This window comes from Magallana gigas, chromosome 3 (assembly GCF_963853765.1).
Source record: "Magallana gigas chromosome 3, xbMagGiga1.1, whole genome shotgun sequence".
NCBI lineage: Eukaryota > Metazoa > Mollusca > Bivalvia > Ostreida > Ostreidae > Magallana > Magallana gigas.
In genome coordinates this window covers 28403835-28539681 of record NC_088855.1, presented here as the reverse complement: position 1 = coordinate 28539681, position 135847 = coordinate 28403835, and the positions used below count along the sequence as shown (strand labels likewise).

At 32.9% G+C, this 135847-nt stretch overlaps 11 protein-coding genes and 3 non-coding genes across 18 annotated transcripts; 5 read left to right on the top strand and 9 right to left on the bottom strand.

The window, feature by feature from the left end:
* Nucleotides 1-14679: 14679 nt before the first annotated feature.
* Nucleotides 14680-21428, top strand: LOC117681510 (uncharacterized). Its single transcript, XM_066079139.1, has one exon. The coding sequence runs from the start codon at nt 15968-15970 to the stop codon at nt 20762-20764; it is 4797 nt and encodes a 1598-aa protein (XP_065935211.1). The 5' UTR covers nt 14680-15967; the 3' UTR covers nt 20765-21428.
* A 6279-nt stretch (nt 21429-27707) lies between these two features.
* Nucleotides 27708-46065, top strand: LOC105343475 (calsyntenin-1). Its single transcript, XM_011450870.4, has 17 exons — nt 27708-27890; nt 31243-31392; nt 32994-33186; nt 36246-36454; nt 36920-37066; nt 37615-37806; nt 39113-39379; nt 39607-39791; nt 40221-40350; nt 40508-40662; nt 40841-40992; nt 41107-41408; nt 41563-41739; nt 41859-42004; nt 42142-42265; nt 43486-43673; nt 43990-46065. The coding sequence occupies exons 1-17, from the start codon at nt 27824-27826 to the stop codon at nt 44140-44142; spliced, it is 2937 nt and encodes a 978-aa protein (XP_011449172.3). The 5' UTR covers nt 27708-27823; the 3' UTR covers nt 44143-46065.
* Nucleotides 46066-46892: 827 nt separating this feature from the next.
* On the bottom strand, nt 46893-58219 carry LOC105343476 (mitofusin-2). 2 transcript variants are annotated; one of them, XM_011450872.4, is made up of 18 exons: nt 58079-58219; nt 57246-57470; nt 55751-55868; nt 55228-55390; nt 54572-54693; nt 54335-54443; nt 53806-53919; nt 53550-53703; nt 53362-53429; nt 53043-53164; nt 52417-52543; nt 52191-52295; nt 51862-51964; nt 49576-49796; nt 49278-49394; nt 48929-49125; nt 48367-48501; nt 46893-48204 (listed from the first exon to the last, which is right to left on the bottom strand). In XM_011450872.4, the coding sequence occupies exons 2-18, from the start codon at nt 57451-57453 to the stop codon at nt 48132-48134; spliced, it is 2256 nt and encodes a 751-aa protein (XP_011449174.3). In that variant the 5' UTR covers nt 57454-57470; nt 58079-58219; the 3' UTR covers nt 46893-48131. The 2 variants fall into 2 exon arrangements, with proteins under 2 accessions (XP_011449174.3, XP_011449173.3); XM_011450871.4 differs by lacking the exon at nt 51862-51964 and adding an exon at nt 50793-50895.
* Nucleotides 58220-58459: 240 nt separating this feature from the next.
* Nucleotides 58460-67749, top strand: LOC105343477 (tuftelin-interacting protein 11). The gene is made up of 16 exons (XM_066079138.1): nt 58460-58609; nt 59631-59744; nt 60115-60266; nt 60801-60919; nt 61146-61203; nt 61459-61671; nt 62066-62210; nt 62778-62940; nt 63758-63880; nt 64274-64421; nt 64898-65082; nt 65305-65720; nt 66069-66275; nt 66607-66782; nt 67238-67303; nt 67482-67749. Exons 2-16 carry the CDS (start codon nt 59639-59641, stop codon nt 67656-67658), a joined length of 2454 nt encoding a protein of 817 aa, XP_065935210.1. The 5' UTR covers nt 58460-58609; nt 59631-59638; the 3' UTR covers nt 67659-67749.
* A 513-nt stretch (nt 67750-68262) lies between these two features.
* On the bottom strand, nt 68263-74464 carry LOC105343490 (2-(3-amino-3-carboxypropyl)histidine synthase subunit 1). Its single transcript, XM_066079137.1, has 12 exons — nt 74309-74464; nt 74073-74146; nt 73546-73615; nt 73311-73374; nt 72952-73073; nt 70383-70537; nt 69814-69935; nt 69530-69598; nt 69150-69306; nt 68943-69043; nt 68682-68760; nt 68263-68526 (listed from the first exon to the last, which is right to left on the bottom strand). Exons 1-12 carry the CDS (start codon nt 74424-74426, stop codon nt 68278-68280), a joined length of 1380 nt encoding a protein of 459 aa, XP_065935209.1. The 5' UTR covers nt 74427-74464; the 3' UTR covers nt 68263-68277.
* A 2-nt stretch (nt 74465-74466) lies between these two features.
* On the top strand, nt 74467-83785 carry LOC105343479 (eukaryotic translation initiation factor 3 subunit C). 3 transcript variants are annotated; one of them, XM_066079136.1, is made up of 23 exons: nt 74467-74576; nt 75075-75189; nt 75305-75370; nt 75555-75631; nt 76088-76203; nt 76434-76559; nt 76683-76716; nt 76864-76952; nt 77118-77251; nt 77618-77738; nt 77840-78102; nt 78315-78411; nt 78509-78621; nt 78987-79110; nt 79296-79325; nt 79492-79692; nt 80077-80202; nt 80411-80564; nt 80702-80895; nt 81297-81500; nt 81771-81939; nt 82487-82516; nt 83502-83785. In XM_066079136.1, the coding sequence occupies exons 2-22, from the start codon at nt 75089-75091 to the stop codon at nt 82495-82497; spliced, it is 2550 nt and encodes an 849-aa protein (XP_065935208.1). In that variant the 5' UTR covers nt 74467-74576; nt 75075-75088; the 3' UTR covers nt 82498-82516; nt 83502-83785. The 3 variants fall into 3 exon arrangements, with proteins under 3 accessions (XP_065935208.1, XP_065935207.1, XP_065935206.1); XM_066079135.1 differs by having other exon boundaries at nt 82463-82516; XM_066079134.1 differs by lacking the exon at nt 82487-82516.
* Nucleotides 83786-84629: 844 nt separating this feature from the next.
* LOC105343480 (corrinoid adenosyltransferase MMAB) lies at nt 84630-87317 on the bottom strand. The gene is made up of 9 exons (XM_011450876.4): nt 87217-87317; nt 86548-86591; nt 86175-86268; nt 85940-85991; nt 85752-85824; nt 85512-85609; nt 85350-85414; nt 84969-85028; nt 84630-84862 (listed from the first exon to the last, which is right to left on the bottom strand). The coding sequence occupies exons 1-9, from the start codon at nt 87273-87275 to the stop codon at nt 84751-84753; spliced, it is 657 nt and encodes a 218-aa protein (XP_011449178.3). The 5' UTR covers nt 87276-87317; the 3' UTR covers nt 84630-84750.
* Nucleotides 86943-91143, top strand: LOC105343481 (mevalonate kinase). Of its 2 annotated transcripts, none has more exons than XM_066079132.1 (9): nt 86943-87039; nt 87641-87788; nt 88730-88880; nt 88965-89230; nt 89439-89484; nt 89619-89709; nt 89911-90039; nt 90320-90473; nt 90944-91143. In XM_066079132.1, the coding sequence occupies exons 1-9, from the start codon at nt 86989-86991 to the stop codon at nt 91051-91053; spliced, it is 1146 nt and encodes a 381-aa protein (XP_065935204.1). In that variant the 5' UTR covers nt 86943-86988; the 3' UTR covers nt 91054-91143. The 2 variants fall into 2 exon arrangements, with proteins under 2 accessions (XP_065935204.1, XP_011449180.3); XM_011450878.4 differs by lacking the exon at nt 86943-87039 and adding an exon at nt 87275-87430.
* An 11084-nt stretch (nt 91144-102227) lies between these two features.
* Trnak-cuu (transfer RNA lysine (anticodon CUU)) lies at nt 102228-102300 on the bottom strand. Its single transcript has one exon. It is a non-coding gene; the product is annotated as a tRNA-Lys (tRNA).
* A 6408-nt stretch (nt 102301-108708) lies between these two features.
* On the bottom strand, nt 108709-108782 carry Trnat-agu (transfer RNA threonine (anticodon AGU)). The gene has a single exon. It is a non-coding gene; the product is annotated as a tRNA-Thr (tRNA).
* Nucleotides 108783-110703: 1921 nt separating this feature from the next.
* On the bottom strand, nt 110704-110777 carry Trnat-agu (transfer RNA threonine (anticodon AGU)). The gene has a single exon. It is a non-coding gene; the product is annotated as a tRNA-Thr (tRNA).
* Nucleotides 110778-115027: 4250 nt separating this feature from the next.
* On the bottom strand, nt 115028-120471 carry LOC105343482 (uncharacterized). The gene is made up of 5 exons (XM_011450879.4): nt 120267-120471; nt 117451-117640; nt 116630-116772; nt 116179-116332; nt 115028-116023 (listed from the first exon to the last, which is right to left on the bottom strand). The coding sequence occupies exons 1-5, from the start codon at nt 120271-120273 to the stop codon at nt 115147-115149; spliced, it is 1371 nt and encodes a 456-aa protein (XP_011449181.3). The 5' UTR covers nt 120274-120471; the 3' UTR covers nt 115028-115146.
* A 5966-nt stretch (nt 120472-126437) lies between these two features.
* LOC105343483 (serine protease inhibitor dipetalogastin) lies at nt 126438-128644 on the bottom strand. The gene is made up of 7 exons (XM_011450880.4): nt 128517-128644; nt 128060-128208; nt 127678-127791; nt 127264-127383; nt 127002-127121; nt 126772-126885; nt 126438-126562 (listed from the first exon to the last, which is right to left on the bottom strand). The coding sequence occupies exons 2-7, from the start codon at nt 128197-128199 to the stop codon at nt 126529-126531; spliced, it is 642 nt and encodes a 213-aa protein (XP_011449182.3). The 5' UTR covers nt 128200-128208; nt 128517-128644; the 3' UTR covers nt 126438-126528.
* Nucleotides 128645-130144: 1500 nt separating this feature from the next.
* Nucleotides 130145-132297, bottom strand: LOC105343484 (serine protease inhibitor dipetalogastin). The gene is made up of 6 exons (XM_066077779.1): nt 132222-132297; nt 131575-131724; nt 131364-131477; nt 131084-131212; nt 130819-130941; nt 130145-130415 (listed from the first exon to the last, which is right to left on the bottom strand). Exons 2-6 carry the CDS (start codon nt 131721-131723, stop codon nt 130289-130291), a joined length of 642 nt encoding a protein of 213 aa, XP_065933851.1. The 5' UTR covers nt 131724; nt 132222-132297; the 3' UTR covers nt 130145-130288.
* Nucleotides 132298-135847: the final 3550 nt, after the last annotated feature.

Genomic DNA, 135847 nt, shown 5'->3' with positions numbered 1-135847 from the left:
CGTAAACTGGGATTAATTCGCTTGCGTGGGCTAACATCTTACATGCAATGTTTACAATTTAAAAAACTTTTATTTTACTTCGGATTGGTTCGGATAACTTCGTTCTAAAAGCATGTCGAAGCTACCTTTTTAGTAGTCTCGTTCAACCAGACGCTCGGCTGTCTCCGTAAATCTCCGGAGATTAACGGAGACAGCCAAGCGTCTGGTTGAACGAGACTACCTATTTAGTATTACATTTAAACTGAAAGTACATTTGTGAGTCACATTGAGACGACATGGAAAATTATACCAAGAAAGAACAAAACTTTCATATATTTATTCAAGCACTTAAACATTCTACTGTTGGACTAAAGACCTACATAGATCAGTGTATGGGAGACTTGTATGGCCGTTCAAAACGAAAGGTTGGTGCAAACGGAGCGTGTACTCAATGCTGTAGTAAACAGTTGAACGTCACACAATGGTGCAACACTTGTGCTGCATGGAAACAAGAGGTAGAGAACTTAATGCGGAGCAACAAACACAAGAACAGAGTAAACTGGAGGGATATCGAATTATGGAAGTTGTCGGGGACAGATTATGAAGCAGCAAAAGTTGAACTTTGCCGTCTATTTGTTCGTGATGCTAGGCAGTTTACGTTTGATATATGTAACATGCTGTCATTATTGCAGAATTGTCGATATTTTAATATTGGCAATGACAAAAAACGTGTAGAAGAATTTAGAAATGTGAGGAATAATTATTACGGGCATACAGTCGTATATGAATTGTCTAGAAAGCAACTTGAAAATGCAATATCAAGCATTCAACGTTTTTTTCAACACATCTCCTTGAAAGGATTTAACTGCATTTCGACAACTTTGATCGATATTCAAGGTCTGCTAACAATAAACAAAAACAGTCTTGCAAAACTTGAAGTATACAGTGCTTTTAAAAACCTACAACAGATAAGTGAAGCGGATATAAATGAGTTTTTATTGATTAATGAAGATAAACACGGACCAGGCAGGGAGCATAAATTTGTCAAAGTCTTAGCATTGTTTGTCGCTATTTTTTCCGTAATACTAGTATTAGGAATGGTCAGTACTCAATGGAAATACATTAGGAATGGTAAGGAAAACTAAATTTATTCAACTACAGCGTCCTGATTTCTTAAGTCAAATATTTCACATGAATACGTAATTATGCATGTTCAACTTTTTTTGATTTGGTTCCGATAATTTTGTGATGTCAATTGAATTTCTGAAAATGAAAGTGAGTTCAATATAAGGTGAAGTTAAAACTTTTGTGATATGTGTTCATAACCTTGATTTATTTGATAATCTTGTGAAATACATTCGACAATGTTATGATGTTTAATACTAGTTAAATAATATTCTATGTATGACCACTATCTTGCACTGTTTATCCAATAATATTTTGATTATCACAATATTAAAGAATAAACATCACAAGATTTAGAACAAACAACACAAAGTTATGCAGAAAAAGGGTTTTGAATGTTCATTTCATTCTTTACAAACTAATGAATTTTTATTTAATACAATACCTTCTAGACTATTAATAACTTTTAAGCTCATCCGAACCGAAGTGAGCTTTCCTGATCGCCTGTTATCTGTCGTCCGTCTGTCCGCCTGTAAACTTTTCACATTTTTTACCTCTTCTCTAAAACTACTAGCCCAAATTTAACCAAACTTAGTACAAAGCATCCTTATGGAAAGGGAATTTTAAATTGTTAAAATAAAGGGTTAAACCCTTTTTAGAAGGGGTATAATTGCGAAACGGTGAGTATAGGGTGTGTGTCTTTAAAAATCTTCTTCTCAAGAACCACTGCACCAGAAATGCCAATATTTATACTAAAGCTTGAATTTATAGTGAACATTTTAAATTGTAAAAATTGTAACCTCCTGAGTAAAACTGGGGCCCCAGGCGGGGTTCAAATTTTAACATAGAAAGACATAGGGAAAATGTTTAAAAATCTTCTCAAGAACCACTGCACCAGAAATGCCAATATTTATACAAAAGCTTGTATATATAGTGAAGATTCTAAATTGTAAAAATCGTTGCTTTCGGACCAAAACTGGCCTCCAGGAGGGGTTCAAAGTTTAACGTAGAAATACATTGTTTAAAAATCTTTTTCTCAGAAACACTGCACCAGAAATGTTAATATTCACAGAAAAACTTTTATTTTAGTACTTGTGCTTGGTTATGTATTTATTTATTTTTAGATATGCGCATAGTTTTAATATTCGAAAGAAGTATTACTTTCAGGTAAACGCTTATAATACAAATTAAGGAAGAACGAAGAAGTTTTGTTAAAATAATTTTTGTGTGTGGATTTATCAACATTTAATAAAATAAATCAATTCAAAATAAACAGTAAAGTCATCAAAATATTTCAATACAAACATTCTGTCATATTTCAGTCACTGATCTATGTCAAGTAAATGTCAAGGCCAAAAGTAATGCCACATTCTGTTCTTTAAGCCCCCAAGAAAATTTAAAAGAGGCGCAAAGTTAAGTGGTACATTAAAATCAAAATAGAAATAGTCTTATCAAATCAAATCGGACGGCTTTTGTAATGGGTTACTTGCTGTCTTTCTCGAACAAATACTCTGTTACTCGCATGAATTTTCTTACAGTTTTCATATCTGTTATTTATCCCATCTCCTTACTTATCAGTAGAAATCAAACATTATTAATGTTCAGTTCATGAACTAAATATTTACAATTACAAACTCAAACACATACAAAATCTACAAAGAATTTTTATTTCAGTAATGACTTGAAACAGACAGTTTGTTATAATACATAATTTAATCGACGCAAGAAGATTTCGCAGCTTGGTGATGATATTTCCTGCAGTCTGCCATGGAAAAAATGTGTTATGATGGCATTGAACTAGCTGCAATGGCTAAAAATCGTCGAGCGATAATGGGAAAACGGGAAAACATTGTTTCTAAATTTTAAATAGGTTTCAATTTTCGATGGTTTAAAACTATTTGTAGTTACACTCGTAGAAGAACCCGCTGTTTAAAATATTTCCACGCTTTTGACGTGTCTGCGTTGGCATCTTGCTTAATAAGGTTCCTCTCGCTAGCAAATGTCTTAATGAGGTGATTATAACTCAGGTCTTGGCAATCAAAGCTAACATTTAATTTAAAAAAAAAAACCCAGATTGATCCTATATGTGAACCATGTGATCAAATCTAACGGTAATGAAGAAAAAGAAAAAATGTGTGATTTTGATGTCATTTAAAAATATTTTCTATAAAGGGTCTATTGAAATAACAAAAGAATTGACCTATAGGGCTGGTATTGGTTTCTGTTCTTACAAAAAGCATATCGATTTCCGTTTCACTTCTTGATTTTAGGCCATACACAGTAAACTCTTAGGTTCTAGTTCTTATAATGTATAGTGATTGAAAAAAAGTTTCTTAGTCGTTGTACAGGAAATGAATTATCGACGCATTTTTCCTTCATTATCTTTAAATGTTATTTTCAGTCTACTTTCTATTATGTATTATAGCGCGAGAATTAACACTATACGCATAAAAATGATACCAACCCTAATATTTAGACTCATATTTTTTTAATTTTTTTTGGTATACTATACTGTGTTCAAGGTTTTTTTTCTTAATTGCTTTTAACATATTCTTTAAAATTGAAATTAAAAACCAGATGAATGGATGGACATTTAGAAGAGCGGACAGGGATAAAAACTCTTATTTGAAATGGATGATATATGTACATGTACGTGGCCAATTTTTTTTTTGGTTGCAGCTGTCAGGAAAGAATGGCAAACTTTCTTTTATTTCACACAAGTGAGTGGGTATTTAGTGCGTAATATTTTGTTCTTTAAGTCAAATTTCACTATAATTGTTATTACTGTTCCAAATAAGATTTCAGATAAAAAAAAAACCCACCTAATTGGCCCGTTCATGAATACATATCATAAAGACGTAGAACACTATCAGTACATTTTTTTACAATTCAATATACTATCATATAATCATTAAAATCGCATCAAAGGTATCTGCCTGCGATGCATGTCAAACTTATCCTGTCAACCATCCTTCTTGGTTACCCCGTTCGGGAAAGTTCTATCCCATTTTCTCACCAGAGGTCGTGCTTCGCAAGCGCCTATTCATTACAACCAAATTTCGCATTCAAGAAACGAAATGACCCATTTTATTTATTCAACGTTTGTTAAGTTATATTTTCTATGTATATTATTAATAAGTTTCCAGGTAGATCATTCACTCTTTATGTACTCATTCAATATTATTCATTTTGATGCCAACTCCCACTGACTTGGATCCGCCAAAGCATGTCCACCACCTTGGTCCCATTTTTGCTATTTCGGGCTGGTTTATGGAAATATGAAAGTAGGTTTCTAATTTATTTCCAATAATTATTTATCAGGTAAAATTCGATTATAGCTTACGGACACGCGTGTTGAAATACCAAACGTGTAAGCAAGCACTATGGTGCAGGTGTAATAAAGAATAATGAATCCCGTAGAATAATGACCGGGGGTCATTTTTCGACGTAGAATAATGCCTTCCCTCCTTCCTGAAGAATAATTGGATTTTTCTGAAGAAAAATGACCCCAGTAGAAAAATGACCCCCGATGTAAACAAGAATAAAAATTGGTTATCTCGTATCCAAGTTACGACTTTGAAATTACATGAATTTTCACTCTGTTCAACTGATTTTGAAGTTATAAAGACCGAATTTGTAAATAACCCCAAAAAGACCCAGGGGTTATTTTTCTTCATGTTAAACATGAAGAAAAATGACCCCAGTAGAAAAAGGACCCCCGATGTAAACAAGAATAGAAATTTGTTATCTCGTATCCAAGATGCGACTTTAAAATTACCTGAATTTTCACTATGTTCAACTGATTTTGAAGTTATAAAGACCGAACTTGTAAATAAATCGCTGTATATAGTTTTTCATATCCGTAACAAACACACACAAAACACTCTTACATTGCCACAGATTGATTGTTAACAGTTACGTCACTTCTCTCGTCGATATATGGCGGGTACTGATGCAAATAAAGAAAAACAAATTCCTACACAATGAGGATATATGACAACAATAATCATGAAAGAATAATTGTTGTAATAATATTCATTGGTGAATGAATTGAAAATCGAAGAATGATACATGTATCATGTATATATTTTTATGGAAAAAGACTAAGGAGGCAGGTTACTTAGGAATATGAATATTTTTATTTACATTTCTAGGGGAAAGTGATTTTTAAAAAAATCATTTTACGTTAGTTTTGTTTTCTTCTACGTTAAACATGAACATCGATATTCTAAACATTTGTTGTAATGTTGTATTTGTGATCATGAATAGACTTATAACATATATTAGGCATAAGATAACAAAATAGACATATTACTATACTTGAATTCTGATATACAACAAGGGAGATAACTTTACAATACATGAACATATATCTTATATACAAATATAAGCCTCCCAATATAAGACAAGTACATAAAATATATTGATCATACCATTCTGTGGGAAAGGGTCTTTATCAAAAATCTGATTATTGCCATGATGTAATGTCATGTGAATCTGTAAATTTAGATATGATAAATACCTTGTTTTTGTAATAAAACAATATTTACATATAAAACATCATAGTGAGACAAGGTATTGTTTGCTAATTACATGTAACTTTATCTTAAATGTTTCACTCTCACTTTACATTTATTCAGGAGAAATATGTGATAAGGAAATTATCTATTGCAGAATTACTGGATAAACATTTTAATAACTGAATTAGATATATTGTTAGTATTAATAATAAACATATTAACTTACCAATACAAAAGAAATGTCAGTCTTTTATCAGTAAGACCAAAATCTAAGAACTCTTGGAGGGAAAAACCTTGCTAACCAATCCAAACACAGAATAGAAACTAAAACACCGATAGGATTAAAAGACATATCTAATATTTGGCCAATATTTAATTAAATACCTCAGGCCGTTTCACTGACCAGCCAAACAGTATGCTTGACTGCATACTAATTGCTTAAGTAATATCAAAGACTACCTGATGTAAGTAAAATCTATTTAAATTATAACCTTGACTATGCAATATATAATACACAGCATAATTATATTACTAGAATACATTATAATAACAATACATTTATCATATATATATTATATATAATGATTCTGCCACACTCATACAAACTATTGATGCATTAATCATCTTGATATTAATTAAAGTATGCCGACGATAAAGTCAAATAAATTTTCTGTTCTAGTACTCTCAGTACTTTGACGATTTTCCGTATTGGCTTTTAATTTCTACTAACGTAATGCACAGGAGTCGGCAATCTTAACAATACATAATTCCTAGAGTCAAAGAAAGTAAAAAACCAGCCATGAGCTTCGCTCACGAAGTGAGCGAAGCGAACAGGAATGCAACGATTTTTCACAAATCTGCTGTCGCGCCGATATTTGCTTTGACCTTGCGATTAAATCAATAACAATCAAGAAAACTAGCGTCAAACAACTTAACTCTGTACTAAACTTCGGATATTCAACCCCTAAAGCTCTACATCGGCGAATTTTTCAGATTTCTGTCAACATTGTATCTACTGAGAAGCCATGTAGTGACGTAACATTCACCCCGAGACTGCGCGCATTATAAACATTAGAAGTACGGTAATTACCCCCCCCCCCTTTAATTTTAAATCATAAGAAATAAAAAAAAAAAACAAAGCCAACATTGTTGTCTTTGATTTTATTATGTTAAATCATCTTCTGATTTTTAAGGACGTTTTTAATGCTTCAATAATTTTTAAAACCTGACAAATTTAATAATATTTATTTACAATCCGCGCAGTCTCGGGGTGAATCAATCAATTTTGCAATCAAAAACGGCGAAGGCAAAAGTGCGAAGTTGCGAAAGCGAGAGTGCAAAGTTGCGAAGGCGAAGGAGCGATAGTAGATAGTAAGAGTATCGCTCCTTCACCTTCGCACTTTCGCCGTCGCATCTTCGCCGTCGCATCTTCACACTTTTGCTCCCTCGCCGTCGAAGTGGCCCTATCGGAACACTTTAGATACATGTAAATGTAATTGTTAAGATGACAATCATACCCTGATGCAATACGTCAGTAACTTGTTATAACGGAAGGATTTTTTATTTTTTACGATATACCCCTTCTTTCACTTTAAGTTTTTTTGAATATGAATTATAATTTCTGTTACTTTCTGTAAACTGCAGTAAAAATTACATTATTGTAAAGATTATAATTTCACAAATGATAAAAAAATATACTGAAAAACTTTTACCTTTAAGGGAGTCATTATTCTACAGGGGTCACTTTTCCACATGTAGAGTGTGCTCATTTTTATGAAAATGACACTTATACTTCAGGCAAAAGGGTAATTTTTTTACATAGAATACTGACCCTTTTCGGACTTTATGTTGGTAATTTCAAAGAGAAAGAGTCTTGTGTCTTACTGCTTTTATCCCTTTAAACAACATTTTGTATTTATCAGTTTTCATGTCCAGGACATCAACTCATTAAGTTTATTTAATTATTTTATACCTGTGAAACTTTCACTCAGTTTAATTGATGTCATCACCTGTAAATTTTCACTTATTGTTTAGATTCTTATATTCTTATATAAAGCCATGTACAATTGTCAATCTTTAGTCTGGAATATGGCGGCCACCCTCGGTCAGTCATCCAAATTACTCAGAGTTCGGAGGACTTATTTTCCTTTATTCAGCATTGTCGACGATTCAAGTTTTAAGTAATAGTCATCAGACATTGAGTGGTCCAACCTTCTCCCCGAAGATCATGATTTAAAGAAACCTGATTCCAAACTACCTAAGGATGCTTCCTCACAAGTTACAGCTTTTCTTGCTTATTGGATTTGAGAAGATTTTTCTCTATATATTGAATATTCCGATGTAAAAATTTGACCCCCCCCCCCCAAAAAAAACCAAAAAACATTTGGCCCCAACCCTACTCCTGGCAATCATGATTTGAACAGAGATAAATTTACCCTTGCTGATGAATGCTTCCGCACAAGTTACAGATTTATGGACCATTCGGTTTTTGAGAAGATTTTAAAAAGATTTTTCTCTGTACATTCCTATGTAAAAATTCAACCTAAAATTGTGACCCAACCCTGTGACCTAACCCACACCCTCCTCACCCTCACAATTATCATTTGAACGAACTTCAATCTATCCTACCCAAGGTTCGTTCCACACAAGTAACAAATTTACTGGCGTATTAATTTTTGAAAAAAAGATTTTTAAAAAGACTTTTCTCTATATTTTTCTCTGTAAGAATTCTATCCCCATCCCACTATGGCCCAACCCTACTACGGGGATCACGATTTAAGTAACTTAAATCTACACTACCAAAGGGTGTTTCCACACAAGTTACAGCTTTTCTGGCCATTAGTTTTTTTTAGAAGATTTTTTAAAAGATTTTTTTCTACAATTACCTATGTAAAAATTCGACCAAAAATTGTAGCCCAATCCTACCCCAACTATCACAATTTGAATCAAAGTACTGAGAGTACTGAAAGACGGGGTCTTGAAAGTTTGAATTTGTAATTGTCCTGGATTTCCTCGAATAAGCTTCCAAAATTTATGAGTTTGAATCATTTGTTACAATCTATGTTAATTCGGCTTTTTTGCAATTGTCTGATACTTTGTCTAAATTTTACAATATCCCGACTTTCATAATTGTAGAAAATTGACACAACGGTATATTATGTAAAATAAGACCCCAAGGAAAATTTTTAAAAATTACTACTAACCGGGAAAATCAAACAAAAAATTTGTATACCGATAACAAACACAGGCACCTGACGTTAGAAATATTTTTTTTACAATAAGATTCCAAGAACTTTGACAATAAAAAGATTTGTCACGGCCGCCATTTTGATTTTTAAGACCGACTTATCTGACACGATTTTCTTCATTTGCGATTCATGCAAAATTAATAGGTAAAAATAAATCCGTTCGCCACTTACTACTTTTTTGTGTAAACTCGTGCATTACCTACACGAATTACGATTTCATTAAAAAATCATACTCCGAAAATCAGAGACATAAATAACAGATATTGTCAACTCCGCCATTAGCGTGTAAATGTTACGGGACCAACCTTACTTTGAGAACTACAAGTGCAACAGCAATCTTGTATAAGTCATTAAATTTGAACCTGATAGTAAACATGAACATGAACCTGTAAATATTTTAAGCATGTTTTATTTATGAAATATTTACAAAAACTCTTTATTTAATTTTTAAATTACTTTTTTAAAACTTATTGACTTTTCACAAAGTAATGGTAATGCATTACTTTACTCATGTAATGGTAATGTAATGCATTACTTCAAGAAAATTAAGTAATGGTAATGGTAATTTATTGTCCTAATTCATGAAGTAATGGTAATGTAATGCATTATTTTACAATGTAATTCACCCCAAGCCTGATTCCAACTAAGCCGGAAAACATGAACATTAACATTTAACTTGGTTCTTCAATCGATAAGATTGTATATATTATATGATGTATAAGTCTTCCAAAATGTATAATCTATTATAGATTTTGCTTACAATGCATTGTTTAAAATTTACATTCAGTTTAATCAACTAAAGAGCCAACGAACGAGAAGGCAAATTCAGACTTGTTTTTATTTTCTTTGTACAAAATTTCTTTAGAGACGAACAGCAGTCATACCGCAAGTAGACTGGAAGCCAATGAAACACCTATTTAATTTGTAAAACATCTGTGTATAACCCGTCCCGATTTTAACTTCGGCTTGCGCATGAAGTTTGGTAGTATTAAGGTGAAAGATTGTCAAAATAAAATTCACAACTTTTCAAAAATGGCACATAGCGTTTGGGAACTTTAATTTCGATTCCACCATCAACCTCTTCTATTGATTAATGAGCTCGTACACCAACTGAATCGTTAACGACGCTGTGCATTCAGTTACGTAACTCATTCCACATTTGAACCTGAGCAAGAATATTTTGATCAATAAAACTATTTGTTTATTTTCTAAATAGAATATTGTTTATACAAAGAGGACTTAAAAAGATTTAATGCGTGTTTTTATAATACATATTTACTGAAATGCATGAAAACTTTCTGCACTATTTTCTTACGCGTAGACTCAATTCATGCGTTCTACGCGTGCCTTCCGGTTTGAGACTTCGGCTGACAGTAAACCAATAGACGGGGTCACGTGACCCCCGTCTAAAAGTAAAACAAACTTGAATCTACATTGCCTAAAGCTGCTTCCACACAATTTACTGCTTTTTAACATATTGGTTTATTTTGAGATGAAGATTTTTTATAGATTTTTCTCTGTACATTCCTATGTAAAAATTCGACTTATAATTGCGACCTAACCCTACCACCCCCCCCCCCCCCCCCCTCACAATCATGGTTTGAACAATCTATCCTTCCTAAGGTTTGTTCCACACAAGTACATGTAACAAATTTTCTGGCTTATTATGTTTTGAAAAGAAGATTTTTAAATAGATTTTTCTTTATATTTTTCAATGTAAAAATTGGACCCCCACACCATTGTGGCCCAACCCCTACTCCAGAGATCACGATTTGAATAACTTAAATCTACCCTACCTAAGTATGTTTCCCCATTAGTTACAGCTTTTCTGCCTATCGTTTTTTTAGAAGACGGTTTTTAAAAAAGATTTTTTCTACATTTACCTATGTAAAAATTCGACTAAAACTTGTAGCCCAATCCTTCCCCAACTATCACGATTTGAAAAAAAACCCTGAATCTTCACTACCTAAAGCTGCTTCTACACAATTTACAGCTTTTTGAACCTAATATGTTTTCGAGATGAAGATTTTTAAAGATATTTCTCTATACATTTCTACGTAAAAATTTGCTCCCCCCCCCACATTGTGGATCAACCCTACCTTCGGGGATCATGATTTGAACAACTTGAATTTACCCTACCTGAGGGTGCTTCCACACAAGTTACAGCTTTTCAGGCCAATTGATTTTTGAAAAGTATATAAATACCAACAAATTTTCATAAATTCTTAATCATCTCCCCTTAATAATAAATTTGAATCCCATTCACCCAATTATTCTTTGTGCCAAGTTTGGTTGAAATTAGCCCAGTGGTTCTGGAGAAAAAGACAAAAATGTCAAAAGTTTACAGACAGACGGACAGACAGACAGAACGACAGACGCCGGTGTAACGTAGAATAATGACCCCCGTAAAATGATGACCGGGGGCCTAAAGAATAAGTGTCATTTTCATAAAAATGAGCACATTCTACATGAAGAAAAGTGATCCCTGAAGAATAATGACCCTCTTATAGATTAAAGTTTTTCAGTATATATTTTTTTATTATTTGTGAAATAGTCTTTACAATACTGTAATTTTTACTGCAGTTAACAGAAAGTAACAGAAATCATAATTCATATTCAAATAAACTTAAAGTGAAAGAAGTGGTATATCTTAGAAAATAAAAGTCCTTCCGTTATAACAAGATACTGACGTATTGCATCAGGGTATGGTTGTTATCTTAACGACTACATTTACATGTATCTAAGGTGTTCCGATAGGGCCACTTCGACCTTCGCCTTTTGGGCGAAGATGCGAGGTTGCGAAGGCAAATGTGCAAAGGTGCGACGGCGAAGCGCGAAGATGCGATGGCAAAAGTGCAAAGGTGCGACTGAAGATGCGAAAGCGAGAGTGCGAAGTTGCGAAGGCGAAGTTTCGCCTTCGCAACTTCGCACTCTCGCTTTCGCATCTTCAGACTTTCGCCTTCGCCTTTTTTATTACATTCAGCAAGTCTCGGTCGATTACATAGCATTTGATGCAAGCAGCATACTCGCAAAGGTTTTCCGATTAATCTATGCTATTATTGGTACGCATGCGCTAGGCCATCGTGCCTACTATGAATGTTTAAAAATATTTTAATGTGTAGATGTGACATTTATGTTTACCATCGCTGTTTATGCCCAATCATTATATACTCCACATAAAATGTAAAGTCCGCCATGATGAGTTCATATGCACTTCCAGACTCCTGTCACTTACCAGCCGTCTGTTAACCGTGTATCAAACAAAGTAGTATTCTAATTTCATGATGCGACACTACTTGGTCATGCATGGATCTGGAGGGGGAGAGGGGATCCGCCCCCGGAAAATTCAATATTAATAATTTCACCCAGTAAAAGGGGAGAGGGGGTCCGGACCCCATCCCCTCTGGATAATTTAATTTTATTAATTTTATAAAATATAAAATTTCCAAACTATGCCTCGGAACCCTTTTAACGATAGAGAGCTCCGAAATTATAAAAAGGCGAAGGCGAAAGCGCGAAGATGCAAAGGCGAGAGTGCGATGTTGCGAAGGCGAAGGAGCGATAGTAATATCGCTTCTTCGCCTTCGCAACTTCCCACTTTCGCCTTCGTTTCTTCGCACTTCGCCGTCGCATATTTGCACTTTCGCTCCTTCGCCGTCGCACTTTCGCCATCGCAATTTTGCACTCTCGCATCTTCGCCCTGTAGGCGAAAGTGCGAAGGTCGAAGTGGCCCCATCGGACACCGTATGTATCTCATTATTACGAGTGACAACACATTAAGATTATTTCGGGATACAAGACACTATAAAACAAAATTCTGTTTATTGGCGATGAAAGAGTAGACTCGATATTTGTTCATGAATTATACTTTCATTGACAATTTTCCCCTACTACAAACTGCTGGGTATGCAAGTGCATGCATCACCTAGAATTAATGATGAAACCAGAATTATAAAAAGTTAACTAGAAGTTAACGGCCAATAAGGAAAATCGACATGTATATGATGCATGTATCATTCTTCATTATTCTACGGGGATCATTGTTCTTTATTATCCCGGACAAAAAACGATCAGAAAAACTTGAGATTCAATCTAAAGCAAAACAAGCCAGTATAAACATAGAATATGTAATACAAATATAGCCAATATTATACGGGGTAATTTTTCTACGACCCACACGGAGAAAAGGGACCCAAAGGCTATAAGTTTACGATGTAATCCAAGTATTCTACAACCGAGTAGGTCATTTTTCTACCTAGAAAAATGACCCCGGTCAATATTCTACGGGTGTCACTTTTCGGGAGTCAAGTTAAGTCGTACCCAAACCCACTCGTATCCAAACAGACTAATAATTCATCGGTCCGGTGGTAAACAATGATACTTGGATTGTAAACATAAAAGATAATCTGTAAAGGTTAGGTTTTGATATATTTACAATAATTAAGAAATTATGAGATAAATGAATTTAGATTTTTGATAATATAATGTCATCTCCAAAAAGTTTGCCAAAGATCGAGGTTTATATCAACATTTGATAGACAATTTCTGTTTATAAGCAAACTTTCTTTAAAAAATCGAATGAAAACTTTATAAATTATTTGATGACAGGCATAATTTTATAACAGAAGTCATTTTTACTTGGACAATTTGATTACTGTTTGGGTACGATTCAGTTTGGTTACGAATTGACTGTAATTCACTATTCGTCGTTACACCGGGATGGCAAGGGGACGGAAAACCCTAACTAACCCATTCCAATTTTTTCTATTCTATAAACATCTCTCCAGCATTTTTGACATATAATGTTGAAAATGCACACGTTCTTTCCGAAGAATGTAGTACATTTACATTGCAATATTTCTCCAGTATAAGGGTATGTAGTCCCTATTGGAAAGTAGTACTTTGATCTCATGTCTCCATGGAAAGTGTTAACTGTCAACCGTCGACCTATCCCCAGGTCGACAGTAGATTCTGTTACGAAAAGCGTCTTCTGTCGACTGCGAAACAGGTTGACGGCTGACAGATGACTTTTTCCATCGAAAGTTGCCAACCGTGTCAACTGTCAACCGTCAACCTGTCCCTTTGACGACAATAGATTCTGTAATGCCAAGTGTCAACCGTCGACCTGTCCCTTGGTCGACAGTAGAGTATATTATATGGAAAGTGTCAACTGTTAACCGTCGACCTGCCCTTGGTCGACAGAAGATTGTGTAATGGAATTGTCATTAGTCAACCTGTCCCCCGAAAGTGTCAACTGTCAACCGTCGACTTGTCCCTTGGTCGACAGTAGAATATATTATGAAAAATGTCAACTGTCAACCGTCGACCTGTCCCTTGGTCGACTTTAGAACATAAATGTGGAAACATCATCAATTATTAATCATATTTCTGTATGTGATGTATGCATACCTCAATACAATATTTATAAAAGAACTACTTGATGACGCCTTAAACAAACGGTATGGTAAATGTCTTATTTTTTATCTTAAAATAATAATTATATCAGTAGAAATTCATGTAAAAAATTTCATTCAAAAATCTAGGGCAGAACAAATTAGACCTGGCCTCGTTAAACAAACGGTGTGGTAAATGATTATATCAGTGGAAATTCATGTAAAAAATGTCATTCAAAAATCTAGGGCAGAACAAATTAGACCCGGTCTCGTTAAATTTGCTGTTTATTTTGTCCTCAACAATGTTTTAAATATTAAGCAATCCAAATGAAACGTTATTTTGATATAATTTTTGTCTTTCATAAATGTAACGTAATTTCTGTCGGCAAGTTTAAAAAGTTGAAAAGCTCTGAGCAAAACTTAACCAAACAGGAAGTGTTTGAATTTATATTTTCCCTGGGCTTTTTTTATGTATAAAACCATGAGCATACACCAACACGGAAATCGATTTAACTAGAAAGCGCATTGCATAAATTGTTCCGGTTCATAACACATGGCTTGGGTAAATTACCAGTGGATATAATTTCTATTTTCTATTTCATAGCAACATATAAAGTTTTAGTGAGAAAATGAACAACCCCACCCTGAAATAACTTCAGAAAATTTTGGAAAAGCGGGATTATATAGGAAGTTGCCACCTGTATACCTTTTTTGGGGTAAATTTGCTGTGTTGGCATCTCGTTTTCGGTCAAAATGGAGACTTGTACACAGAAGGTGAAACATTTTCAGACCTTAATTCACGCACTTAGGATCTCAACTGAGGGTCTCAAGACTTTTGTGGATCAGTCTTTTGAGGACTTGTGCGGCCGTTTAAAGAGAAAGGTTGGTTTAAACGGAGCGTGTACTCAGAATTGTAGCAAACAATGCCAACCAAAGAAATGGTGCACCACTTGCACTGAATGGAAACGAGAGACAGAGAAACTAATGCGGTATAACTCTCACAAGAATAAGGTGCAATGGCAGCATATCGAAGTATCAACATTGTCTGGGAAAGACTGTGAAAAGGCAACATTAGAACTTTGTCGAATATATGTTTGCGATGCGAAAATATTTACCTATGACATTCACAATTTGGTGTCCATATTGCATAATTGTCGATATTTTGTAATCGGCATGGACTTGAAACTTTTAAATGCAGTTCGTAAAGTGCGAAATGTCGATTTTGCTCATACAGAAAAATTCCAAATGTCCAAAAAAGAATTAAGAAATGCAGTATCAATTCTTCTGAAATTTTTTCAACATTCCTCGTTGAATGGGTTTGAATGTATTTTGAAAACCGTTACTAATTTAAAGGAACTTAAATTAAATGGAGATCATGTTTATAAAGACATTGAAGTACGCAATGTCTTTAAAAACACCAGACAGTTAACTATAATGGGTTTAAATGATTATTTGACTGTAAAGACAGAAAATAAGCGGATAAATGAACAAAAAGGATACAGTTTTATTAAACCAGCACTCTTAATTTTCTTAATATTTGTAATTTCCTTTGTTCACTTTGGAATTTTTAAAATCAAGGATATAATGAATGGTAAGGCATAAGTTTGAAGTTTATTTGATTTTGTTAAATACATCATGTAACGTTATTCAACAAAGATTACCTAAAGTCTAATGTGCGGTGCATTTTATTTTAGAGGGCAGGATGTTTACTTGTAAAGATGCAACCTATGAACATCCTTTTACCATGGATATTGACTTGGACTTCTACCGATCTCAGCATGACAAACTTGTAGGTCGGAATTGGCTTTTGAACGAACTAGACGAAAAGATGTTCTTCTCAAAGCGTGGTGTGCTATTATTAGCAGAAATGGGGTATGGAAAGTCAGCCATTGTAGCTCATTTAATTTGTCAGAATGATAAACGTTTCCCTGGAAATTGGATCTATCAACATATCGTTGTATATCATCTTTGTAATTTTTATTCGCAAAAGACCCTTTCCCCTGGTAATTTTGTAAAGAATTTAGCTGGAGGCTTTTCAAAACGAATACCGGGTTTTCTTAATGTTTTGCAACAGAATTTAAAATTCAAAACATATTTTGAGAAAAATGGTTGTGTGGAAGATCCAGAGAGCTGTCTTGATGTTTTAGTTCTAAAGACACTCAATGATTTAGACATGGGTAACACAATTTATATTGTAGTTATAGATGCTTTAGATGAATGTATTGAGCATGGTAATCGAAATATTTTTAATTTACTCTGGAAACGTTTGCGTAATTTCCCGAAAAACATTAAATTTTTTATCACATCTAGAAATACGTCTGATTTTACAATTGTCCGAACCCAACTAGTAGTTATTGAAAAAAATCCATCAGATCCTAACAATTTAAAGGATGCACAGAAAATTATACATAGCAAGGTTAAGGTATTGTCTCTTAATCAGCAGAGCCAAATTGCACAGTTGTTTAAAACTAATGATACAGGAACAGCTTTATCAAGAGCCGTGAAATACACAAAGGGGAATATATTACTTTTGAGAACTGCTTTAACGGGATGGTTAGGACAAGATGCCCCCATTTTAAGCAGTTATACAACATTTGAAGGTTTATTTGATGACCAGCTAAAAAGAATATTTTACGATCAACACATTTTCAAAACAGTTAGAAGGATATTTCAAGTGTTATGCACAGCAATGGAACCATTATATGTCGAAGAGCTTTTAGAGATTGCGGATCTTAAAGACGAAGAAATAGCTGACGTTTTGTCAATTATAGGCAGGGAACTAAGTCATTTTGTTCGCCAAGCTAATGGTAAAATATCACTTGTTCACAAAACTTTGGCTGCGTATTTAACAGACGATAGTAGAAAGACTGACCGATTCTATGTATCCAAAAAAGATGGGTGTTTTTTGTTTGCTAGATACTTCCTTAATTCTTTAAATGTGTATAAACCATTTACCAACATAAGCTTGGTTGACGTAGCAGCTTACGTAGCATGTTCTATGGACAAGAAACTTAAAAGAAAATTCTTACAATACGGTAAAAAGCTTACCAACGAATTTTCTGGTGCATACTTAATTCATAAAGCAGCAGCTAAATTAAATTCATATGATGCCATGTCACTTCTCTTGGACTTGCTTCCATTTCGACCAATAGATGAAACAGACCAAGGAAATATAACAGCGTCCTACGTTGCCGCTGCCTTTGGAAATCATAACACTCTTAAGGTTCTTCTGGACCGAAAAGCAAATGTTAATTTTACTCGATTAGGTCCAAGGTTTATCAATGAAACTGTTAATATGTTAGAATTTTGCAAAACATTTGCATTCTGGGATTATAGTTTATTGAATATTGCCGCTCAGAATGGTCACATGAAAACCGTATTGACTCTTCTATCACACGATGTTAACATATTCCACCAAACGTCATTCGGTTCAAATTCATTCCTTCTGGCCGTTGAAAATGGTCATACACGTTTAGTACGGGAGTTCCTCATCCGATTTAGATCAAGTTTTCTCTCCAGCTTAAATCAGGCACTTTATCTATCTGCCAAAAATGGATACTTGGATATCGTGGATCTACTTCTGCATTACGGCGCGGAAGATTTATGTCTTTCCTGCAATTCTTCACAATATTGGACATCTTTATATCAAACTCGACTTCAAGCTATCGATTCAAGTAAGAACTTCCAAATGTTTGACTTTGTATTTTTGGACGATCGACGCTATGTAAGATGTGAAACACCTTTGGAAACTGCAATACAAAATGGCCACACGGAAGTTGTTCAACGACTGTTAAAAAGTACCAATAAAACGTTACGTTGTCGAGAGTCTGGTGGTAGAACGCCTGCATTTACGGCGCTTAAGTTCAAAAGATCAGAAATTTTCGATCTTTTAATGCAACAAGGTATCAATAAATTAGATAGATGTTTATACCGAAAAAGAAGGATAGAATCAATCGATTTAAGTGAAAGTGAAAGAAATGAATACATACAAAATCAGTGTCTTTATAACACAACGTTATCTCATTATTTAGCGTATAACTGGGAGAGGAAGATGTATGATTTGGGTCAAAGTAACAATATGTGGAATTGGACTACAAAGGACAGTGATGGAGCTACCCCCATACATTATGCTTGTTGTGCTGGAAATAGCGATATGATAGATATATTGGTGAGAGATGGGGCTAGGTTTGATGTAAAATCTTTAAACGGATCCACCCCTGTACACTCAGCAGCCATTTGTCGTCAAAACGAAGCTCTTTCATATCTGCTCTATCGATATCCAACATCTGTATTTGACAACCAGAATAGGTCTATAAGTCATTACGTGGCTATGAGCGCAAAGTTTTCTGATGTAACAACAGAAGAAATAATGAACACTGATAAATACTCTGTTATCTATCTTGAAAACAAATTACATGAAGAGGTTTCATTTAAAGATAAACATAATAAATCACCTTTGCATTATGCTTGCGAAAACGGAAATGTAAATTTATTTATTTATTTTCAAAAATCGGCAAATTTTATAGGTTTGGACATGGGTGAAAAGACTTTTTTGGATTCTTCACTAGAGAATGCACCAATTCTTTCCCAAAATATTGTGAAAGTTGTTAAACAGTGTAACATTTACCTTTTCTCCACAGATGTAAGTTGTTATGCTGATAGAATAAAGACGTTTATTCCACATGAATACCTAATTTATTTGATATTAAAAAGTTCAGAAAAAACTAGAGATATTGTTCTGCAAAACATTGAAAGATATGTAAATATAAGTCTACAAAAAAATAGTGCTCATCTGTTAGGTATACTTTTGTATAATTTTCCTCGAGAGTACAGTCAATATATGTTTAGATATGGGATTGCATCTTTACAAAACCTATTAATTCATCCTGAAATTAACCCATTGTTATTCAATTTTCTCCCGGACATGAGTTATGATTGCTCAAAAATCGCAGTAGAAGCAACATTACATGATATCGTTCAAGACGAAAGAAGAACGTTTTGGAAGTCACGATTTTTTGATTTCAGGAAATTCAAGATATCTTCTAGATCATTAAATGAATGTTTAGATCGTTTTGGGTACAACTTTCTCCATAGATCTGTAATGGGAGGCAATCATAAGGCGTTTTTTATTTTACGTGAACTAGGCATGTCCCTTTCCATTAAAACCAGGGATGGCAGAAATCTTATTCAACTTTTAGTTGATAATGCACCATGTTTTGAAGAAAGAGACAAAATCAGAAAATTAGTTTTAAATTTGACTCTCTCAAATAAGGGTTTAGTTATTCAGGAAACTTGGAATGAGAACAATTTTGCCTCGGTTGGTTACAGTATAATATCATTTTTCCTGACAACTGAAACTCGCATGCTTCAGCAGATGAATTTGCACGAAATTTGTGATCATTCCTCTAAATCCATAAGTTTTACACACAAAGTTGCCGCAAAAGGATTATTAGGGTTGTTGATGGAAATAAAAAAACGATTTGGCTTGCATGCCTTTAATTGTGTTAATAAGAATGGGATGTCAATTGATATTTTACTCCGGTCTTTTAACCATTACAAGAAATTTGCTTTTTTCTGGATTTTAGATGCAGGTTCGGTAGAATTGGATATCATTTCATCACTTATGTTAAAAATTATACTGGACTTTAAGCCCTTTGTGTTATCTAAAAACCCCGTAGAAAAGAAGTGTAACTATAGAATGAAGAACTTTAGACACATTCAGGGAATGAACAGATGTCTTTTGGATATCGAAAAAGATTTCCTCAGTATACAACTGCAGTATTTGAAACTTTCAGGAATCAAATCTCAGGCAGATTTTGACGCAATTATGGAAGAATCATTTATCCATGGAGATAAAAATGTTACAAACTTTTATTCAGAAAATTTTGCCGATGGGCTAGCTTCAATTAAAAACATGTTTGGAAATCAAAAAGACTCTAGCTGTGGAAATAGTTTGTCATATGATAAATTATTTAGAATTATAAAAGATAGTAATTGCTTAAATACAACACAATCTTTTGAAAAAATTAACAGCACACATTGCTTAGAAATGATATCTGCCTTATCGCAGTTGAAAATAAAATATCAATATTATTACAACAAAATGAAATATGGAAAAGTTTTTTTTTATTTATTTCTTTACCAACACAAATTAAACATACCATTTGAAAATGACCCATTATATCCTTTGAACGGTACTATGGTTGGATATGTTGACTTGTATTTAAATTCAGTTATGCTGATGTCTCTTCAAAACCATGAATTTCATATGCTTAAAAAATATGAATTTTTAAATTGGTTTAAGTCATGTAAAAATTGTTTAGCAAAGGAAATGATAAAACGAATAAGTTCATCAACAATATGGGAAATAAGAAAATGGAAAGGTACTGATGAAAACATTTTTCTGTCATTTGACCACAAATGGTCACATATACCAAACGACGCCGATACACCTCTAAAGAAATATCATTCATATTTTATGGACGACGGGGAAACTTGAACCCCCCCCCCCCCACACACACACACAAAAAAAAAGGAGAGTAGATTTATGCCCTTTTATTTGATTTTATACTAACACATGTATATTTTCAATCATATCTTTGTTAACCGCTTGATGCTGTTTTTTCTTTTATTTTTTCGTGTATAATGTGTTCAAAGTGGCATACAGGCCTGACGGGCCGGGTGTTAAATCTATGCTGACTGTTCTTAATATTACACTTGGAAATGTAAACACAAGTCATGTCACTATAAATAAATTACTTACTTATACGAAATGGGTCTTTGAATGTAACGCATGTAGTATAGGACAGATCTATAATTTGTTTACTAATAATATTTCTATACCTAGAAATTATATAAACGCTGGTGCTTCTATGAATAATATTACTACATTACTTAGATTTAGAACAAGCAATCATAAACTGCCAATTGAGACAAGGCAGATAGAACAATAAACCTAGAAATCAACGATTTTGTAATTTATTTAAAAATAACAATGGCGATGAATATCACCACATTATGAATTGTCCAGATTTGAAAGAATATAGAAAAAGCTTTTGAATTATAATTTTTAATTTTTTACATGTAAAAAAAAATTACTTTTATTAATAACTTATGTAAATTTATCAATATTATGAATAAGAGAGTCAACTCTCCAGGTTGATGTGTACAGTATACACTCTTGCTTTTTGTATACTATAATCTGTATTGTATATTTTCCCTTATGTTGTTTTATACAGTATGAGAATAAATAAATGAATGAATACATTTTTTCAGTGTCTTTGCCTATGATAATACTACGTATCTATTTTGTACTATTCAGTCAAATAAATTAAAATGACCTATAATTGGGGCGCAAGTGGGGCTTGCTATAATCACCTCATAATACTCAAAGAATGATCCCTTATTTTCTAAATATGTTCATATCTCGATGCAGGTACCCTGTATTTATGACAAAGCAGCTGTTACAGACACCATAATGTATTTGGTGTATCTATTTTTAGTAACGGGTACTTTCCGTTCAAAGACTGGTGTCGAATGGGAAGAGGCGCTGGTAATGCAAAATTGCCACTAGAAAAAGATAAATGGCATGATACAGGCTGTGTAAACTGTAAACCCTTAAGTGACTGTAATGAGATAGGAGACGAATTTCATTATTTATTTCATTGTAGTGGTTTAAACAATAAAATGCTTTCTTTGGTGATTCATTCGGGATATGAAGGTAGCGACATTGCAGAAAAAATACATAACCCGCGTTAGCGGAAAAATTACATAACCCGCGTTAGCGGGTTATGTTATTTTTTTCTGCAATGATCGCTACCTTCATATTCCGAATGAATCACCAAAGAAAGCATTTTATTGTTTATATTAACATCTATCTTTTACCTTATTGATAAATTGATTATGAAAAGTAAGTAAACTTCACTAAATTACTGTTAATGTACGTAAGTACGTTAGCTAAAAGAAACAGCCAAATCGTCTCCTGTGAGACTGATTCTGACATCGTCATGATTATTTCGTGCAGTCCGTGATTTTTCCTAGGTCGTTGTAGGTTTGGACCAATCGATAAACAGGGCGTGTCGATTTCAGACCTGTCAATTTCTTCTCAAGTTTCAGCCGCTGTAGATTTTGACCAATCGATAAACGGGGCGTGAAGAGTTCAGTCTGGCTGTTTCTATAAAGCTATGAATTAACTATAAGTTTTAGTAAGAAATAGAGAAAAATAATACTTGGTGGATGTAAATATATATTAATTAAAGATAAGATAGTTTTATAATTATACCGTATATAACTACAAAAAAAATCAAACATTAATTAGTTTCAACAACTTTTTTATTTTTATAACAAAAGAAGTTATGGCTGATCTTTGTTTGATTTTAAATTATATCAAAACAGAGAGAGATGATTCTCAGCTCCTTTTTTTACCCTTCAACAATACTTAGTAAATGCAGTTGCGAAAATAAAGAAGTTTTCGTTGTCATTGATGTAAATGAATTGTACGTTTCAACCAAATACAGATAGAACTGTTTATAAATACATGTAGGTTTGTTCAATAATTTTACCATTTCAGTTAATTATGCATTTCTATGTACTTTCATTACACATGCAGACAGCTGTAAATTGTTATACATGCATATGGTAAGAATCTCATAAGTTGTAAGAACTTGTGTTCGAACCGTTCGTATATTTTTATGCAATAAAATATGTTCAAATCACATTTCAACAAATATTCTATGATTTATTTGAACTCTGCTGATCCCAGTTGTAAAGCACATTTTATGAGCGCTTTAAGGCAGTTATTGTGTATCGTATATTAATGTTTTTTTAACAATATATTAGTTTTCTTGATTAAATAGGGTTACTCTCTATGAATAGAATGATGTACAATATAGTTGTTAACATCACACCATTTTAAATTTTAAGGAATTCGTGTTCATTTAAAAAGTAAACGGTTATATTTAGTAAAGTATGAATTTTGTTAAAAGGAAAACAAACAAGAAACAAAACAAACGAACAAAACAAAACAAACTTTCTAATTCAAAAATAACATTACTATTTTAATGGTTGTATCAGTAAACATTGCATATAAATTCATGCAGGGTGATTTTACAATTAAAATAACAAAACAAAATAATTAAACCCCCCCCCCCCAAAAAAAAAATGGAAACAGGGAATGTAAGGAAATAATTTTTCTTGGAAACTGCATTACACATGCGCAAAAACTATTTTAACTGACTTCAAACATTTATAAGCCTTTGAAAAATAAACCAATTTGAGAAAGGAAGGAAAGGAATATTCCGATATTCTGATATATTAAACACGGCAAAAGAAAAAAGTACATGTAACATTAAGAGTATGATGATTTTCATTGATGAAATGATTTTTTTTATAATAATTTGTTCACGGGCTGAAACAGACAGAGAAGCAATTGAAGCTGGAGTTAATATGGTGGATGCATTGTACGGAAGATTGGTAATGACGTCGCAAACCGCAATCCGGAGTTATTGAAGGAGTCTTCTCGTTATCAAACATACTTTTTATTAAAAGAAATTCATGAAATTTTGACATAGTCAAACGGATCATATTACCAAATGATTCTATCTGTTTAATCAAATTTGACCTTTATATTCATACTAAAATTGATATTGCTTAGCCCGCATTTCCTCTAATTTTCTTAAATTTTGAAGAAATTTTGATTATTTTTATATGCTTCCAATAATAAAATATTTCTGATTTTTATGTATAATGAAGACTTGATATAAAGATAATGTGTTTTACGGTGCTATCGTTCTGGCGAGCGCAGCAAGATTTACACACACCTTGCATCATTGTCAACCTAGTGTTATCAACGAACGTCAAAGAATTTTAGAGAGAGTATTGCTCTACAATAAGTATGCCAAAGGTACTAATTTTAATGGTTATGATACACACGTGCAACCCCTACCCCTCTTCAGAGAGAGAGAGAGAGAGAGAGAGAGAGAGGGGAGGGGAGAGAGAGCGGTCCCTGTTTTTAGGTGTGTAATTTCCCACCTTTAAATTTAATGGTTTGACTATATGCAATATCTACATAAATTTTTTAACAGTTTATTTTTTCTCTTTATTCCTTTTTATTCATACTCTGTCCCGAGTTTTTGCTTCCACCACTTTTTGCTTGATCTTTCGATAATCATAAATAACTTCGTGCTCAAACTACGTTCATCCACTAATATGAAAAATGCCCAGATTATCTGTTTTGAAACGCCCCCTCTACCGCTTCAGGTTTCAATACACATTCCAAAATTGAAAGTCTACGGAGATTTTGCATTGCATCAGCCATTAATAAGCCCGGATGATAACGATAAAAAATTGCGCGATGTATTCCGAATGGAGAAAAGATGTAAATATTTCCCATTATAAATCTCAGTAAGAAAATTGTTTTCGTTCCTGTGAAATTTTATGAGTGAAAATGGATAACTGTTCAATGAAGATATCTTGGATTTATTTATATAATCTCTATATTAAAAATTACGATTCAAAAGTAGGCCATTTTTGGCATAGCACCACGGGTGAAAACATTAGAGAGCATTATGGGACATAGACAAAAAAATTTGTTTGATGAGAGAAAAACTGATTTTAGTGATTTTTTTCCCCACAAAAATCAGTGTATAGAATGGGCGCTTTAAAAAGCTTATAGAAATGTAATTTGATAGGCAAATCATATTTTAAAAACATATTCTGAAACCCTAGTATCATATCATTAGTTCACATTAGTAAACAAAAATCCAACATTAAAGTTATTGTTTTTAAAATGCTAAAACAGACTCATTATTAATCTGCAGCAATTCTGAATTGTGAAACATGGGATATTTTCCTACGCCAATAATATGTAAACGGTGTGACCGTTGGACCGAGCGCAGATTTAACACAGTGCAGTTTGATTTTTGTAGAATAAAATTTATTTGAAACGCACACAGTAGGATCCGCCTGGTTGCGCACTCAAATCATTAGCCAAAGTTTAACTAAACGTCGCGTGCTCAGTCTACATTGTGACGTCATATTTCATACGTAAAACGTTCAAGTTTTGTCTTCGGAAACAGCCGAAGAGAGTAACGTTATTCCGAACTATTTTTTATTTCTTCTTTTATTGTTTATCAAATTAATTCATATGAATGCCGCTGAAATAAAATTAAATACTTTATTCGGTATCTAAAAGATCAGTTCCTTGACCTTAATGTTTTTATTTTCCATCTGATAATTTGATAAGACATACATAGAACATGTCGTGTTTCTTGATTGATGCACTATTGAAAATTATCTGGTTTCCATTTTAATTTCTTTTAATTCGAATTACCTTCTATTGAAACACTGGAACTTATTAAATCGAGTTTAGGGGCAACAAACATCGATAAGTACTGATCAATCAATGATCGAGCTAACTTTTTAAAAACAAAATGGCTGCCAAGATGGCGGCGCCCAGGGCTGGAAGAAATTTTTTTTGGCCTTAGTACCCCTGATTCAACTTTCATTTTTCACTGATTTTCTTATATATACGTGTTACCATTAATCCTCGCTTCGCGAGGCGGGCTTCGCCCGCCTCTCGCTGCGCTCGGTATTACGCCAAAAGTAATTGTTAGATTCTAAACATTGATTACTTTCTAGATATATTTTATTTGTCAAAAATGGACAAAACTCCGAAATCTGTTCCTAATTTCCTACATAATTCTTTGAAAATAACAGTTTAAAACATTTTTTAACATTGTGTTTACCAAAACTTTTAGCCCCGGTACACCTTATAAAACAAAGCTATTGTTATGAAGCATCATTGAAAGAATTTATATCTTAAATCGGTTTGCGACGATGATTGAAGATGCGACTTAGTAGAAGACGTCATTTTACTGATCCTGTAGGTATATATTCTTATTTCACAGGCTGAATAAGATGTTTCTGAAGGAATATGAGCAAACTTTTCAAAAAATTGTTTCTCATTTTTAATTCATATTAACATGATCTCCATCGGATTATGTATTTTTTTCACTTGTATTTAATAAAAGCAAAACAATGGTCAGGCACAATTCATTTTTCAATAATACATGTACTGCCTTTTTTAAAAAAGTAATGGAAAATACTGCCTTTTAAAAAAAAGTAATGAAAAACAAAAATTATAGTCATGCAGAATTATGTCAGGGTTATAGGACATTACCCATCTCTCTCTCTCTCTCTCTCTCTCTCTCTCTCTCTCTCTCTCTCTCTCTCTGTGATTTTTTTCTCTTGATGATTATAGTCATTTTTAGACTATTTTGATCTTCTTTTAAAGAAGAAGAGCTCTGTATAGAAAAGTTGCCTTTTAAAGGTAATATATCTGGGTTTTCCTTCATGCGCGGATCCAGAAAATTTTCTGGGGGGGGGGAGTGTGGGTGGGTGGGTCCGACGGTTATTTGAGTTTGCCGGGGAGTCGGGGGGGGGGGGGTTCCGAGGCATATTTGTGGAATTCTATAATGTATAAATTTAATGAAAATTTGAATGTTTAAGGGGGGGGTGTCCGGACCCCCTACCCCCCTCTAGATCCGCGCATGTTCTTTACTAGTAAATAATACTGTTCATTGCATTATGAATTAAAATTCAAAATTGAAGGTAGATCTGACGGTTAATTTGTTGACCATCTAGCCTCCTTAAATATAACTTAATGTTTTTTTTCGTCCTTTTTAATGTGTTTTTTTTTCTTCACGATCAGAACACATGTTACGTATTAAACCGGCGTAAGTCCTCTCTTATTCAAACATTAATCTTATATTTAAAAATATGTCGTTTTAAAAGTATACGGCAATACAATATTATATAGTTATCATTATTTCAATTTACATGTGTAGCATACGAGTTTAAGTTGCAGATGATTACAAGACATTTGAATTAAACAGTTAAAGCCATTATGTTAATGCTGAAAACTTACGAACGTAACGCTTACAAACGCTAGTTTAAAAGTTGAATTCCTTTATATAAGTTTAGCTACAAGTGTCTAAAGAATCAGAGGAGGTTACCTCTCTTTGTTTGAATACTTGATTTTGTCGAAGACATTTAATTGTAATAAAAACTAACCTCTCAATAACATCGACAAAAAAACATAATTTAAATAACAGATTGCAATTTACATACAATTTACATATATCTGAGTGGGGGTGAACTTCAACTCAGAAACAAGTGTCTGGATAGAATATAATCGCCAAAATACAATTTTTTGAACCTATAACGTTATAGGCCCTAAATTCAGCTTTCAGTTTAAATTTTAATGCAATTATATGCACTATATAGTTATTTTCATCGCACGAAATTATTGTATTTTTGCAAGAAAATAGCCTAATTTTTGTTTTGATTCTTATTGGCGAAAACTTTCTGGATTTGGATTTTCCCGGGTATCTATATGACGTTATTTTTAGAATTAGGCCTAAAACCGGAAATACTCTTCACCCTGACGTCACCATTAGCATAATGGAATCAATCGTCAGCCATTTTACTTAGAAAGCCACAACAAAAAGTCTACTGAAGACAACAACAAGAGTGTTTCTCGTTTTTACGAGAATATAAAATGATGAAGACACTATGGGTTATAGGGGCAACCCTTATTCTTATGGATTTTATATCTGGAATGTCAGGTGAGTAAATATGTGGCCGAAAACACAGGTGCGCTTAGCTTAATGAAGTGCAGTGTGTGTTGTCAATTTCAGGGCATGTAATGCTCATCATTTTGTGCCTCATGCGTTGTATATAAGACCTACATCGTACGATTGGGAACGGGTTGTAGATATAAGATGGTGTGTATACTTATTTTTTAATTAAAATCTAAAATACTAGCTTAACCTGAGTATTTCAGTATTGGGTAATTTTAGTTCCCAGCAATCTTTCATTGTTTTTTTATTTACATTATCTAGTTGAATTAACCGGTCTTTTAACCATGATTTGAAGATAGTATAACAAGGTGTTGTCACAAAAAGATTAACTTTTTCGCAAAAATTGGTATTTTATTAACATATTAATTATTAGAGTAAAAGGAATACTTTACAATAAATAAGTAAATTGTTTTTCCGAAAATTTCTCAGATATACTGAATATAATTTTGTTGTGAAAATGTGAACTTGTGCAAAACATTACCAAAAAGAAATATTGACATCTATATTCTGATTTACTGTGTAATGAATATACAAATTGTAGGTTGTTTTATGAACATCATTAATATTGATACTTGACAGTTTGCATTCCAAGAAGCAGAAAAAAAATCAATAACATTAATCAATAAAATATGTAGTAAAATATTAAACAATATATCTTACTGCAACAAGTGAAACTATTTTATTCCTATGAAATGTATAAATCATTTCGAGTTTAAAATAACGAATTTTTACAGCACAGCTGGCAAATATTTACTGAAAATTACCATAGTATGTTTGATTTGATTTATTTTTTTAAACAGAAAGTTTAGTGTATTGTCCGCTTCATGTATGGATGTACATGTAGTAGCAAGAAGTATCTTTTTGGTGGTAATTTTTTTTTTTTTTTTGGGGGGGGGGGGGGGGAGGGGGGGTAACCAAAAGTCATAGTATTTGTATGTACCACTCAATCATGTGTAAATCATTAACCTTTCTGTGTTCTGTAAACCTCTGATCAGGGTCTGGTAAGTGTTTAGGGAAATGATAGCTGACAGGAGATAGGAGATATGATACAGACATCCAATTGCATCTATGTCAGACATCAAAGAGAAAGGGGCAACCTTGTTAACAACACCACTAATATCTTTTGGAAATACATGTAGATGTACAGGTTTTTTTTTCTTGTGTGCTGTATACTGATTGGTTCATTAACCAGGGAAATTATTTTGTCAGTGGTCATACATTTGTGATCTTTTTATGTAATTGGTTAGTATTATAATGATTTACTGATGTATTATATGTCTGGAATACATCTTACTGGTAGATCTTCTATTATTCAGAATTCTTCTTTTCCTTTATTTCTTTATGTTTTGAGACAATATAAAACTCATGGCACGCAAGAAGGAAATCAATATTTTCTTGATAATTATTTTGACTTTGTCTGCTATTAAATAACATGTCCCCATTGATTTAATTGTGTATGTCACAAAAGAATCTAAGACAAGAATATCTCTTGATTTATAGTTCATAAGGATGAATTAATGAACCTTAATTTATTTTTTTTGGTCATGAGAGCTGCATAGAATAGAAACCTTACGATATGCTTTGGTATATAACATTGTATGTTGGTAGCTTGTCATTTTAAAGATTTTTATTATCAGTTACCATCAGAGAGAAGAAAAAAAGCCTACCTGCCTTTGAATATTTAGGAAGATTATCAATGATTACACATAGAACTCAAAATTAATTTAAAAGGACATTTTTTGTTCACTAAAGTTGCACCAAGAAATGCCCAAATAGATTTAATAATTCTGAGTAAAAGAATATTCCTGGTGGTACTTGCTAACCCTGAGTCATACTTATATAGGTGATTCTAGGTAGGTTCGCATAATGTATGTAGGTGGATGGTCCTATCTATCAAAGGCCTTTGTGTATCTGACTACAATAGTCCCCCAGGGAAGGGAATACACACAAATTTCATGAATGAAGTCAGCCCATGCAGTCACTCTGTGTCTGACAATTCTTGTCTTGAGGGGGTTGATTGTCCTAGCTAGCTAGCTACTCGAGAAACTTGAGTTTTGATAAATTCATAAGATCAAGAAACATAAATTAGCACCTGCATGTGGCATTTGTTCATTTTCAGGAGTGTCTTAATATGCATGTCTTTGTTTTTTCCATTTGTTGTTAATTGAAGGTTTTATCCCAAAGACAGGTGTTAGATAAATAAATTGGAATGAACATCACTGTAAAGTAGAACTAAATGTGTGCTTTATACATGTATGTACAATATAGTTAATATGCCCCTCGACAAATTGAGAAAATAAATGTTGAATTAAAACTGAAATGCTAATTAACAATCATTTTTTCCAAGATGAATATGACTTGCTAGGTATTAAAGAATGATGCTGGCATTACTGTTTTTTTATTGTTGTTTTTTTTTTGAAGCGGTAGAGATGTTTGATCAAATCTAATATTTTTTAAAACCTTGCAATTTAAAAAAAGATGCTCTCTCAGATTATCATAATCTTTTTTAACGTTTTCAAGAAATCATTGAATTTTTTTAAAGCATTATGTTAACTAAATAAACCTCCCTGTTTTTATAGGGCTACATTTTAAGTCTAGTTTCATAAAAATCTTTTGAATTGCATACTTTTCTCATGCTGCAAATGTAGAATGCCATAGGTGCACATGCATACCAATTAGCCTTGTGATGAATGTGATGCAATCCATTCAAAATGCTGTTTTCAAAATTCTTTTGCCCCAGTTTTTATTCTTAAAGTTGAGACACATAAATTATATTTCTTTAAAATGATTGCATGAGTCATCTGGGTATTGAAAGGATTAAATTCAGCTGCATATGCTAATTCTTCTGTAAAATCCACCATCATTGAATGTCTTTATCATTATCCAATGTCCAAACCAACAAAACCTGTAAAAAAACCTTAAGATATCAATATCTCATTCTGGATGGACTGATATTAATTTTTGATTTTCAACTGAATTTTCATTATTTTGGCATGTATTAAATCAGATTTTTTATCTGGTTATAAGAGAGGGTTATTTTGAATACCCGGTAACACTGTGGGGAGTTTAATGAAGATCTGTTGAATTTTAACAAACTGTAATCATTTCTGAGTCTTTTTGTCCCAATTAAGTTCATATTCTGAATCCTTATTTTCTGTGATAAAAGTGACTTAGTGTTTAAGAAAGAGGAAGTAGACTTATTTTGAGAAGAATTAATACTATTTTATTTTTAAAATCCTTTATGTTGGGTAAAACCTGCATCAATGCAGTATAATTATTAATAGGTAGCTACATTATACAAGTTTTCCAAAATAGCAGTTTTTATTTCCTTCTTCAGAGCCTAATTCACATGATCCAGTGATAAACTCAAAGTTAAAGAATGGCAGGGGACTTCCAGTCTTTCATGGAAACGTCACAGAAGGAAGTCGGGTAGTCCAACTCGACCAGCCACTGAAAGCTACAGACCAGGATGTACAGGGAGGGGCAAGTAAGTGATTGACAGCTCATCTTGAGCCCATGCTATCTGCAAATATTAAAATCTGTTGGAGTTTTTTTTTTTCCTTCACACTTTAAATTCTTATTGATATCATATCAGGTATTACTAAGGTATTGATTTTGTTGCTCAGTGGCATTTCAGTTTTGTAACTTGTTTTTAAAAAAAACACTATTAAAGCTATATAAAAAAAAATTGTTCCCCACACCAGTGTTAGATTTCAGTCAAGACCATAATAATATGTGAGCAATGATTTGATTACAAGTTAACACAAAGTTCAGGCCATTTTGCCTGCTTTCAGTAAATGTCATTTAGGCTTTTAAAGTTTTGTGAGCTAATGACCTGTTGAAGCCAAATTTGCTCCGCTCTGTAAATGTCTAGAGAATAGGCAACACTGGGGCTGTATTGATTTTTGATGTTTTTTACATTTTCCCCTTCCCAAACCAAATATGCACTTAGATAATGCAGTAACTTGTTGGTACATTGCAGTTTTTGGAATCTATGGTTAAATGTTTTGCTTTAACCCCTCTAGAATCGTGTTCAGAATTGATTTGATATAAGTATTGGTAAAAATTTTTGTAAAGCTAGAAGTGTGTTGTTGTACTTAATTGACTTCGCAATATTTCACTTAGGAAAGAGACTTGATTAAAGCTCAAAATTTTTAAAAAATTTTATTTTATTTCTCCTTGTTAAATCTCTAGAATGATAAATGTGGTTGTCTTGAATGCTTGACCAAAGTTTAAACATCAGAAGTCAAGTTACAAGCGAGATACAGAGCTTGTTTTTTTTGTTGTTTATATGTAAACATTAAATATACAGAATACTAAAATGAGAGAACTGAATGATATATAAGTAACACCAGTATTCTCCTATTTTTATCACAAAGAATTTTATTTTATTGTTCTCTGAAATTGTTTACCAGTTATCATATTAAAAGTTGCCTTTGCCCATTTAAAAGCTTTTTCTGTAAATATAAAGTTTTTATAAAGGTTATATTGTAAAAATCTCAACTTTAATTTGGCCAATTATTCATATTTGCCCCTTAAGGATATATACTAGTAATGCATGGCTTTTTAAATTAAGATCATACCAGAAACAGATATTTAGTCATATTTTGAATAAATGTCTTTGAAGTGGGCCAGAAGTAATTTCATGCATAATGACTTCTGGACAGTTGATGAGGCTTTAAATAATGTTCTTGGCTTCATAATTTGTAAGTTTACAAAGTCGCAATGATAACCTGGAGCCATGCATTGCAGATCTAGTTGAACGAATTTTTGAGAAGTTTAATGAGTTTATTGCAATCATGATGTGCATTCCATTAGTTTTGTTCAGGCAGAATTCTTAAAATTTTTCGAATCATATCTGTGCCAATGTATTTATGTAAATTAGTGCAAGTGATTTATGTTCGCCTGCTGTCATGGCGCCTGTATAGTTTCTTCATAGGAAAAAATAAGAAAAATTTAAAAAAAACTCTTAATTTTTATGTGCATGCATGAAATGCAAAACACCCAAATGGAATTTCAGTTATTCATGTAATAGAAGATGTCATGATTTTATTTGTTTTTGAAAAAAAAAATTTTTTTTAATTGTAGGATTTATATGTGGATACAGAGTTATTTCCCCTCGCAAAAACATTCCATTTACAGTGGAACTGCTAGACAGAACCACTGGGGAGGCACAGGTGAAAGTGGCTGAAGGTCGAAAGGTCTCATTCGAAAAGCGGAAACGCTACAAGTTCTCCGTAATTGCATACGATTGTGGACAACCTGCCCGCGAATCAAACAGGTAATTCAAGTTGGTCTTCACAGTCCATTAGCCAGGTGTATGAAGAACAAACAAAAACTTTTTGACAACTGAAATTTTCCATTTTTGGAGAAGATGATACCTCATGGTACATGTACCTTGACTATTTGATAAAAATGTTCACAATAGCCAAGATTTTAAAAGCTAAATAATGAATCATACCCCTGAAAATGCATTAGACTGATAAACCCTGATGGAATTTTATGCAGAAGATATTATGTGATTATTGCAGTTAGAAAAAAAACCCAAATTATATTTGTTAGTGCCCCCCATTGGTTGACCTTTAAAATGTTTTTATCATAGACTTGAAAACGATCTGAAATATTTCCTGAGTTGGGGGTATATCAATATTTGAAGAGTGTCAGGTTTTATTTTTCTCCTGTATGCGTGCATGGACACAAGGACTGACCATTGGCTTGGCTGTTGTGTTGTATTGATTCAGCCTTCTGGAGTCCTTCTATGTAATCAAATGAACAATTGTCAATTTCCAGGCAATAAAACGACAGATTTCCCGTCATTGATCAAATTAACTGGGAAACTCAAATCTTTTTGCACTGTCAAATGTCGGAGAGACTGACACAATGGAATGTTTTTACTGTTAAATAGAGTCATCTACCGGTATCGTACATTGACCGATAAAGGTTTAAAGTACGGCGGTGTAAATTATAGTAATTTATGTAAGTTATTAGAAAAAATTGTTCCAAATGACATTTTGAATGACGAAAATTACAGATATTTCACACATACATTGTAGAATACCTTTTATTACATTTCTTTAGTAAAAGTTAAATTTAAAGAAAAAAATTAGTTCAAGCTTAAAATGAATTATGCAGGATGTCTGCCATAGATGTAGTATTTTTGTGCATGCAAATACATACATGTACATTAACCCCCCATGAAAAAATATGCCTATTTTTCACTTGTTTGTTTTCCATTGATTTCCAGTAAAATAGTAAGCTAGCAACAGATTGATTTCTCACTGGGGAACTAGCTGCTCTGTTTAATAAGGCCCATTTAATACAAGCTGACTTGGGAAACTACATAAAAACTGAAAAAAGAAAGGCAGGTTTTTTTCACAAGAAATTAGAAGGATGGTCATTTAGAGTGAAAAAGAATTCAGTTCTACAGAAAGCTGCTATTGATTTTTGATGGCAGATAGGAAAGTTGATCAAGTCCGGTGTTCATCAGAGGTTTCCTTTCCCCACTGGTAGAGAATCAATTTGGATGTCAAGTTTCATGAAACTTAATGCAGCTCTATAGGTCTTCCAAATCGTGATCATGATGAATATATCATATTTACGCTGTCTATATCCTTGCATGCTGGTAAAGTTTCCGCAGAAAGAGTTATTAGGAGGGCATATCTATCACTATTTAGGAACACAAGTACATGTACATGTATTGTATGCAGCAAACACATGTATTTTAATGTAGGGCTTTCCCTTCCCTTACTTATAGACTAAGATTATAGCTGTGAATAACTTTTTAGTTAGGAAGCATAAATGAGTTTAATACATTTTTTTTTAAAAATTGAAATCAGTCCCCCATCTGCTAGAACAATCCATTCGATCTCTTTGTTCATTCAAAAGCTTCTTTTGATACAGTGCATATAGTACAGGTACATATACATGTAGTATTATACCATGTTAGAGATATGGTACTTTTATAGTAATATTTTTATTAATGAGCTTCACTTTAAAAATTTTTGTCATTTTAAGTGTGCGTTTTGCTTGGGGAAAAACTATTACCCGTTATCGCTAAAAAAAAAAAATTTTCATTAAAACTTGGATACATGTAAAAGTACCAAGCAGTCAATGTGGTCTTTTGTAATTTAGTTACAAATTTGGTATAACCAATGCATGACATTGATCTTCTAACCTCTATACTGATGCGTAGTAAATTATTGAATTTGAGAGAAGAGGAGAAAAGAATTGTGTTTATAAGTAGACAACTGAATTAATCAGACAGAATTGAGACTTATAAGCATGTGGGCTCGTAAACATCTGACAAGAAGGCTGCCTAAGTAGTTCCTAATCGGAAGCAGGGACGGCGTATGGCTGGAATAGCCCAGACACTTTCCTCACCAATTATAATTATTTTTGTGTATTTATGGTGTGAAGTGAATACTTTACTACATTGTATTGGTTTGGTATCGATTCTATGGCCAGAAGATAGAAAGGCAATAAAATTTGTCTGAGCAGAGGATACACAGCTGATAGAGGGGTCAATAACGCAGTCAATAGCGAGAAAATGAAAAACGAGGGTTTTAGGCAGCCAATATCAGAACATGACTCGGGAGTGGGGGGGGGGGGGGGTGGTCAATTTGGTGAAAATGGAGCTACTGCATCATGTTCCTTGTCAGCAGATAGAGTGAATGGAATGGCTGGAATCTTTTTGATGATATTGGGTTAAGGGGGAGGGAAATAATACCAAGGGAAAAATTCTACCCATTATAAAACATGTGGAAATTGATTTGCGATATAGGGACTGATTGGTGATAAGGGTAAAACATGGAATTTCTTGCTCAAATCAGAGTTTTACAGGATATGAACCTTCACAGGACAAAAATACTGTTGAAAATTCAGGAACAATGCATTTGATGTAATAATATGGATATGTGATACAATAACATTTTTATCTATATTATAAAATAGCTAATGTAACAAATAATATCATTTATCTTACGACATAATGCAAATCTTTTTGATGATATATTTATGTAAAATATAGCAAAAATAAGAAAATTATATCACGTTATATGACATGATGCAAATCTTTTTGGTGCCAGACTTATTAGAGACAGTATATTTATTACAAAGTATCATGTTCAGTAGAATAGTATCCATAGTAACAGATATTGAAATGTGAATTTAAGGTTTAATATCTTATCTATTTTGTAGAAAACAGTTTTACCTACCGTGTATTCTTTAGATGAACTTTGCATTAAACATTGAATTTATCTTAAATCTTTGGAGGAAAACCCCCCAACCTTTGGTGTTCATTATTGCTGATCAGATTTCTTGACTTCTTCCATTTTTTTCCAGAGCTATAATTTTCATCCACATTGAAGATGTTGACCGCTTCGCGCCAACTTTCGATAAGCCTGACTATGAGGTGGATATGGAGGAGGATAGATTGTATGACCCCTTGATGACCTTGCACGCCCACGACAAAGACAGGTCAAAGCAGTTCAAGGAAATTTGTGACTACGAAATAAAGAATCCATATGTGCCATTTACCATTGATAAAAATGGTGGGTTTGTTTTGTATAGAATACCATGGTACATGTATATCTGCCATGTCACAACGTTGAATTAAAAATTCAATCTCCTCAGAATCTTAAAAATTAATGTTACAGTAAAGGCTTGCATGGCTTAATCATTTGATTGTGAGGCAAAATGAATATTTCTGATGTGTTAATGGGTATGAATTTTAGTAGAATTAAAAACTAAATGTCACCATGTGTGTTTGGAAAGGACATTTTAATTATTACATGTAAAACTGCCGTTCAATAATATTTTCAAATGAAAATATATTGACTAAGTGGAGATCCTGAGCTATTTTTTTTACTGTATATGTAACTTCACATTAACATCAAAAACAGTTTGAAATGCCATGTGGAATGAAAATTTAAATATTAATGCCAACATCATAGACAGTGTGAAATAAAGTATGAAATACCAAATGCAACTTTGAAATTTTTTTTTGTTGATTCTAGGAAACATTAGAAACACACAGAAAGTCTATTACAAGGACAGACACAATTTTATTTTGAAAATCATCGCCCAGGACTGTGGAGGCAAACCATCCAAGGCAGTATTTGTCAACATCTTGGTCAAAGAGAAATGCAGGCCACAGTGGACAAGTAAGGGGAAAAAACAAGACAGATAATACAGCTGTATAGGAAGCAGTTTTTATAGATTGAAAACTTTAACCCTGTTGAGCTTGTACCTAGACCAGATTAGGATTAGGCCCACTGCTGTTTAATATGTAATGATTATACAAGCGAGACTACTGAAGATAAAGTTGATAAGTATGACCTGTAGAGTAACAAAAGAGGATCAAGATTAAATTAAAATCCTAGGGAGAGGATTATTTAGAATCAAAGTAATCTTGTGTTCCAAAAGGAAATGAATGTCATAAATGAAAAAAAAATGAGATAAAAATGAGATTTTTAGTAGTAGAATTTTGTTTAAAACTTTGTTTAAACGGATTATAGGAAAGGGGAAGGGGGGGGGGGGGGGGGGTGGCAGTATTTAGAAAAGAGCTGAAAGTAATGAAAATTTGAAATTAATTAGATGTTAACCTAAGTATTTATCAGTACCTTCTTTTTTTCTCTCTTGATCATTTTACCACAACACTAATTTTCCCCATTGACTTAAAAGTATCCTCTCTGTTTAATTGTCTTGCTAGATTTCCCAGAACAAATACAGTATCTGGCCAACAGTGGTAAACAGAAGGTGGCCTCCGGGGCCAGCCTCCAGTGGTGTGACCACACCTGTGTCCCTGACCAGGTGACCCTCCAAATGCAACTGGCCACCAAACACATCGGCAAAGGCTGTGATAGGGATACCTACTCCATTACCTCACAGAGGAAACTGTGTGGTAAGCTTCTTGTATAATATTTAATACAATGTACTTTTTTTTTGCAACAACTGACTCTAAATCTTAAATACCTGTATTTAACCAATTTTCTTTAAACATTTTTTTTATTTTTTTTTAAAGTCATTGCAAAAAAAATTGAATAATTTTTTATGTCTATAGCACATTCAAAAATTCTTATTAATGAATGCTCTCCATTGACAAAAAATTTAATAGTTTTATATGTCTATAGCACATTCAAAAATTCTTATTAATGAATGCTCTCAATGACTTGTATATTGTCCTTGGCAGATAATTCACACCAGGTTTTCACCTTTTTACCTTGTTTATACTTTATATTGTTTTCTTCAACTGCATATTTTTCTCAAATAGCACTAATTAATTTTCAAATCTACAAGATCATAGACGCCCAGTGAAATATGAGATTCTTAATACATTGTCAACACCATCAAAGCCAAGTCTACAACAAAAGCTGATTTAAACAAGATTATATATTAGCAATCCAATCATTATTTTTCTTTTACGTACCATTCCAATGATGATTGATTTTACTATATGTCATATTTACCCAGGGATAACATTTAGTAATATGTGTTTGATGTGGCACCCTCTCAGGTGCAGAATTTTTCTGCTTATTAATAAATAATTTTTGATATCATATTTACATGTCAATAAATTGATAGCAGTATGGCAAGTCTATCCCATGGGGATACTCTTGATAGGTAATGGAAATTTTTACGCAGTAAATATGAATCTGTGTTTATTAAGAATATTTCTGTATCATCAATATTTCAGAGGTATCTCAGAATTTTAATCTTTTTATTATAAAGATTATGTAAACAAGTTTTTTTTTTTTTTTGTTTTTTTCCGTGTACTGGATTGGGATGGAAATTGGATATCTCAGAATATAGAATTTCATTTTGCATGAAAAAAGATTACCAGTTACTTATTCTGGCATCTGTGAAATTTTGCAATCCTCTAGGTTTTAATGGAAACATAAAAAAAAAAAATCTTTGTTACATTACAGCACGATTTAACAAAGTGATATTTTTTGAACACCAAAGAACTGGCAATTTTGATTCCTAATAACTATTATTTGTTATATCCGAATAGATTATAAAAGAATTCTAGAATAAAAAAAAAATTAATAATGAAACTGACTTTGCTGTAAGCATGAATTTATTAACTTGGGTTTGCTATAACAATGTTATTATTCTGTACAATTATTATGTGAGATTGATTTTTTTTTTACAGGTAACCAATTTCAACTGTATTAATAGTGCAGTTTAATTTTGTTTTATTTTGTCAGGTGCCAATGACCGTAGTGTGGACCTCCTTCCCTCCCCCAGTCTCACCACTTCCTGGACCCAGTACCTACCCACCGACGACGGCAAGGAGAGTGACCAGGTGTTCTACTTTGACGGCGAGAGCAACGCTGTGGAGGTCCCAGAAAACCGCTTCAACCACACGCTGCGCAAACACTTCACCATTATGACCTGGATGAAGCACGAGCACGCAGAGCTGAAGGACAAGAAGTATCGCAAGGAGCACATCCTGTGCATGTCTGATGGGGAGAGTAAGTATCGACATAATTCAAGGCTCTTGTCTGGAAAATCAGGCTTGAACAAGTGTTATATTTGTTGATGTTTTGTAAAAAGATCTTTTCAGTTTACAAGCTAAGATTGAAAAGTTTTATTGATAGATATTTATTATTTTCAAGTTCAGATAGATTTGATTATGAAGGAAAGTCACAGATGTGATTTAAAAAAAAAATTGATTTTTTTTTCGGTGTGCTTAATACAGACATGAACCGTCATCATTATTCCCTGTTCGTACACGGAGATAAACTGGTTCTCCTGCTGCGTAGGGAGGCAGAGGACGCCTCGGATATGGAGGTCTTCAAGCCGGCGGAATGGAGATGGAAAATCCCGGAAATCAATCAGAGAGATGAGTGGCATCATTATGCCATCAGCATGAATTTCCCACACGTTAGTGTCATTACAGGTCTTACACTTCCTCTACAGACGATAATTGCTCTATCAGTTTCTCATCATATTCTGAAGACTTAAGATAATTCTTGTCATCAATTCATGAAAATTACCATGGCTCTATTTTAATTTTTTTTTTTTTGCTGTCCTTGAAAATAATACATTTACATTGAACCAGTTGTAAAATCTTGAAACACTAAAGAGATGAACAAATATGACTGGGTATAGTTACTTTTAATGGCTCAGTTTGTTTCTTTGGAATGGTAGTAAACTGTCTGATGAGTACCTGTCAGAGAACAATTCTCCTAATTAGTTTTTAAGTTCATTCTTTAGAATTGGATGTTACAAGAGTACAAGTTTTATACAAGATATAATAGTATATGTATAAACTTGAAGTTTCAGCATTTCATCCTTGTCTGTGTGTTGTAGGTCCAGCTTTACGTGGATGGTAACATGGTTATTCCGGACGATGACAACTCAGAGGTTGTTGATGACTGGCCTCTCCACAAGACCAACAAAGTTCAGGACACCAAACTTATAGTTGGAGCATGCTGGGAAGGTGTGTACTCAACATCACATCGCTCATTATTGAATTAGTACATTTATCCCCTTGATTGGACCTGGACAACTAATTTCATCCAGGATTAAGATATAGAAATAAACACTTCAATTTTATTTTTCATCTGTATTAATGAAAAACATTTTTTTTTAATCAGGTGGTCATCATAAATTCAACCACTATTTCCGTGGTTACCTGGCTGGTCTGTCCGTCTTGAAGGGCAAGACGGAGAGTGAAAGAGTGATCAGGTGTCTGAACAACTGCCAGGAAAACTTGGACTTCAGTGCTCTCAGTGCCATGCACAGTGGAACAGTAAGTTGTTCTCTCTGACTGTCATGTCTAATTTATAAATACTTTTAGTGTGATGCAGAATTTTCTTATCTGCTTTATTGATATTTGTTAATTGAATATGTTTAATTGAATATTAGACCAAAAATTGTAGGAGTACATTACGTAGTTATGCTAATGTTTGAATTGTTTTTCCTTTCAGACTGTAAGCTTCAATAGAGAAATGACAGACTTCAGAATTCAGAGTAAAAATGCATCTGAAGTACAGGCTTTATTGAGGGAAGTACACTACATCAACAGCAGGAAATTCCCCACCCCTGGCCGAAGAAATCTCACAGTGACAACTGCAATTCAGTAAGTCTATCATATTTTTTTAACATCTTCATGAAACATAATACTGCATAAACTTATTCTCTTGTACTGGTCGTCTTATTGTGTTGAACTTTCATCCGTAATTGTCAATTTCAGTTGTGGATCGACCGAGATATTCCTCCCAGTGGTTCAAAGCTATATCCTGGTCAGGCCAGCAGCTGAGCCCTCCATCACCATCCGGGGTAGATCCACCCTCAGTAGCACCGTTGACAAGCTGAAGGCTGGGGTACCCATTTTCGAGGACATCAATATTTCTGTAGATTTCGCTGTTGAGAACACAGAGGGCAAGGTGAACCATATTCTTGGAAAGGACGAGATTCAAGGAGATGGTGACCATAACATTGAGCTCGGCAAGGAAGAAAAACTGCAGTTGAAGTTGGAAAAGAAGAAGGCAAAACGTGAGGACTCTATTAAAAACAGATTTTTTTTCTTGCACTTTTCAAACATAAATTCCAGTAAAATTTTGATAATATGGAATGATATGATTTTCAGTTTTCTCAGTTCTTTTATTTTTGCTCTAATGTTTATTAAAATTTTTTATTCCTGTTGTAGAGGACACTACAAGCAAGGTATCTGATGCCCAGTTTATTCTCCTGGACTCGTGCACAGTGAAAGCAGAGCCTACCCTGGACCTGCTGCATGAGAGGCTGGAACTGCCCACCATGATCATGAACGAGTTCAACATGAAGATCGAGGGCACTCAGACCAGGGAAGGACTGGTGATCTCGAGTGAGTGTAGTTTTCAAGACCGAGTTAAAAAAAAATTAATTAATTACCAGTAAATCTATGTAAATTTCTTTGTTTTGAATGGATGTAGATTACCTTGTAAACACAATCACACCTTTCAGATGCTGATAACATTGAGAACTACATTTTGGTGCTGAGGGGAATACGCTATGTCCATGAGAAGGATACAGCCTTCAGGGACCGCAGCTTCCATCTGTCTTGCTCTTCGCAAAATGGTCGTTTCAGCAGCAATGTTATGGATGTCAAGGTATGTAAACATACATTTACAACTTCTTTCACTGATGACAAAATCATCTTTTGAGCGAGAGGTAGAAAAATTAATGCAATAATTACCAGTATGTATCTTTTATGATAATTACTATATAAACTTTGATATTGATGCAGATCATGAAGAGCCATGAGGAGAACAATGTGGTGCTTCCCATGAGAGCTCAGCAAGCTGTTCAGCACATCCAACTTCCCTCCGTGAGTGGTACCAGCAACATGGCTATTGGATCAGCTTCTCCCAGTAAGTAACACAGTACAGCCAATGTGGGCACTGTCGAGAAGAAACCCTCTTTGGTTTCATAATTACATGTAGAGGCTTTCTCGAATAACCTCCATACAAAGAATGAATCTCTGTCAAGAATTAAAATCTTTGCATATTTATACCCCCCGCAAACGAAGTTTGGGGGGGTATATAGGAATCACCTTGTCCGTCTGTCCGTCTGTCCATCCGTCTGTCCGTCTGTCTGTGCAATCGTGTCCGGTCCATATCTTTCTTATAGAGAAACATTGGAAGTTCTTACTTCACACAAAGATTGCTTATGACCTAAGGATGTGTCATGACCTTGACCCAATGTCATTTGGGCAAGGTCAAGGTCACTGGCAGAAAAAATACAAAATCCGTGTCCGGTCCATATCTTTCTTATGGAGAAACATTGGAAGTTCTTACTTCACACAAAGATTGCTTATGACCTAAGGGTGTGTCATGACCTTGATCCAAGGTCATTTGGGCAAGGTCAAGGTCACTGGCTGAAAAAATACAAAATACGTGTTCGGTCCATATCTTTCTTATGGAGAATTATTGGAAGTTCTTACTTCACACGGATTGCTTATGACCTAAAGGTGTGTCATGACCTTGACCCAAGGTCATTTGGGCAAGGTCAAGGTCACTGGCAGAAAAAGTGCAAAATTTGTGTCCGGTCCATATCTTTCTAATGGAGAAACATTGCCAGTCCTTTATCCACACAAAGATTGCTTATGACCTAAGGTTGTGCCATGACTTTTATCCAAGGTCATTTGGGCAAGGTCAAGGTCGTTAGGAAAAATAGTGCAAAATTCGTGTCCGGTCATTATCTTTCTTATGGAGAAGCATTGAATGTTCTAACTTCACACAAATATTGCTTAGGACCAAAAGGTGTGTCCTGACCTTGACCCAAGGTCAAGGTCACTGGCAGAAAAAGTGCAAAATTTGTGTCCGGTCATTATTTTTCTTATGGAGAAGCATTGAATGTTCTTACTTCACACAAATATTGCTTATGACCAATAGTTTAAAAAAAAAATAGAGCAGTTGTTATTTATAGAAAATGGACGGTGAAATAGATTCATCCAATATTTTCTATAATTAGAAAAATACACGCATTATGATTTTTATCTTAGCGGGGGGTATCAATTGTGAGCTTGCTCACAGTACCTCCAGTTAAATATGGCTTAATGTTTGACAAATTTTTCCTCTTGTGTATACAGATGTAGGTATGATAGCCATCATTGTTGTGTGTGTTGGTTTCCTTCTGTTCATGATAATCCTTGGGGTTATCAGGATCCGCGCTGCCCACAGACGGACACAGGTGGTGCAGGTGGAGCCAGAGATGGAGTGGGACAACGATATGAACATCACCGTCAATCCCATGGAACAGGAGACCCAACCCCTTCATGTGAGTATTATCCATGTCAAATTCTACATCTTATGGATACTTGACTACGTACATTGTATATCCCTGATTTTCAGACTTCTAGATCTGGAATAAATTCTGTAAATTCCCTGGCAGTAATAAAATGCGAAAATAGATGTGTATATACAGTGTAGTTTCTTGGGATTTTTTATGTCGCGTTGTATTTAATAAATCTCTGATGTTGGCATGGAATATGCCTTTGTATTAATTCACATATTTAAGCTTCAAAAGAAACAAAATTTAGCTACAGTACTGTGTATTTTTTTGTTTAAGTTTGTCAATTTCCTTGTGTTTTCAGGTTTTCGATTATGATGATGGTGTCGGCAAATCCATGCGAGATGACAGTGACTCAGAAGATGACTGTAGCAGCTATCACGATGATGAAGACGATGAATCTTCGGATGAAGAGACGGTGCCCAAAAAAGAATTGGAGTGGGACAATTCAATCTAAGGAGCTACAAAAAAATCAAACATTATCATTGAACGAACTTGGTATTTTTGGGTTTTTTCTTTTCGTAACTGAACTTAAATGAATCCCACCGAGTTAAAACATTTTGTTGCAATGTTTAGAGAGAAGAAAAGAAATGTTTTATTAGTGGCATTTTCGAATTTTATGGAGTCATATTTTTTCTTTAATTGTATTTAAATTTGATTATAATCACATCATTCACAGTAGAAATTACCAATAATATGGTAAAAAAATATTCTCATGTTTTTTTTTCTAAATTGTTGACTGGAGCTGTTGTTAAGATTTTTGCTGGTACCTAAGAAAAAAAAAATCATATCAATTACATCCCCGTTGGTAGGGTTTAGTTGCTATGGTGAAGTTTTGATGCTTTAATGTCTAGGCTCTCTTTATGTCATTTTACGTGTTGTGTTTTACTCTGTATGGTGCTGTTATTTAACATAAGGAGTACTTTTTCCCCTCACAGACTTTTTCTTTTACGCAGGTGAAGTATAAAGGAATGTACTGTTTTGGCATACACTTTGATTTTTTTTTCTTTTTAAGATTTTATCAGTTGTAATCATAGGATCTTTTACTCATTTATTTTTTTACTCTTTTTCTCCCCACACTTTTTATCCTTTTTTTTTTTTTTTTTTTGATTCAAGAGTTGTGAATTTGTGTATATAGAATTTATAATAAAAATGTATATATATCATTAAAGAACTGGATGTGAATAATTTTTTGAATCCTTAAAACAAAGAATATATCATATTTTCTTATTTTGAGTTTAACTTTAAAGAATCACTTTTTACAACATTCCATTTTATTTATAGGTCAGTAATTGATAGTTTATACACCTTTCATATTTATTTTAACTTACTAAGTACATGTACATTAACTTTAGGAATTTTACACAGCAGGGCTACCCTGTAGGTTATGTAACAATATGTGTTGTGACTAATAATGTTTGTAAACAAAAAAAAAATTGTCTTTTCCATGCATAGCAAAGCAATCTCAACAAAGTATTTTCTATACATTGTATAACATATTTTCCTTGTATCATTAGAAATTGATTCCCTGAAAACAGTTGTAAACAATGATTCTGAGTTTGTTTATACATGTAGTTTTCAGTCATCATGGCTAAATTTTTGTCAGAAAGAAAAAATTATTTCTCTTTTTTTAATGCAGAGTATATGCCATGAATTCTTTTTTTACTACCTGTTGAAAAACATTATTAAATTAAAAGATATGGAAATTATTCTCTTTACCTCACTGGACATGCATGTAAGTAGATGAACTGACAGCAGTTAGAAGATACATAAATATTGGGAGAGTTTTTTGGTTGTTGAAGCTGGGTTTCAAGAGGATCTTGTCCATTCCATTAAAGAAAGTTTTGATTGATTTTTTTTTCCTTCGATCTTCTCATTCCATATTGACATTCATTCAGTTAGTCTTATGTTAGCAAGATCAATGTATATAAAAAAGCATGACAAAGTTTCTTCATTCCATATAAGACCCAATGCATGTATAAATATTTTTGATTTCTATGTGTATAGCTTGGTTGAAAGTAAATTAGGGGGAAAAAAAATAATTTCTTTTGCATAATAATTCAAGTTTTGCAATTTTGGATGAACCGATACATCATAAAGTGTAATGGGCATTTTTAGTTTCATATTAATCCGGCATTATTGTTGCTTATTTTCATATCTTTGTAAATTAGGCTTTTATGTTGCATATAACTTGTAACTTTTGAAATATTGGGATTTTTTTAAACATCACATTTTGTAATTGGCTGTTTGAACAATTTTGAATCAGAATTGACACAAACTTAAGTTATGTACACAGTGAAAACATTTGTTACTTTGGCGATATGGTGAAAAAGGCATGTAGTGTGTATCATTTTTATAAATAAAAACAGGCTATCATTTACATGTTTGTCTGATTTATTCATCAACAGTTTACATGGCTGACATCTGTAGTCAGTATTAAGGTGGCTCGATCGATCACTACACCTTGAAATAGTGTCTCAAGTCAGCAGAAAATTACTTTATTAGAATAAAAAGCATGATCCTTATGAAGTAATTACAAGTCCAAAAGGGGAAAAATATGCAATGTGCAATGAAAATAAGGTGTATGATTTTCAAAAATTTAATTCAGTAGATATGAACAAAAGCCTCGGGCAGATTATTTACGGCAGGTGTTTTACAAAGTTCAAGCTTTAAGATACTTGCTTTGTCAACATTGTTCTGGCTATTAAGTTAGTGTAAATTAGATTCTGAAATGTTGAACTGGTGAGTCGGACCTTCAATTGTAAATTGTTGTTCTCCATTGTACCAATGAGCGCAGTTTCTGCGATACATGTATATTTAAATGAATAATTCCTAGATTTTAGAGTTACTGAACTACCGTTAGAAATTCTTTTCAAAGAATTTGACAAGAAGACTTTATCCAGGTTGAAGGGTTTGCCTGCATGTCCGCTTTTTTTTTTTACAATGTATAAAAGAACAGCTGCATACATGTGGCAAACATTGAAAAATTTGGAAATATTAGGATGGTACACATAGCAATTGGGCTTAACTGCCTTTAAAGTCTTAAAACTTTGCTATGTTTCAAAAAGCCATACAACTCTATATGCAATAAGGGAAGAATCAAAGATTATAATTTTAATTATCAAAAAATCTAAGAAAGGAAGAATCCAGACTGTTGATAAAAGAAATACTTTTAGAAAGAAGAAAAATTCTCTTAATTTTCATTTATTTCTGAAAAATCCAGACGATTAAATTCCAGAGTAATGAAATTGAATACAGCTGCATATACAGAATGGAAAAATGATCACAAAACATCGGAAAGCACAGTTTTCAAGCATTGCCAGAAAGCACAAACGACCATTATAAAATTATTATTAATGAATGAACTGATTCTAGTGATAAACATTGATTAACAATTTGCACAGTTACATGTTATACAGCAACTATGAAAAGATTACATGCATATTATGCAACACTACAATACACTGTCACAAAGTTTTATATGCAAATCTGCATTACATGCATACCATAAATTGAATACATGCAAGATTTAAGCAACCATGATTGTACATGTGTGTACCATATACAATAGACTGAAGACAACTGTACATGTGTGTAAGTTATTCAGAAACCGACCTTTAATTCCATTTCGTTGAAAATTAATAAACAGGTCCATGGGTATAACTTGTTAAATTGTAACAAGTTCATGTCAAGCTTGTACCAGTAGTCTTAATTTATTGATGACTTACATTTAATTAATGCAGATCAATAAATATTCTTCATCATCCTGACAAAAAGTATTTATTTAAAACAGCTGTTAGATTTAAACAGCTACATTGTAAATGTACATGTACATACAGATCAATACAATTTGTTATTGCCAATTGAAGACTTTTTAATCAAAGAAAGACAACAGAAGAAAAAATAAATTAAAAAAAAGGTGTCATGATTTATAATCAAGTTATAAATACGGTATCAGTTTAATTCTTTCAACAGATTTTCATATACATGTATAACACTGCTCAGTACATGTATTACAACTTGTTAAATATAGAATATTAGGATGATATTCACGAAAGGCTCAAATCTAAAAAAAATTACAAAAATGAATTATTAAACTTACATTGCAATAACAAAACTATATCAAAAATGTCATAAATAAAATATGAGCACTCAAGCACAAAACAAAATATAATTGATTTTTCATTAAGAGCATTTTCATTGTAACGCAGTCTCTAAAATTTAATTCCTTATTTCTCATTAACAAATTCAAATCATAACAAATCAAGTACATATCACAGGAAAAAAAATTCATCTATAATGGTATTTTCTTGTGGTTTGTGTAGAACAAAGTGTACTGTTAAATTTCACTGATGGCATTTCAGCAGATTTGTCCTAAGTACTGGTATATAATTATTTTCAAAATTCCTTTTCATGCATCTTCATCACTGTTTGTTCTCTTCCACTCTATGAATCTTTTGGACCCAAAAATTTCTTAATAAAGCCATCTAAGGTTTTGTCCAGGAAATCAGCTTTGTTCCTGTATAATACAAACATACAAGTTGAATTGAATTTACAGGTAACAATTTTATATTTAATTTATTCAACATATGGAATGATAAATTGACTGAAAAACTTCATCAATGCTTGAAGCCAATCAAAGCTAAAGTTAACTCATCAATATTAAATGTTTCTTCCTTACCGTAGTGTCTTTCCTTTGGAGCTGATATCTTGCAGGCGAGAAATTTCATTGTCCAGGCTTCTGATTTCATCCTCTAGTCCCTGTTTGGATATGTCCACTTGGTTACACAGTCGAGCAAATGTGCCGCTCAGTTCCCTGCAACAGATGTGGATTGTTTTTTAGACACAATTGTGAGGAAAGCAGTCTTTCTGGTATATACTGTTCATGTACACATGTCTATAGTACTGTATTTTAATACACTAGTATGTGCAACAGTTTGGAATTTCGATTTTTACCAGTACAGGATAAAAATTTATTTTATTAATAATTTTATGATGTAACATTGTGTTTACCTACATGTATCTTGCACACAATTTAATTTTAACCCCATCTTATATTTCTTGGTTGACAATGAGAGTAAATGGGTTAAAAAAAAAACAACAAAAACTTCCTTTCATGCAGTATTAAGATGGTTCATTTAAAATGATGAATTTTAACAAAGAAACATAAGAGAATTTTCTTAATGCAAACAGAGCAGAGCAACAAGAGCATTAAACATTGGTCTTTTTTCACAGTTTCTTACTGTTGTACTTGGTGGCTACAGTTGGCACTGGTCAGATCCACAATCAGCTTGAGCTTGCTGGCCACGTAGTCCACGTACTGCCTCTTGAACGACCTCTCCTTGGCCTTGTTTGTCCACGTCATTCTCTCGTACAGGTACATGAGTCCGTAGAGGGCTCCCACGACAGCAATGATCCGCCAGCCCGTCACCTTGGCAACCTGTGATGGGAGAGCCATGAAGTCATGAATCAGTTAGGAAATTCAATTGCAAATAAAAAAGGTTTTAGCAATTCTGCTATGTGTCTGAACACAAATACTCCTTTTAAGAGCCCACCTAAGAAGAAGAAGTAGAAGAAGAAGAAATTGCTCACCATTCCGCCGATGATAACAGCTCCCATGGTTGTCCTGGAGGACACAGAAGCGAACGTGGTAATCACACCGACCAGGATCTGATTGTCCTGTGACTGGCCGAGTATAGGGCGGGGAATCTGTAAAAAGGATGGCCATGATTTAGAGTAAAATAAGACAAATTCTCTCATATCAGTTCTATAACTTTCATTGAATTTTTTTTTTTTTTGGTTAGACACATCCGATTTAAGGAACTCAATACTAAAAATTTTTTTTCAAACTAGAAAATAACATGACAACAAACACTTTACAGAAACTTACTGTATTTCCCTTGCCAGTGAGGACGGTCTTCACACCTTTGCGACCAAGAAATCTTTCCATCAGGGCAGTTATACCAAACGAAAATCGAAACTGTATATCCTCCTGGAAATCGGCACAGAGGTTTCTACAGTCCAGTCGATACGCAATCTCAAACTGGTTCTTAGGCAAGACGCTGTCCAAGTGTTGTTTTGTCTCATCGGGTAGGAGGGCAGAAAGACGGTCTGATTGAGACACAGAGAAATTATGGTTAAAAAATAAGACATTGCATGTAGCATAATTAAATCCGATACCATGTTCCGTCCAATATTTAAAGAGAAAGTTTTCAATTATTGAAACTTTTGTCTGATATAATTCTTAAAAGCATACAAAAATTGAAATTTAAGAGGCACATTAAAAGCATTCAAGCCTAGAAAATCTTTGAAGAACAACAATAAAAGCAACTTGAAATTTTAAAAAACTAATTGTTCAAGCCTATTTTGACCAAGTTTTTACTTTGCCTGACCATGATAATAAAACTACTCATAACTTTATTAGTAGTTATGAAGAGTATGATACACTATAGTTCTAGGTCAGAAATTTGTATAAAGAGTTTAGTACATTTTGTATACACTAATGTATATCACCGGTAATATTCATTATGGATTTTACTTGATTATACAGTAAAACTCATTTAGTACGAACACATTTATAGCGAATTCTCGGATATAGCAATGTTTTTCTTTAGTCCCCGGTAAAATTCTTAACAAATCTTTGCAAAAATATATGGTTATAATGAATTCAAATATAACCAAATTACAGATAAAGCGAACTGATTTTGAGTCTCCTAGAGTTGAATAATAATGAAATTTAACAACTTATTACAAATTTCTTGACAGTTTAAAAAAGTTTGCACTACCATTTAACAAAATAGTTTGAATGAATATATTTTCATATAATTTTTTCAATTCACAATCTGATTTTTTAAATGTATCGATGTAATGTATTTTTATTTTAAGCCTCAATTAAAATTTATAGTCGGGTGAAAGAAAACATGTTTATACTGATATATATGTAAAACTTCTTCCATGAAAATTCTCTGCTATTGTTTCCCATTATTTAATCATCTTTCTATTCTTAAAATGTAAGTGTTTCCTTGAATTCTATCAACTTCTGTAAAAATTTTACATGACATGACTTATTAATTTGACATTACTTGGACGGACAATTAATTGCGTTACCTGCCATCTGCCGTTGTGTTTTCTCTACTGTAGATTGCATCTCATACGAGCATCGACTCTGTAAATTTTTACCTATCGTATCCTCTACAAAGGCATGTAACTCCTACCAAGGGGAGATAATGAGCAAAATGAGCAGGAAATCACAAATTCAGAAAGAAAAAAATTAAACTAAACCAAATAACCTAAATCAAAGCTAAAAAAAAAGATCAAATCTTTTAGAAAATAGCATGAATCCTTCACAATTAAAGATGTTAAATTCCTTATGCATTCAATTAAGAAGCTTTAGTGATTACATTTCAAAATATCTAAGAGTAAGGCCTAAGCACATCAATTTGCATTTGTATTTGTTTGTATTATTAATTAAGTTTTACATTATACCATAAAAACAAAATGTGAACATTTTCATCTTATTATAATTTACGTATATGTTGTAATTATATAGAGTTTCGGGAAAGATTCATACCATAATATGGGGAAATAAGATGAGGCAGAGAATAAAAGGTGAATAAATGCACTTTTAAAAGTTTCATTAAAAAGTATTTGTTATCACTCCAGAGAAAAGCTGGTTTTAAAGATGAAAGAACAGAGCAAGATCTGTGAAATTTGCTTCCGAATTATTCTGTGCCCCTGACATTCCAAACGGTGATATAAATCAAGGTTAACATACAGTAACGTTATGCAACCAATGAAGAAACCAAAGGTAGTAATACAGCACATGCTAGCTCTGCAGATTTGGCAAGAATACAGGGATCTGATGATTCGTTTGGCAGAGAACATTGCTCCTTTTTTGTAAAATTGTATCATTTAATAATAAAGGTATATTTGGAACATTTCTGCTAATTGTTTTGTTAAAATATTCAAATACAAATGTACCAATAGTAAATGTTCTTAGTGTATTCATTTTGTACCTTTAAACTATAGGTTTTTAAGAAAAATACTCCTGGTATTTGACATTTTAAAAAGTCTACATATAAATACATGTACAATTAAAGTAAAATACACACACATAAAAAAACCTCAGATCCCACCACTCTTGTACAAAACTGCAGTCACCGTTGACAACCCTTACCACGCATGTGCATTTGTACAGTTTGCACCGCCCTGACAAGTTGTGCAGTGCACCTCCCTGTCAGGTTTATCTTCATGCCCTCCTCCACATGGGCATGGAGTTCCTTAGCAACAAGTAAACAATGGAATTCAGATTGTTATCTTGTTTATCCCACATGTATATGTACTCAAATTGCTACTGTACATGTCCAAAGTAAAAATGTTACACACATTTTCACTCTTTATCACACACCTTATCAAACTTGTCCATTTTTATTTGATTCAATATAATAATCAATTTAAACATCAATAAAATGCTAATTATAAGTTCTAAAGTAAATTTTTTCTTACCTTTTTATACACCCTTAACACCATCTCATCAGGGTGAAACGGGCGATCGAAATCTTCCACTAAAACAGCTAGACGATTAATCTCCATATTCATTGCATAAGAAACCTGCAGATTAAATAGAGTTTTTTATTACATGACATTAAACAGAATATCAACGTTCAAGTTAACGCACACCATCTATAGAAAGAAACAAAATTAAATGCATATACAATTGTAACTTCCTAACCTTTCTCTCAACCTCTTCCACCATTGCTTTGATTTTGTCCTTCATTTCTGTAGTTAGTACAAGAGTTTGCTTCTCCAGAAAATCCAGTTCACTTTCTTTCTCAGATTTCACTTCTTGTAATTTATCTCTTGATAATGGAAATAGTTGTAACACCAATAAAACACCAGTATCTTTATATGTACATGTTTTATATGTATTCTAAATGCAGATGCATAAGTATCTGCATGAATCACATGATTTTTAAAAGAACATTTCAAAGAAAATTGCATAAAATTAAAAATCTTTTAGTTGCAGTGGACGAAGAATAATTTGATGAAAAGAAACAAAATGGAAAAAAAACCTCATTTATCAGTAAAAAAACGTTTAAACCAAATTTTCTAGAATATAGGATATATAAGGCACAGGCTAAAACATTTCTTAAGGGGATGTCAAAACATACATGTATTTGTGTAAGATTACTCTTTACAGGAATCTTAATAATAGAAAATGATAGACTGAACAACTGCAGCTCTTTATAACTTACTGATGAAGATTTTCTTATTCATTTACATATTTATCACCTGTTGAAATGACAAAAAGAATTGAGGTCGTGGAATGTTTGTACTAGTACACAGAAAATCTTTTACCCTTGTTGCTGGCTCTTTTTATGCGTTTCATCCATTACACTTCTCAGACTAGATGTTATATTTCGACCTCTCTGGGAATGCTGCTCAAATTTGGTTCTAACAGCTGATTTAGATATACAGACCTGTTGAAATATAGCATGAACAATATGTACCATATACGGTTAATCAATTCCTAAATGAGAATAGGTTTAAGCAACATTCATCGTAAGTAAACTGATTCATTTTAAAGTCTAAATGAGATTAGGTTTTTACAATGTACACTGTTAGTCGACTGATACAAACATGAACACACATTGTACAAAGCAAAATTAAATCCTACCTCAAATGCTTGTTCAAAATTTGCAAAAGCAAATGCTCTTTCTTGGTAATTTCTTTGAAGGGATCCATCTGAAAAGCAAACAAATAAACTGAAAATGAAAACCGACATTTCTCATGCACGTTTGTCAATAAGGAAAATATCACTGCTTATTCCAGAATATTTTTAGTTCAGTTGATAGTGAAACTTACGAGGAGTTGGTGTCTTGTTGTCTTCATGCAGGCGTGAAATCAATGTTTCTTTTGCAGAGACAAAAAAGATTCGGTTCTTGGCCTCTTGTCTGTCAACCACCTTCAGCTGATCAGCCAAGAATTCTACATTTCTTTGATAATGTTGTTCTTTGACCTTAAAAATTAAAAGAAAATATACATAACAATATTTACAAACAACAGGTACATATATATTTTTGAAATTGTAAGCAAAATGATACATTTAAGGGGTTTGTACCTGTTCCACCTCCTCGGGATCATCTTCTCCGACGGAGATGTCCCATCTGTTTTGCAGGATGAAGATGTTGGGTTTGGACAACCGTGAACTCACTTTGTGAAAGAAGTTCTTCTCCTAAATTGGAAAAACGAAAGCCATGGACAAGTCAGTCTGATTACTATTTCAAAACAGTATGGAATAGATGGGGCTGTGGACAATTGATATAAAAGTGAAATACATGTAATGCATGTCTAAACAATCCAGCATTTGAAAAGAATTTCAATCTTTGTTCTTCAATTCTCAAATCATTTCTATATAAGGTCAAGAAAACAAATTAATGTTTAGTTTTTCATGCACTGCAATGCTGTAGTCAGCACTGAAAAGCGGAATAACTCAATTTGTCATTCTGTTCTGCAAATCTTGCAATAAAAACAAAATACCAGCCTGCCTCTTTGTACAAGCATTTTGAATTTTTTGGGAATGCGAAGGTAAAAATTCATTAATTTTTTGGCCAAATTAGTGCTTAAATTGAATACAAAAGTCAACCTACTGTCTGCATAAGGGTGGACTCTGCATTAGCCACCAACACAAACACATCAGCATCCAAGCAATGTTTATCAATCCAGTCGTCTAAATCTGGAGTTACATCAATCCCAGGACTGCCAATAAAAATTCAAAGCATCATAAATTTTATATTAAAATTCTTAAGTTTTATTCAATGGTTTTTTTTTCCTGGTTGGCTTTTCAAATATGTGCATGTATTGATATACATGTAAATGCTACTTACCTGTCTAAAAAGACCACGTCCTCTCTTAGAAATTTACATTTCTGTTTGGGCCACAATATTCTGATCAGAGAATTCTCCTTTAGTTTTACTTTGCTTAGAGCTGATGCTAACTGCTTGATATCCTGCAATAAACCAAAATAAAAAATTAACATATATTACCAGTTAGAATAAACTTAACGGTATACATTAAAAAAAATCTTTAGGAGTTGAAAAGTTACTTCATTATCTGACCTTTTATTTTTGCTCTTTATTAAAACAGAAAATCTTTAAAGCATTCATAAACATTTCTGTAATATTCAGTTGAACTTCGTTATTTTGGGCATCAGTATCTGAAATTCTATGCATACACTGTAGTGTGTTTGAATTCCATTTCACTGTTTCCTTTGATGTTTTTACTCTCATTATCTCAAATCCTTGGATCAAAGTATTTGTTCAGAAAATTGAGGTTTTACTTTACTCATGTATTTACATACAGTAAATGCTCTTCTGTTGATCTGAGCTTTAAAATGTTTTTCAAAAAATAGAGTTTGGAATAACAAGGTTTTTGACACTATTTATGTAATACATAATTGCTCTTCAGTTGATTCAGAGTCTTCAAAATGTTTTCACCCCATAGAGTTCAGAATAACAACATATAATTGAAATTATGTATTTACAGAAATGCTCTTCTGTTGATCCGAGTCCTCAGTTAACAGGAATCCCTCTGATGATTCGCAGCCTTCCACCTGGATAAAACAGTGTGTGGTGTGGCCTATCCCACTGGGCATGATCTTGTTCCTCAACATAGCATTGATTGTGGTACTCTTTCCATTGGAAGTCCTAGGAATGTACAAGTTTATTTAAACTTTTTTCTTCTCTTCTCTTTTTTTAACAATATTCTTTTTAAAATTTGGTGCACACAGAAGAAGTTTTCTTGATTGCAGTACACTTTTATTAGAAAATCTTATGCAAAAATTAACAAAATATTAAAAATTACGGTATCTAAAGAAACCGTTACCAGCTACCTTTATACATGATATATACAATGTACACTATGCAAAATAAAACCTCTTTGCAGTTTTAGCATTTTTCTCTACAGACATGTGTACTGTTCAGTAATGGAATTATTTTAACAGAATTATAATGGACATTACTACAACACTTTACACTTTACAAAAGAAGAAATAAAGTTTGACCTACCTCCCAAAAAACACCACTTTCATATGGTCCCTGGTGAGAACTTCAATGATTCCCTGGATCATGTTCCCAAACTCCTCCACTGACTTGGCATTTTCACACTTGCAATTCTCTGGCAAAGCTAAAGAAAATGAACATAGACCTTCTTATTAAGGACAACCAAAATCATTGTATGAATCACCTGGCACCATGTACATTAAACTCGTAAATTTGAAAGCAAATTTTGTTCTTATCTTCATTACCCAAGCTTAGAATTTGCTTTAACTATGACAGTTCTTTAAAACCCATGTGTGGATCCAGAAATTTTTCCTGGTGGGGTCTGAGAGGATAATTGCGCTTGCTGGGAGGTGGAGGGGGTGGGGGCTGAGGTTTATTTCCATTAAATTTACTATGAGAATTTAATAAATTTTGATTTTCCGAATTCGATCTGCACATGTAAGTAAACCTGCTTTTAACTTTTGCTACAGAGTCATAGGTGAAACAAATACTAGACAATATCACTTCATAAGATTATCATAATCATCTAACCGCAAAAATGTATCATTTTATCAGTGTTCATTAACACAGTATATTGTAGTAGCTGATTTTGCCAATTTTACACTGTCTTAGCTGAATGGCATGAAATAAAATAATCAATATTTTGATGCTTATGAATTCTGTGCATAGAATGGAACAGATAGTGTCAATGTTAAGGTTCAGTGTTCTAAATATATGTTTCATGGAAATGGTTAATAAATTAGAGCTTCATCCGCACTCCATATCATTTGCATTTTAATTGGAGGGAATGTTGACATCATTAAAATGATAGTAATCTTTTTTTTGATTTCTTAACTGTGAGCTAGCACTCACTGTAAACCCTTTGTAAAGGCATAGTTTATAATTATAAACTTTAAGATCAAAGTCTTGCGTTTCATGACTTTTAGTTTGTGTTGCATATTGAAAATGAAAAAAGGGGAAACCCAAGATCAATAATCAATGATTATGAAAATGAAACTAGATTGATTGAAACATTCCTTTGGTCCAAAATAGTTGGTTGTTTTTTGGATGGAAAAGTTTACAATTTGATTACCTTCATAGAAATGTTGGGGTTTGGAAGAAAACAAAACAGTAAATCTAGAATGTTCCAAGTTTTACTACTTTCAGTTTACACAAATTAAGTGACTTAAAAAACCCATTAAACATCTTAACTAACATTATTTATTATCAATCAAAAATGAGCAATAATAAATTTTCATCTATCATTTCTTCACATTTTTGTTACATTATATAGCAGTTTGGTTTTGCTCAATCAGAAAATATTCTTCATATATTAACCAATGCCAGTTTCTTTTTGCAAGATTAGTTCTATTTACTTAAATGATATTTCACTACATTTTATAGTACCCCACTGGGTAAAATCACAGCATGTGACATTCAATAGTGATTCCCTGCTGAATCATGAAAGTGGATTTGAATCCACATTAAATATAATAGTTTGCAAAACTAATGATCGACCTACCACTTAGGTAATTCTGTGATTCTGTCACATATTCTGCAATGTCTTTAAACACATCATTTATGCTTTTCTTGGCCTCAGCAAAAAATTTCAGGGGTGACTGAGACCGGGCATGCTTTCCATTTCCCAGACTCCTGTAGTCCTCCCTATCTCCCTGACCCTTCTGAGATACATCCATTGAATATGATGATTTGTCTAATTTTCCTGACATGGTACATCAATACATTTCTAAGAAAGAAAATGAAATAAAGAATAAAATAAATTTAATTTAGATCATTGTTGTGAAGGTGGTCAACATTATAAAATCTGACATTTTATTATTGAAAAAATTAAAATGAACACTAATTTTTTTCTTATCATTTAATTGATCAGAATGATTTTAAAAAAGTAAGAAAGGGTTTTCTTCAAAATTTTCTATTTTTCCTAGAGGGAAATTATAACACAATACAAAAAAAAATCTAGGGAAATTCAAGCTAATGCAAATAGCCATTAACAAATTGAAGTACAAATTTGTAGATTTCGTATTTCTTAAAGAGTGTAATCACTTACATTTAAATATATGCGCTAATTAAGGTCCAATTTGGAAATTAGAACACACACAAAAAAATTAAAGGAAATTCGAACTAATACAAAAAGATACCATTAACAAATCGAAGTAAAAGTTTGCAGCTTTCGTATTACTAAAAGAGTGTTCAATAACTTAAATTTAAATATTTGCGCTAATTAAGACCAAATTTACTGAATATGCTACAAAACAACAACATCCTTTATATAAGCGTTGAAGGACATGCAACATTAATAAATGATTTGGTCATTATTTTCTTAATTTTTCTCACCTGTTTAACAAAAGAACCCCTTTTCTGATTTCTGTCACAATTCAATGAATCTTCACACAATACTATCGCTGAGTTATAAGGATAATGCAATCACATGCCTTCACATTATTTTTTCATTGCTAAAACGAAAGTAGGCTATTGAAATGCAAATTAAATCGTACGTAGTTCTTGTTTACCAATATATAATTTTAAAATATATATTTCTTAATTTCAAAACTTGATTATGCTAGAATCAAATTTAGATATAAAGAAATGCGTTTAAAAATCCACTCAATAAAATAAGTTTTCAATTAATAATATATATATTAAAAAAATTGATATTTAAAAACACTAAACAGATTTACCTTCGTCAATTAGTAAGATCTAGAAATTTTAAAGTCTTTGAAACGTTTTAATAAAGTCATATCAGTAGAGAAATCTGAAGAAAGATGTTTACATTGAATAAACATAAAATTCACGTTCTCTATTTTCAAGTATTTCCAGGACCCTAGGACTAGACGACTTTTGTACCTGGGTAGACGGCTGTTTCAGGTAATGTTACAATGTTTAGGATTCAACAGCTACAGTCAAGAAGATTGTAATGTATTGCGTTGCGGGTGTAACCGATCTCGAGAATAGATTGTCTACTTTGCCTATGATACAGTTGTGAAGATTTCATTTGAAACCTTTTTTCAGATTTGAAGTAAAGACAAATATTCAGAGGGAAAGGGGCTTAATTCATCATGTATGGTTATTAATTCTAAATCAATCACTATACCTTTTCTTATACTTTGTAATCCTGTGGTAAGAATTAACATGTCAGTGCCTGGACATGGGGTAAAATAGCAATTAAACATGTTAACATTACATATTAATCATGTTAATTCCATTGCATAAACAAATTCAAAATCATTTTTGAAAATACAAGTTATGTGCTTTAGTTGTGTGTGAAAGGTCAGCTTGAAATCCAGCATAAGAAGACAATTCTAGGGTATTATGGCACTATAATCTGTCCCAAGATATTAATACAGCACATTTGGACAATTTTTAATAAAAATACACATACCTGTGAAAGAAGTACAATTGAAATAGATGTAAGGGAAAATATTCAAGATAACTTCATTGACTCATTATCATTTTTCACTTGGAAATATTTACAGGAACGAAAACAGATTTATTTCAGAGATTTTTAATGGAAATGTTGACATCTTTTCTCAATTCGAAAGTCACTCAGAATACCTCTCACAATTTTTCAACACTATTATTCGGGTTTGCTGCAATGCAAAATCCCTGTAGACTCCCTTTTTTTTAGCTGTGTATTGAAATTTGATAATCTAGAGGGGGCATTTCAAAGGAGAAATCTTTGAAATTTTTCATGCTTTTGCAATGAATATTATTTTAATCCTGAGGTATTTATAGATATTGAATAATTATGCAAATATGAATCCAGGATATCTTGGGACAGAATATTACTACCGAGTCATAAGAGGTGAAATTCTTACTGTATCTTGGAAGTAGATGACATTTGCTCTCTGCAAGTGCCTGGTTATAACATTATTATTTATTTCTGTAGTAGGCAGAATGTCCTCCCCAGAAGTAGAAAAATTTGAGATAACAGAGGATGACCTTGCCAATGAGTTTTACCCAAGAGGAGGAAGACGGCAAACAAAAAATCAGGCCATATATGGTAAGTCTATAGTATCTTCATTTGATTGAAGAAACCCCCAGTTCATAACATGAATCAACCATCATAGGAAAAATATGTGTAATGTTGCATATCTAGGATTGTGTACCTAAATGCTGAATATCATAATCATTCAGGTTTGTGGTCCACTTTTGGATGGGATCAGGTTATTTTTCTTGAATATTAATATTTACTTTTACTGATTGGTAACGTTACTATAAATTGGCTTCCTTTTGCAAACTATTTGGGTAGATGAGTTGGATGCACAAACATTTGAGTTATAAAAGTATAGTTTGTATGGTACATAAAACTCATCATAGATTGGCATGTATGCATGGTGTATTATTCTTCAATCATCAATGTAATTTTCAAGGAATGTGGGCAAACAGTGATGATGAAGACACCCCAGGATTTGGAAGGGGTAGAAGAAAGAAAAAAGACTACACTGCACCCATAGGATTTGTCAGTGGAGGAATCAAACAGGGCTCAAAGATCAAGAAAGAAGGGGATGACGATGACTCCTCTGTAAGCATGAATATACTGTTAGGAAATTACATGTGTATTGACATGTACACGTACTTGCCTAGAGTTTATAATTGCTTCTCTCCTTCTTGGGGTTGGATTGAAATGGATTAAATACACTTTCCCTAGAAAAATATAAAATTCATGTTGTTTCTTGAGAAATTTTTTGTCATGCACATCTGTGCACCAGTTCAAACATGCCAACCATTTATGAGACATCTCTTTCAAAATGTACTGTATGTTATTGTTAGAAAATGCACAATTTCTAAAGAGGCCTACACAAAACTCTCAGCCACTGCTGATATCAATTCCCTTATTGTCATATCTGATTTTCAAAAGAAAGTGGGAGAGCCTGTTTTCATCATACTAATAAGTATATGATACTGAGTTGAGACCACTTCAAAATAAATGAACTGTTTACTGCACTGTATGTACATTATTGAATTCTAAACATGAAGCTATGGGACATTATCCTTGATATTTCATGAACATCAGTACGGTAATCTACTGGGATTCATATTTTCATTATCATGGTAGGATTCAGATAAGGATGATATCGTGGTACAGATGCCTAAGCCGTCTGCCACAAAACCACCACCAAGTAGACCACAGGGGAGACAAGGGAAGCAGTTTGCTGGGTTCGGAAAAACTGATGTGTAAGTACATATGTATAAGATTAGTTTCAAATCAATCATTCACATTTTCACTTTGTTTAATTTCAATTCTACTATTGCAATCAAAATGTCTTGTGCATTAAATTAACATTTTTACATTTGGTCACCATAGAAACATCTTTTTGTTCTTGTACTTTTTATCAGTAATGTTGACATACAAAGTAATTTTTTGACAAATGACTCTTATTTCGTTTCGTTTTCTTTGCAGTGGATTTGGAGAGTGGGAAAGACACACCAGAGGTGTTGGCAAAAAGTTACTGGAGAAGGTAATACTTTATAGTATTTCAGGTTATTTGTGTCATATTGATACTGAATGCAAAGGAAAACCAAATATGATTGATATGAGAAAAGTATTGTTGTTTTAAATTAAAGTTCAACTTTTTTTTTCTGTATTTTAAATTGATACATCGTATGTAAATGGGTAACAAAAATCTAATAGTATCATCTTCTTATGTTTTAATGATTTCAAAGGCAGATGTTACTTATACAGGTACATTACATGTGATTGCCTTTTTTTTTAGATGGGTTTTAAACCTGGAGAAGGATTGGGAAAACATGGTCAGGGTATTACCACACCTGTGGAGGCAGTCAAGCGGAAGGGTAAAGCAGCTGTAGGGGCTTATGGGACCGAGAGGTCAGAGAGGTCACTGGCTGATTTCCCGGTCCACGATTCTGATGAGGAGGAAGACAAGAAGTTCAAGGAGGAACTCTCTCAGTGGAAAAAGAAACCAGAAGTGAGTATCACCAAGAGTATTGTTTACAGTTAAACATAGCTACAGCAAACAAGCTTTCAACAAAAGTTTTGCATATAGCTTACTCATTTTGACATATTATATCACATTTATGGAATTAAGGTTATAACATATCAGATTTGCTCATCTGTGATGCTTTACTAAAACTGTTTTACTGGAAATTTTTAAGGACCTTTGTAAGATATACATGTACCATATTGGTCTTAATTTTTTATATAGACATTTGTACATGTTTAGTGTAAATGGTTTATTTAGGTTTGAGGTTATAATATTTCTACAAACCTAGCATTTTATCTGTTTAGATATACATGTACATGTACATGTGTTCAAAAATATTTTGTCATTGTAAATATAAATTGAAGTAATATTTTTACAGATAGGCAAGAAGAAGCCAAAATATGTCTATAAAACAGCACAGGAAATTATTGAATCTGGAGTGGGGAAAAAGAAGGCTGCACCCTCCAAAGCTTCAAAAGTCAAGGTCATTGATATGACAGGAAAAGAAAAGAGAGTCTTTTCAGGTACATGATTATTAGCCGATGATTTTCAAATAATTTACATTTATACATGTAGTCAGAGTTAATAAAAAATGAACCATACAGACAAACCTAATTTTCTTGAACATGACACGACTGAAATAAATTTTTTTGAGACATTGGAGGATTTGAGATATCACAGATAAAATATGTATACCAGTTTATATGAAACAATGATTGGGACTTCAAGCTCACATTTTCATACCTATAGTATCTGAGATATCTAGGTTCAAGATAGCCAAGTTTAATTATTCATTTGGTAAATTGCACAATTTTGATGATAGAACCATTTTAACAGGAGCTTGGACTTTGGGTAGTTGTGTCAAACAGCATTATGACGTAGGCCTGTCTATTTCATTGTAGGCCACTCAGTCATGGCTCTTTGAAATCAACAAGATTTGTCTGGCTTTTGAGCTAAGGCTACGCAATCGGTGTATATTTCGCTTGAAACCAGCGTCATTTTAACTTGTTTTGACGCAAGAAATAGATAGTTACATCCTACTGAAAGTCCAAGGACTTGTTAAAATGGTTCTAAAATCTCTTTCCATGCAGGATACCATGCCATAGCCACAAGACACAACAGACCTGACGAAGAGGAAGACATTATGGAACCTGAGCCGGGTCAAAAGAAAGCTTTTGAGATGCCGGAGTTGATGCACAACCTGAACATTTTAGTGGACATGGCAGAGGAGGATATCATCACGAATGACAGGAAGTAGGTCTTCAGTCAGGTCTTACAAGCAGTTCAGACCACTAGTTCAGTTTATAGCCAAATAATTTAATTTTTGTTGTAACACCTCATTTGATTGGCTAAACAAATTCATATATATATCGTATAACATAACTTAATGTTGTCAACAAATATATATATATCGTATAACATAACTTGCCTAGGTCACAATAAGACATGCGTGCAAAATGTATTAATCCGCTTGAAGTTATGTTTAATTTTGTACAAATTTACATCATTTTAATAAACAATAGGCCTTCTTTTCTGATTTGAGTTGTAGAAAATTAAATTATAAGGAATGAATTTAATTTCTACCTATGTTATACGAGTTTAAAATAACTTGGGACAGTTTATGCTTTTTTATAAACCGCTTCGTGGTTTATAAACCCGCTTCGTGGTTTATAAAGTGAAATAAATGCTGCTCAATTCTCAGAGCCAGAGAAAAATTGAATTACATGTACTGAATACAAGGTTATTTTCACCCTGTGTTATTTTCGACCATCTGCAACTTCAAATGGTTTTACCCCATCTTGAATTCACCCAAGTGAAGATTTGTTTAAAGAGAAATAATATAAGACATTGAAATTTGCCCATTCCTAAATTCGTCCACTCACAATGAGGACGAGGGTGAAAGGGGCAAAAATAAAATGGGGATGAATATTTCCCTGTATACAGTATACGCTTGACTTGTAAAGTTTCTCTTTTTGGCAAGAATCATAATCATGAATCTTTGCATGGAAATCTATGATGCTGATTGCCATAAGCCGCCAATGTACTGTAAAATGGTAATATTTTTGTTCAGGTTACGATATGAGAAAGATCACATCATCAACATGAAGCATGAGAAGGAGCGACTGGATACCATATGTGATCAAGAGGAGGCTCAGATACAGAAACTGAAGAAAGTTCTGGACATCGTGAGGATGTAAGTACATGTTAAAGTCATGTTCTGAAAACATTATACAATGTACCTGTATGCAAGGTATGTACATATACAGTAAATCAGTAAAAGTTTACAATGTATATACATATGAATTACTTACAATATAAAAGGCTCTTTTTGTTGCTTATGAACTATCTATCTTTACATGTAATGACCAGAGTATATAGATGATAGAATTACCTATTAAATGCCCTTTTGTATTGCTTAAGAATTACATGTAACTACTCTTACATGTAATATAGAATTGATCATAAAAGGCCCTTTGTATTGCTGAGAAACTGTCTTTCTTAGTTCTCATCTTGCTTTTTGTGAATAATGATGATGATGATGATACATGTAGTTGACTTGTATGTGGTCTCTTTTCTAAATCTGTAGGTGTGAGGAAAGAACACAGCCCGGGTGTGACAATCCCATGGAACTAGACGAGTGTGCAGCTATATTCAGGTCCCTGCAGAATGATTTCTACGAGGAGTATGTTATGTACGACCTCTCCTCTCTAGCCGTAGCATTGGTGTTCCCATTGGTATGTATCTATACATTACTGTAAATTCCTTCTATTACGTGAGTACTTAATTCCGCGATCCCGCTGGTTTTTATCAAATTGTGAGAATATAAAATCGTGAATGTTGAACTCTTCTCCTTATTTCTTATAGTTTTCAACTCTCAGAAAATAATGGCGAGATTTTAAAATCCGTGAAGGATGCTCCTCGCTATTTTTACGCAGATATTAATTCCTCACGTTTAATTAGGAATTTACAGTAGATCAGTATCAGTTTACAATGTGCATGTACATGTACCGGTACCGTTAATCAAAAAATGGCAGTCTGTAATGTGAATTACATTATTTGTTAGTTTGAATAATAATGATATGTTTAAAAACACTCCCTCACATTTCATTCATTATGTGCATAATGTTTGCTGTCTTGTTTTTTTTTTTAATTTTTAGTTAATCACAAAATCAAAATTATATTAACCAACTAATTTCATCTTTCTTTATAGATGAGAAAGTATTTCTCATCTTGGGACCCTTTGAAGGACCCCAGCTATGGACTACACACCATTCAGCAGTGGAAGTCTTTACTGGAGGACTACAACAATCAGTACGCTGGAAACTCCACCGACATGGACGTGTTTCAGAGACTCCTATGGGATGTCTGGCTGCCCTACCTCAGGACCACCATTCTGTAAATGTTGCTTTAATATATCTTTGTGATTGACTTGTTGTACATTTACTTTGGCTAAAATAATGAAGTTCCTAAGAAACTAACAGCTGATCTTTACTATACATGTACTTGTAAATTATGAAGCTGCAGTGTTCATTTTATTATTTGACCTAGTTTTGTATTTGTACTTATTATGAGTGTTTTCACTTTATAATATGAAGACATTTTGTTATTTTTCTGTAGGAAATGGAATGTGCGTGCTTGTCATCCTCTTATAGAAGTGTTAGAAACATGGCTGCCAGTCCTGCCTTCATGGATCATGGAGAACATCTTGGATCAGCTGGTGTTGCCACGGTTACTACAGGAAGTGGAGAATTGGAATCCACTAACAGACACCATGCCAATCCATTCTTGGCTGCATCCATGGCTGCCTCTAATGAAAGACAAACTGGAGCCTCTGTATGCCCCCATACGTCACAAGATAGCCAATGCTCTCACAAACTGGCATCCCTCGGATGCCTCTGCCAAAGTCATCCTACAGCCATGGGTGAAGGTGTTCAAACCAGGCCATTTGGAGGCTTTTCTGGTGAAAAACATCCTCCCTAAGCTGGCCATGTGTATGCAGGAGTTTGTCATCAATCCACATCAACAGATTCTAGGTACATAACTATCCACATCAACAGATTCTAGGTACATAACTATCTCTATATATTTGATACATGTACATACTAGTAGTACATGTATCAACAAAGAATAAGAATAAAATGACCCACTGTAGTCAAATCTACATATAGATGATGAACATAGTATTATTGACTTTACGTTGATCATTCTAATTAAGTAAGTAAACATGAAATATGAATGATTATTGTTTATGAGCTGTGTATGTGCTTGAGACTTTTTACATGTAGTTAACCCAAGCACTTACTTTTTGTGTTTCCAAACAATTTTGGAAATGTGTATATTACCTGTTTAATTCTACAATTATAGTTATTATATTTGAACAGATCCTTGGCACTGGGTAATGGCGTGGTCGGATATCATTCCCATCAAATACATGGTAGACATGCTGGAGAAGACATTCTTTCCAAAATGGCGGACTGTGTTGTGTACTTGGCTTAGTAACATGCCTAATTACGACGAGATCACCAAGTGGTACCTAGGGTGGAAGTCTCTCTTCTCGGAAGAATATCTTTCCCAGCCATCCATTAGAGGTACAATATTCTTGTAATATAATATAGATTGATATGTTCAGTCAGTAGATGTACTAAATGTATTTTTTTTTAAAATAATGGCATACCTATAGTTCATACACGTACATGCATCATCTTTTAATTATCGTCTAATATCCATAGAAAATTTTGTCTTTTAATGGTAAGTTAAGGAGGATATCAGTTTAGAGTATCTGGCTAAGTTAGGAAATTAAGTTAAAAACAAAAGCCAGGGATTTTCCCATCTTTTTAGCTGTGCATACACTGTGTAAACAAACACAGTACTGGTATGTACATGTATCAATGGTATTTGATTGCCATTTTTCTATTGCAGACAATTTCAACAAAGCTCTGGAGATAATGAACCGTGCAGTGTCCAGTCATATACAGCCTGGTGTGAAGGAGAACATGGCCTACTTTTCACAGATGGAGCGGAGACAGATGGTGGACACATCAGGTCTCTCCACCACACGATCCCCACCCAGACAGACTACTGGCCCAGAGCCAACAGTATGTACCCACTTGGTACAACTTTATTTACCAACAAATGCTATCAAGTCTTATTATTCAAATACAGTCAAACATTGTTATCTCGAACTAGATGGGACTGTTTAAAAACTTCGAGATATCCAAGTAATCAAGATATTGAGGGTAAAATACTTTAAAAATGTATCCAACATGTAGTTTGGACTTAAAAAATGCAACATATTCATTGTGTTTGAGATATCTGTGTTCGATATTTCGAAGTTCAATTGTACTTGAATAATGTATAATTGATGAAGATTTCTCAAAATATGTGACTTATGCCACCACGAAACTGTACATTTTGAATAGTTCACAAAAAAATCTGGCTTCATTAAGAGAAAAGATACTACTGGTAGGCTATATTTACTGGTACGTGTATATTTGTTCTGTGCCAAATTTGTGCTATGTCCTCTTATTTTGATTTAACTCATTAATTTCAGTATACAAGAAGTGTTACAGCTGGCACCAATTATCAACCGACCTTCAAAGATATTATTGAAAAAGCGGTGAGTTGGGGAGTTGCATGTCTTTACTGTGTACAAATAATCAGCATACATGTACAAAGTACAATGTCTCATTTTATTGTTACTATGTATACACGTGTATCACAGATTTCTTCTGATATGAAAATTATTTTTGCATGAGTTGTTGGTTATATTAAGTAGACATTCCTTATTCTTTCAGGCTGAGGAAAATGGTCTCCTGTTTATGCCTATTGCTGGGAAAACCCAAGAAGCTAAACAAGTGTATCGCTATGGAAAAGTTCAGATTTATTTGGACAGAAATGTGATTTTTGTGTTCGAGAATCAGATCTGGATTCCAGTTTCATTACAAAATCTCATCATGAAGGCTAAGCCTTAACTCTTTGTTCATAACATATTAGCCATCTTTCATCAAATCATGTACATAAAATATTAAACATATAATAAATTAGTGTCATTTAAAATTTCAATGTCAGTGTTATGAATTAATATTCAAACAACCTAATAGAAAATAATTTGATAAGGGATTTGCAAAAGACCACAAAAAACAAGTCTGACTTGTGGAAGTCTGTGAAAAAGATTACACAAAGATTAATTGATTAAAACGGGTTGATTCTCTTGACAAAAAGGGGATATCTTATAGCTGTCACAATTATTGACATGAAAATAAATTTAGTGTACATGTATATTGCCTGTATGACCTATGTTGAGTTTAATGCATGCATATTCAAACTTTGTTATCTTGAACTAAATGGGACTGTTTAAAAACTTCAATATATCAGAGTATTCAAGATATCGAGTGTCAAATACTTAAAAAAATTAAATGGTTGGGACTTGGAAATCACTTTGACATATCCACTGTATTCAAGATATTGGTGTTCAAGATATCAAAGTTCAACTGCATCACATTTTATCCAACAGTGTTTGAAAGTACAATTGTACATATGTATATGCAGATTAAAAAAAATCTCATTTAAAAAAAAAACCATGAAACAATGTTAAGTGATTTCCTTTATTTCTATGTTGTTAATGTTAGACTTTTGTGAACATGAACAAGAAGCACATGATTTTGAACAGGAACCACTCTCCCGAGTCTCTGTTTTTATTGGAACAGTCTTTCTAGGTCGCTGTTTTCTTGGGGGTTGGTGTTTGACATTATTCACAGTCCATGGACCTAAACTGTCATTGGCATAAAAGTCCATCGGGTAAACATCTTGCCACTGGGCAATATTCAGTGCAACAGACATCTGTAATGAAAGGGAAAACTGATTTGAGGAATTTTTCAATACCTTCATACATGTATATTCATCTACAGTATACAAGTATGCACATGTACGTTTAAACTCTAAGTACTCTCTAGATAAAACCACCAAAGATCTGGAACAAAATACTGCATACTTACCTCATAGGGAGATAACAATGGCTTTTCAAATGCCATACCCCAGTCAATTGACAATCTTGGACAAGCTATTTGTACCCATCTGCAAGTTTAAAACATAGACAATGTTAAATATTTACTCTTAAAATATATGTACATGTAATACACAAATAAATTCTCATGCATTATCTGATTTATTTAGATAATTAAATGACACCAACAAGGGCACCTGAAAACAATGTGAGGGTTACAAAATGGGTGAAAATGTACATGAATTTTTCTTACACATCAATATCTGGGTACAGCTTGAGCTTGTCTGGAAAAATTTCTGACAGTAAAACCAGGGTACTGCTTTTACCACACTCCTTTATTTTCTCTAGCAATTCCTGCAAAATTGATAATAATATACAAATTCATGAGCATACCAATATTTGTTTTCTTTATTTTTTAATTCAAAGAAATTGGTATCCAATACATGTAGATAACTGGTACCTGCAGAACCTTTGTTGACCCTTGCCTTCCCAGGGTTCCTAGCACCACTCCATATTTTTTGCCTTGGGACGCCTTTTCAATAGCATTTCTTCGTATTGAATGCATCTTTTCAATGTCATAATACTCTTTGGAGAAGACTTTGCTGTATGGATCATATCTTTGAATACAACAATCCAGTAAAGAATTTCAAACACAAAAAATATATTTAATGGTCAGAGAGATTTCTTTACTGCCAATTACTAGGGATTTTCTTATTAATAAAAAATCAGTCTTTGGTTCATTATTTCACAAAATTTGTAAACGTATTTCGTACATGAACATGTATTTACATGTATCAATATAAGAGTTTTAAGAGATAATTGGATATTGGTCTTAATTACCTATAGGCCTGTACACTAGGATTACTGATCATGATTGACTCGAGGTGAAATCTTCCATCCCCAAGATATCTACATGTAATATAAAAAACAGTGTGATATACACAGTCATACATTATAATTTATATCCAAAGCTAGGAATAATTATTTGCATTAAAAGTTTAAAAGCATTGAACAATTCTAAATTGTTATTTCGTTTTAGTCAAACTACAGGATATTTCCAACAAACTGACATTACATGCAGTGGCAGGCGGTTGATATCAAGCCTAATGTATTACGGGACTTACATGATGGCATCGGTGCCAGGTTTGAGTCTTGGTGAGGTACATCCAAGTATTTCTCCTGGAGACAAAGGTTTGGACTGGGGGATGATCACTTCATACTTGTCTTTCAGTTCTTGACTGGCAGCCTTTGTAAAGTATATACGGTACATGTATAATACATATAAAACATTATAATTATACAAAACATTTATAAATACAAAAGTTATTGAACACATTAAGAAAAATATACATGTATGGACAAATGCATATAGTGGCATTTAAATGAAAACAATCTTACAATAACTATCAACAAGAAATTCATTTAACATTTAAATGATCCATATAATGTGACATGTAGTAAAGTGGGAGCATTTTTATTTTACAAGTTCATCAATCATGGGACATGTTATATGGTCATGTAAATGTCCATTTTTATAATCGATTGAAGATTTAAAATCCTGAACAAGACGTACCCTAAAATAGCAGAAAAATTAAATGACCCAAAATTCAACTGATTTCAAAGTACCATGTCCATTAATTATCAAAGTATCATACTTTGAGTATAATCTATTTGGTTATCCTTGGTGACTTACCTGAAGGGCAGCTACGAACTGTATGGTACACACTAATGCCAGGCAAGAACCCTCGGGAAAGTTGTGCCGGATAGTGTCCAGAAAATGCATTGTGTCAATTTTAATGTCCACAAATACATACAACATTTGAATACCTCCTGTCTGGTCAATAGGCACTGTGAAATACCAAAAGATATGATTATACATGTAATAACATTCATTATTAAAATGGTTTTTTGCTAACATGACGTATAAGTGATTTACCAATGATGAAAACAGCAAAACTTTATCATTGCCTAATTTGACTGATGAGAAACCCACTGCAAATACAAGTAAATACTTAATTACAACCTGAAACTCGTTCATTAAAATACATGTATTTTGATCAATGAAAAATTACCGGTAAATGTGATGTTCAATATTCTATTGCTAAGTAAAGTTAAATCCTTCCTCAAGCCATCATGAGGCTTAAGGCCAGTGCTTTTTATCAGCTTCTGAAATTTCTCAGGTTGGAACCCAATTGCAGCTGGGTGGACTGAGACAATGCAGTTAAAGTGCATTGTGAAAGGACACAACATACATGGCCGGTTGCGTATCTCGGGTTTAAACCCCCGATCAATGAATCCGAGTTTAAATCCAGGTAGACGCGTTGCACACAGGTAAGGCTGGGGTGAGTAAGGTTCAAAATAACAGTAAGTCATGAACCTGGTATGGGGGTGGTTTAAACCCTTCTTCAAACTTTCGTGTGGAAATATGACAGGATATTTGGAAGATGTGGACAGGTTTGATCTCATAGAAAGATAGCGTAGAAGACAACAAATTGTAAGAAACAGACTTAATCCAATTACTTATTTTAACGATGCAGATTTTATAATCAGATTTCGATTAAGCAAATAAGCTCTTTTGTTGATTATTGACAATACTGATAGAAATTTGGACGATGGAATTAAGCACAATTCTTCGATATCCCCTCAGAATCAACTTCTTATAACTTTGAGATATTATACAACTGGAAATTTACTATCAATAAATGGAGATTTGTTTGGATTGAGTGTCAAGAATGATTAAGAAAGTTTAGCGTGCAATAGCATTTTTGTACAATAACTACTATAGTCTGTCCCAAGTTATTGCTCCCATCACATTTTGATGATTTTTAATAAAAATACACATACCTGTGAAAGAAGTACACTTGCAATCAATGAAATGGAAAATATTCAAGATATCTTCATTAACAAATTATCCCTTTTCACTCATAAAAGTTTACAGTTCTTACGTAGATTTAAACTGGGAAATGTTTACATCTTTTCTTCATTCGGAAATACTCGTGACACCTCGCGCAATTTTTCAACGTTATCATCCGGGCTTATTAATGGCTGATGCAATGCAAAATCAACGGAGACTTTCTATTTTGGGATGTGTATAGAAACCTGAGGCGGTAGAGGGGGCGTTTCAAAACAGATAATCTGGGACATTTTTCATATTAGTTGATGAACGTAGTTTGAGAACAAAGGCATTTATTATAATCGAAATATCAAGCGAAAAGTGGTGGAAGCAAAAACTCGGGACAGAGTATAGTATATAAAATTTCATTCTAGACATAAAATTGTAAAAGTACAAAGAGCGTTTATGCAACAAAGTAGCATGTCCAGTGTTGTTGGACTAATAGATTGTACCTATATTCCAATCATATCCCCAGTAGGAGATAATGCTGTGAATTTGCTGTGGAAGCATTGAGGAAATTGCTGATTGAAGGCTGTCCTTTGCAAAGCCAGATTTTGTCCTTGATTTCATATTTTTCCAAATAGATTTTAACTGCATGGGTACAAGGTCTTACATTAAATTCACATGTGACTTTCTCCCATTCTGAGTTTTTCTTTGAAACAATTTTTCCATCGTTCTTTTGCTTATTTTCTATAATATCCTTCCTTGAATCAATTAGTTCTAATAAAAAAAAATTCCAATGCCGTAAAATGTGGAGATTCGCACGATTTTGACATCCATCACTAAGTAAGTTTGGATCAGATAAGTCTGGTTCAGTTTTGATGCGTGCAACGGAATCACTACCTAGGTAACTCCGACTCACCTGGCATTTAAACCCGGCTTACGTGATCCGAGGATCTGAATCTGAGCTGTACTTATATAAACCACAGATGCGCAACCGGCCATAAGTGACCACAATGAGCCTTGAATCACCAACCTTACACCTGTGATGGTTAGACAGGCCAGTATGCCTGCGTCATAGAGCTTAGTTGGTAGAGCATCTGACTAGAGATTCAGGGGGCCCGGGTTTGAATCCCGGTCAAGTCTATCATCATCTTTCCCATCCCATTTCATTTGTTACAATGAACAGACAGGTTAACTACTGACAGGGAAACGGACCAAGGGCGAATAAGATTTAAAGCTCAGTTGGTGGTGCCAGATACATGTAGCTCATTTGGGAGAGCACCTAACTAGATACTCATGGAGCCCAGGTTGGGATCTTGGCCTGGTCCATTGACATTTCTCTATTCCTAGTACACACACATGACTACTGAGTCATGTGCTCGATTTCTATGGCTTTATAGTAGTTGTGATCATTTATGCCACTTACCTAGACAGCTGTGTCCGTAGTGGACCATCAGGTCAGCCCCTAGAGCTCTGGCTGTAAAGTCATCCACACAGCAAGCTCCATATGTCACATCCCCCATTATTACTGTGTCTGCTGAGGTGAATCTGTCATTACAATGAACAGATAGGTATCATTTTTCAGTTGGATGCAGCAGATATTAAATTTTTATTTCAACAATAATTTAGATGCATCACTGTACATTAATTCATTTAGGTATCATTTCTCAGTTTGATGCAGCAGATATTAACTACAATATTAATCTAGCTCATATGCATCACTGTATTTCATGTTATGATATTAAGAAGATATGAAGTAAAGTAAAACTTTTGTGTAATACATACTCTTCTATTATGTCTGCTATTGTGCATGCGAATAATAATAGCCCCTCTGGGAACTGTAGAGCCACTGTAATGTTGTTATTGAAAAACATATAATTGAAAAAAAGCTAATTGAAAAATACCAGCAGTACAGACAGACAAAAAGTATATATAATGTATGTAAAAGTTCAAAGTTTTTAATTAAGGTTTAAAAGAATTCATTATAATTATCAACAAATCATAATTTAGAACCATTTACCTCTTTTTGCTCCAGTTGACTGAATCTTCCATACTGTTTTATAGATTTCAAAATTATAATTTTCCGGTAGCTTTAAAGAAAAATATCTCAAAATGAAATGATGATTTTAAAAAGTTTTACAATGCAAATGAACACACTTTTGATTTCATATGAAAAAATATGGAATTGTTAACCCATACTGTAGATCGAATCATTAGAATTTGTGGTGGCTCAATTTTTGTGGTATTCGTGGGTAGCCCTCCCCTACGAATTTAAAACCTCGATGAAAAGAAATTTGAAAGATGCATCTACAAAATTACGTCCCCACAAATAAGCAAAAAAAACCCCCAAATCCATGAAAATTGGCCCCCACCAATTTTAAATGATTCCACGGTAGTCATATTTTTTTATTTAAGAAAATATCAATTATTTTAATATCTATATTATTTTAATATGGCTTGGGTAGCTCAGTGGTAGAGCTCCTGGACAGAGTTGCAGGGGTTGCAGGTTGATTCACAGTCAAGCATTAAATTATAAACTTTAAACACCTGTTTCACTGCATGCTGAAGTTTCGGATCATTGAGAATTTCATCTGGGATCTGGTGTGCTGCTCTTCTTACACCTACAATGAAAATTGTCATACACTATTTTTTTTTTAATTCTTGGATTCAATCCAAGTTAACTGACACTACCATGACCACATCCAGAAAATATGCATCATTACATGCACATTACATCACTGATCAGCCAATTTATGATGTGATTCCGTTCACAGCAGACTAACCTGTAAATACTTTTTTGTTTTTACTTGCTACTACAATTTTTGCATCAACTGTAGTTGTTTTTATCTTTTCTTTCTGATCTTTAGCGTCTTTTTGCTCTTCTTGTTTTGGCATTTCCATCTCTCATGCCTGTAGCCGTTCGGTACACTTCTAATTTATACACTCAATTCTCGATACGCATCGCGAGTTATTGTCTAAAAGTGACGTCACGATTCCCACATTGTCGGCACTTCTTTCCTCATGATTTTAATGAAATAGTGATATTTATAGGTAAGGAAGCTTTGAATCATACTTGTAACTTTATTAGGAACAAAGCATTGATTCTTAGGAATCAAAACAGAACCAATTTATGTTGTCAAATGCAAAAAACTTAAGATTTTATCACACAGTATGGTGCGAGGTAACTCGAATTTCCTATGTCTACGTACACACACAAATAACTGATCCTCAATTATACTCTTTCTTCCGTTTTTTACATTTAATATTGTTTGAATGTTGCATTTCGTTATATTCTGTGATTTTAAGTCTTAATTTAGCGGTTTATTTTGCCAGACTGTAGTGAAAAATTAAGAACAAAATTTTTTAATGCAACAGCTTTACAAGTCAAATTTTGCAAGTAAATAGCACACATTGTTTCATTTCGATTAGATAACTGAGAATGTTAGCTTTAAGTGAAGCAAGTTGTTGTTTTGGATATTATTTATTTGCAAATGATAAACTTAAAATGTAAGTCTGTTCTACAGTGTCTTTTACAAATTGATTTTTCAGTTTACTAAAGAAAAATGTCCAGGTTTTTCAAAGGTTCTGACTCAGAGTCAGACAGTTCATCCTCAGATTCGGAGGTTAATGTTCCTCGCCCAGGGGCTTCAACAGCAAGACCAGTGTAAGTAGTTATAAGTAAAGATAAAATCTAAATTTTACTGTTATTATATAGCCCAATCTGTCATTGCATGGCAATTGAGTACATTTTAGATTTTAATTTTTTCTTTCTCCAACAGAGCATATGCCTTTAGTGATGATGAGGATGAACCTAAACGTATAGTACGAAGTGCAAAAGATAAAAGGTATAATGATTTTTTATACCTTTAAATGATAAAGAAATTAATTTAAAACTTGATCCATCTTAAAGATCAAAAACATAGAAGAGGATTAGATATTATGTAATCCCTTATAACTAAAAGAACCCTTAAATATTTTTTTTGTTTATCCATTATAATTAAACAAACCTTGGTATAAATTTCTTTTTAGGTTTGATGAACTGAGAGAAATCATCAAGAAAATGGGAAACCATAAGAAAATTAAGGATATGGCTAGTGTATTAACAGGTAAGATATGTTGCTTTTGAAATCATGTGCTTGTAAAACAAGCATTCTGAGAGTATTGCATAAGCAATACACGTCCCCTACTGTGTGGAAATTGTGAAAACAATGCACTGTTATGCAGAATATTGAACCCGAACATTAAAAAATTGGAATATAAAAAATTAATTTTCTCGAAAATATGTCAACCAGACGCTACAAGAGTGTAAACTTGATCTGTAGTTTGACATTTTGAAGCTGTTCAGCAAATTTCATATTATTCCTCAAACGCATAAAGAAAAAAAGTGTGGAAAACTGAAGTGGGACAGACTGAAGGACGCAGAGGAAATCTATAGTCCCTTCCGGTGAAAACCAGTAGGGGACTAATAAAATGCATCAGACATTGAAATGAAAAACAAGCTTCTGTCATGTATCTTGAAGATGTTTTCGCAAACAATTACAGTTGCATTCTTTTTAAAACAGATTTTGAGGAGTTGGGAAAAGCCTATGACAAATCAAAGAAAGTCATTGAAAAAGAAAACCAGATTCCACGATTCTTTCTTAGGTGTTTGGTGGAACTTGAAGATTTTGTCAGTGAGGTAGGTTTGCATTTCATATATCAGCATCATTTGTTAGAAATAAGTGTGAATAAGAACACAGTATTAGATCAAATGAAAGGCAGTGTATATATTGTGTACAGCATTTACTAACTCAGAAAGACATTATACAATATTAAAGAAAGGTAAAGACAAATTAAATGATATTGATCATGTGGAATGTGAAACAATATTCACATTATTTCTCATGAGCTATTTCTGATTGGTGACAGTGTTGGGAGGACAGAGAAGGAAGGAAACAGATGAGCAAGAACAATGCTAAAGGTCTAACTACCCTGAGACAAAAACTAAAGAAATACAACAGAGACTTTGAATCAGATATCGCAACATACAGAGAGGTAACGATCAACCTCTATGCATCAATTTTGACTTTGATATGATAATATTCAATGTATTCTCTCAATGAGAGAGGAAAATAAAATTTTAGATTAAAAGTGATTTATTAAATATCTTTTTTATAGAATCCAGATGAGGGTGAAGAAGAAGAAGCAGTGGGTAAGATTTCTTTATGAGATATATCGAATTGTAGCCATTATTTTTTTGGTCACACTCTATAAAAGGTAATTTGAGAAAGACCCAGTTTTACTCTGTGAAATATTGAATGCTGGTTTGTGTTTAAACTGGAATTATTTAATTTTTTAGATTCCGAAGAAGAGAAATCAGAAGAAGAAGCCCGTGAGGATTTCACCAAAATGAAAGCAGCAAAGGAGGAGAGCAGACCTTCCAAAAAGGTGAGAAAGTCCACATATTATAAAAATTTGTAGAAAATATTCTCGTTTTATATTGATCTATGTACACATTTGTCCACATCGATACACTGTAGAGTACAACACAGATGTGTTTACAGTGTGTAGCTTCATTAGCCTGATGTTTTATTGAGCTGTCTTTTTTTACAGGTGACCTACGATGATGACGATGATGACGACGATGACATTGACTGGGAGATGAGTTCCGACAGCTCCAGCTCGGAGAGTGATGGAGGAGAGGGACCGGGGACCACAGTCTACACAGCCGCCATGTTCTTGAAAAAGTAGGTCCCAACAGTGCTCTGCAGTAGCAGTTACAGCTTGATATGTGTTGATTTAAAAGTAAACTTACTTAAGATTTACATGTATGTCTATTTGTTAACAGAAAATAGTACTGGTAACCATCATGATATTTTTGTGCATTATGAAAGCTTTTATTTCTGAAATACTTTTTGAAATTATGCTCCTGTGTTCACAAACAAAACAGGAGTAACCATTACGAAAAGCTATAAATTCTTTTTGAAGGTTTTCTATTTGCCGGATTCTTCAGGTTTATTGAAATTATTTCTATGTGTGCAAAGAGTTTACGAAGCTATTTTATTACTTTGTGTCAAACATGTTAATAGCAATTCTGATATTTCTCTTCTCAGACAACCAGGAGAGGAGAAGAAAGAAAAGAAGGAAAAGAAAGAGAAACGAGTGAAGAAGAAGAGGGAAGAGGATGAAGGGGGTGAATGGGAGGAGGTCACCAAGGGGGCCCCCATGATCAAGGTTATTAATATATATTTATGGGCATCATTTTTGTACAGTAAGTAACATAACAATTTGTTGGGTATTTTGTGGACAGCTTTTGATCAAATCTGTTATTACAGGAAGCACCCAAAATGTTTGCCAAGGACACAGAAGTGAACCACGAAGCAGTCATAAAGAAATTGAACGAAATCATCTCAGCTAGAGGAAAGAAAGGTACAGACAGGAACGAGCAGATTGCACTGCTGAAAGAACTTCAGAGCATCTCAAATGCCAACAATCTCGGACCAGCAATTTCCATGAAGATCATGTTCCACATCATTTCAGCTATCTATGATTACAATCCCAACATTGCCACCTGCATGAGATCTGAAATGTGGGAAAAGTAAGTCTTGACTGAATTAATTTTCCCTGTTTTTTAATGCTCCCCCCCCCCCCTATTCATTTGTTAATATCGTATATCAGTATTAATCCATACTTTGACTCGTTTTGTAAAATTAGGTTGATAAAAAGGGAAGTTATTTTGATAAGTAGAAATATATTGTCATGTTAAAAGATTGAGAGTTACTTAATACGACATGTATCTTTTTTCTACAGGTGTCTTGCAGGAGTTAGTGAGTTACTAGATATGGTAGAGGCCAACCCAGACATCAACATTGGAGAGAATATTTTGGAGGAGAGTGAGAATGTTACTGTAAGTTTTTCTCAGCAGTAAATCAACTCAAATACTTTTATGTACATGTACCGTACATGTATGTAAGGACAATAAAAAATAATGTGTTGTTTTGTAGACTCCACCCTACAGAGTCAGGGGATGCGTTCTAACCATTGTAGAGAGGATGGACGAAGAATTTACAAAAATGTTACAAGCGTGTGATGCTCATAGTACTGAATATGTAGACAGGTAAAGAGAACTTTGAAATGTGATTTTAAAAAGATATTTCTTGTTTTACACCACAGAGTATCAATATATCATGTACAATGTACTGTGGTTTCATCAATATTCGTTGAATACCAATTTTTGTGGATTTCGTTATTAAGTTGATCCACGAAATTAAATGTTCATTGAAGTGCAATTTCTATTAACATTTTGTATTGATAGGGTCATTGGCCACGAATTAACGTATCCTTGAAATTGTGACTTTCATTTTATCCACGAAAATTGATACCCTTGAATACTAATGAAACCACAGTATATATACAAGTATGCTCATGTGATTTTGTCTTTTCATGAATTGTGTATTGTACAATTGGAATTTTTTTTTACAGATTGAAGGATGAGAAAGAAGTATGTGTAATTTTAGATCGTCTCCAGACTTACCTTGTTCCAAGAGGTACCACAGAGGAAATCTGTCGGGTTTACCTCAGAAGGATAGAACACATGTATTACAAGGTACGTGTAAATTCATAAACATGAAGATCCTTGTTTGAATTACTAACAAAAGACATTCAAGTATGTGTAACATTGAATATGCATGAACTAGGAAATGAAATATATTATAAGATATGATGATAAATTATCTTGTAATGAGAAAGGTGTAACATGTTAGTAAAAACAGACATTTTTTTCTTTAACAGTTTGACCCAGAAGCATATGATAACCCTAAGGTCTGTATCAATGATTCTATGTAAATATTTAGCCATGTACATATTAAACTATGAACCTCTTGTATTCTTGACAAAAGGCAAAATTCTATTCAAATAAATTTCGGCCTTTCAGTAAATATAAGAAATGACATTCCCTTCTAATATATAAATCCTTTGTGATTTGCAGCTGGAGAATAAATCATTCAAAGACATGGAGGAGATGTGTAAATTTATTTATGCCAAGGATCTGACTGACCGTCTGCGGACTCGCTCCATGCTTTGTCAGATATACCACCAGGCTCTCCACGACCGGTGGTACCAGGCCCGCGACCTGATGCTAATGTCTCACCTCCAGGACACCATCCAGCACTCGGATGTTCCTACTCAGGTATGGTGCTAAAAGTTACGCTACTCCCAAAATCAAGATGAGCAATGGGATATTTTTATGTCCACAAGATGAAATATTTTCTGCAATTTGAACAGATGCCAAGTTATTTAAGGAAAAAAGCTTTTGATGTCTCACTTTTTTTTGATTAAGTGTAATTTAAAGTGGAGACTTAAAACAGCAAGGCGTTTTACATGCAGTAACAAGTTTTTGAAAATGTTGGTTGATCCTCTGAAGTATTGGGGATATAGCTCTTGAAATTGTTGCCATGTACATTGTATCAATCATTTGCATGAGAAATAATGCTTTCTGAAGTTTTTTCTTTTCTTTTCTTTTTTCTGTATGTACTGACTACTGACATTTTGCATATACATGTATATTTTACAGATTCTCTACAACAGGACAATGGTGCAATTAGGTTTGTGTGCATTCAGAAAAGGAAATATTAGAGATGCTCACAATGCTTTAGTGGACATTCAGAGTGGTGGAAGAGCCAAGGAACTTTTGGCACAGGTAATCTAATGTTCATTTATTTCAGGTCATTAGAGAAATGAAGCGAAAAATTCATGTTTAATTATTTAAAGATTCTCATCCTAATTTTCATTAAAAGACAGACATATTGAGTGCATAAAGAGTTTTAGATGCAATAGGAAATTGTGATCAATGAAGATAACATTTGCCCTGTTTGGACAAAAACTCTAATAGAATGTTATATTCCTAGGGTTTATTGCTCCAACGTCAGCACGAGAGAACACCAGAACAGGAGAAGATTGAGAAGCGTCGTCTGCTTCCCTATCACATGCACATCAACCTTGAGCTACTGGAATGTGTCTACCTTGTGTCAGCCATGTTGATCGAAGTTCCTTATATGGCAGGTTAGTTTTCCCTTGTTGTGTTCATTTTTTACAGATAATAAAAAAAATGCAAAGAATGGATAATAAATTGATAAATTTGGGTTATTCTTATCAAAAGTAAGCCCCAATTAGTACTGACAATTTTTGGTACATGATAGCCCATGAGATGGATGCCAGGCGAAGAATGATCAGTAAGAACTTCCACCACGTGATGCGGATGAGCGAACGCCAGGCTTTGACTGGTCCCCCTGAGAGTATGAGGGAGCACGTGGTGGCCGCCTCCAAAGCCATGAAGACTGGAAACTGGAAAGAGTGCAAGAACTACATCATCAATGAGAAGATGAATGCCAAGGTAAACATTTAGACACATACTGCTTAGTTCAATAGGTGCATGAACACTAAACATCTATAAAGATGACATGCTAATAAGTAATTTCAATGTGTGCATGAATGAGGTAAAGATCTATACATTTAGTTTGTACATTAATGATTGCATGAGTTGCTTTGTAATTGTGTGTTGTTAATTGTTCTGCTAGAATGATGCTGATAAATATTCATTACATGTAAACTCAGTACATGTAAACTTTTACATGAATGTGTTTATGAAGAAAAATTTCGGAATAAAAAAAAATGCTGTACTTTATTCAACACAATAATTTGTATAAACTTATAATTATGAAAGTTTTGCACAATCTTCCAGATTCTATATAAAGCTGTACATTGTTACTATGGTGCTGTTTTGTTGATGTATAGGTATGGGAGCTGTTCTACAAGAGTGAGACTGTACAGGAAATGGTGACTAGCAAGATTCAGGAGGAGAGTCTACGGACATACTTGTTCACATACAGCAGTGTGTACGACTCACTGAGTCTCGAGACGCTGGCCGAGATGTTTGAGATCGACCAGGGTGTTGTTCACTCCATCATCAGTAAGATGATCATCAATGAAGAACTCATGGTATGTAGGACTACCTTGTGCACATTAATAAATAGACTTGCATGTTAATTCTAAATTTTAGTATTGTTCAAAGTGTTAGTAATAAAATCTGCTTTTTATCAAAAACATAAAATATATCTTTTCTTCCTCAGATGGTATTTAATGAAATATTCTGTAAATACAACTGGGCATAATGAAAAAATACAAACAATAAAATTTATTTAGTATGCAGTGATAAAAAAATCTAGATTTTACAATGTATGGTCTACTTAAATCTACTTGTCCCCCCAGGCCTCCCTGGATGAGCCCACCCACACTGTGGTGATGCACCGTACCGAGCCCACACGTCTCCAGTCCCTTGCCCTCCAGCTCTCCGAGAAAGTCTCCTCTCTGGTCGACAACAACGAGAGAATCATGGAACTCAAGCAAGGCAACCTGTTCTTTCAGAAGTCAGGGGGCAGTAAGTACATGTATTGCAATACAGTTGTTTCTTATGTGGCCCCATATCACATGGAGTATATGTATTTATGAGCTCAAATACTAACAGGATTTTACTAATACACTTGTATTCAATCTATTGCAAAGCTTACTATTTTCAAATTTTGTGGTTGTTTTAGAGAGAAGAAAAAAATATGAAAATTTGTCAAATATGTGTAGTGTCAAATACAACAATACTTTGCCAAGAACAATTCAAGAAGATGCTCTTTCTCTCTCTCTCAGGCTTTTGTGTATTATATGTACATAATATAAACTGTTGTAAATTATAATGTACATACTGTTGTAAATTATAATGTACATATAAATACACTTAATACGTTAACTGTTACTAACAATAAAACTCTAAGATTTCATGATTAAGCTATTAATTGGTCAATTTGTTTTCGGATTGATACACTTGTATTCTGTACAGTAATTTTTAGAAAGCCTTCTAGAGCTTTGAAGCATGTTGCACAGTAGTTGTTACTAATTTGATGCCATTGTAGACTTACTCACTATGTTTTAAGCAGACCTTTTCTAACATCATGGTAAATAGAGGGGTGAGTGCATTGTCATATCAGTAACCTCTGGTGAATGGTGCATGATGGGATATTTGATGCCCTTCAAAATGCGAATTGGTGGTCGGATATTAATTAGGGTTACTTTGATATATCAATCACTTTCTTTTATAAAATCCTTAGAAATAATAAGACACCACATTAAAATGCTTAGAAATAATCAAACACCACAAGTCACGATAAATTGTATTTGGGTTGAAACGTACATGTTTATCGCCCAATATGCATAGGATTATGTCAAATTCATTGACTAAAATTATAGATGTTCGATACACTAACATCAAAATTTATCTTAACATGAACTATGATCAAATTAATGGAATAGTTGCAAAGAGATTCTTTTTAATTTCTCGGCAAAATAGGCCGTTTAGATTCTCTTATCATATTAGGTGTACATGTAGATCTGGTACTTTGTTCAAAAATGATAATGAACACATTCAGTGTTTTCCATAAGAACTGGTAACTGGCCAATTTGACTGCCTTTAATCGATAAAAATGCCACTTAAAAAAATCAAAAATTAAAAAAAACTTTTTCCGACAGAGTTCTGTTCATCAGCCCTTAGCCTGTGACAACTGATCTTCAACCCTTTACTCTGAAGTAAATGGAAAACACTGCACTTTGTTATTGAGTGTATGGGTTTTATTTCATTTGTTGCAAGATTCTGTTATTCATCTGCCACTTGTTTAAATTTCTTGTACAGAGGATTGAATACCTCATTTAAATACATGTATTTGAGAAACAGTTTTTAAAAAAATCAGATGTATGTGTTTGGATGAGGATGGGGAAATGTAATGCACTTGTGTAATCGTGTTATGTTTGGTGATGGCAAAAACAGAATTGCTTTACAAAATTTAATATATTTTTATGCTTTACTTTTTACTATACAGTACATGTATTTATTAATACCGGTATCACTTTTGAATCTAAATTTTTTTTAGTAATATCATTGCCAAATTTTCTTTTTAGTGCAAGACAGACAAGATCGTTTCCAAGGTAATTACCAGCAAAACAGGAATCAAAATTGGCAAGACAGAAGAAATCAACGTCAAAATTATTCACAGCGTGAGCGTGCTTATTGATAGTGCTAAAACTATGGACTGCATTAAGAAGAATTATGAAAGGAGGAAGTGGTGATTAAGGACATTGTTTTCATGTACATGTAATCTTGTATGTCATTTGAAATTAATTATTTAATACATGTATTCTGATTTGACTACTCTTGGTAAAGAAATAAACTTCATTTAGAACAATTTACCTGTAATGTTTTCTTTTCCAAATGATGGCAGCTTTTTGTAAATCATTTGTAAAAATGTAATACTATATCGGAGGAAGACAATGCAACAAATGTAGTATATCATTCCATACTTCTGTCATAAAGGTTGTTTCATCACTATTGCACAGTTGTTGCTTACTTGATCAGACACCTTAGATGTTCCCAATTTGTTACTCTTTCAGTGACTACCTTCTACTAAATTTTGTCGTTACATTCAACACACCTTAAAATGGTAGATTACATTTTTTTTTTTTTTGTGTTTCTTCAAGCACAATCTTCAAAATAATCAAACATCATCACAAATGTCATTCTATTCCTTTTACAGTAGTAATTTTCTTTCGCTTTATTTGATGAGTCATATTTTGGTATGGCTTGGTCTGGAACATCAAAAGTTGGTCAGCTTATGAATCTTTAAAAGGGGGGTGGGGGGATTGTCAAGTGATTGAAGTGAAGGACTTGTTAGGGAAATTTTTGGTTTCTTGTAATTAAATCCTGCCCAAGTTATACTGTGATGCCTAGTTCCATCAAACTTTAAATGCTGATGGATCCTAGTAGCAAGGTGTGCAGTGGTCCGAATGTAGGTCAAGATGACATACTTTTGAAAATCTCTGACATTCCAAATTGTTTAACGTCCAAAACTTTTATTTAAACTTGCGACTTTCATTATATAAGCATTGATAAGTGTCATGTAACATACAAATACATGTATATGTATTTTTGTGGTTCCAGACAAGTGTACACATCATTTGTGTTCCCTGTCAATAAGCTTATACATTTGCTTTACAATGCAAGTGATGACTTATTTGCAGTGAAAAGCCAAATGAATATAAAGTAAATGGCAAAAGACGAGCACTCTTTATTCACTAAAGAAATATAAATACATGTATATAATAAGCAATTTGAGCATTTCAGAACTTAAAAAAATTATAATGTCAAATTCCATCATTTTGATGAGTCGCTGTCATCTGGAGATTTTGGTCGACTGTAAATTTTCTCCTCCTTTCCATCTTTCATTGCTGCATATCTTGCAGCCGTGAACAAAAAATCACTAAGTCTGCAACACAAGTAAGAAGGATGCAATATACACTGTACTTTGAATGTGTTACATGTATATCAAATTCAAATTGACAACTTTGCACAGATTTCATTAAAATACCAACCTGTTTAAGTATTTTAAAGGTTCTTGGGATACTTCATTTGCTTTCACTAGTGGAACAACTCTAAAATAAACATACATGTAAACCATTAAAAATCTGTCAAGAAATTTCATGATTACTGTGGAAACATTAAAATTTCTTGGGAGCTTAAATTTTTTTTTTGTAGATTTCTTACAAATTAAATTAACATCCCCAACAAATATGGAACACTTTGTTCATTATCACATAAATGACAAGCAATTCCACAAAATCCTCCAAATGAACATTTTAAAAATTGACAATCTGCAAAATTTTTGCCCCAAGCATTTAGATGATTCCACGTACAGTATACAATGATATTTAAAAAGAGATATTTAAGCTTTAACAACTAGTACAAGCACTTGCCTTCTCTCGGCCCTTCTGCAAATTGATCTAGCAACATGAAGGTGAGATGAACAATGGCCTCCAGACTACAAAAAAATTACAGAATCAGAGAAATGTTTTATAAATGCTTAGTGTTTTATTGTTATCAAAAAGTTGTGTGTATGTACATGGTAATTAACTTACAGGCAAGATGAAGTTTTTCAAAGGAGGTAACTCTTCAGTGTACTTATCAATCCACTTTTCCAAATCAGTAGTAAAAGTGAGTTTAAATTCTGTGTTTTCTAGGATAAGATAATTTAAAATTGCTTTATTTTACTGGGTACATAAAAACAAACTATAAAAAAGAAACAGAGAGATGCATGTTGTTTGGAGAACACAAAGAAACAAGCATGATGCAAAAGAGTAAAAACAGATTTTTTATACTTAAATGGGCTTCTCTTGCAGAAGAATGTGGAGTAGCAACACATGATCCAATGTCTTGAAGAACACACTGAACCTAAACGGTGGTTGAAAAGAGGGTATAAACGCTGTACAATTTAGAATTATTTGAACTTTTCAATTCTGAATTTTAATATGAGAACACTATAAAATGTACCTAACAAAGTCATCACCTGTTCTAGTTGATTGACAAGAACTTGATCCTTACAGAACTCTGCAGCTACTCTTCAAAAAGGAAAAAATTGATTAAAGCAATTCAAATCATATATATTGGTTATGTAAATGTCATATATTTTTTACATTTTTCTAATTTCTTATTTTTGCTATTTTTTATGGTATATAAAAAAGAAAGTAATGTCTTACACCATTAATCTTTAATCAAATGAATAACAAATCAAAAGGATTTACCCAATAGCTGAAGTCAGTTCATCTGTTGACCCTAAAGCTTCAAATATGATGTCATCTTTGGATCTCCGCTCACCTGTGTATGTCGAAGAGGTACCTAGCAAAACAAATTGCTCTACAGACTAACTGAAGTCTATAATACATGTATCTGACGTGTTCAATACCCAAATTGCTGATAAAACAGGAAAATCTACGTTATACATAAATATACCGGTAAGTATTTTTCTAATCGTTTCCCCAAAAATGGCTGACCCCATAAAATCCTACCATTGAACTGAAAAATCCTTTAATTTGTAAACTTTTTATGAAACTTTCTTAATAATGAACATTGCCTGTTTGTGTAAACCCTAAACATGTACATTGAACATGTATGTACCTTTGTCGCCGGTCTTTGTGTAAATCTTTGGAAAGGACTTTGAGCTGAAAAGCCAAAAATAATTGAAATGATGTTTGATGAGCATTGAAGAGTATAGAAAAAAGTCATTAACACATATTCAAGAAAAAAATGTTGATTATAAAAGTAAATACACAGTTTTAAATGAAATGTTGCATATGTATTAATAGAATTAATCAATACATGTATATGTTTTTTTTTTCAATGTGAACCATTAGTAATATCAATATAATTATATACAAACCGCAAAATATAAAATTGATAGATCAACAAAATGCTACATGCCTTGCCATGGTCGGTATGTATTTAAGTTACATGCACATGTATATATACAACCTAGGTACATGTATTTGTTGATAAGCCACCGCATTTACTTAGTATATCAGGTGGTTATTTGCTCCAACAGAACAGGTGATACACAACATGTTGATTAGTATAGAAGATCGGATAAGAAGTCCCCGAGGTCTGACAAAGGTCTGAAGTTATCTCTTACTAAAGTTTATACAAGTAGCACTAGTAGCAGGCTTGGCAACTATAAGTATAACGTTACCATACTGGATTTTCTTTTCTTGTTTCTCATTTAAAAATTGCTAGTAATTTAATATTTATAATAAGTAAACCTATAGAAAATAGTCTATCAGTCCACACTACCTTGTACTCCTTACTGAAATATGTCCAGCTACTTTGAATAATTTCGTTGCATGATACATTGCTGAGGTCAGAGAGAAAGTGAAAGTAGGTATAATAGGAACTCTTCTTTGTATGGAGGAGGAAAACTGAAAACGCCCAATCCAGCATGGAGTTTGTTGTTAGCGCGCCTGGAAAGGTTATTTTACATGGCGAACACTCTGTTGTTTACGGAAAGGTAGTCTTCATTTTATCCAAAGTATATTTATTTTTAATAAGAAAGTTCCGTGATGTAATTCAATCGTGATTTATCGATTTAGAACATTGCAGTTTTCTCCACATCAATCTATCATCTGCTATCACAATGTCACTGGTGTTAGAGAATGAATTCATTTCGTATTTGTCAGTGTATATTTGTATATCAATGCTGATTGATTTTCATTTTCAGAAAGCCATCGCCAGCAGTTTAAGTCTTCGAACAACTGTCAAAATCAGAGCACTGGAAGAAAACATAATTTCTTTAGATTTTTCTGACCTGAACATCAAAGAGAGAATTGGTTCTACTGATCTAACAATATTAGAAAGCGAAGTATCAGGTTAATATGTATGTCCGTTGTAATTTTTGATTTGGAAAATAATCAATAAGCAAGAAGGAAGGACTCATCAAATTTAGAATTTAAATCAATTTAATACAGCGAATTACAGAATACCAGTAGAGTTTTCAATAGCTTGTTGGATTGCTCAATAGGGTATTCAATTTGGTCAGCAAGGTATCACATTAGGTTTAAATCTAGGTCATGTGATTACTCAGGTATGACAGTGATAAAGTGAGTTAATCTAGTAAACATTTGCACATTTTGGCCTTTTTTGTTTCTCCCTGTTATCCTACATTACTGCTATAAAAGTCTGAACTAATTAAGCAGTCACAACACAAAAATACTCTTAGTGCTGTATTTGCACCAGGAGTTGGGGAACCAAAATGTCTAATGATTTTTTGCAGGAAAAAAATATCTCCGTAAATCTTAAGGTTATGCTTTTCTCTTTTGTTTGTTTCTTCAGAAATGTCTTTTGAATTAAATTTTTGGAAAAACAAAATTCAAATTACTCCAAGCAGAATTGATGCTCTATAGAATCCAGTGCTGTCCAGGTGAACATTCTTTTTAAAAGTCTATGAATAGAATAGCTAACAATAGGAGAGAGTGTTCTAGAGGTTTTCTTTGTGTCAAATGAATGGGTTGAGTGCAAAATAACAATCTACACTTGGGTAAACACAGGACCTAGATTTAAACCTGATGTGATACCTTGCTGACCAAATTGAATACCCTATTGAGCAATCCAACAAGCTATTGAAAACTCTACCAGTATTCTGTAATTCGCTGTAATGTGCCTGAATCATTGAAAATATTGTAGTGAAGGTTACTCGAGTTTCTTGATCAATTGTTTTTAATTGTGTGATTTATCAACAAAGATGCTGCTTGGATTTTTGAAAGATTTTAAGCTGTTTTAAATGACGATTTTATGTCTTATTTCTTACTAGGAAGCCTACATGAGCCATGCTTACCAAATGAAAGTGTTAGAGATTCTCTAAAATGTTTAGAATTACAATATACCAATGTGGAGTCTTTGCTGAAACAACAGACAATATTTACGACAGCATCTTTGTTTTGCTCTTTAAGAAAAATATCAGGGTAAGGATTTTATAACAGGTGTTGTGTATATTTACTCTGCAGATTAATGATACATGTATTATGCTATCAATGACTTTTTTTCAGAAAGAAACAAGGAGTTGAATTAGTAGGAAAGTCAGATCTTCCAATTGGAGCTGGACTGGGATCCTCAGCTAGCTTTTCATCATGTTTGGCTGCAGGATTTTTGACTCTCTTTGATTTCATTCAAACTCCAGAATGTTCAGAAAAAGGATCAAACAAAAGGATTTGGTCCAAACAAGATTTAGAACTTATAAATAAGTGGGCCTACTTTGGAGAAAAAATCATTCATGGAAACCCATCCGGTGTAGATAACTCTGTAGCCACATTCGGTAAGTAGAGGCCAATTCCAGTTTAGATCAAAATCAAACCCATTGCTTACTCCAAATTGTGACTGTCATAGTGAGAGATGTTCTCTTATTATAATAACATTGGGGAGCAATAGAGAGGTTTTTAATCTGACTGTCACCAATTTTTGTGATGTAATTTTGGCAGTAACAAATGATGACACTAAGCAATTTTTATAATGTTTTATTTAAGGTGGGGCCATTCATTTCCAGAGGGGAGAAATAACACCTTTACAAAGGTAAATAAGTTATTATCCAATCTGATTTTGAATAAAAGAAAAGTCCTGTATATTTGAATTTGTGTTTTTTTTTCATTTGATTTAATCTGTATTTAATAACTTGAATAATGTGAATATATTTGTTGTTTTAATAGCATTCCTAAGCTCAACATACTTCTTATCAATACAAAAATGCCTAGATCTACAAAGAAGTTGGTTGGATTAGTAAAGGAGAGAAAAGAAAAGGTAATACATAAAAGTTTTCATCATCATCATCATCACAGATATTTTATTTTACCGGTATATTTATTTTAATTACTGTAGCCCAGCAATGATATTGCTATCTATCAAATCTTTAAAAAAATGCTTTTCTTATTTTAACATTTTCTTCATCATGACTATGGGAAAAAATATATACCAGTACATATACAAATATAAACTTTTCAGAATCCTGTGATTTATGAACCAATACTTCAATCCATGGATGAAATCACAAATGCAGTGATGAAGGCATATGACCAAATGTGTGAAAACTGTGATGATGTTACCATATCAAAAGCCTATTCTGATTTAGAGGTAAAGCACATCTAACCTGTATTCTCAAAATATGAAAATAAAATTTTGCCACATTTTTAAACATTTAAATGCTGTTGCAATGAATGAAAGAAAGTAACATTTTAAAAATCTACATGCAGAGTGAATTCCTATATCTAAACTTTAATGTGATTTTTTTTTCTCTGCTATTGAGCTGTATATTGTCAACAATACGCATACACATTGTCAATTTACCAAAGAATTTTCCTTTACGAAAAACATTTCAATTTGCTGCAAAATTAGTAGTATGATGCTGTTTTAGAATCTCATAGATGTCAACCAGCACTTACTACAAGCCCTAGGAGTGAGCCATCCGACGTTAGATGAGATTTGTCTTACTTGCTCTAGGGTAGGCTTCCATGCCAAACTGACGGGGGCAGGTGGAGGTGGCTGCGCTTATTGTGTAATTAGGCCAGGTACGATTCCTGTTACAGATGAAATGTTATAAATACTGTATACAGGGAAATGTTCGCCCCAATTTTATTTTTGCCCTTTTTGTTTGCGGGCGAATTTAACACTGGGCGAATTCTAGTGTCTCAAATTATATCTCTTCAAACACAACTGTGTCTGGGCAAATTCAAGACAGGGCGATACTGTTTGCAAATGAAAAAGGGCGTAAATTACATGGGTTAAATATTACCTTGTATACAGTATTATATGCAAGACAAAATATTTGCTTTTGTCATGGACATTCTGGTAATGATACCTTGTACTTTATAACTTAAATGGGGTAATTATAATTTATTTATATTTTTTCATTGATTAATAACTTAAACAAAGAGGAGTCATTTCATCCTTGGATAGCCTTGTAGAAAAATTTTTGTAGATGACAAAACTGAATGATAAAGAGAGTTATTAAAGTTAGATTTTCTTTCATCACTTGCAGACGTTTCAGAAGAAGCAATTGAGTCTTTAAAAAGGGAGATGAGGACTCGAAACTTTGAATGCTGGGAATGCACACTTGGTGGACCAGGCGTAGCGTTGACATCACTGTAGTGAGGAAGGACAGAGTTAGGGCAGTGCAATTTACCATCTGGTTCTATAGTAACAGAATTGGGAATTTTTTCACAATAAATGTCACGTTCATGTACGTGGTGTGCTCACTGAAGAACTGATGGATTCTGTTTAAGTGTAACTAGACCATACAAGATTGCTTGGATGTTTCTTTGGAATGGTTTACACACAGTCCAGTTACTTTGTGTTCACACTTCAAAAGTTTCTGAACAGTTCTCAGAAATCAATAGAATTTTGTCATGGCTTAGTTTTTATGGAATTTGTGTTTGCATTTTTACCTCCTCAAAAAAGAAAAATATGAAACACAGTCTTCAGTTATGACAGAGGATCCGAGGATTAATCAAAGACCACTATCGCGTTGCCTTTTGTCAACTGTTGTTTGAGAGTAGGGTGTCGCAAATTTTTTACTATCTTAAATATGTTCAAAAGATTCAGTTATTAGTGATAAAGACAGTGGCTCGCTTGTCAGAGAGTACATTTTGGAATTGTTTGCCATTTATCGCAGTTTATAGTGCTTTTTTCTATAAATAGATCCCATGCTGGTTGATAAAAATTTTGAGGCAAAGTTACAGCATAAATGTGCAAGATTTAAACATTTCACATTTTTAAAACTTTAAAATAAATCTGTAGCTGCGCAGTTAGACAGCTGTTTAAAGTGTTTAAAAAGGCATTTTCCTGTTCTTGTATGCATAAATTGCATATAAAACAACATGTAGAATCTCAAACTTTAGAATTTATCATTCAATTTTCATTTTCATACAGTACACAAGTATTTTTTTGTAATAAATATGGTATTGAGATGTATTTCATTATTAAAGTTAATACAACATGTAGTGTTAGAAGTACCAGGTTTATTTTAAGTAACAATCATATACAATATCTCTACATCTACCATTTATATATACATATATTTACATCTACTATTTCCTCTTTTTCTAACGGAAAAATATAGTCAATTCATATCTCTACAGAAACAGCCAAACTGAAATTGACACGCCCCATTTATTGATTGGTCGAAATCTACAGCGGCTGATAGTGACAGGACTGAAATTGACACGCCCTGTTTATCGTTTGGTCTGAATCTACAGCGACCTAAGTAAACTCACGGACTGCACGAAATAATCATGATGATGCCAGACTCAAAGTCTCACAAGAGACGATTTGGCTGTTTCTTGTAGCTGACGTACTTATGTACATTAACAGTAATTTAGTGAATTTTACTAACTTTTCATAATCAATTTATTAATTAGTTAAAGAAAGATGTTAATATAAACAATAAAATGCTTTCTTTGATGATTCATGCGGGGTTAATATGAAGGTAGCGAACATTGCAGGAAAAATTAACAAAACCCGCTTACGCGGGTTATGTATTTTTCCTGCAATGTCGCTACCTTCATATCCCGAATGAATTTTATTGACATATTATTTTTTAACATTTATAAAACAAAATCTATTGATACCACTACAGGATTCAGCAATACAAGATACAAGAAACAACTTTTGCTACTTAAAGGTATATGTGGCGTATTTTTTCATGGTAAGAAATATTTGATTGATTTATTTGTTTAAATATTTTATATAAAGATATATCTTCACAATAAATTACGCAGTTTATATCAATCGGGTTAAAAAGATATAGAAATTAATAAATAATTTTTATAATTATTTTGACGTCCACAATAAAAACAGCATTTGAATAAACCCCGCCTTAAATCGGCCACGCGATACCACGCTCAGTCCATCACAACAACAATGGCAACGACGAGAAAGATAGGTATACCCGTAATACCGTTAAGTTTGACAGATTTGGCCAAGAAAGAAAAAAAGACAGACGGACAAGGATAGAGACAAAGGGAATATTGTCATCGGAGACCATGTTCATGTAGATTGATGGAATAGGAATTAAAGCTGAATTTAACTTAAGTTTAATAAGTTTTTATCATGAAGTTGTAGGGGTTTTGGTAGTCAGGTTCGTGCGTGCTCCATGTGTTCCATGTCTTAACTGTCAGATATGAACCACAAGTGGATTTTCGTTTAGACAAATTTTTGAATAAAGAATAAATAAACACTCTCAGTACATGCATCCCTCAGGAGAGAGGGTATTCACTCATTTTACCGTGTCGTTGATGCTAAAATAGTGTTTCATCTTTATTACACATTATCATAATAATTAGCAATTTATATCGTTCTACATTAATGAATAACGGAATAATAATGCTTCGAGTATTATTTGATAAAAGAATTATCTAATTTAAGACATGCAAAAACGTGATTCTAATTTGTAAACAAACTGTTCTTCCGTCGTGTTTTCAATACTAGGTTTTCCCGCACTCATGCGCAGTGGCGCTACAAATGGCCGATCGCATCAATATTCATCAGACGTGTAGCAAAGTTTAGAGACAAATAACTAAAGAAAGAACATGTTTTAAAGACCTAGTGTTTGTGAAACGTCTAATTATAAGAAGCATGATGTATATTTTTACTAAAACTCATGTCAAAAATTTTACTCCAAATACACCACATACACCTTTAAAGACAAATCATGAATATTATGGTAATCATACTATAGGTGCATTTAGAGTTGTACCATTGGTGGTTTTAGAAAATTGGCATTTGGTTGCCATCGGTGAACTATGGTTGCCACTGGTAACCAAATGCTACCATTTGTATGAGGCACCGTTTTTATATTTTTAAGGTATTTTCTGATATGAAAAAATAAATATTTGATTTCAAGAATTTGAAATATATTGATATCAAAAAATAATTATTGATATAAAAAAATTTGATATTAAAGAAATCGATTTTCTAATATCAAAAAATATAATTTTTTGATGTCAACAATTCGAATTCTTGATATCAGAAAATGAATTTTATGATATCAAGAATTCGAATTTTTGATATTAAAAAATCATTTTTTATTTCAGAAAATACGATCTATTTTTTGATATCAGAAAATATCAAATATTTTTAATATCAAAAAATGGATTCTCGATATAAAAAAATCAAGTTTCAGAAATCAAAAAATGATTTTTTAATATCAGAAAATAGATTTTGATATCAGAAAATAGATCGTTTTTTCTGATATCACAAAATCGATTTTTTTATATCTAAAAATCATTTTCTGATATCAGAAATTCGAATTTTTGATATAGAAAATTATTTTAATATCAACAAATGGATGCTTGATATAAAAAAAAATCAAGTTTCAGATATCAAAAAATGATTTTAATATCAGAAAATAGATTTTGATATCAGAAAATAGATCGTTTTTTCTGATATCACAAAATCGATTTTATTTTTATCTAAAAATCATTTTCTGATATCAGAAATTCGAATTTTTGATATAAAAAATTATTTTCTGATATTAGAAAATACCTTAATGATATTAAAACGGCGCCTCATACATTTGTAGTAATTTTTACCTGTACGACTAAGAACGACATTTCACCCCTGCGAATGTGTTCGGAAGGTTTTCTTTATCATTGCTAAGTATGTAATAAATCCAGAGGTGCTCGAATGAAAGTTCACAAGACTTCACCGAGATTTGTTCAGTTCCTATGAAATTTCGAGCGGAAGTATAAGTGTTCGGATAAAATTCTCAAAATACGTAAGTACTGGTCGATAACAGAGTTATCGTTCGTGTTCAACTACGTGTTGAGTGGTTGAAAATATAAACATTGCGTGGCTTAATAAAATCATATTCATGTTTGATGCTTGTGGTGTGCAATACCATGTTTTTAAAAGAAAAAATTATGGGTTTCTGTTTTACATAAAAATTTAGTATATCGAGCCATTTTCAAGGAACATTCTGCATAAAATAGTATAGTCTGTTTCACTATTGGTGCTATTACTAGGTCAGGCGCGAATCGAAAACTAATCCTCTGGTGGGGATCTCTACTTAGCATGTTAATTATTGCAACTGCAGACAAAAACTATTTTTTGAATTTTCATATTTATTTCTAGAACACATTTTATCCACCAATTAATGAAGATAAAGTTTAAAATCAATAAACCTCTAGATTTTATATTTGACTACTATAGTACGTAGATTCTATGAAATAGACTATAAACACGAGGCACGATTTTTACTGCGAAACTGAAAGGGTCAAATAAAACCACGTGGTCTAAAATTTAAATGACAATAACATTCGCAGGGGTGATTTGGTCAAATGAAAACAGCCCTTAAATAGAGTTGGTCACCAATTGCTACCATTTTAAACCAATGAAATAAGAAAAATGGACAAAAAAGTTAATTCTTCGACCAGTTTTAAAACGTCCTTAAAACACAAAGTAGTCAAAATTATCTCGCAATGATAAACCATATAAGCAACACAAGCATGATTGCAGAAACCTTTCTACAATAAAGAGAGGAGAAATTATTATAAACAAATTACCACCTGGGTATATGCCTGATGAATTTGGAAGTCATTTCAGACTTTACAAGAGATTCTTTTGATTGCTTATCGACGCAAATAGGCAATTGTGAAACGTACAACAAGCCACACGGGCCAGAAGTTGACCCTATTAGGGATACTGTAATGTTCCTATGGTACATACGTGGGTTCTGAAAGTGTACAATTTGCTATATAAATGCAAGTAGTAATCATCATCTATATTCTGTGACCAAGATGAATTCAAATATATTGCTTTAAGCCTTTAAAAACATTTGTACAATCCACATCTTTTTTTCAACCATCCACCAATAAGTAATCTGGAGAGTTTCCTGTCAATGGCGGATAGTTTTGACGTAGGAAAAAAGTTCCTTTCACTTGAGTTTTTCAAGAGTTGCAAGAACATTAGTGGACGAAATAATGTCATTTGTTATACAGTGGTCTCGTGGTGCAAAAGCCCAGGAGACAAGTGATGCATTTGGAGAGATCTAGGAATTCTGCAATGTACTTGGGGCAGTTGATGGATCGCACATTCCCATCAAGGCTCCCAGAGAAAATCCTAATGCATATATATTATTATATGAAAAAGTTTCATTAATAGGTACTTTTAGCAACATGTGATGCAAATTTGCCATGATGCGCCTGTACTCAGATCATCCGAATTGTTTGTCAAGTCGGTTGATCTGTTTCTCCAAGGGTTCTATTTACTTGGGGATTTAGCTTTCCCACTCCTAGACTGGCTTGTGACACTATTTATAGACTTTAGTAACTTATCAAAAAGCAAACACGTCTTTAATGATTGTAACAGCAAGACTAGACAAGTTATTTACTGAGTAAGGTTTTGGGCTTTTGAAGGTCAGATTTAGACGTCTGCTTAGATTTGAAGCTTGTGACATGAACTTGATTGTCAACTATGTTCTTTTGCTTGTCTTTTACACAATATTTGCTTCAACATGAATGAGGAAAATTTTGAACTGTTTGATGATGATAACACCGAAACCATGCTTGTCATAATACAGAGTCAAGACCTAGTTGCTATCAAATGAATGGTGTACGACTACAAAATGACTTAATGCAGCATTTGTTCATTAAATTGAACTCTAGAGTTAGCCACTCAGCAATGTCGTTTCAAAAACAGAAAAAGGTTTTCTGCACAATTTTGTATAGCAAAATTTATCAGGAAATAAAGTTACAAAAATAAAAGGTGAACAAATTTCATGAACATGATGTTATGCAACAGTATATAATTTGAAAATAGAATTGATTTTTACTTGCTGCAGAAAAATAATTGATAAAGGGAAATTACTCGAACATGCATCTTACCAAATTGACAGCTGAAGATAGCTTTTCAACCATTTTATTCAAAACAGCATTTTGCGATTCCTGCATTGCCCATAGAGTTTTCAGAAAACTTGTCATCCCTTTCATCTAAGATTTTGCGCAATTCTCGAAGAAAGAGTTCAATAGAAACCTTTTTTCGTAAAGTCAATGGAACCCTCCAAATCTTGAACACTTGCTCATATGTAAAAGCCCGATTGTATTGACTTTAATGGATTGGTCCTTTCAGTAGGGCACATGACCAAATCCAATTAATCCCTTGGGCTTTATGGCATAAATTTCATCACGAATTGACTGTTACAGTAATGATAACTCAAAATTCAAAGAATGTACATGTTATTCTATAATACTTATAATTACATTATTCGTCAATTAGCAAACGTACAATTAAAATTAGTGATATTTTTACATTATTTCTATCAAGCACCACGCTTTTGTCCAAACAGAGAACATCATTTAACACATACCGATTTTACAAGTGATGAAAAGTGTGCATTGCAAAGCAACCACTTGGTGCTGTTTAACACGCACATTTATGGCAATGCGCCAATGACGGATTTATTAAAATAAAATAAAAATAAACCTTAACAGACCAAGACACTGTATATATAATTTAGACAGAAGCAACAGCCAATGCAGATACAAAGAAACGAGGCCTAAACAATTTCTTTTTTAATTAACCAGCATTGTATAGAGAATAATACATACCCTTTTCCAAATCAAGCCAGTATCAGCCCGAGACTCCAATATCAGCCCGAGGGCCGAGGCCGAAGGGATGATATTGGTCGAGGGCTGGTAAAGGCTGTGATATGGAAAAGGATATCTATTATTATATCTATTACATACTTAGTAATAAATTAAAAAAAAAAACCATCAACTTGAACAAATTGATTTTCAGTATTAGTTGAAAGTAGTCTGTACATGTATTAAATAGAAATATGAGATCTTATTGTTTTACCAAACATGTAGCTACAGAAACGGAATTTCTATGCACAGGCTTTAAAATTAACTTTCTCTAAAACATTTACTAGCATTTGAAGTTTTCAACTGCACTTAAAAATGTCGACTGTAATAAATGTTTTATTTTTTCGTCTGTAAACATGCACAAATGCCGAAATGAAAATAAGGCAGAGGATTTCCGCAAGGGGGTGATACGGATCCGTGTCATCCCTAGGGCTGATAACCTGAATCGGCCCCGGAGGCCTGTGATGTCATCTGTATCACATATGCAAAACACCTGTATTTATTACATGTACTAACTAAAGTATGTCATAAAAGATTATTTTCATAAAAGAATTTTCTAATTTTCAGGACGCTACTACTGTGGTTTCATCAATATTCGTTGAATACCAATTTTAGTGGATTTCGTTATCAAGTTGATCCATGAAATTAAATGTTCATTGAAATGCAATTCCTATTAACATTTTGCATTGATAGGGTCATGGACACGAATTTACGTATCCTTGAAACTGTTATTTTCACTTTATCCATGAAAATTGATACCCTTGAATATTAATGAAACCACAGTAAGCGAACGCCAAGTTGCCAAGATGAGCGACAGCTGGACAGAGAGGATGATGGCTAAATTTGTAGCTAAACATGGATGATAAATTTTGTGTTAAAATGACTGCTATAAATGTCAATGGTGTAACATTTGTTGAGACTGAGTACTTGTTACAGCAGTGAATACTCAGTCTCAACAAATTCAAAAACTTATGACACGCATGATAAAAAGCTAGAATATCAAATGAATACCGGTGTTCTACTTAATTTTGGTAAGAAATAAAAAAAATTAAATAAACTTCAAATCAATCATGAAATGACTTAAAATGGTATTCATGACAATGAAAATACATGTTATTACATGTACATGTACATCTAAATAAGAATACGTTAACTTTACAGAAATTTTGGCACATGCTAGATAATTCTCCCTAACCTTTTTTACAAACTTTTGGTAAGAATTTAAAGAAAAATCAAACTTCATATCAATCACAAAATGACTTAAAATGGAATTCTATGACAATAAAAATACTTCTATTACAACTAAATAAGAATACGTTTACTTTACAGAAGTTTTTGGCATAGGGTAGATAATTCTCCCTAACCCTTTTTACATACTTTTGATGTTTGTCTTTTAATGAAAAAAATGTATCAAGCAATACATTCGCTGTTTAACATATTTGTTTGTGGTTTGTTCGTCAACACGATGCTTTAATTAGACTTAAAACACTCTAAAGCAGTTTTCACAAAAGAAAAAATATCTTGATTGAATTTACATGAATTCAATTCTTTAACATTTTTTTTCATATTATTTGCAATTTTGCTTTGCCTATGATTCATCATACATGTAATATGACTATATATATATATATATATATATATATATATATATATATATATATATATATATATATATATATATATATATATATATATATAAACATGTAAAGAAAAGTTTGTTCTTATTTACGAAAGATGAATTAAACTTGTTTTATGTTTAACTATCTGTTTATTTCATAACCTTTGATATATTTCATTTTCAATATCTGAAATTATCCATATTTACAATGGAATCATTTTTTTTAGCCAGGCAAGCTTTTTGAAAACCTATTACTACTGCAGACTTCTGCGCAACAATTTTTTTTAAGAACCCAAATTTAATCTCACATTCTGACAATTGTTCATATAAGAGCACATTGTGTCGCTTGTTTATTGTGCATCTCTTTAAATACGGCCCGTCCTTTATATATATATTATAACAATTATAAAGTTCTTTAATGTGGTCATTAATACCATTTGCTGAATTAAAGATTATCAAGGGAGCGTTGTTCAATTGAACTGCATGTCAAAATAATTACCAGTAGTGAAATTTTATAATAACCGAAGTTAAAATGCTTTTCAAAACTAATTTAGAAATAAAAAGTAGCTAGTATATTTGCAGGTCTGTAGCTCCTGGTCTGAAAAAAATCGGATGGACGATCTTGGAGCCACAGTGCTTACCATAGTTTTAAAAAATTGCAATTTATGGCGCACCAAAAATGCTTTGTCTTTGGACTGAGAAACCTTATTTTCAGACAAATTCTGTGAAAACAGTTGATTAGTACCATTAAATTCTTCAGGAAATTTACACGCGGCTATGTTAAGGCTGCCCGATTATGTAGAGTCACTTGTCTGTACTTCATAAGATATGACGTCATAGTTAACTTTGACGTCACGATCTGCATTCCTTTCGATCGTTCTTAGGGAATGTATCGTAACGTAATAAGTGATATTCATTGTGCATAATAAAACCGCTTCATTCCTTTACATAGACACTGTTGTAAATACTAGTGATACTAAATTCAATATCACCGATATGGAGTATAAAAAAATCAACAGTTTTAAAGCTTCGTAATAGGTATATAACTATTCATAAACTAATGGTTTTGACACTCCCCATGCTACGTGTAATCTAATGAATGATGATATGTATATGCATATAAAAAACGGTTTGGCGCAAGTGAAAGATAAAAACAGTCTTAGTATATTTTACGTGAAATCGGGAGAGAAAATAAGTATCAATGTGAATCTTGCTGGGGGAAACCTACCGATTGACCTGATTTTGTGAAAATCGAGCCTAAAAGGTAAAAATGTGCCTAATTTCGATGGCGGTGCGAAATGTTTTGACAATATTTCAAATAAACGAAATATTTATATGAACCCCCAGCAAGAACTGCAAAATACATTACTTATCGAAGGATTTTTCATAAAAATATTTTTGATTTAATGTCATTATTCACTTGTGCCGATGCGATTTTCATAGATTATTTACCGTGTTAGAATACACCCGTCACATGCTTTAGAAAAATATATGACGTCACAAATAGTGTTGGATGTCACTGTTAGTTTATGTAATAAAAGTTTAAAGAAACTCGCTCAGTTTAAGTATTTTTTCGATAATCAAAATAGTATCATTTTTCGATATATATTTAGCTTCGGACAGCCTTAACTTAGCCGCGACCTGAAATCGTTACTTTACTTGCCTCAGACTTTCTCTTAAACATGCTTACCGAATGTCGAGTTAAATTCGAAAATCAGTTTGCCGTTACATACATTACTTTGCCTTATCAAAATTATGTACCTTGGATCTGCAGAAGCAATCATTATTCTAAATGTTGTGGGGGGGGGGGGGGTAATAAATGTGGAGCATACAAATAGTGTCACATTTAAAAATATTTTTATCTCGTTATTACGAGAAAAGATTACGTTATAACGAGTTAATTATCTCGTTATTAAGAGAAAAGATCTCGTTATTACGATGAAGAGATCTCGTAATCACAAGATAATTAACTCTAATTACGAGTTATTTATCTTGTTATTTCAAGAAAAGATCGCGTTATTACGAGAAAAGAGATCGTAATTACGATTAATTATCTCATTGTTACGAGAAAATATCTCATAATAATATATTATAAGTACATAGTAGTTGTTATTTGATTTATTATTGTAAAAAAAATGCATATTTAATATGTGTTCCTCGTTCATTAGATCCATACCTTCAAGTCAATTGTTCACTCTTTCAGTCTATTTGTTGTCGATCTTATATGAATATTTAGTGTAACGAATTTCATATAATTTTACTTTCCAAGGTATATTACAATCACACTCCGAAGTAAAAGTAAATACCAGGTAGTCTTAGTCATAAAAACACAGTTCCATTAGTTAAAGATAAATATATAGCTTCAATCATTGATATGCGGGAATTACCCCGGACTTTGTATGTTTATACATAACCTATATTGAAAATAACTGTTTTTGTATGTTAACATTTTGGAGTTATCTTCAAATCTATAAATTGGTCAATTGATTTTTCAATCAATCTGGCGATCTGAATTATTTTTTCACTAATGTAATGAATGTCTTAATATATTATATTCATCCATTTTACACAAAGAGACTCAGAGATTACATGTAGAACAATGAAATGCGTCATTTTATACAGGTCTTTTCTCGTATAACGAGTTATTTTCTCGTAAGTACGAGATCGTAATGACGAGACAATCAACTCGTAATATGGAGATCTTTTCTCGCAATTACGAGATCTTTTCCCGTAATAACGAGATAATTAACTCGTAATATGGAGAACCTTTCTCGTAATTACGAGATCTTTTCCCGTAATAACGAGATAATTAACTCGTAATAAGGAGATCTTTTCTCATAATTACGAGATCTTTTCTCCTAAAAACGAGATAATTAACTCGTAATTACGAAATCGTTATTACGAGATAAACATATTTTTTATGTGGCCCTTATCGTCTTTCGAAGAGGAACATCAAAGGAGCAAGAGGGATCATTCCAATTGTTTACTGTTGCACTTCTTAACAGTCTTACGAAAGACGAATAGGGCCAGCGAAATAAAAAGGGGTCCAGAAGAAAAAAATATATCGCCCAACGTGGGGCTCGAACCCACGACCCCGAGATTAAGAGTCTCGTGCTCTACCGACTGAGCTAGCCGGGCTTGTTATGCAACAAGACGTCATAATTTATCGTTCGATTTTCATTTTCATACAGTACATGAGTTTTTTTTTTGTAATAAATGTGGTATTGAGATGTATTTTATTAAAGTAAAACAACATGTAGTGTTAGAAGTGCCAGGTTTATTTTTTAGTAACAATCATAAACAATATGGATACGATATGAATAGCTTCAAAATACTACATAATTACATGTATTTTAATTGACATTATTTTTTTAACATTTATGAAAACACAATCTATTGACAGCACTACAGGATTCAGCATTACAAGATACAAGAAACAATTTTTGCTACTTTAAAGACAAATCATGAATATTATGGTTATCATACTATAGTTGTACAATTGGTGGATTTGGCATTTGGCTGCCATCGGTGAACTGTGATTGCCAATGGTAACCAAATGTTAGTACCATTTGTATGAGGCGCCATTTTTTTATTTTTGAGGTATTTTCTGATATCAAAAAATAAATATTTGATATCAAGAATTTGAATTTTTGATAAAAAAAAAATTATCCAAAAAAAATCATAAAAAAATCTATTTTTGATATCAAAAAATGATTTTTTTTTATATCAATAATTCGAATTCTTGATTTCAGAAAATGAATTTTGATATATATCAGAAAATCGATTTTTCATATCAAAAATTATCGTTAATTATTTGATATCAGAAAATCGAATTTTGGAAATCAAAAAATCATTTTTAAATACTATCAATATTTTTTTTATAATTTTTTTTCTTCAAAAAATTGATTTTCTGATATCAGAAAAATCGAATTTTAGATATCAGAAAAAACCAAATATTTTTAATATCAAAAAATGAATTCTTGATATCAAATAATCGAATTTCTGATATCAGAAAATGATTATTGATATAAGAAAATCGATTTCAAAATAAAAATCGTATTTTCTGATATCACAAAATCGATTTTTTGATATCAGAAATTCGAATTCTTAATATCTGATATCAGAAAATACCTCAAATATATTTCAAAGGCGCCACATACATGTACGACATTTGTTCAAATGAAAACAAATGGCAGCCTTTAGTTAGAGTTGGTCAACCAATAGTTACTATTTTAAACCAATGAAATAAGAAAAATGGAAAAAAAAAAGTTAAAAGTTAATTCTAAGACCAGTTTTAAAACGTCCTTACAAACACAGAGTAGTCAAAATTATCTCGCAATGATTAACCATAATAGCACCACAAGCATGCTTGCAGAAACTTTTCTACAACAAAGAGAGGAAATCAATAGAATAAGAAACTATTATGAACAATTTACCCCCTGGATATATGCCTGATGAATTTAGAAGTCATTTCAGACTTACAAGATATTCTTCTGATTTTTACAATTTATCTTAAATTGATAGATTCTTTTAAAAGTTTGACCTTTTTACCGATTAATTACTGGAAAATAACGAAAAGATATGAGCGGCAATAATGAGTACTCGACCTTCCGGTAAATCGAAGGTCATGGACAGGGTTTAGTTTTAGCCAAAAGTAAGTCGATATTGATGAAAATAAAATAAAAATTATTCCTCAAATCAAATAAATGAACAGTGCAGAGATTTGCCTAGAAATTTTTACATGACAGCTTACATGAAGAGAATAATAGAGAAACATAAAATTGTGTAATGCAAGTAATAGTCATCTTTTATATTCTGTGACCAAGATGAATTCAAATACTAGTATATTGCTTTAAGCCTTTAACAAACATTTGTACAATCCACATCTTTTTTCTATCATCTACCAATAGGTAATCTTGAGAGTTTCCAGTCAATGGAGGATAGTTTTGACTTAGGAAAAAGCTCCTTTCACTTGAGTATTTCAAAAGTTGCAGGAACATTAGTGGACGAAATAAACCATCTGTTTTACAGTGGCCTCGTGGTGCAAAAGCACAGGAGACAATTTAAGTGATGCATTTGGAGCGATCTAGGAATTCCTCAATGTACTTGTGGCAGTTGATGAATCGCACATTGCTATTAAGGCTCCCAGAGAAAATCCTGATGCATATTGTAATAGGAAAAAGTTTCATGCAGTGGTTCTTTCAGCAACATGTGATGCAAATTTGCCATGATGCGTCTGTACTCAGATCATCTGAATTGTTTGTCAAGTCGGATGATCTGTTTCCCCCAGGGTTCTATTTACTTGGGTGTTTAGCTTTCCCACTCCCAGACTGGCCTGTGACACCATTTATAGACTTTGGTAACTTAAAAAAAGTCCAACGTCCCTTTTGAGTTTTGGGCTTTTGAAGGTCAGATTTAGACGTCTCCTTAGATTTGATGCTTGTAACATGAACTTGATTGTCAACTCTGATTCTTTCAGCTTGTGTTTTACACAATATTTGCATCAAAATGAATGAGGAAAATTTTGATCTGTTTGATGATGATAACACCGAAACCATGCATGTGATAATACAGAGCCAGACCTAGTGGCTATTAAATGAATGGTGTACGACCAAGAAATGACGTAATGCAGCATCTTGTTCAATTAAATTGAATTCTAGAGTTAACCACTCAACAATAGACATGCTGTGTCGTTTCAAAAACAGAAAACATGTTTTGTTAAAAGTTTTTAAGCACAATTTATAGCAAAATTTATCAGGATATAAAGTTACAAAAATAAAAGGTGAACAAATTTCATGAACATGATTGTATGCAACAGTATATAATTTGAAATAGAATAGCTTTCCTTGCTGCGGAAAAATAATTGATAAAGGCATTGCAAATTACTCGTACATGCATCTTACCAAACAGACAGCTTAGGATAGCTTTTCAATTACTGTAGAAGTAGTTTTGTCCGCGTGGTATTTATTTACGCTATGAACGCGGGCGCAAATTTTCCGCTGAATTTTTTCCCAGTGTACTTAAAGTGCATTACATGAATAAGGATACTAGTAATCGGAAGTTACTACATTATAGAACACTTGCATATACGTGTACCCAATGTATATCGTTTTTATCTATGCAAACTGTAAAACAAATTTGTATTGAGAATTCACATAATAAATAATTTAATCTCCTAAAGATTTGAATTTTCTGTAAATTTACTTACATGAAATTTTAACTTCTCCAAGCTTGAGATAACGGCACGTGTCAGACGACAAATAGCCCCAAGCGGGTCTGTCTTTCAATGACGCAATTAACTACACGCCAAGACCCGTGTTTTTACTGCAATTTTTAGATCCCTTTGTGCTCTGATTTTTAATAGATTAAACTGAACAACTCATAATATAAACGACACGAGAACCTTAAATTGACAGTTAATAAAGATTAAATGGTGTTTCAGACAATTTTAGCCAGCGTCGTAACATCTTGACGGCTAACTAATAACTACCGACCAGTGCACAACCGATAATTACTGTTCACTGTGAACAGTGCTTACAATTTAAGTCCAAAGTTTGACAAATTCTAGGTAATGAAAATCGCTCATAACTATATTTAATAATAGTTATTCAAATGATTTTTTTTTTCGGTCAAAGAATCCGCGTAAATTTTTACCCGCGGATTAAATTGATATTGTGATTCCGCGGAATTATGACCCCGTGGAAAAAAATACGTCTACAGTATTTTATTCAAAACAGCATTTTGCGATTCGTGCATTTTCTGTAGAGTATTCAGAAACTTGTCATTCCTTTCTTCTAAGATTTTGCGCAATTCCTCTGTTTTGTTTTTCTTGCTCCTTTTCCTGGGGCAGAGTTGTGTTTACCTGTGATTTGTCATCCTCTTCCTCATCTGAATCTTGAGTGCCATTTTTCGTAAGAAAGCCTCTAGCTGTTTCTGGAGCAAATATTGGGTCTTTAGCAAGAAATTCTTCCATTTCTTTTTCAAGGAGGGTAGTGGCCTCTTGTTTTCCGAGTTGTTCGATTCCACAACATATTTTCTACTATTTATTGTGTAACGTATTGTATAGAAAAAAAAATGTTTTAAGTTCTATTGTCGGTCGGATAACCTTAATCAAGATTCTGTCGTTCATTGAAAAACAGTTAAAAATTGTAAGGTTGTTCAAACACGAGTTCAGACATATTTTTAAATTACTTCGAAATTTCAAATTAATTTAAACATGTACATCAGTATTTGAGTCAAGAAATTAATTTTAAAAAATAACCATTATCAAAACACCATACTGAAGGCTAAAACCAATTTATAGCATACTTATTTGATGTAAAATTGTGAAGAACTACACAAAAGTCACTAAAACCAACACAAAGCAAAACCCAAAAAATCTTCATTTTTTTTTTTATTTATTTATTTTTTGAAAAGAAATTTGAAAAAGAAATCAATCATTTTAGTACTTGATGTGTTTTTGACCATAACACAATTTAAGAAAGCGAACTCCAGGAACTTTTAACAGAGTTAATTTATTCACATCACATCGATCTTGTTTTATTTAGTCTAATTTCAATGATCTGTTTTCTCTGAACATGCTCAGAATTTACACTGACCTTCAAAAAGGCAAAGGTCAAAATCATGTTAGCCTTTCTCAGCATTAGTGTAAATACAATGGTAATTGGTTACTTGAGTAAAATATATGTCTGTATCAACAAAACATAAGGTCTGAAAAAATTATATTATTTACTTCAAAACTATTGAGATTGAATAATAAAAACACGTGCCAAAACGTCTTTTAAAACTGGTAAGCAATGCGTTCATCTGTTTGCGAAGGAGGCAGGAAGGGATTGAGGTCTTAGTTTCTATGGACAATCTGGATCAATATAGATAGATAGATAGATAGATAGATAGATATATATATATATATATATATATATATATATATATAAAGAGTGAGTCAGGAACATCCTCGGGAATATATTCATATGTTTTATGACCATAATCATTGGAAAACCTACAATAATCATTGGAAAACCAACAGTATAGACATGTGAGCACTTCATGTCAAGAAATATTTGACAAACAGTAAATCAACATTGTTTTACATAATTAAGTTAATAAGTTGATATAAAAGTAACACTATAAATAACGAATTTTAAGTTGTATTTTGTATGAAGTAAATATAATTTTACTTCTTGAAAATCAAAAGTACAGGTACACAAATTACCGACTCTTTTTCCCATTTTGTTTAATTTCCCATCCCTCCTATTTCTGCTAATTTTCATGTTTTACCAATCCCTTACTCTGTATGTAGCCTACTTATTTAAAAGGCTATGTCCCACGTCCCAGTCGAAGGAGGCAGAAACGGGTTATGTCGACTAACGGTGGTATGCTTGCAGCATTAGGAAAGGCACTTGTTCTGCAATGAACATGTACACGGACTATAGAAACAGACACACAGAGAAACGTATCAACTGGTTCACAAGTGGGCAACATCGGAAACGAACGCATAGCGTCTAGTAAGGAAAATTCATCTGAGAACTACTAGACTGAGAAGCTATCTTCTGAGACCAAACAGTAACATCAACATAGCAGCATGGAGTGTGCGGTCTGTGTTTGAAACTAGCAATTCAATACAGATCGCTAGAGATGAGGCAATATGACATCAGCATTCTTGATAAAGACAATGTAATTTGAAAAGGCTCGGAAAAATGACTTGTAATAGTGGTGAGACCATCATAAATTCAGGCAAGGATGATGATCGGCAGTGCGACGTGGCAATAATTATGAACAAATAACATCAAAGACACTGATAGAGTGGTACCCATTAAACACACTAATATCAGGAAGATTTAGTGTTATTCCATAACAAATGATGCTAATAATGACGAAAAAGATATTTTTTGCAACCAACTTTGGAGTGTGTGACAAAGAACCCCTAAGCATGATATGGTGATAGCTATTGGAGACCGGAACGCTTAAGTTGGAAATAACATCAGCAAGGAAGCTTATATGGATGTACATGGCATTGGACAGATGAATAAAAAATGGAAAACGTCGACTAGATTTGTGTGAGATGAATGGACTTTTGGTTTGCAACATAATCTTTGCATACAAGACAAACGTAAGTACACTTGGGTTTCCCAAGATTAGACAAAGAATCAAGTCGAATGCACCATGATCAACAAGAGGTGGAGGAGATAAGTCATAGATGCCCGGACGTACTGAGTTGCAGTCGTCTAAAGTGTTTATAACTTAATTGCATGCCAAAATACAATTTATGTTAAGGGCAGCTAGGAAAGTACAAGGACGGAGGAAGTTTGAAGTGAATAAATCTAAATAAGCTGAGAAGAAGGAATCCTTTCAGCTAGAATTTAGGAACAGATTCTCTACATCAAAGAACATGGATGATGAAAACGATATCGACGAAAAGTGGAATAATACCAAGGACTATCTTAATTCTGTTGCATCTGACACCGTGTGATAGGAAAAGTGTAAAATTAGAATGGATAACATCTGATAAATAGACGCTTATATCAGAGAGAAAGATCAGATCCAAAAAGGCTCCAGAGGGAGTCGAACCCTCGACCTCCAGTTTACTAGACTGGCGCTCTAACCAACTGAGCTATGGAGCCCTGATACTTGATTTAAACTTTATTAATATTGGAAAGTATTGGTTTTATAATATAAATTCGAAACAAATACCCAAATCTTTTGTTGTTACTGTGAAATGTATAATTTTTTGGGCAAATCGACTTAATTTTGTTCTACATTACCTGCATAAAGTTATGTTTTCATAAGTTTAATCTTATCTTCACTTTTACTCGGTATTTTACTAATACGTTCTCATGTGCCTTATCACTACATGTTCGTCCTTTTTCCTGGAAATATTCACCAATAGTCAACAGTCCCTTCCAATTTCCGTTCAAATTAAATCACAGCTAAAATGAATTCACAGTTGACTTTAAAGGGTGTTAAGAGAACTTGGTTATGCCAAATCTCAATAAATCATCATAAACTAATTATATAATAAACATTTATTATTTGTGAAGCTTTTGAGAAGACGAACGTAAATTGTTATTGTTTACTTTTGTGGGCTCCCGAACTTCAACACTGGCCTCTTTGAAGATTTTGTCAGCATGGAAAATAGCTATGAACGCTGTTACACTCATCATATGGGTATCTTTTAGTGGCGTCTGACAATAACCCTGACATAGAAGGACCACCGCAACACACATCATTACCACAAGCTTTTAATAGAGCCATCAAACATGACTTCGAGAAAACAAAGTTGAGAGTTTTAATCTCCAACTTTCAAAGCATCAAAGCTAAAAGAGACCATGGAACTTATTGTGTTACTGTATATAGGGTTACTTTTGCCGTTTTTTATTTTCATCCTCCTTCACTTGAAAACGGTTTCGCCCGTCTTAAAATCGCCCAGATAAAGTTGTTTGTCTGGTGTGAATTGGTCATCATCTACCATAGAAAACAGAGGAAACACAGCAGTGAGACAGTGGCGGGTACCTGAAAGAGAACAATGTTATGAATAGGAGATACACCGTCGACAAGTGGTATTCGTGACAATAGAAGCATTGGGCATCTGACGCAATCGTAAAAGTTTAGGAGAACGTAGTTTCGTATTAAGGTTGTCTGGGACATCTGTCCATATTAATGATAATTAAAGTTGATTATAATACTTTCACCGGGTTAGAATTTTAAAAATTTTACAAAAAAAAAAAAGATTTTTCAAATAAATAATTTTAAAAGCAAAAGTTTTAAAATCCCCATTGAGACTTGAACTTACGACTTACAGATTCGTAGTGAACCATCTAACCCACTGCTGTTACGCTATTAGTTGAGAGTTTTGGGAAAGAGACAATTTATATTGTTACTCTTGGTCATATTTTGTATTTTGATATATTTCACTACGTCACAATATGTAGGAGTCCAATACCACTTGCAAGGGACCTGGTCACAATTTTGGTCAAAAATAATTTTTCCGATTTCAATCTTTACAATGCATTAGTAAGGCATTTTCTTTCGTGCGCTACCGACTGAGCTAACTAGGCTGGTGATTTGCTGCTAAAAGCCTTGTCATCTTCAGCTCACCTGATTCCTTCGTTTCACTTGAACAGTCTATCTATATGGCGGGATTCAATCGTCTGCAATGGCAATTTCCATTAAAGTTTGAATGAACAAAACACTAATTGAGTGTTGAATCCATTCTACTCCCTCCTCCACCTCATCAATGTTCTGTTTTTGAATTCATTGGAAAATAGTGTTCAAATGACGCTGGTTTTAGGTTAAAAAATAGAACAAAACGTCTGATGCGAATTGGTCATCAACCATAAAAAACAGAGGATATATGCCAATGAAACAATGGTGAGTACCTGAAAAAGAAGGAAAGACGGTTGTAGTAAGGTGATGCCATGTCGAGCAGATAAAGTTTGTGATGCATTTGACCCACGCATTGGTAAAAGTTTAGCAGAGCGTAGTTTCGATCTACGGACCTCTGGGTTATGGGCCCAGCACGCTTCCACTGCGCCACTCTGTTAAAGGCTCCAGGGGGAGTCGAACCCTCGACCTCCAGTTTACTAGACTGGCGCTCTAACCAACTGAGCTATGGAGCCATGATATTACATAGATCGTCTTTGATAAAAATCAAATCGACATTAAATATTGGAGCTAAATTCTTCTTCAATTACCCAAACCACTAGTTTATTGTATAGAAAGTTTATTTTTTAGTTTATTCATGCCCTCTCAGCTTAATTTCATATTAACAAGGATAATATTTTCTACATTGACTGCATACAGGTATGTTTGTTATCCTTATCTTTATGTTGAATAGTACATATATTTACATGGGCCTTATCGCTACAGGTCAGCCTGTTGTCTAGAAACAATTGCTATACGTCCGACAGTTCCTTCCCATTTCTTTTTCACAAGTGACTTTACAGAGTCAAATGTCAATATATCCTAAAATACAATCATACTTGATTTCATTATTTGCTCAAATTCTTTATTAATTTACATTTTTCATTTTTACATTACAGTATTTACTAAACATTAGAGAGAGTTGATGATTGTGTAAAATTATATTTAACGATTTCTTTTATTATTCACCTCGTCTTTAAAATAACTTCAGAAGGATTGAGCCCTTGACCTCCAATTAAAGGGGCTTGGTCCCGATTTCGTCAAAAATTCATTTTCCGATTTTAATGTTTACAATGTTTCAATCATCTTCCCAAGTCAAGGGTTTCTGATCTGCATCGCTTCTCACAAAAGCGATGCGGATCAGAAACCCTTGACTTGGGAAGAAGTGTTTCAATAGGGCATTTGAAATAGGCAACCAAAATTTTAGTGTCATTCGTTGAGTTATAAGCGAGTTACAGAGCTAACGATTCTTTGCTTAGTAATCAAAGGTTTTGTTTACATTTTGAATGTTAAAGTGAAAATTCCTAGTATTACACCTAAAATGAATGTTATAAACGATAGGAACTATTTATCTATGCTTAAGATAAATAAGAAGATACACAAATATGTTTACTAGTAAATTTAACCCATGTACACAAAAACAAGGCACGAGCCTTGTTTACATGACAAAGAATTGTGAGCCCTGTATCTTGCTTATAACTTTACGACTGACTCTCAAATTTCAATTGATCATTAGAAATGCTTTCTTAAAGCATCGTAAATAATAAAAACAAAAAATAGATTCTGACCAGAACCATGACCATACACCTTTAAATAGACCATCATTCTAACTAAATTAGCTATTGATCCATAATATGCATACCTTGATAAACAGAAATTGATTGTTTTAAAATATGGATTTATATCTCGTAGCTTTTAACTTAAAGTTACTTTTATTACCAAAAACTCCATTTTGTTGACACTATCGTATGCACTTTATAAATTCAACCTACATTAAACTTTTTCTTTTGAACAAAGCAATATATTTCCACATGCCTTAATACAACATATATATTATTTACGCACGGGTATGACATTGTCCTAAAAATTATTTTGCAAATACAAAGTGTAGTACATAGTGTAGCCTGAAAAATTTACAACATTTTAAATATGATGATTGGCTAACTTAAAGGGACTTGGACACGATTTGAGATCAAAAATTTTATTTTTATTTTTTATGTATATTATGGTTTACTGGTGCATTTTAAATAATTGACCAAAATATTGAATGTTAAAGTCAAGTTACAAGCGAGATACAGAGGTAAGAATTGATTGTTATGTAAACAAAGCTCGAGTCTTATAGTTGTTAATAAAAATTAAATGTAGAGAATTACCATTTCTTAGACAAAATGACATGTCAAAAACAATTTAAATTTATTCAATATCTTCATAAATACTACTATCAACAAAAAAGGTTATATTTGATTGAAATTTACATCAATACAACACATATGTAAAAAATGACAATATTCGAGCTTTGTTTACAAAACATAGAATTATGAACTCCGTATCTTACATATGACTTGATATTTGACTTTCAAATTTTGACATTACATTATAAACGTCTAAATTTATCATTATAAACATTGAAAATGGAAAAATAAAATTTTAGAAAAAATTAAGTCAAATCGTGCTTAAATCCCTTGAAGCCTCAAGATACGTCTAACTTCTATTATACATCATGTATGTTGATGTTATTTACTATTTTTATGAATAAAGTATCTGCTACACATTAGCAAGATTTACATTATTTGGAATGAGTATTAATTAAAGTACAAATAATTGTCTTCAAAAAGAGCTGCTTAGTAGAAACCTGTGTCTGTTTACTGATTAATTATACCATTTTTTGTACAAATATTTGATAAGCAATTCAGTCAAATATTGTAATGTTATGGACATTTGTTAACTATTATTATGCATGTACTTATACATATATGTGACCCAATCCCAGCCATAGAAATACCTGTAAACCTCACAAGTCGCTATGTTAGCAAAACATTGTTCATTAGTAATTTGTATAACCTGTACCAGTCCTTTTTTTTAAACGTTCAACCTTTGACCGTTCGTTTCTTGAGAGAAACTTCTGTTTTAAGCTTTAAATTTTACTTGATGTTTGAAAGATATTTTGATAAGCATGTCCTAAATATTGAATTTTTCATTAGATCAGTGACCATAATCAAGGACTGCAAATGCATAACTTATTTGTCCTCAGATGACATATTATAAGCATCACACCATTATCTGCCATTCATCTAGCAGACATGTATGACCTGGTTATTTTTTTTTTTTATAAAAATAGCTGTTTTTCATTAATTTACATAAACAGTGTTAACGGTAAATGGTTTTTAACAAGATATAACTGTGCTTTGATTTTTCATCAAAGCATGAGTTATTTGTTTTATGTATTTTCGTTTTGAAAATGCGAGATATTATGTGAAGTAGGTTTTATATGATAAGAACTAATCGCATGTTTTACAAGATAATCAACAAGCAACTAATTAACGTAACACAAACGGATAAGGATTATCATATAGATATGTTCGTTGCCTCTGAATGAGAATTATGAAATTTACAAAGTTTTTAAATTAGTTTGGTCTCTCGAATGGGGGGAAAGTACAGTTGTAAATCTATTTCTGTTCTTTATTTTGAAGACTCTTGTCAGGTTTTATTGGCATTAATTAGGTAAACATGTGTTTTTGAATGTTTTACATGGCGAATTAATTTACATTTATTTTACATTATCTTCATTCTAATACAACATTTAAATGAATATAATATACGACGTGTTGTCTGACCTTGTGTTATTTAACAGGGGATTTGTAACAGAATATTTCGATCTGATGTAAACCATTCAGAAAAATTTGGCATATTTAGGCCTATATCAAAATGGTTTTATTTTTGGTTGTATGTCCCGAAATGGGGGGAAATTTTGGTTGTCATGGATTTACACAAATCAGTAGATATGAAATAAATTACGAAGAAGAATTGTTTTATAATCTCATTAATTTTTTTTCTATTTGAGGATTTTCCCCATTTATTTTTTTAGATTAAAATAAGGTCTTGAATTTCACCATCTCCCACACCGATTTCTGAATTATTAAATTCTTTTTTGTTTAGTTGTGTTTTTATATTAAGTTAAAATAGACCAGAGAAATCCATTTACTTTACATAAGAAGTTGTTAGGCAAATGAAGTAGTTGTTAGCGCATGTGTGGCAAGAAATCCAGAGGGAGGGGCATTAAATTTCAATTATAAATGCAAAACAATGCCTCGTCAGGTACACGTTATACCATAGATATCATTATTTAAACGCATTTGTTATCCAGTCAAATTGCGGAGAGAAAAAATGTTTGTGGTTATATTTCGTACACAGTAATTTGTCGCGCAACCTTAGAAATGAGTGCATGGTAATTATATTTCAGCGGACTTGCGCAAAAAATATTTTGCAGATCAAGTAGAATTGTAATGCCCCCAGGATAGAAATCGAAATCTTTGTTTTGTTTAATTAACATGGATTGCGTTCATTGCTTCTGTTATTGTAAACTGAGATACTTTGTATAGCATCGATAAACAAAATAGGTTTTTTTAATGATATAATAGCATATTCTGAAATTAGTATTAGGAGAGTTAAAAGGTAATTTGAATTATAGACTCATTTTGAATCGATCTCAGTAGAATAGTGCTATTTAGTTCGGGGAGTTGCATAATTATCAGAGTAGCAGTTTTCAAATAAAGAATCTTTTTGAAGCAAGTTTTTAAAAAGAGCCAGTAGGTCTAATATTATAATTCGATTACGTCTTTATCTCCATGTATGAAAATGAATCCCAGTACTTAAGATATAGACACCTTTCTTCGCCATATTTCCATTTTTGGATAATGGGAACAACAAGATAATGCTTATAAAGGATATATTTGTGTATATACATTATTTATAACATGTAACAATGGACAAGGTTGATATCAAACAGAAAGAATTGAGCAACAAGCTTTTTTAAATAAGGTTGACTCACAAAGATATGGTATGGATTCAACAGAACATAGCTGAAATAACAAACACAAGGGGCAAAAATAAGGGCAAAGTCGACACGGATAGTTTTTGAGAAATGGACTTGTCTGATACAGATGACGCTGAAACACGTGTCCTCGATTTATTCAGAGGCGATTCCGTAGAACTGGATGAAAATGTGTACGCACGATTTTGATCAGAAATCACGGTAGTCATTTCTTGGCTTATATCACTGCCGACGTCATCTGATTTGTTGTTAACGTGATCACTTTCGCTGTCGTCACTGGTTTCAGACGTCATATTCGTTTCTTCTGTCGGAAGTATAATACTTGTGAAATTTGATCCCTGGCTATAAACATTTTCTTCACTTTCAAATACTACGGAGTCAGTTTCTGTACCATTTTCTTTACTTTCCAATTCATTAGTTGTATTTCCTGATCTTCCAGTGCCTTTGTTTTTATTTTTTTTGCTATCTGAAGATTTGGTAGTCATCTCCGTATCATACTCGTGGGACATTATACTAGCGTCATTTTCTGGTGCAAACATTGACTCATTGCTGACGTCATCACTGGTTGTCAATGGCGCCATTGGTCGATTGGTATTTGATTGGGTCTCCTGTAATGACGTTATCGTCGTTGATTGGATTTCTGATATCATACTTTTGGGTAGAAAGTCAATTCCTACTTCCTTTAAGAGGGATTGAACAATAGTGATCCAGTTTTTATCAGCCTGTCTTGGCATGATGATCGAGTCATTCACAAACTCTCCTGATGTAACCGGAAGGACGGACAAACACTTCCCGCCAAAGATCACATGATAAGCACCAATATAATCCCGCAGATAACCTCTGCAGGATCGCATCTTCTCCTTATAGCACGTTGCTGTCGCAGCTGATATTCTGAAATATAAACAAGAAATACATTAGCGTTAAAAAAGTATCGCCGGCATGTAAACTTTATTACATTAATCATTCAGTTATCATTTAGTCTTGAAATATCCAGAGGTGCAGTCTATTTGACTGGGAAGAATACTACTAGAAAGGGTCACACTTACATACACGCCAATCTGCGAGCGTCGTAACTGTCGGTCTTGTTTTGCATGTACAGTGCAGTTAGGGTTTGTCTTAAAGGCAAGGTCAAAGTCTTCACACATCTTCTAGCTCGTCTTAGACTGGAGCTGTTGATACATTTCAGTTTTCTACGAAACTCTGTAATAATAATAATGAAAAAAATAATTATAACCAGTTGTTTTAATTTTGAAAAATCAGCGCTTACTGGATATATATTTTGGAATTTCTTTATCATCTCGTTTGAATTGGATTGACGTAAATCTACGTAAAATATGAGGTTTATTTTGTTGGTTAAAGCATTGAGATTTGAAAATAGACTTTATACATTTGATTTCATTTCAAAAGTTATTAATGTAAGGTTGGTTTGAAGGACACGTTGAAGGTAAACATTAAAGATTTGACTATGAATTGTTTGTAAATTGTCTGATTTTATACTTTTCAGCTTTTTGCACATTGCAATCGATGTCCTCTTTGCCATTTCGAAATCAAAAGTCATAGAGAAGAACCAGTCCGAGGGACTCCGAAGTTTGTTGTTTTCGATAGAGTTCTGGATACAAGGTAAAACACGTTCATGTACTCTAAAAAAAAGGAGTAGTGTTGCTTCACATGTCAGTAGGAAATAATGATTCATAATAAGCGCTCATAAAAAGAGAGAAAAGGTTTTTTTAATGCTCATTAATGGAAAAAATCTCACATATCTTACATACTGATGAGTTATAAAATCTGAGATATTTGTTACATTGTTGGTATTTGTATCCTAAGGACATGATCACAAAAGCGTTGGGTATCTTTATATATGTACAGTGCAAAATTTTACCACTTACATGTATTTTTTTGTGTGTAATAGTTCAGATAAACCTCTTATAAACTATGATTGTCAAAGGAATGTAAGTTATGGTATAAGTCCTAGATGAGGTAAATTTAAATTTCGTCCTTGACTTTAAGGGCAATTCTTGTCAGGTTGTACTTTGTTTGAATTTAAAGAGAATAACGCTTGGATGAGAAGGCGTTTTGTAGATACTAGTAGGTGAATGATAAGCAACCACTTCGTGATTTTTGCATGTTAATGTTTATTAATATGACTTGCAAACTTATTTGAGCCATATTGTTACCTTTAACATAAAAAGCTAAATTTAATGTATGTCATATGTTATCATTGATTAAACAAGAACTACAGGTAATTGATATAAAATATTCATAAATATTTATTACTACTACCAAAGGATTTTGATGATACATGTACGTATTATACATACAAGCACCATTTTTGCATGGACGTGGAAAACTTGTCTCTATTGATTTCATCGGGTAATAGCCTGTAATAGCCTGCTGCCCTCATACAGGTCCTCAGGGCAATGTTTGGAGAGGAAGGCGAGGTTCCAGTTTTCAAAAATGAAGTCACGTTTAAGAAACATCCATATAGAAGGAAAAGATAAAGGTTTAGTCCTGAAAATGAAATTATATTAAGTTTAGTCTATTTTTAAATCAAAAAGTTAATAGAAAATTAAGATTTATACTACAAATTACTTTAATGTAATCTAAATAATTATAGCAAAACTTTTGAAATGATTCATTACCCGTGAATAGAATGATCGAATATATTCACTAAAATTCTTTTATAGTTTATTTTTTTAACTATTTAAAAACTGTCGAAAACAGTTTGGAATGCTTTAAATTAGAGTGCGTGACTCTCGTAACTTTCAGATGTGTGTTGTTCCGTAATCAATTACTTAATTCTGTACTAGGGGTTTCAGAAAAAAAAGTCCCGATTGTGCGGTTGGCATATACTGTCACCAGTTTTCAGAACAGTTCTATTTCAGTGAAATAGCTATATGTGGCCATACGCTTTCTGTAATTATGAACAATTTGATTGAAATCGTATCCTTATCATTTGTCTCCGCCCCAAAGATAGAGCTATCGTTTAAGAAAGAAATGATTTTAAGCATATTAAAATTTATGTGTAAAAGCACAAGAAGACGCGTGAAATTTATGAAGATTTGTCCTTTTTGACATATGTCAACATCTGTTTCACCACGGCAAATAATTTGACTGATATAACCAAATTCCTTTTGTCATATCTGTGAACATTTTCACTAAAATAAGCAACAACAAAAAAAACCCCGAAAACAAAATACAACCTTTTAATCTTTGTGTCCACTGAGTTTTTTTCGTTTGTAGTTCAATCCATGGTTTTTAAGTACTGAAGAATTTGTATCGCGTATCAAAGTGGCTAAGACTGGTTTGCTAATTGAAAACATGTCCAGATGTGCAATTCTGCCATATGCCAAATGCATCAATTTATCGCAATATGATAATATTTTTGCAGGTATTGATGCGATGCCCAATATTAAGTACTTTTAGTTTTCACTTATTCTGACTTCTATAAAATTTATGAATATACATGTTCGTGACAAATTGTTGAAGGAGACTTAATTGTAACAAATATATCCAGAACTTAATTATAATTATCGTAATGCTTTGATTACATTTTCTTAAAAAAAAGAAAATGTGTAAGCTTACTTTTATGGCATAATTAATATCAAATTATGATTAAATAACTAAATAAAGCCAAGATCAGAACAAGTGTGCAACCTCTTTATGATGTTTCAACCTGAACCGTCATATCTAATGTTCGTACAACAATGATGATTATAAATACCCTTTTCTATGATTGTCTTTAAATTGCTAACTCTAAAATAGAAACGTTAATTTCTAATTCTTAAAAGATACTTTTGGAACCTATTTTTGTGTAAAGTTCAGAAGTGTATGACTCCAATGATAAATTAAGATTAACAATACATTTACTCTTAGGAAAGGGGAAGCGGTACATTAAGTGAAGAAAATTGTAAGTTGTTTGGATGAAAATTTTTAAAAAATGCAATTATCATAATTCATTCTGAAATATATCATAATGTCAAACTCAAATGGCTTGTTACCTTCATAATAAGCCATGCAAAGAAAAGGAAAAGAAAATCGTGTCGAGGACATTATCAACTATGACCTTGATCATTTTACTTTAAAACTTGTTTCAAGGTCACTGCAATTTTAACGACTGTATGTTTTGTGCACTACATGAGCCTGATATTTACCAAAAGGGTCAACGTCGACCCTAAGTCTAGAAATAGGTTCAAAGTTTCTCCACACCCATTCCCAAGAACCTGTCTTTGTGTAAAAATCTCAGCTTAATTTTGGCAAAGAGGAGTGAAAATACGTTCATGACAGTTGATTTTGAATAACTACACGGCACTAAAGGGCACCCTCGGAGCGAGACTCTTATCAATAAACAATGGACAATCCATGCAGTACTATTTTTCATCAATTTGAAAATTTATTAATTCAATGTAACTTCGAAAACATAATTATGCTGTTGCAATTTTAACAAACTTGAGGGATTTTATTAACAAATCTAGCAATTAATATCCTTGCACAAAATACATGTTTTGTACAGATTGAAGATATCATTGTTATTGAACCATTATCAATGGATGAAAACAATTGCTCGACTCGGAAATATCAAAATACATCCAGTACTTCGAGTACTTTGATTAATTCTGTAAAGCACAGTCTACTAACGTTAAACACTGTTATTTTATTCATTACAAATATTTAAGATATGTTAAAGCAACTCTATATTTCAAATAAAAATCTGGTAATTCTATAGACTTTCAATTAACGTTATTGTGTCTAATAGTACTCATGCTGTCTTAACATTTTAAGGTATTTAGGTCACACTAGAAACAAAGTGTTCTTTTCACAAGGAACAATGCATGCAAGTTTTGCGTTAGGATTTGCAAATGTTGTTATAAACCTTTTAAAGGTGATATGTTAAAATAATTTAAAAAACAGATGCCACTTTAATTTGTTTTCTATGAGATTATATTTATGACTGGATGCTTTTCCAAGCTTTGAAATTGTACAGAAATTTTGAAAGTTTACGGAATTCACTTTTTTTTACAATTTAAATTTGAAATGTGTATCGTTATTAATATTTGGAATAAATGATACCGTTACCGTTTGATATATCAATATGAATGCTCATTCATTTTACTTTTACTACAAAAACTGATCTTACCTCCCATGTCCGATTTCTTGAAGTTGTGAGGTTGAATGATGCAGATACGGTCATTTGTCAGCGTTGTATATCGTTAGCTGGTGTGCTAAAACTGTCTCCGGCCCAACCCCATGAATCAAATTTATGACATTATTCAAAAGTAAGCAATATATATGCAAAACAGTCAGGTAAGTAAAAACTAAAAGAAAACACAGTGACGTCACTCGTACATTCCAATTCATATCGTTAAAAAAGTACACCGTCTTTTAGAGTCAAATTCATTACACTTTATGGGATTTTTTACTGATATGGAACCCAAAATAAACGCTTGTCTATAAATATTCTGTTTTGTTTTAATGATGAAACATAATGACACACACTCACACCAAGAAATAGTCGATTAATGCCTCAGCAAAATGGAATTTTCCTCACTTTAATATATACCTACATTGTATATACCTATGTACCTGTTTACCGAAAAGAAAGGCAATAAATGGTATGTTTAAACAAAATTATTGTTTCTAAACGCCAAAGATAATACATGTATATCAGGAAGCGTACAAGACTTTAAGATAACGTCCTACTGTATTTGGAACTTACTTTATAATTAATCAACGAATGATTCTTTAATACATAGGTACTTATATTTATAAGAATTCCACTATGACCCTATAAAACCTAAGATTTTTATACACCCAACAAGTATTAACAAACATAAATTTCATTACTTTCATTTTATCCGAAAAATATTGCTATACTTTTTTATGACAGTAAGATTGGAATACCAATCAGTCTATGTCATCATTAACTTATTTCAGGAAATGTAATGTTTTGATTGTTATCATTCATGAACATTAAAGGGGCATGGTCACGATTATGGTCAAATTCTATTTTTCTGTTTTTATTATTTACAATCTTTTAGATAAACATTTCTAATGATCAAATGAAATTTGAGAGTCAGTCATTAGTTTATAAGCAAGATACAGAGCTCACCATTCTTTGTTATGTAAACAAGGCTCGTGCCCTGTTTTTGTTTACATAAGTTCAATATACCAGTAAAAAATCTTTTTCATGCTGATTTGTCTATTTTCTTGTTAATCTAAAGCATAAATAAACAGTTCATAACGTTTAACACATTCATTTAATGTGTAAAATTAGACTTTTCACTTCCACATTCAAAATGTAAACAAAAGCATTGTTTACATAGTAAAGAATTGTGAGCTCTGTAACTCGCTTATAACTCAACAAATGACACTCAAATTTTGGTTGCATAATAAAAATGCCTTATGTAAGCGTTGTAAACATTAAATTAAAAAAAATAAATGTTGACCAAAATCATGACCATGCCCCTTTAAGTTATCTTTGAAAGAAGAATAAGAATGGTAGAGTTAAGATTGAACATCATAGACATGTTATTACTGAGCGAAGGTTTCATTTCACGTACTATGTCGGGACGAAACGGGTTTGAATTGCATTGGAAGACTTCAAATAACGTTTTTTTTTAATTCATAGTTTCAATCCTAATCATTCAATTGTGTTTCAAAACATCGGAAGTTAAAGAATGAATCTGTTGTGTGATTTTGAGCGTTGATTTAGATAATTCCATCATCATATGTACAAGATTCTATTTTCGTTGAAATGTTAGTACTGACGCTTGTTAACTGGGGTGGGGGTGGGGTTAAACATATCGTTTACCTAATTGTATTGTAAAAGGATTTTGTCCGGGACGATACAGAAGATTATACCAAGTAAGTATGCGCTGCCGATTTTAGCGTTTCTTTCGATTTCTGACGTCAAACCGCAGTGACAGAGCATTGCACCTGGGATTTTTGTGGTACATATTTTCAAAGGACATAATCAACGCTTACCATTGTCTCTATCTTGTATTATGCAGAATCATTTCCAGAAAAAAATATGCCATTTCCTTGACGTTTGGGCCAAGAAAATGGAATTTGGTTGCTGCAATTTTAAAATAAATTTGTTAGTGATACCAAGGCTGTCTAAAAATGCCGTGACCATTTTGTAGTAATTTTCTGCCTCTGGGCACGTCAATGTTTTAATATTTAGTTTAAACATTGATGTGCCGTGGACTCAGAGCAATGATTTTGCAGAATACAGTGTAACAGGGATATTGGCGAGAACTGAACGGCTTGCATAATGAATACCCCGTAAATACGTGAACAATTAATATTGTATTTTGTTTCCTCGGATAAACTTTTGCTGTTGTAGATACTCAGCCAGCTTCAACAAATGATGAAACCACAGCACATTCCATACAATGTCAAGAAGTCACATGATATTAGAAAATTCAATAAGTGTAATTGTATCCAGATTTTGTCCTAAGGTTAGATAATTTTCATTGAAAAAGAGGCACAGTTCTATATACATGTACTTACAGAAATACTTGTTAATAAAACCATTTAGCATATCTTAGCTTATATTTGATTTTTAAAAAAATGAATTATTTTCTTCAAAGCATTTGAAGCAAAAACAAATAAGCTACATTTATAACTACGCATGACTTTTTTTTATACAATGTAATCAATTGGCTGTATTTCTAATCGTAAACTCAGCCAATATTCAATGATTCGTTCAATATCAAAATCTTCCCGTCGTCGCCACCAAATATTACGGAAGCGTTTTAGAGGACATATACACTTCACATTTTTTTATTTTCTACACTTTAAAGTGTAAATTTTACACTTTAATCTGTAAAATTTACACTTTAATCTGTAAAATTGACACTTTAATCTGTAAAATTGACACTTTAAACTGTAAAATTCACACTTTAATCTGTAAATTTTACACTTAAATCTGTAAATTTTACACCTTAATCTGTAAAATTCATACTTTAAAGTGTAAAATTCACACTTTAAAGTGTAAAATTCACACTTTAAAGTGTAAAATTCACACTTTAATCTGTAAATTAGACACTTTAATCTGTAAATTAGACACTTTAATCTGTAAATTTTACACTTTAATCTGTAAAATTCACAGTTTAAAGTATTAAATTCACACTTTAATTTGTAAAATTCACACTTTAATCTGTAAAATTCACACTTTAATCTGTAAATTTTACACTTTAATCTGTAAATTTTACACTTTAATCTGTAAATTTTACACTTTAAAGTGTAAAATTAACACTTTAAAGTGTAAAATTCACACTTTCATCTGTAAATTTTACACTTTAAAGTGTAAAATTCACACTTTAATCTGTAAATTTTACACTTTAATCTGTAAATTTTACACTTAAAAGTGTTGAATTTACACACTATCCTGTAAAATTGTTTCATATATACACACACATTGGAGAATATTTATCATTTCCGATGGTTTGATCGAAGCATTATGGATTGAAATATTTTAATTAGTAAATATTTCAAACTTTGTCTTAAAAACAGTGACATCATTACACAGTGATATTTAAAAAAAAACCGTGGATTTTTCAAATAGATATAAGTGGTTTTATGCCTTGGCTTTTTTTCCACACTTTCGTTTTGATGATTTTACAATAAAAATAACAAATAGTGTTGAATTACTGATCATTCAAAGAATATACATTATGTATCATTCTGTCTAAACCTCGATTTAGCATAAGTACGTTCAGTACTTTGAGTTGTGTACGTACTACAAAAACTTAATTAAATAAAATTGTACTGTATACAAATGAATAAAATTGATGCTTTAAACTAGTAAAAGTCTTGTATACATTTAGCAGGCTTGAAGACTGTGTATTTGCATAAAAGTGAACAAAAAGTAAAAACCCTAAAAAAGTCAAAACCCTAAAACGTTGTTACAGATAATTCTACATTTTATGTTGCGGCCACCATATAATTATGTGGTGGCCGGCTGGCCGTCAGATAAATTAGTGGTGATCTCTAGTTTCTAGTCCATTAAATTATCACTTTTTTCAGTTTTTGTGAAAATTTTAATCTGATTGAAAGAGACAAGGGAAACGGCTTGCATTATAAAAAGCCCTTAGCGTTGAACATTTTTTGGCCATGTGACACTGATACATTTTGTCTAAGAGAATTTAATCATAATTGTTTCAGTTTTTGAACAATTGAATACTGTTAATGGGAACTCATTTCTCGATTGCAATGTTTATTATTAAAGCAAGATCAAAGAAATGCCGGACATTAAATTAAAACAGCCATGTGGTGTTGACATAGTATTTTACAGATTAATGTGTGATTTTTACAGATTAAAGTGTAAAATTTACAGATAAAAGTGTAAAATTTACAGATTAAAGTGTGAATTTTAGACTTTGAATTGTAAATTTTACACTTTAAAGTGTGAATTTTACAAATTAAAGTGTAAGATTTACAGATTAAAGTGTGAATTTTACAGATTAAAGTGTGAATTTTACAGATTAAAGTGTAAAATTTATAGATTAAAGTGTGAATTTTACACTTTAAAGTGTGAATTTTACAGATTAAAGTGTAAAATTTACAGATTAAAGTGTGAATTTTACAGATTAAAGTGTAAAATTTATAGATTAAAGTGTGAATTTTACACTTTAAAGTGTGAATTTTACAGATTAAAGTGTAAAATTTACAGATTAAAGTGTGAATTTTACACTTTAAAGTGTGAATTTTACAGATTAAAGTTTTAAATTTACAGATTAAAGTGTAAAATTTACAGATTAAAGCGTGAAATTTACAGATTAAAGTGTAAAATTTACACTTTAAAGTGTAGAAAATAAAAATGTGAAGTGTATATGTGGCACTAATACGCTTCCGTAAAATATAAATACGTTATTTCAAAATGTTAATCCAAATGTTGATGAAAATGTATGATTAATAAAAAGGGGGGGGGGGGGGAGGGGGGGGTCAGTGCGCTGTAAATTGCTTTTTAACATCCGGTTTAAAGTGCATTGTTATTTTGTTATTTTTAAGAATGATTGATATTTAAATCCCTTTGTTAAACTCTGATTCTTTAATTATTCTATTCACAGCTGACCCAAGAAAGATAATCTCGATGTCTTGGAATGTAGTATTCATGACATATAGATATTTTCATGCAGAGGTAAGCAAAACCATAGGAATATTCATAACTCAGATTCCAGGGTTTTGTTTGCGCATCAATGTATAAATGTATTAGAAATTATCATATCTGACTGTTGGTTCACATGGGTTGCAGTCATCGATTTCAACAAAATGCATAACTAGCGTCAGCAGTTAGATCTTTATATATTTTATTTAATAAGATAGAATATTTATTTCTACTGTAGTGAGTAAAAGTATTGAAAATATTGTGCTATTGATATGGTTATAGAAATACAAAGGCATAATTATCACTCTACATGTATTAACTGGAGTTTTTTTTTTCAATTCAAATACATTTGATGAATTATATCAAGTCATGCATGCCTTACTTACAGCTGTAATAATTTTAAAGTTTATTTCTCATGGAATATTTTTAAATCAATGACATAGTTTTAGCAACGTTGGAAAGAACGGAGAGCACGGACTGCACGAAAAAACGGACTCGCTCCCGCTTCCACAGATGAGAGAACACGGGCTGCACGGAATAACGCTCTTTTGTGTCTATTTCCATTGGTCAGATATGATCCTATATTTCACTTTTCCTTCTCTATTTCTTTTTGATTACCGTTAGGCGAATGGGGACGGAGCCCAGTGTTATGAAGTAACATTTGAATTTACCGGATGACAAGATGAATAAGATGATATGGGACACCTGCATATTGTAACGTATTTCTGATCAAAATAAAAAATAAATCAAGTATAATTTCAAAAACATTTTTCTTCCGAAATTGTTACTTAACAGCGAAGCGCGATGGGTTAGAGCATTAACCACGAATCTGTAAGTCAAGAGTTCGAATCACAATGGGGCATTTATAATTTTTAACTTTCCAAAAATTTTAAAACATATTTTTTGGTCAAATACATGTATTGTTTAAATTGAACATTTTAAAAAGTATTTTGATTATATTAATGTACTTTTATCCACATTAATATTGACAGGTGCCCCATACCACCTTAAAAATAAAATTGACAACATGAAAACTTGAAATGTTTTAATTTATGTACTATCCCGTTTAATATATTTTTTAAAAGATCAACAAGTCACACAAATCTTGAGTCTGTACATATTAAAGTTTAGTATCTCCAAGAAGAAATTCATATGATCATGTGAAGTTCATAGTAAAAAAAGATAATAAAGTCCGACTAAATATTAATAATCTTTATTTTTAAATACAATCCATGAGTATTGTAACTAAGAGTTGTGAAAGGAATAAGATGCCTTTAATCTCTGCTTTCTAACACTCTCCTTCCTTGGTTACTTCAACGCCCCTAAAATTGCAACAGAAAACTCGAGTCATTTCAGGAAGATTAACATATCTAATAAATAGCAAAAAAACTTAGCTTGAAAAAGTTTATCTGAAAATAACCCCAGAAAAACTGATCAATTTCCAATGTGTACAACATTACATGTAGCATCCCCAAAACCCGGTAGGACGTTGTGTTTCGCGTCAACATGCAGTTATTAAACTTCAACTTACTCGCACTTGGCCAAGCACTCGTTGTTGTATGTATTCCCATCCTCTCCACACACTGGGTTCATCTCTCTCGTGCACTTGCACGGACACTTTCCTTCGGAGGCCACTTCCACATTACTGAAATAGTAAAAAAAAAATGAATAAGAAATTATATTTATCAATTTTCAAGGGTTTTTTTCGGGGGGGGGGGATGGTTATCGACTCAAAGACATATAAATTAAAAAAAGACGTACTCGCATTTGGCAACACAGTCGTTAGCGTAAGTTTTTCCATCGACGCCGCAAACGGGTTTCCACAGTAGAAAACATGGACATGGTTTACGGCATTCTCCCTCCGATGCAATCTCAACATTTCTATCAACGAAAAATATTCCAAGTTAATCGTGGTTGAAAATTTCAAATTACAAAATGAAATAAAATCCTTACAAAATACTCATTTAAAATTTTTGGGAGTGTTTTTCATTGTATGTTGTGACAAAAAGCAAATTCTGCTTACGCTGCTCTAGCACCACAAGCGTTTCCATAGGTGACGCCATCCACGCCGCATACTGGTTTGTAATCCGCGGTACAAATCGCAGGACGGGGGCACTCACCCTTGTTCAGGACACGAATTCCTCTTTGAAGAACAAATGAATTTACGTCATATACATCAATATGAATTAGGTATTGATATCTTTATACTAGTTGTTAAGTTTGGTACTTGTGTATGCTAATTTAATATTGACAGATCCAATTGAGGAAAAATCACTTATAGATATTATAAAAATCCTTCCTCGTCTTTCTCTACTCAAAAGGCGCAAAATTATTATTGAGAGTAGTCAAGACTAAATCATTTATAAACTGAAGAGACAAACAACAATTTTCGTAAATTAGCAACAATAACAGCAGAACAACAAAACCACGCTCATACTTGCAGGAAGCCGAGCACTCGTTGCCATAAGATCGGCCATCAGTACCGCAAACTGGGTCGTAGTTTCTATTACAGATACAACAAGACAACTTGTTCTCTGCTGCTTGCACACCTCTAAAATAGGAAGAGAAACTCGTGTTATAAAGCAACCATTGTTACTTCTCAGGCCTTTCCGAGATGCAGAATTTACTTTTCGAGCTCTGTCAAAAGGGCCCAAGAAAAATGTTATTCATAAAAGAATTTCGCTTTTTTTTTTCTTTAATGAAAAATACTTTGACTAACGCAACGTACAATAGGGACTGTGTGTCACTTTAATAATGTATCATTTTAAATAAAATGAAAATAAAGGCATTCAGCGAAACAAACTATTAAATGTACGTACGCGCACTCCATCAGGCAGGAGTTGTCGTACGTGAAACCATCATCGCCACAGACGGGTCTTAGGATCCTTGGGCATATACAGGGCGGGCTTCTGGCCAGAGCGACCGCAATGACGACAGAACACACGATGAAGGTCTTCATATTGCTGGACTTGAAAAGGAAAAACGATTTTAATTGTTTGATATTCTGCGTATTGCTTAGTTATTGCAGAGGGAAAAGGATTTAAAGGTAGGGTAGTTGTAAAAGTCGGACGTCAAGCAGCGAAAAAAAGATATAGAGATATATAGAAAATTCAGGATGCTAAAAAAATATGTAAGGTTCATGGATATTTTATATGAATTAAAAATTTGATTTACTTTACAAATAATTTGCAAAAATATTTATAGTTATTCCACTGATAGAAATAAATCGAATTTATAAGCATAAAGAAAAATGTATATGATACTACAGATACTTACGGTATGTGTTGTGTAGATACTCCACAATGAACGAGTTTACTTTGTACGGAGACTGGACAGAGACCGCCTTTTATGCCATTGATCGTGAGAATGAAACTACACGTAAGTTTTACGTATCGAATTTGATATCATCACACAACATGTGTTCCCCAATATTAATGACCTTTTATTATTATGCCCCATGTGCAAATTAATATTGCCTAGCCCTGGGATAAAATAACCAATAGTAAGGTCATTTTATTCAAGTGAAATATACACATATGGTAATTTTGTGGTAAAATTTGAATTGGTGATTATAAATTCTTTTCGAAATTTTAAAACTTGTTTACAACAATAAATATTGCTATTTAAGTTTATCTTTTTAGCTTTTTTTGTTTATATCTTTTTTTAGGCATCGTGAAGCAGTATCTATCATGTTTTCGATCCCAACTCTTATAATCTTTTTTTCATTAAAGAAAACCGACGCTTTTTGAGATGATAATCTATTAACAGGTTTACATTTTTTTATCTGTTGGTGTGCTCTATTTGGGGAAAAATCTTTCTGTAAAAAAATGTATTGCCAAAGCATTTCGAACTTGCTTGTATGTGATGAAATTCACTTTTTAAAAAAAGACACATTTGATTAATAGGGCTGAGTAGTCGTGAGTTTTTTAAAGCTTTATTTACCTCCTTAAAATGAAGAGGTCTGTGTAGAGAGAGAGAGAGAGAGAGAGAGAGAGAGAGAGAGAGAGACTGAAAATTTAGAGCTAGCATATTTAGATTTTTATTTTTTATTCATTTTTTTTTTTTGGTCAAAAGTATCATATTTCAAAGTTTAAGGTAGATCTGATGGTTCATGTGTTGACCTCTAGCCTCCATAAATTCAACATGAAAATAAACACCCAAAACTTTTTCTATTTAAAATCAACACCATGTTGTTTCTCTATTATATTCATGCATCCTCAATGCCCCATGATCAATAAATAGGTCAATAGGCGCTGATATCTATACTTTTTTTTGTAAAGCACGACCAGAAGCAAAATCTAGTTGGTCTCTGTATAGTATTCATTACGTCTAGTTGGTCCACAATACACGTGGGCTCGTGGCACCTGTTACAGTTCCGCCCGGGGAATATGTCAGTTAATAGCACCGTATCGTGCTACAGTGATGCAGTGAAACAAGTGTATGGGTATATAATTAATTAATTCATTTTAAACATTCCACACTGTTGCATTAATAAATGAGTAATATTAATGAGTAGAGGGGATTAACCGGACAACATAAGGTTCAAGACCCTTACATTCACTGTTCACAGACTCTGAAAAAATTGACCTTAAATGAAATTATATTTGAAATCCTAGCACCAAATAAACTGAGAAAATCAGATTTTGAATACGAATGCAATGTATGCATAGCAGTCTTTATGTTATACCTGTGTTTAATTAAGGAGATAGTAGCTGCAGGTCTGTAGCTCCCTGTCTGAAAAAATCGGATGGACGACCAGCTGGTCATAAAATAAGTGTATTTTATCATAGTAACGCAATCAAGTAATAAGATCTCAAAATTAAATCAATATAGCATTGCGAAACAAAAAACAAAAAAAACAAAAAATAGTGCATGGATTTCAGTAAAAAAAAAATTTAATTCGGTGAAAATGTCTACAATTTTATAAAATTTATCAACATAGTACAGGCTGACTATCTTAATCTCGAACATCGAAATCTCGAATGCCTTTGGTATCTAAATCAGGGTAAGATATATATATTTCTGGTCTCTTGCTTGAAATCCTTTCTCTAGCTTCGTATGATATCAATAGGTAGAGAATTTAGAATCTGGTCCAGAAGACTGTTGCTATGTGTTCCCTTGGCCTTCTCTTCTCCTCCCTCTTGACATTCTCCAACTTGGAAATCATAAATTCCACTGTAAGAAATGATAAAATTATAACCAAGTAATATACATGTATTTCACAAGACAATAAAACAGATTGTGTTCAGTAACGAGAAAAAATTGGGGGGATGAATTTAAATTTGTTGTATTTCTAGATTTCGTCACCATGTGATAAAATGTACACGTCTTTACAATAAGACCATAGTCAGGTGATGGTTACGACGACGACGACGACGATGATGATGATGATGATGATGATGACGATGATGATGATGATGACCATGATGGTGATGATGACGACGACGACGACAACGACGACGACGATGATGATGATGTCAAAACAATTCAGATTTGTGAGGAAGTTTTTTTGTTCATTGTTTTTTCGTTTTTTTAACTAAAAATTCACTGTAAGCTAGAAAGAAATGACTTGACTCACTTGATGCAGCCAGCCACGCATCGGTTGGGATAAGTTACACCGTCGCTCCCACACACTGGGCGGTAGTGGTCTGGACAAACACAATTCCGTGGACATTCACCATTGGATATGATTCTTGCCTTCCTGAGGAAAAAAACAAACAGTACTTTTTTACACAGCGTCTTATCTGTACATGATGATGTATTATTTTGTGTACATTATAAATTTTTTTTCTCTGGGGGGGGGGGGGGGGGGGTCTTGGTCAAATTGACTTTAGGAATCTTACGCTTGGACAGCCTTGCATGGATTGTAGTAGGTCATCCCATCCGCCCCACAGACCGGCTCGTAGACGTCAGGACAGGGGGATACAGTGGTGTAGCGTAGGCATTCACCCTCGTGGTTCATCCGCACTCCTCTGTGGCAGACATGAACTAACAATTACAGATACAACGAGAGAGAGAGAGAGAGAGAGAGAGAGAGAGAGAGAGAGAGAGAGTTTTTTTATTAGAATCTTCGAATGTGTCCAAAATTACTTAATATACAACGGTTTGTAAAATTGTATTTACACGCAAGACGCCATGCACCGGTTCCCGTAAGATTTGCCATTTGTTCCACACACAGGGTTGTAAGTGAGATCACACGTGCAGCAGAGCATCGGGTCTTGGGCCGCTGCCACTCCGCTGAAAGAATAAGATATTCGCCGTAAAGAATGTGGGATTTGTCCGCTTGAATTTTGATGAAAATACAGTTGCGAAAAGAGAGAATAAATGTACTCACTCGCATTTCATAAAACAAGCATTGGTATAGTTGAAGCCATTTTCTCCACAAACAGGCTCATCCTTGTCTGGACATGAACATGGTTCGCTTGTTGACAGAGTGATTGAAAAAATTGATGAAATCACAGCCAAAAGTACGACGGTGATCATCCTGAAGAAAGTGTAAAGAATTAAACTGATATTTAAGATGTAAAGACGTATGAAATTATTGAGAAAAAATATAGGTCTTTTTTCTAGCTATTAACCTGTAACTCTTCGTCAAAAATTCTCTAATACACACACCAAATAAATTATGATTTTTTTTTCATGGCTGGGACTGTTGCTTTACATACATATATTGCCCGTTCCTGAGAAGAAAAAATGTCCTTAAACTTATTTTCCTATATATATTTCTTATTTCTCATAGCCTGTTGAAATCTTCCGATAAATCATAAAGTCATATTTTGCCTAATTCAGCGATCTTATTATCTTACATTCTTTTGATTCATTCATTCCATTATATAAACATGTATAATGCCCAAACTTACTATATCAGAACTACGTCTGTAAAATCCAAAAAGAAGCATTAAATAATTAGATAGCATTAGTTCTGAGGAAAAAATATTCTTATCGTAAATTCCCATTATTTGATCAAAGTCAAAAACTTACTTTTCCGTTCTTCTGGTCCCGTTCTCTTTAAAGTATACTTCAACATTTATAGTAAGCTTAAAAAAGCAACCCCATGATTAATATTCATTAGAAAAAAGAGTGAAATGATTACAAACATCTTCAAGCCATAATAAACAAAAGTCCCTTCCGTACTTTGACCCCCGCAGACGTCCAAAATCCAAAATTAGTGAATAAATCATTTTTTACAATTTTAACATTTTCAGTGTGTCCAAAATATATCAAAAATACCGTTCTTAATGAGGCTGTGTGGCCAACGAAACTAAGTTAAACCATAAGATCTACCTTCATTTCTTTAAAGTTTGAATGTTTTTCTATACTTTTTTATAGAACTCTTTTTGTTCAGGAGATTTTTATGGCCTAAATATGGCCACGACCAAAGTTTTGACCAGACGAAGTTTTATGTTGATTTACTGATTCACGAAATCTGTGATTGATTATCTCATAGTTTTTCCAATTGAACATTTTCCCAAAAAATATTTTACTTTCAATATATTTCTTGTTGAGAAGCCTTCGAGTTGAAAATGTCGATCGCTATAAAATATTTCTGGTATTTCATGATATCAAGGTAAAAGAAAAAGACTCCCTTATGTTTGTGATAAATGTCAGTAATCATCGGCTAGTGTTCCAAAATATCAGTATTAATCGTGATTAATTATTTTTTCAAGATAATCATATGTTTGATACATGTAAAATTATTGTCAGCATAAAGATAAAAAGTGTGTGTGTTTTTTCTTAATATCAATGCACGGTACTTAGTGAGAGCCGTGCTGCAATTCAGAGAGGGGGGGGGGGGCGATGCATTTTCAATTTTCAAAGTTTTAAACTTTTACTGGTTTAATTTAAAACCTTCACCTCTGATGGATATACTCCGTTAAATAGACATATTAAAATTGTCATTTGGGCATTGACCTTCCGGTTTTTATAAACGTCACAATTAACGTACGAGTACCAGCTGTGATCAATTAAGCCCCCGGGACACACGGTTTTAATTTCTAAATTCTACACGATCATAAGTCACAATAACAAAAGCAATAATTTTTAAATTATGAACAAAACACTGAAAACAGCATAACAGCCATAGCATATAATTAAAAACCAGTTTTAACAAAACGACAACTTGGTACTGGATTACTCGATCAATTTAGTGATAATCGAGACAATTTTAAAACAATACATGTTCAGAAACGGAAATGTTACATCAGCACACCATGATGCGTCCATCAAGTTAAACAAGTTGATTTTCAAACCACTGTAATCAATATTCAGGAAAGCAATGTGTTTTTAATTTTAGTATTTTTTTTTTGCTATATATCCTTGATTATATATTATCAGTGCTTTTTCTTTTTCTTTTTTTTTTAAGATCAATTTGTTAATACTAAGGGAACATTGATTATATATTTAGTGTAAATTCTATGTATGTATGTAAATGGGAGAAATCATGCATATTTACCAAATTAATTGATCGATTTTCATAATTTTGTTAGCAATGGGTGGGGTGGTTGGGGTTCAAGGTCTATATATTGGTAACTTTCTGTATGAAATTACCTATATGTTATAATCAGTGCTTCATTTTTTTTTTAAATTTGTTAATACTAAGGTAACATTGATTATATAATAAGTGTCTTTTAAACAGTGGCGTAGCTACCATGTATGCTTATATGCCTGAGCATGCACATCATTTGGGAAAAGAAGAAATTCAGTAATAAAAAAAATAAAGAAAGAAAAAAATAAAGAAATAAAGAATTCAAGTATAAAGGCCCGTACCTAGTTATTCCATCAACCCGTTTCCGTCACCCGGTCCTACTTAACGAGGCCGGTGTAACGAAGAATATTGACCCGGGTTGAAAATTGACCCGGGGGTCATTTTTCAACGTTGAATATTGACCCGGGGGGTCATTTTTCAACGTTGAAAATTGAGACCAAAATCGTGAAATTTATACCCGGGGTCATTTTTCAACGGTATGAGAAAGATTTTTCTAAACTCTGATGTCCTCGACCCGTTGAAAATTGATCCTGTTGAGAATTGACCCAAACCTCAGAGTTTTGATCTGAACTGGAACTTACTCTACACGGTTTAAATGTACAATCATGCACATATTTGAAAGTTTCAGTTTTAAAATGTACATACTGTCCGATACATATGCAGACGTGGCTAATTTCTTTTAGGCTGATATGTCCAATTAATCATTTAGTTTTTAGATTGAAAATATGATATCCAGTTATTATTACAATACTATGTATAAAAGCTAAGAAGATGACCGTTTGCTTCGGAATGGAGCAGGCGAGTAGGGCTAGAATATTTTTTGACATAGATGACATGGTTTTCATTCCCTCATGTGACAGAATTTAAAGTTTAAACTTGTCACAATCTCTGATAAATATATCTAACAAACATATTGTCCGTCACTTTTAAGGCAATTCAACAATTTTCATATATACTGGGGTTTTTTTTATACGTATATATACAGCATATACATATTTACACATGTTTTTAATTTTTTACGACTTAAAAATGATTTTTCATAAACTTGTCTGATTAACTTTATTGAAGCACCATCCAATTTTCTGCATATACAGTCATGGTTCTTCTTAAAAATGCAATTTATTTCTATTATTTTGAGTTTTCAATTCTATTATTTACCTGTAAATTAGAAACACAGACAACTGACGTAATATATTTTCTCAAAATTAAAAACATATACCCTCTACAGCAAAAATGTTATCAATGTAAAAAAAAAAGTAGGTTTGCATCTAAATATACAGTCGGAGGATGGTTGATCTAATTATATTAATGGTATAAACATTAAAAAGGTATGCGAAAAGTATACAACTGATAGATATGTTGTTTGGAGCAGCTGTATCAAGGAAAAATCCGAATTGCTTAAACATGTACACATTGAAGCAACCAGGACAGTGACAGGGATCAGAGTTAATTCTTCTAAAATAATTTTATATAGTGAGCTTCATTTTGGAAACCCCTTGCAATCTCGAAGGGATAACCATAAACTAATTATATTCTACAAGAATATAAATGGTTTAGCACCACACGATATGTTAGGTTGAATTCAATCATATTTTCTTACTGAACATGCATATAATCATAGATCGAATTAGCTTTTTTACTATCTACCACTATATACTTATTACAATAGCTTTGCTCCGTCTACATGTAAATTATGGAATAAAGAAAATTTCATCAACTTTATCTTTCTATTAAGTCAAAACTTAAAAAACAAAATATACCTAGAGTTTACAAACCTTTCAGTTAAGACAATAGGAAATATTATTTTACGTTAATTACGGAATAAAGCTAGTAAAGCTTACTTATTTAAGGATTTTTTTTTTCTGATGTGAGTCGATGTTTATACTGTGGGTCTGAATCTGAAGGAAATGTGATTTTCCCCCTGGATATCCAAGATACACTCAACAAAGAGACGAACTTTTTAAACAACTTATTGACATTAGTGTACCATTTTATATGAACTATATACTTTGTGGTAGTTCTGATTTTTCATATAGATAAAATTGTTTCCCATGTTTATACTTATATTAGATATCCAAAGCGTTTTTGATTCTCTTAAGGTACACTGTTTAAACCTATTTAA

Excerpts from the sequence above, each read along its gene's own strand:
- LOC105343483 (XM_011450880.4), bottom strand. The coding sequence starts at position 128,199 with ATGAAGACCTTCATCGTGTGTTCTGTCGTCATTGCGGTCGCTCTGGCC. Across the intron at positions 127,792-128,059 it reads TCCTGCCTGATGGAGTGCGC|AGGTGTGCAAGCAGCAGAGA; the intron begins GTACGTACATTT and ends TTCCTATTTTAG. Across the intron at positions 127,384-127,677 it reads GAGTGCTCGGCTTCCTGCAA|AGGAATTCGTGTCCTGAACA; the intron begins GTATGAGCGTGG and ends TGTTCTTCAAAG.
- LOC105343482 (XM_011450879.4), bottom strand. Across the intron at positions 116,333-116,629 it reads AATGTGCAAAAAGCTGAAAA|AGTTTCGTAGAAAACTGAAA; the intron begins GTATAAAATCAG and ends TTATTATTACAG. Across the intron at positions 116,024-116,178 it reads GCTCGCAGATTGGCGTGTAT|AATATCAGCTGCGACAGCAA; the intron begins GTAAGTGTGACC and ends TTTATATTTCAG.
- LOC105343477 (XM_066079138.1), top strand. The coding sequence starts at position 59,639 with ATGTCCTCCCCAGAAGTAGAAAAATTTGAGATAACAGAGGATGACCTT. Across the intron at positions 64,422-64,897 it reads TAGCATTGGTGTTCCCATTG|ATGAGAAAGTATTTCTCATC; the intron begins GTATGTATCTAT and ends CTTTCTTTATAG. Across the intron at positions 67,304-67,481 it reads AAGATATTATTGAAAAAGCG|GCTGAGGAAAATGGTCTCCT; the intron begins GTGAGTTGGGGA and ends TTATTCTTTCAG.
- LOC117681510 (XM_066079139.1), top strand. The coding sequence starts at position 15,968 with ATGTTTACTTGTAAAGATGCAACCTATGAACATCCTTTTACCATGGAT.
- LOC105343476 (XM_011450872.4), bottom strand. The coding sequence starts at position 57,453 with ATGTCAGGAAAATTAGACAAATCATCATATTCAATGGATGTATCTCAG. Across the intron at positions 53,430-53,549 it reads CAACAAGACACCAACTCCTC|ATGGATCCCTTCAAAGAAAT; the intron begins GTAAGTTTCACT and ends TTTGCTTTTCAG. Across the intron at positions 51,965-52,190 it reads TGTTAAGGGTGTATAAAAAG|GAACTCCATGCCCATGTGGA; the intron begins GTAAGAAAAAAT and ends CTTGTTGCTAAG.
- LOC105343480 (XM_011450876.4), bottom strand. The coding sequence starts at position 87,275 with ATGTATCATGCAACGAAATTATTCAAAGTAGCTGGACATATTTCAGTA. Across the intron at positions 85,610-85,751 it reads TGCAAGAGAAGCCCATTTAA|AAAACACAGAATTTAAACTC; the intron begins GTATAAAAAATC and ends ATCTTATCCTAG. Across the intron at positions 84,863-84,968 it reads CCTTTAAAATACTTAAACAG|ACTTAGTGATTTTTTGTTCA; the intron begins GTTGGTATTTTA and ends CTTGTGTTGCAG.
- LOC105343479 (XM_066079134.1), top strand. The coding sequence starts at position 75,089 with ATGTCCAGGTTTTTCAAAGGTTCTGACTCAGAGTCAGACAGTTCATCC. Across the intron at positions 75,190-75,304 it reads GCTTCAACAGCAAGACCAGT|AGCATATGCCTTTAGTGATG; the intron begins GTAAGTAGTTAT and ends TTTCTCCAACAG. Across the intron at positions 79,111-79,295 it reads TAGAACACATGTATTACAAG|TTTGACCCAGAAGCATATGA; the intron begins GTACGTGTAAAT and ends TTTCTTTAACAG.
- LOC105343490 (XM_066079137.1), bottom strand. The coding sequence starts at position 74,426 with ATGGAAATGCCAAAACAAGAAGAGCAAAAAGACGCTAAAGATCAGAAA. Across the intron at positions 73,074-73,310 it reads ATAGCAGACATAATAGAAGA|ATTCACCTCAGCAGACACAG; the intron begins GTATGTATTACA and ends TTGTAATGACAG. Across the intron at positions 69,599-69,813 it reads CCTGGCACCGATGCCATCAT|ATATCTTGGGGATGGAAGAT; the intron begins GTAAGTCCCGTA and ends TATTACATGTAG.
- LOC105343484 (XM_066077779.1), bottom strand. The coding sequence starts at position 131,723 with ATGATCACCGTCGTACTTTTGGCTGTGATTTCATCAATTTTTTCAATC. Across the intron at positions 131,478-131,574 it reads GCTTGTTTTATGAAATGCGA|CGGAGTGGCAGCGGCCCAAG; the intron begins GTGAGTACATTT and ends TTATTCTTTCAG. Across the intron at positions 131,213-131,363 it reads CGGTGCATGGCGTCTTGCGT|AGGAGTGCGGATGAACCACG; the intron begins GTAAATACAATT and ends TGTCTGCCACAG.
- LOC105343475 (XM_011450870.4), top strand. The coding sequence starts at position 27,824 with ATGATGAAGACACTATGGGTTATAGGGGCAACCCTTATTCTTATGGAT. Across the intron at positions 41,740-41,858 it reads GGAAGGACTGGTGATCTCGA|ATGCTGATAACATTGAGAAC; the intron begins GTGAGTGTAGTT and ends CACACCTTTCAG. Across the intron at positions 43,674-43,989 it reads AGGAGACCCAACCCCTTCAT|GTTTTCGATTATGATGATGG; the intron begins GTGAGTATTATC and ends TTGTGTTTTCAG.
- LOC105343481 (XM_011450878.4), top strand. The coding sequence starts at position 87,362 with ATGGAGTTTGTTGTTAGCGCGCCTGGAAAGGTTATTTTACATGGCGAA. Across the intron at positions 90,040-90,319 it reads AAGCCTATTCTGATTTAGAG|AATCTCATAGATGTCAACCA; the intron begins GTAAAGCACATC and ends ATGCTGTTTTAG. Across the intron at positions 90,474-90,943 it reads TTATTGTGTAATTAGGCCAG|ACGTTTCAGAAGAAGCAATT; the intron begins GTACGATTCCTG and ends CATCACTTGCAG.